Consider the following 128,516-nt stretch of genomic DNA (forward strand, 5'->3'; position numbering starts at 1 on the left):
CAAGAGTAAATTCTCAGTGCTTGTCAAGTACTCGAGAATGCTCATGATAATCATCTAGTGACACTCACTAGGAAATGATTGGTAATGACTTCTCATATTCTCAACATGATAAGTCCCGAGGAGAGAAGCTTTTAGCATATTTAATAGATCCTGCAGCGGAAGCACACGAGATCATATTAATTGTTCAACAACTTGAACGAGTCAAGAATCTTATCACATAAGTCTCTTGACTATAATGCTAATATCCATAGAGATCTATCTCATTAGATCCGGATATTTAATATGCGCCATGCTACTCTCAAGTATTCACCCGAGAATATTTCTAGTCACTAATATGTCAAACACATATTTTAGACTAAGAAATATCACCTTAGCTACATTTCTAGTCAATAATATGTCAAGCACATATTTTAGACTAAGAAACTCACTTTAGCTCCCACTAAACTCCATGTATCATCATGTTATCTCGACACTCGAGTAATACCGTTTTGATAGACTACATGATTGAACCCAAAGTTCCAACTCTTTGACGTATATAGATCACAAAAGGGATCTTTCAAGCATGCTATGCTTCTTAGCATTGACAACATCAACAAAACTTCTCCCTTCATAAGATACATTCAAGGAGAAAGTTTCGTTATCCTTTTGCCTAAACTCAACCTCATGAGAGGCTATATTGCTAAGACCATACGAATTGATAAAGGCATTTGGGTTGTCACAAACTATCTATAACAAGCCCAAATTTTAAACATCTTATATAACCTTTACAACAAGATCAAGGTAACCAACCAAAGTATTCACCTTAAATCAAGTCTCGAAAACATCTCGTGTTTCCTTCCTAATCGCATCGTGTGCAAGGAGATCAATTCGAATTGCATGGTGACACGCCATCACATAGAGTTCATACTATAGAAAAGCCTTTGATGAGGGTTTAAGATTCGTCACTTTTGAAAAGTAACGCAATATTATCGCAAAATTATCTCCTTATAACCACTGAGCCACAATAAAGAACGTCTTCTTGCATTATACTCAGTTTGTGGGTCTTGGACTTCCGTAAGTTCAAAATTTCTCCCACTCTGTCCTCCAGAAAATGAAAATCTTTTTGGAAAGACAGTATTATGAGCCACAAACTCTTTGTTCTCGTTTTGGAGGAGTAAAAACCAAGTGGTTCAATTTTGGATAACCCTCACAAATACACAAATTGGTTATGAACATAAACATTTATGATCCCAAATGTATAAAAAGACAAGTTAGGGACTCTCCCTATCCATATCTCATATGGAGTCATTTAGGCTATTATAGTCGGGTTTTAAACTTTTAGTGAGAAAATAGCTTACAAAAATTGCGAAAAACCTCAAACTATATCTCATAAAGTTCGGTTTATATACTAGGCTACACCATACTCTATGGTGTCCCAAGGAGAAGGTATTATGTGAACTGGTTCACAATCTTCTTAGTGATTAACAAGGTCATTACTTGATATTACTCATTTGATCTTCAAAGTCATTACTTTGAAACTTCCGATCAACATATTGATCTTGACGTGCTATTGGTTTACTACTTCATTTTAAAAAAAAAATTCCACGTTTCAAAAATTACTTTTATGTCTTATTAAATAGATATGAGGTTTTCATATCTACTTAACATTACGGTAAAAGTAACGAAGTATATATATATATATATATATATATATATATATATATATATATATATATATGTTCCGGGTGTAATTCCAAAGCAGTTATTTGTTACCACTCGTGGCTTGTAGAATGCGTCTTTGGTTGAATCCTCCCTTCGGCCTCTCTGAAACAATGAACAAGCGAGGGCTCGGCTTTGGCCGAGCGTACTCACTCCGACGCTCAAGTCAGTAAACTTAAAGGGATTAAGTTGTGTGTTACTTGGCGAAGTATATATTGTAGAGAGATAAGGAAGATATTACCAGATTATGAGGTGTTTAGGTTAAATTGTGGATCCTTTCCTCAATGAGGGTTGAGGAGTATTTATAGACTTTCACCTTTTGTCACGTAGTGGCCAAGTGGCCAAGTGGCTAGCAGGTGGAAAGACTGATCTACCCTCGGCCGAGGGACCCATGGCAGGCCGGCGGGCCCTGTTGACTCCATGCCGAGGGGTCTTGGATATGAGTACGCGGACATGTGCCCCGGTAGCTAGTTGTCCCAGAGAGGCACAAGAGACAGCCGACAGGCTGCGTCGGTTAGGTTTGTCTAAGTCGTTGACTTGCTGTGGATATCTTTGACCTTGCTCAATATGTTGACTCGGTCAGCGGGTGCAGAATATGCCCCATCAATTTGCCCCCAGCGTAGTCTATGCCGTGGTATGGACCTTCGATGAGTGTTGAGCGTATTCTGCGCAAGTTGAAATTTTACGCCCGGCTTCTTCTACCTCGGCTTGGTTACGCTTAGGCCGTACCATATCCCCCTCCACATGGATGTGTAATGGACATCGGATGTGGAAAAGAAAGTGGCGCTGGCCGAGACCGAGGTTGTGAGTGCCGTGTGCTTTTGATTGCCCCACCGGTGCTTGCCAAGCTTGGTTGAATCGGCGGGCCGTTTGGCAAGTAGATACCAAGGGGTGTGTTGAAGAAGATACGTCGATTGACATTACGTCAAGGAGCGTGTTGGAGAAGTTTTTAATGTTTGTCGATTGACATCCCATGGCTGCATGCTTGACATGTGTCTCGTTGTTGATTGGTTGACGCTTCATGGGCTTTGCCCTGATTGGTCGGATTGAGTGGGCTTTGCCCTATAAATAGGAGAGTTAGCCCCTGAATTTGGCCTTCCAAATTCATTTTCTCAAAAAATTTCTTCTTTCTAGCCCTCTTTGTGAAACTTCTCTCTAATCTTGAATCGTTACTTCGGCGTAGCACTTTTTCTTCCAGGTAAACAAACAAATTCACCAACTTTTAATTGTTAAATTTTTGTTGTGAACATGTCTTCTGCTGATGCCGGACCTAGTAACCTTGCGCCGGGGGGTTCCACGTCGCGTCTTGATGAAGAGGAGGCACTAGCCGCCGTTCCGATAAGGTATGGGGGCCCTAGGTCTCCTTCTCTTGAAGTTGATCCAAAAGCTCTGGAGGATTGGGAGGATGATGATGATGACGGTGATGATGAGGAAAGGGCTCATCCTAATGAGGAGAGGACGTACATCATGGATCACGGCGACGCCTGTAAGGTCTGCCCTGACCGTGCTTGGACCCACAAATTTGCCAGTTGTTCTGGTCCTGACTTCTTCGCAGATCATTTCTCCTTCGGCAGGGAGTATAGGATTGTCATTCCTAGAGAGGGTCAGGCCGTCTATTGCCCTCCTCCGGGCTGTATCGGCGTATACATCAGACACCTGGAGTATGGGCTCCGGTTTCCTCTGAACGAATACGTTATGGCCATAATCAAAGCCATGAACGTCGTCGTGGCCCAACTGCACCCGTTGGCCATTAGGACTATAGTCGGCTTTGTGTGGCTCTGTCTTTTCAAGGGGGAGGTCCCCACGGTTAACTTATTCCGCCGGATTCATCATCTTCCGTCGGCCCCCTGGTCGCGTTGGGTGGTACAGCGTGCAAACGGAGTCGGGTTACGTCTCCGTTGATAAGCTTTCTTCCTGCAAGGACTGGAAGGAGCGGTGGGTGTATGTTGAGGTTCGGAGGATTATCCTTGCCCGGTCCTTTCAGCACCAAGTCAATTTGCGGTGCGAGAGTAAGGGGGAGCGTGACAAATGGGTCTCCCGGAGCAAGCTGAAGATGGACGCCAGCAGGGTCCCTCTCAACGCGGATGAGGAGCGGGCGATGAGGCTGTTTGAGGCTGAGAAGAATGGGATGCCGAAGGGATGGATTCCCCCGCCGCAGATCATTCTTCAGGATGAGCTGCTCTGCCACGTCGGCCTCATACCGGCTCTCGAACGGGGTGAGTGTGGTCGGTGTGAGGCCCACCTCTGCTTTTAGTGTTTCTATTTTTGAACTTTGATTTATTTCTTCTACTTAACCCTTGCTTTGTTTCCTTTGCAGACCATTTTGCCCCGGATCTGTCTGAAGATATCCTTAGGAGAATGGGACTTGATAAGGACAAGCAAGTTGTTGATTTGCATCCTAAGGCCCAGGCTCGTGATCGCAGACCGGCGCCAAATGATCTCATGGATCAGCAGCGGAAGGGCTTAGATACGACGGCGGCCCAGGCGAAGGTTGCTGGTAACATACCGCGCCGAACGCGGAAAACAAAGTCTTCGGCGGCAACGGCGTCGACATCAGTTCCACCTCCCATCCCTTCAGTCCAGAAAGAGACGGTGGAGGTCGTTGACATTACCGCCGAGGAGGTGGTCACCTTGGCAGTGGAATCTCTTCTCTTCCGCAAGAGGAAAGAGCCTACTACCGCCGCTGATGCTTCCGCTTCTACTGCTGCCACTACTGCCGAGGCCGGCAAAGAAATGCGTCCTCCGACCAAGAAGGCCAAGCATGGTACAGATCTATCCTGTGGCTCAGACTTAGCCGGTTCATTAGGCGTTCCTGATGACAGGCTCTCTGGTATGTCCATGTATGTTGACACGGATGCTATGATTGAATTTTTTGTAGATCAACCGCCGTCGTCTACCGGGCACACTGTTGAACGGCGTGCTGAGAAGAAAACTGCGCAGGCAAGTGGTCAAGATGCCACCGTCGTCACCTCCTTCCCTCAGCCTACCCCCGTCCAGATTAGGTCGGAGGGGCTAAGTTTGGCCAGGATGCTGTCGAAGTGGGCTGATACGGCCGGTGCTCTTATCGTGGAGCAAGAGAAGGCCATTGCTGAAGCTGCCCCACGGCTCGAGCGGCTCAGGCTTGAACTCGACGCTGCGAACAAGGAAGCTGAGAGGGCCAAGGCGAGGTGAAGAGGCGATCTGTCGAGAGAAAACTTAGGGAGGACGCGAAAAGGCGATCCTGCCGAGAGAGCAAGGCCGAAGGCTGCGGCGGGCTGAAAGCTGCTAAGCTGCTGGAGGGGCGTGACTACCTTCAGAAAGTCGCCGACTTCAATGCCAAGAAGAGGGACGAATGGAAGGGCATGTTTCAGGCCCAGGGGAAGGTGGTTCGGAATAAGGATGCTATCATCGCCCAAAGGGAGGAGGACATTGAGACGCTCCAAACCGTTATCCTCCCTAACATGTGCGCCCAATACCGGGACCTGGCCGAAGAAGCTGCCAGGGAAGTGATTGGGGAGCTCTTTCCTCTTGATGGCTCCTTTCCGTGGCAAAAATTTGACGAGCTGCTTGATGACAAGCTCGAAGCTAAGGAGAAGGCCACGGAGGCGAAGGCCGCTGAGGAGGCGAGGGTGAAGAAGGAGGAAGAGGAGGCCGCGGAGAAGGCGGCCCTTGCTGAGAAGGCTAAGGCGGCCAAGGAGGAAGCTGAGAGGATGAAGGCAGCTGAGGCTGCTGAGGCTGAGGCTGCCAAGATAGCTTTTGGGTCGTCTACCAAAGATGATACTGCTAACGTCGCCGATGGCGGCAGCGATAGGCATAGGGAGACGGGCGGTCGTCACTGAGCTCACCCGACATCTCGGATAGCTTCGGCTGTTCGGGGCCAATTATTAAGCCTTTCCTCCCTGCCATCTTTTGGCGCTTCAAATGATATGTCTGTAACCTTTTGCTTTTCTTTTCCTTGTATTTTGTAAAACTTTGGTAGGTTGTGTTTTGGCTTATCCCTATGGGGATGGCCGTCGTCTGTATTCTCCTTACTTGTAATCATTTTTTAATAAAGCTTGTTTATTGGCCCTCGGCTTGGCCGGGGTTTTGATCACAATCCTTCACTTGTCTTCTTGCGTTATTAATTGAGCGCTTTTTCGTTTTTACCTTCGGCCTGGCCGAGGCAGTTAGAATGCGTATCTCAACTGTGTTTAACGTCTTTTTTCTTAAACATGTTAGCATGTTGGTCGCTTCCTCTTTCACTCTTGGTCTGGCCGAGGCGTCCGATTTGCGCTTCCAACCGCCGTTGTGAACATGTTAGCGTAATGACCGTTGTGTCCCCTGCCCGGCCATCGGTTGGCCGAGGCGGCTAGAGGTTACGGCTCGACAGCGTTCGTATCTGTAGACATATTGATCGCTTCCTCTGCCAGGCCTTCGGTTGGCCGAGGCGGCTAGAATTGCGTCTCAATCGATTGCCTTATACGTTCCTAAGGCACGTTGGTCGCTTTCGCGAGTATCAACTGCGCTGGTTGTGACTGCCGTGGCGTCTACTTCTTGGGGTGACTGCCCGGCTTGGGCCGTGGCGTCTACCTCGATATGACTACGGAGGGGATAAACACTTTGATGGAAAACTTGGATGATTCTTTATTAGATATAAACACGCGTCGGGGTGCCAACAATTATCTTGGACACCTCCGCCGCTATACAAAGTATTTCCTGAGATTGTCAGTGTTCCAATGGCTCATCAAAGGCACACCCTCCATGTCTGTCAGCCGGTATGTACCCGGCCTCATTTCTTCAACCATTTTGTAGGGACCTTCCGATTAGCGAGTCAATTTACCATGAATGTTCCCTTTGTTGGTGGCGGCTGACTTTCTTAGGACTAGATCTCCTACTTTTAAGTCCCTTTTGTGGACTCTTCGGTTGTAGGCTCTTCTCATTCGGTTTTGGTATACTGCCAAGTTGAGGCGTGCTGTATCTCGGCTTTCTTCGACCAGGTCTAGGGAGGCTTTCAGACCTTCCTCATTTTCAACCGGGTTAAAGGTGGCCGTTCTGAATTTCGGCACCGCTGCTTCAATTGGCAGGACTGCTTCGGATCCATAGACTAAGTGGAATGGAATGTACCCCGTTGCTTCTTTCTCCGTGGTCCGGAGGGACCACATCACGCCGGGTAGTTCATCGGCCCATCTTCCCTTTAGGTCTTCAACTGTCTTCTTCAAACCGTTGAGGATTGTTTTATTGGCTGCCTCCGCCTGTCCGTTGCTCTGTGGGTGGCAGACGGAGGAGTATGCAAATTTGATACCAACTTCCTCCAACCATTTCATTATTGTGTCACTCCAAAACTCTCGGCCGTGGTCAAATACCATGACTTGGGGTAACCCAAAACGAGTTATGACATTTTCCCAGATTACCTTTCTTACGGCCGCCGTTGTCTTGGCTGGCACTGCGATAGCTTCAACCCATTTGGTGAAGTAGTCAACGGCGACAATCAAGTACTTTCTTCCTCCGGATGCCGTTGGAAATGGCCCTAGTAGATCCATCCCCCACTGTGCAAAAGGAAGGGGACTAAGTACCGCTGCGGTCTCGGGAAGGTGCATGTATCACCCGAGCATGCATTTGTGAGTTGTTGCACTTTTTGGTTTTGGCTCGGAATCCTCAAGCATGGTGGGCGAAGTATCCGGCTCGGAGAGCTTTGTGGGCTAGTGTTCTTGCCCCCATGTGATGACCACAGATGCCTTCGTGAATTTCGTCAAGATATTAGCTCGCGTACCGGGCCGACACATTTCAAGAGTGGCCTTATTACGGACCTCCTGTATAATTCTCCTTCAAACACCAAGTACCTTGCAGCGATCCTCTTTATCTTCTGTGAGAGACTGCGGTCCTCCGGTAATTCATTCATCAGTTTGTACTTCATTATCGGAGTCATCCACGTCGTCTCGGCCTCTATGTCGCCCACCATGCCGACGGTCTCGGTAATGCTTTTGGCATTCGATGTCCACCAAGCACGGTTCGTGACATTCTTGATGGTTGAACTGGCAAGCTTTGAGAGAGCGTCGGCTCGGTTGTTCTCGGACCTGCGAATGCATTATTCGAAAAGATTTCAATTTTGAAGTGTCAGCTTTTACCCTTTCCAGGTATCTTACCATCCCGTCGTCTCGAGTCTCGTACTCTCCTCTAATTTGATTAGCCACTAAAAGTGAATCTGTTTTCAAAATGATGTGTTCCGCCTCGGAAGCTCTAGCTAGCTCGACCCCGGTTATCACCGCCTCGTATTCGGATTCGTTGTTTGAGGCCGAGAAGGTAAATTTCAAGGCGTACTCAAACTCGTCCTGTTTGGGTGATGATAAGTATGCGGCTCTGAGTGTTTGCCGTAGAGGACCCGTCGGTGTATACTTCCCATACTCCGGGGTTTTGCTCTTCTTGATATGTGCACTCGGCCAGGAAGTCTGCCAGTGCCTGTCCCTTTATCGAGGGCCTCGGCTTGTATTGAATGCCGAAGCCGGATAGCTCTACTGCCCATTTGATGAGCCTGCCGGATTGCTCAAATTTTTCCAATGCTTTCTCCAATGGTTGGTCGGTTAAGACCGTCACGGGATGTGCGTCGAAGTAAGGCTTCAGTTTCCTTGCGGCAACGACGACAGCAAAGGCTGCTTTTTCAATCAGTGGGTAATTTCTTTCGGCGGGCAACAATGTATGGCTGACAAAGTAGATTGGGTGTTCTTTGTTTGTCTTCTTCTCGATGATCACGCCGACCGTGGCGAGGTAAGCGATATGTATAGATATAGCGTCTCCCCCAGCATCGGCCTGGACAGGGTTGGGAGAGTTTGAAGATGAGCTTTCAGTTGCTTGAAAGCTGTGCTCTGTTCCTCCCCCCAGCTGAAGTCCTTATTTCCCTTCAACACTTTGAAGAATGGGGTGCTCTTGTCGGCTGACCGAGAGATAAAACGGGCTAGAGCCGCCATTCTCCCGGTCAACATCATAACCTCTTTTCGATTCCTCGGCTCCGGCAGGTCCAGGATTGCTTGGACTTTCTCTGGATTGGCATTAATTCCCCTGGCGCTGACAAGCACGCCGAGGAACTTACCTGGCCGGACACCGAAGTTGCATTTCATTGGGTTAAGTTTCATCTTGTATTTCCTCAGTGAACAAAATGTCTCGTGTAAATCGGCTAAGTGCTCATTTGTCGGACTTGCTTTTTACAATAGCATCGTCGACGTAAGCCTCAATGTTTCGCCCTTTTTGATTTTGGAACACTTTGTCCACCAGTCTTGTGTAAGTTGCGCCGGCGTTCTTCAAACCGAACGGCATCATTTTATACATGTATGTGCCGTTGCCGGTGATAAATGCGCATTTAGGCATGTCTTCTTCGGCCATGAATACTGATGATACCCGAGAAGGCGTCCCGTTGTGCTCAGCATAGTGTAACTGCCGTGGCGTCGATTAAACTATCTATTCGAGGCAAGGGGTAACAATATTTGGGGCACGCTTTATTAAGATTGGTAAAATCTACACACATCCTCCACGCCCCCGATGATTTCTTCACCATTACAACATTAGCTAACCACTCGGGATAAGTACAAGGCATGATAAAGCCCGCCGCTAGTAATTTATCTACCTCGGCTTTGATGGCCTCATCCTTCTCTACCGAGGAGTTCCTCATCTTACGCTTTGACGGGCGGCGGTGGAGAGTACGTTCGGCTTGTGAACAATTACCTCCAGGCTCACGCGGCATCTCGGCTGGCCGAGTAAGCGAAGACGTCTTTGTTCTTCCTCGGCAGGTCTAGGAGAGCGGCCCTGAATTTTGGCTCCGGTTGACACAAAGCGATTACGGTGCGCCCGGGTCAATTTCCACTTCTTCGGTCTCGGCTCCTTCGACTATGCCGACGGTTGCATCCATGAGGTCGCCCTCCTGTTGTAAGGATGGGCTCTTCCCCTTCTCTGACTTCTTCGCCACTTTGAGGGATTTCATGTTGCACCCTCTGGCAGATACCTGGACGTTGACTACTTCGTCTTTCTCGTCCTTTGAGACGAGCTTATGCGCTTCCCCCCGGTCCGAGACGTACATCAGTGTCAGGGCCCGGATGGACATTACTGCATCGGCCTCGCTCAGAGTGACTCGGCCTATGAGGACGTTGTAGGCGGACGAGCCGTCAATGACCATGAACTCAGATAGGACATTCTTAGCCGCATTCCCCTCGCCGAACATCACCGGCAGCCTGATTGACCCCAGGGGTACCAGGTCGGCCCCGGAAAAACTGTACAATGGATTGGTGCAGGGGCTCAAGTCCTCAATCTTCAGACCGAGGTTGAGAAAGCACTCCCTGAACATGATGTTCGTGTAGGCGCCTGTGTCAATCAGGCACCTCTTGACCAGGTGGTTGGCTATGTCCAAGTGGACTACAAGTGGGTCATTTGTGCGGGCGATGACTCCCTCGTAGTCCTTCTTTCCAATAGTCATATCGGGGATGTTGGAAGCGGGGATCGCTGTTTTGGGCACAAAATTGATGGCCTGATATAGCTCGTTCAGGTGCCGTTTGTGCCCATGAGCGGATCCACCGTTCTCGTTGCCCCCGATGACAACATGGATTACTCCTATCCGTTCAAAGACGGATTTTTTATTTGAGCCGCCGGTATTGGTCTTTTGACCTCCGGCAACATATTTCTTTGAGGCTCCCCTTCCGGATCGGCTCTTCAATGGCATTCTTCGATGCGGCGGTTGTCGATTAAGTGGCGGTGTGGCCGTGGTACTCACAAGATCTTGGCTCGTGTCACCGTCCCCCTCGCCTTGGGAGGCCTTTCCCACTTCTGACCCTCGTTCTTGCTCGGGGCAAAGACCTCGGCAGCGAGATACGACCAAGGGGGTGTGACCATTGAACCGCTTTTGGTAGTACGGTCTGAACTCCCCGGCGCCCGCCGAGTTACATTTCATGGCGGACTGTCGGGACCGTGACCTATTATTGTCACGGCGTCCTTCATCCGGTTTGTCCTCCCGGCGGCTCTTTCTCTCTGAGTGCCCGGCCTCACTGGGGCCTACCCAGGTTTTGTGGTAGTCCTCCACCTTTATGGCTTGGTCGACCATCTTCCTGGCGGAGTCTAGGTTCAGGCCTCCGCACTTGATGAGCTCGTTTTTTAAGTCTCCTCTCGGGAGGCCTTTCATTAGTGCGAAGGCCGCCAGTTCGCTGTTCAGCTCACGAATCTGCTGAACCTTGGCGTCGAACCTCTTCACATAACTCCGGGGAGACTCGCCTCCCTCCTGTCTGATAGTCAGGAGGTCCGATGTCTCGACGGCCCTCCTCTTATTGCAAGAATACTGGGCCAAAAATGTGTCCCTTAGGTCGGCATAACAGTATACCGACCCATCGGGTAGCCCCTTGTACCAACTTTGTGCCATTCCATGCAGAGTCGTTGGGAAGACTCGGCACCAAACCTCATCAGGTTGCTCCCATACCGACATGTAAGACTCGAAAGCCTCGGCGTGGTCGGTTGGGTCGCCTTCTCCTTTGTATGATATGGGTGGCAACTTTAGCTTAGTCGGCACCGGGACCTCTAGGACATAGGCATCGAGGGGTTGTCTGACCACGTGTCGAATGACACGCGGCGATCGGCTCCTCGCATCCTTAGTCCGGCTCCCCTCCCCGTGGCGGGAAGGGCTTCTTCTCCGACTCTGGTGAGTCGGACTCCTTCTCCGACTCTGGTGAGTCGGACTTCTTTCACTCCTCTGGGGCAGACCTCGTCGGTCTTTGCGGCGACTCTTGTCCTCCCGCGAGTGCGGGAAGGGCTCAGGTCTACCACTTGCACTCTGGGCTCCCCCGGCGTCTTGACATGGTCAGCTTCCTCCAAGGCTTCGTTTAAGTTTCTCGGAGTCACTTTTTGGGTCTTGGTCTCTTGTGGGGGTGCCGCCGCTCTTGTCGTTGTGACAGTGTGAGTCGGCGTGCTACCCATTAGTTCTAGGAGTAGCTTCAGTTTAGCTGCATCAACCACATGTCCCATGATAGTGACTTGGTCGGCGGGCAGCGACGTATTTTGTTCTATTGGCATCCCGTACGTCGTATCAGTGATACGGCCGGTGGGGGACTGCCCGATTTCAGAGTTGTGGAATGTGTCATCTTGACAGAATTCAGTTTCCACAAGCACCGTTTCTGGCTGTTTCGACATCTTCTTAGCTCGTTGGGTGGGTTTTGTGTTTTTTTTTAAGGGATTTGACTAGCTTCTAGTATCTGTTTTCCCCACAGACGGCGCCAATTGTTCCGGGTGTAATTCCGAAGCAGTTATTTGTTACCACTCGTGGCTTGTAGAATGACGTCTTTGGTTGAATCCTCCCTTCGGCCTCTCCTGAAACAATGAACAAACTGAGGGCTCGGCTTTGGCCGAGCGTACTCACTCCGACGCTCAAGTCAGTAAACTTAAAGGGATTAAGTTGTGTGTTACTTGGCGAAGTATATATTGTAGAGAGATAAGGAAAATATTACCAAATTATGAGGTGTTTAGGTTAAATTGTGGATCCTTTCCTCAATGAGGGTTGAGGAGTATTTATAGACTTTCACCTTTTGTCACGTAGTGGCCAAGTGGCTAGCAGGTGGAAAGACTGATCTACCCTCGGCCGAGGGACCCATGGCAGGCAAGCGGGCCCTGTTGACTCCATGCCGAGGGGTCTTGGATATGAGTACGCGGACATGTGCCCCGGCTGGCTAGTTGTCCCAGCCGAGGCACAAGAGACAGGCCGACAGGCTGCGTTGGTTAGGCTGTCTAAGTCGTTGACTTGCTGTGGATATCTTTGACCTTGCTCAATATGTTGACTCGGTCAGCGGGTGCAGAATATGCCCCATCAATATATATAACCAACTATCAGCCTTAAGCATCCGTATGTATATGGTCAATCACCTCACTATTGTGTTTCTTTTCTGCAAAAGAAAAACATAATACACGCACACATACCATAAGACTCACAATCAAATGGTTGTTCAATGTGCTTTTCGTTTACTCGTTTGAAACGAATTTACTTGAGGTTTGATCAATTGGGTTCACCAGATTAGAGACTTTAAAATCTACAAAATAGTATAACATTTAGTTTTCGTGAAGAATGTAAGATTCCTCTAACTTAAGTGGTCTAAACCAACCACCAAGTTATCATAGGAGTAGGTACAACATTTTATTTTAAATCACATGAGTGATGCCTTCTATGTATAAACATAGATAATTACATTCTTTTAAAACCAAATTTAGGTACATTTGTCCTTATCGAAATCATTGATACTCTAGCACCATTTCGATACAAAAATGTCCTATGTTAGACGTCTTACGTTTTGTCAATTCATGTAAACTTCTTTACAAAGAAATGACCCATACTTGGTATCACATACCAAGATAGTGGAACTAGCCTATCCTTTGAGTAGATGTCTCCTTCAACTTTTGTTCTATCACATACATCTAGGGTTGATTCTTCTTAACTCCCACTCACTTTCACATTCCTCTTTGCTTCAATCAAGCAAAAATGAATCTCATGAAGACCTCTCGTCATGTCATTCGTGATATTTTATACACTTAGTAAGAGTGAATTACTATAAAGTGAGTGAAACATGTGGCAAAATCTCAGCCTCTTGCGAAATTGGACTACCTAACCGTTCAATTGTTATCATATGCCTAAACTCTTTAGCGCATAAACAATCGATTTGGCCTTTCTCGAAGTGAGCCATTTGACGGTATCATATTGGAGTATTATAAGTGTTTTTGAAAACTCTTTTCGCAACCTTTTGAATTACACTTGAGTAATTAAAACTAATATGTCATCATCATGACGGAGGTGTCACTTCCGAAATTAAGACTCTCTTGATAAAATGTGACTTCCTTTTAAACTCGTAATATGATTTTGCAACATGAAACCCCTTTTTAATATGTATGGACGTTAATTAAGTTGTATAATAACTTAAAAAAAATCGTTGTAAGCTTATGTAGGTGAATTGGTAAATCATGTTACCAATCATTAATTCCTTCAAAGAAACCGCTTTCTATGAAAGAATGAAAAAAGTATAACAATAAACAGAGAAAGGAGGATGAAGTGCGCGATGTCATACATTTATAAGAATGAACGAAAAATAGGAAAAATTAACATTCAATGTTTTAATTTTACTTGTGAAACATCTTTAACAAGTTTTAACATTTATATAATGATCTCCCACTAAATTATATAAATGATTCAAAGACCCAAATATTAAACAAAAATGAGCATCGCTTGGGCGAAACATCCCATAATTGTGTAAATTCGGTAAGTCACGTTGACTAATTCTACCTCTAGAACTCTTGGTCGACGAATTTCCTTAAATCCATCTACTAGCCCCGGAACACAAGACCGTCTTATATCCCGTTGAGTCCAACCAATTTTGGCGTGTGATAACCGCTTACCACCCTACTTACTCAAGGTAAAAACAGAACACCCCGCTTGGGCGAGCGTGGCTCTAATGAACAAGAGATTCATAGGTGTTACTAATTGGTAAGGCTAATCTCAATTTTAGTTATGTGAGAGATCTTGTCAATTTAGTCATAAATTCCCTATAAGTGAACTAAGTCGGTGAATGTAAATGACGTGAATTGACAATCAGGAAGATAAAATGCATGTGAATGGCGATTTTGGCATTCGCAAAATAAAAACAAGCAAACAAGTAAGCATATGAATAAATCCTAGTATGGCCACCTAGTTAATAAAAACTAGTCTATTACATTTCGGAAACCAACTCCTTGGTCCCTTGCCTCTTCATTCCAAAAGTGGCTCTTCCTTGTGGGATTTGGAACACCTTCCAAAAATAGACTTCGTCTCGATGTAATCCGTCTTTTGGAAACGCCGGTAAAAATAACTATTACAATTGAATTACATAGTTATTCCTATTATACATTAATTAATAAAATAAATAAAACTATTAATTAATTACAAACCGACGATACGAGATCGTATTTAATTACAAACAAATCGATATTCCCATTCATTTCGGGTAATAACGATTAAAATTAAACTAGGCCATACTAGGTACAACAAGATAAATACTTTAAATAAATGATAATCATTCATTAAACTTAAATAAATATGTAATACTCCGTATTTATAAGTCTTGGGGTACTCTATCGAGTAGCCCTTACTCTGTCGAGTAAGGGTAAGTTGCGAAATAAAATAGTTTCTGACCTGTTGGGTACTCGATCGAGTAGCTGGGGCACTCGATCGAGTAAGGGGGTACTCGATCGAGTACCTTGGGTACTCGATCGAGTGTCCGGTTTTATGGGGAGTTTTCTCGGGTTTTGTTAATTATGCGATTAAGGGATTTAAGCTTCATCGTCATTATTCTAAATCACTTTTACAAAACCTAAATTCCTGTTTAAGAGAGAAAGCAAACAAGTTCATCTTCTTAATCGCATTCTTAGCAATTCCCGGAGTTCAGACGGTCAGTTCTTGTCGTTGTTCGTACCGTTGAGTTCCTTGCGTCGAGGGTAAGATCTATGCACCCTTTTTATTGTGTTTCCTTCGATTCGGTTAAACCCTAATTTAGAGATTGGGGGTTTTTATGTGTAGTATGTGATGTGGTAGTCTCTATGTGTTGTATGATAGGAGGAGGGTTCATAGAAGAGGCTTTTTGACTCGGCGGTAGAGACCGTCGATTGTGTGCATACCGGTAGGATTTCTACTCGGTATTAGTCCCATAATGGGATATTGGTTGATGTATTGTATTTGGTTGTTTGATATAATAGTTGTGTTGTGATTGTGGTTGTGATCGTTGTTGACGGTTCGCGAGGCGTGGTCTCGGCTGAGTGGGGTCACTTGCGGGAGTGGCTTCACGCCTAGTTTCTCCTTTCGTGGAACCCGCCACGAAGGGATGTGCACATTAATGGACAGGGTTATCGCTCACTATGTGAAGCGGGGATTTGGTGGGTACGGTGCGGTCCCCCAGCTGGGGGTGGTCCGGTGGACGGTCGGTATTGAGATGATTGGAATCGATGGGTTGTGTGTGTGTGTGTGAGTTAAGGTCATGCATTTATCTTATCATTGTTGTTTATCTTGATTGTGTGATTAGTACTGACCCCGGTGTTGTTTTGTAAACTGCGGTGATCCATTCGGGGATGGTGAGCAGATATTGAGCGGGTATTGAGATGAGTACCGGGATGGGATGCCACGACATGATGATATGAGTCTTCGCTGTAGCCTTTAGTTTATTTACATTTGATTAGAAGATCGTTTGAAATCATGTATCGTACTTTTGGTTTGGTTTTGAGGATTGTAACTATTCGCTAAACTATTTATATTAAACGTTGTTTCTTCATTGTTGTTTGATTATCATTGCCTCGGCAAGCAGAGATGGTAATGTCTTCATACGAGTGGTCCTGGTAAGGCACTTGGAGTATGGGGGTGTTACAAATGGTATCAGAGAGACGATCTTGAAACCTGTAACCAATGAACCTAATGAACATAGGGAGTCAATTAAAATGAACCCGGGGTAAAAGTTGTAGGAGCTAATGCAAAGGCTTGGGAGACGTCCCTGAAGTCGCAGGGTCGCCCTACAACTTTGAACCGGTCACATGGGGGAAGTGTTTGTCGAGTCGTATGTGCGTTTGGTTAACTTGTGTAAGAATGTGGTGAAATGTGTTAATTGTTGGGTGTTGGAGTAGAAAGTTGAGCATGTGAAAGAAAATGGTGATATGTGGGAATTTGTTGATGAGATGATAACATGTTGGATGATTTACAATGTGGCATTTAATAACATGATGAAATGATCTCGTAGATGGTAGAAAAGATGCGTATCATGTGTATTATGACATAATGTGGTTTATAAGTTTAGCATGTTAGCATATGACGTAACATGCGGGTAGCTTTTATGTATTAGCGTGACTCGATCGAGTGGGACTGACTCGATCGGGTGGGTTTTTGACGATTTTGAGTCCAGAATCGTGTTTTTGGGCACTCGATCGAGTAACTAGGGGTACTCGATCGAGTAGGGAAAATCACTCGATCGAGTAGCCTAGATACTCGATCGAGTAGGTAAGAGATCAGAAGGTCTGTTAAGGGTATGATGTTTGGGTACTCGATCGAGTATGTTGGACACTCGATCGAGTAGCCCGTTACTCGATCGAGTGGGTTTGGGAACTCGATCGAGTAGGTTTCGGGTGTCGTGTCTTCGTGTTTTGAAGTTTAGTACGTATGTTCATATCTACCCTTTCTTATATATGTATAGTTTCAAGATGCCGCCAAGAGAAGCGCTTTGTATGCGAGAGCTGAGCTTATGACCGTGGATGACATCGTTAAGATGTTAGAGCACCAGGATGCTCTTACTGAGACCCTAAAGAAAGTGAATGAGGATAAGAATAAGGATAAGGAGAAGGAGGTTGACCATTCAAAAATCAGCCTTTACATAGCGAGGTTTAACCCGAAAGAGTACAAGGGAGTTGGGGAACCTAACCTTCTCGATAGTTGGCTGAGAGAGATGGAGAACATATTAGATTTGGTTCTTTGTCCGATGAGATGAGGTGGAACAGTGCGTTCTATCCGAGGGGCGGCGAGGCAAGTGGTGGGATTCGGTGAAAGTGAGTGCTAAGGAAATATATACAAACCAAGGCTTACCTGCTATACCTTGGGAGGAGTTTCGTAGGGTTGTGAGAAAGGAGTTTGTACTTAGGAACATGTGAGGAGTAAGATGAGAGAAGAGTTTGATGGTTTTAAGATGACTTCTTTGAGATGTCGTATTTTGAGTACTACAGGCTGTTCAATGAGAAGTCTAGGTATCTTTGAGGATATGGGTTTGAGTGAGGAGAATGCGGCATTGAGGTTTGAGAGGGGTTGACCCCTAAGATTATGGATAAGTTACCCGTGGGAATCCTTACTGATGTTAAGGAAGTTTATGAGAGGGCTGGGAGAGCTGAGAGATTGGTGGAGATGGCTCAGGAGAGGTTAGGTGGTGAGAAGAGGAAGTCTGAGAGCGAGGGTGGTGGCCAATCGAATCACAAGAAAGGCAACCACAATCAGTCTAAGGGATTTTCTTCCGGGCGGGTTCGATCTTTGGGGCTTCCTTTGGGCGTGGCCGTGGAAGTGTGAGTAATAGTTGGGGAGTGACCTGCTATAGCTGTGGTGGTGTAGGCCACAAGAGACATGAGTGCACAAGTGCACCAGGATCTTTCCAGAGACCTACGCAGAGCTTCGCAAGCAACAGACCGGCTGGATCATGGCCAAACCGGGGAAGTCAGAGTTACCAGAGTGGAGGCAACCGCAACGGCGGTAATTCTTATCAGAAACCACCAGCGAACAATAACAACAATCAAGGGTCGGGTGCTAAGCCGACCACCTCCCAAGATCTTGTCAGAGAGGTGGGCGGAAGACCGATGTGGCAAGTTATTCATGATGGAGAAGAAAGCGGTGAGGAAGATGCGCACGTTATCACCGGTACATTCCTTGTTAATGGTATTCCTACCTTTGTTTTGTTTGATTCGGGGGCTTCTCAGTCGTTTGTGTCTTCGAGTCATGTCAAACAGTTGGGTTTGAGAGTATATGAGTCTGTTAGTGAGCAAGTTTTCATACCTTCGGGTGAGTCTGTATCGTGTGGGAGATTGTTCAGAGATGTATCTTTGATAGTCGGGCAAGTTGATTTCCCTGTAGACTTGCTAGAGTTTCCTTTTAATGGTTTTGAGATGATAGTCGGGATGGATTGGTTAGGAAAGTATAAAGCTAAGATCGACTGTCATCAAAAGAAAGTGTCTTTAAGAGGTCCTAAGGGCGTTAGTGTGTCTTATCGTGGGTTTCTAGTCAAACCCAAAGTTAAGTTGATTGCAGCTGTTACCTTGAAGTCTTATCTGAGGAAGGGATGTCCTTTGATCTTGTGCCATGTGAGAGATGACCGGATAGAGAGTCCGATAGTTGATGAGATACCAGTAGTGGGAGAGTTTGCAGATGTTTTTCCAGAGGAGATTCCGGGGTTGCCACCGAAGAGGGAGATAGATTTCACTGTTGAGTTGAAGCCAGGGACGGGGCCGATCTCTAAGGCACCGTACCGTATGGGTCCTAAGGATATGGAGGAACTTAGGAAGCAGTTGGATGATCTGATAGAGAAGGGATACATTAGACCAAGTGTATCGCCGTGGGGAGCACCAGTTCTTTTCGTGAAAAAGAAAGATGGGAGTTTGAGGTTATGCATAGATTACAGGGAGCTGAACCGTGTGACGATAAAGAACAAGTATCCTTTGCCAAGGATAGATGACCTGTTTGATTAGTTGAGCGGTGCAACAGTCTTTTCTAAGATTGATTTGAGGTCGGGGTACCATCAGGTGAAGATTAGAGAGGTGGACATACCAAAGACCGCTTTCACGTCGAGGTATGGCCATTATGAGTATGTGGTGATGCCGTTTGGGTTGTCTAATGCGCCGGCAGTGTTTATGGATTTGATGAACAGAATTTTTAGACAGTTCTTGGACCAGTTTGTAGTGGTGTTTATCGATGATATCTTAGTCTACTCTAAGACTAAGGAGGAGCATGAGGAGCATCTGAGGATCGTGTTGCAGACTTTGAAGGATCATGAGTTGTATGCTAAGTTGTCCAAGTGTGAGTTCTGGTTAGAGAAAGTTGCTTTTCTGGGCATGTGATCTCTAAAGATGGGGTAGTTGTGGATCCGGCGAAGATTGAGGCGGATACAAAGTGGGAAGCAGAAGAACGTTCTTTGAGGTTAGGAGTTTCTTGGGTTTAGCTGGATACTACGAGACGGTTCGTGAAGGATTTCTCCAAGATAGCTAGACCGATGACGGCGTTGATGAGGAAAGAGAATAGGTTTCGTTGGGATGAGAGTTGTGAGACGGCGTTCCAAACATTAAAGGAGCGTTTGACCACGGCTCATGTCTTAGCATTGCCTGAAGGAACCGAGAACTTTGAGGTTTATACAGATGCCTCGAAGAATGGGTTGGGATGTGTGTTGATGCGGAATGGTAAAGTGATTGCCTATGCTTCTAGGCAATTGAAGCCTTATGAGGAGAACTACCCTACTCATGATCCGGAGTTGGGTGCGGTGGTGTTTACTCTCAAGATTTGGAGACATTACCTTTATGGAGCAATCTTTAAGGTATTTTCTGATCACAAGAGTCTCAAGTACATCTTCACGCAGAAGGAGTTGAACATGAGACAGAGGAGGTGGATGGAGCTGATTGGCGATTATGACATGGAAATCATCTACCATGAAGGGAAAGCCAATGTTGTAGCTGATGCTTTGAGTAGGAAGAGTGTACATTCCCTATGTACAGCTCTGTCTTTGATGAGGCTGAGGGATGAGGTAGCGAGTTTTGGGATACATATGATGCGAAAGGAGATGCCATGGGTGATATGACAAAGTACATCCTGGAGTTTTATGATGATATTCGGGGTAAGCAGGCTTTGGATCCTAAGATAGTGGAGTGGAGAGCTGGAGTAGAGAAAGGGACAGTGTCCGATTTTCTATTCATACCAGATGGTAGTTTAAGGTTTGATGGTAGGTGGTGTGTTCCTAATGATGAGGAGTTGAAAAAGACTATCATGACAGAGGCACATTGCACACCATATTCAGTTCATCCAGGTGGAGACAAGCTATACAAGGATTTGAAGAAAACGTTTTGGTGGCCTGGGATGAAGAAAGAGACAGCTGAGTTTGTGTCCCGTTGTTTGACATGCCAGAGAGTTAAAGGGGAACAGAGACGACCACAAGGTAAGATTCAGTCTTTAGAGGTACCTGAGTAGAAGTGGGAATCCATTTCCATGGATTTCATTGTGGGTTTGCCAAAGAGTCAACAAGGTAACAACATGATTTGGGTGATAGTGGATCGTCTGACCAAGTCAGCTCACTTTGTTCCAATGAAAGATACATGGACTAAGGCACAATTGGCTATGGCCTATCGAAAGAACGTGCTTAAGTTACATGGAGTCCCTAAGGACATAGTGTCTGACAGAGATGCGAGGTTTATATCGAGGTTTTGGAAGGAGTTGCAGGAATCGTTGGGAACAACTTTGAAGATGAGTACAGCATTTCATCCTGCGACAGACGGGCAGACTGAGAGAACAATCAAGACTCTTGAGGATATGTTGCGAGCTTGTGTGATGGATTTTGGTGGTAGCTGGGAGCAGAGGTTGGACTTGATAGAGTTTTCTTACAATAACAGTTATCACACCAGTATAGGTATGGCACCGTTTGAGGCTTTGTATGGGAGGAGATGTAGGAGTCCAATCTGTTGGGACGATAGTGCTGAGGCAGTGGTGTTAGGACCAGAGATGGTGCATGAGATGGTGGAACAGATTAAGATGATCAGAGAACGGATGAGAGCAGCCCAGGATCGACAAAAGAGTTATGCAGATCTACATCGTCGGGACATAGAGTTTCAAGTTGGGGACAAGGTTCTTTTGAAAGTTTCTCCTATGCGCGGGGTTATGAGATTTGGGAAGAAAGGCAAGCTAAGTCAGAAGTTTATAGGGCCTTATGAGATCTTAGAGCGAGTTGGGGAAGTTGCCTATCGTCTGGCTTTACCAGCTGCGTTAGAGAGAGTGCATAATGTGTTTCATGTATCGCAGCTGCGGAAGTATGTGAGTGATCCGTCACATGTGTTAGAGGTAGAGAGCTTAGAGCTAGATGAGTCCTTATCATATCTGGAGGTGCCTAAGCAGATTCTAGACCGAAAGGTTAGAAAGACTAGGGGAGGTGAGACAGTTTTACTTAAGATCCTGTGGTCTAACCACGAGACCGAGGAAGCTACATGGGAGCCAGAGGAAGCTATGAAAGAGCGTTACCCTTTCCTTTTTGATCAGGTATGTATGGTTACGGGGACGTAACCTTGTTTCTTTTAGGGGGGTAGGAGATGATCGCGAGCAGTTTTTAAGAGTTTTATACCCCTTTTATATGTTGTGTCGGTGTGTTGGCCGGGATGAGTTGGGTTAGTGTCATGTTTTATGTTGAATTTTGTTTGACTTTTGAGTCGGGAATGTTGTGGGAGTACCTTTGTTTAGTAGTGGTTTGAACTTCGGGGACGAAGTTCCTTTTAAGGAGGGAAGACTGTAATACTCCGTATTTATAAGTCTTGGGGTACTCTATCGAGTAGCCCTTACTCTGTCGAGTAAGGGTAAGTTGCGAAATAAAATAGTTTCTGACCTGTTGGGTACTCGATCGAGTAGCTGGGGCACTCGATCGGGTAAGGGGGTACTCGATCGAGTAGCTTGGGTACTCGATCGAGTGCCTTGGGTACTCGATCGAGTGTCCGGTTTTACGGGGAGTTTTCTCGGGTTTTGTTAATTATGCGATTAAGGTATTTAAGCTTCATCGTCATTATTCTAAATCACTTTTACAAAACCTAAATTCCTGTTTAAGAGAGAAAGCAAACAAGTTCATCTTCTTAATCGCATTCTTAGCAATTCCCGGAGTTCAGACGGTCAGTTCTTGTCGTTGTTCGTACCGTTGAGTTCCTTGCGTCGAGGGTAAGATCTATGCACCCTTTTTATTGTGTTTCCTTCGATTCGGTTAAACCCTAATTTAGAGATTGAGGGTTTTTATGTGTAGTATGTGATGTGGTAGTCTCTATGTGTTGTATGATAGGAGGAGGGTTCATAGAAGAGGCTTTTTGACTCAGCAGTAGAGACCGTCGATTGTGTGCATACCGGGTAGGATTTCTACTCAGTATTAGTCCCATAATGGGATATTGGTTGATGTATTGTATTTGGTTGTTTGATATAATAGTTGTGTTGTGATTGTGGTTGTGATCGTTGTTGACGGTTCGCGAGGCGTGGTCTCGGCTGAGTGGGGTCACTTGCGGGAGTGGCTTCACGCCCTAGTTTCGCCTTCTGTGGAACCCGCCACAGAAGGGATGTGCACATTAATGGACAGGGTTATCGCTCACTATGTGGAGCGGGGATTTGGTGGGTACGGCTGCGGTCCCCCTTTGGGTGGTCAGTGGGACGGTCGATATTGAGATGATTGGAATCGATGGGTTGTGTGTGTGTGTGTGACAGTTAAGCTGTCTGTTTATCTTATCATTATTGTTTATACTAATTGTGTGATTAGTACTGACCCCGGTGTTGTTTTGTAAACCTGCGGTGATCCATTCGGGGATGGTGAGCAGATATTGAGCAGGTATTGAGATGAGTACTGGGATAGCTGGGATGCCACGACATGATGATAGGAGTCTTCCGCTGTAGCCTTTAGTTTATTTACATTTCAGTTAGAACAGTCAGTTTGAAATCATGTATCGTACTTTTGGTTTGGTTTTGAGGATTGTAACTATTCGCTAAACTATTTATATTAAACGTTGTTTCTTCATTGTTGTTTGATTATCATTGCCTCGGGTAACCGAGATGGTAATGTCTTCATACCTGAGTGGTCCTGGTAAGGCACTTGGAGTATGGGGGTGTTACAAAATATGCTTAAAATGCTGTAAAATCATGCCAAAATCGCCCTATCTATCAATCGTTGGTATCCACCTCGGTTTTTGTGGATTTAATCGATTTTTAACATGTAAAAATCAATAATCAACTCTTAAATCTCATTTAAGTCCAAACTAATTGACCAAACTGTTTTGAACCTCAAAATTAGTCCTCACTAATTTTATGATAAATAATTAGTTTAATTTGGTGATATTTTGATAATTTAATCGGTAAAATCATAATATTTAAGTAAAAATCCAAAATAATTGAAACATTACCCAAAAAAAAAGAAACAAAACTTTTGAGTATTCTGGAACACTCCTAAGAACACCAAAATGTCAGAAAAATTACCCCAAAAATCCGGATAAAATTTATGAAGGAAAAGATCGATATTTATTGGTTTTTAACCACTAAAACCAATAAACATCAAAACAAGGTGAAAACACATTTTAAAATTCACTTTTAACATTTAAAAAATATTTTTAAATGTACATAAATTTATCAAGGGTAGAATCAATTGTTTCGAAATTATGATTAAATTATTTCACTTTTATCGACTTTTATCTCATAAAATCAATAAACATGCAAAAAATTCGAACCAACCTTCAACCTTTTGCATACAATCAGTAGAAAACATGCATGAAATACCATAAAAATTCCATAGACCGAATCAACTTTTAACTGTTTTTAGTCAATTTTTAACTAAAATACGGCATTTTGACTCGGTTTTCTACCAAAAATCATTAAAAATAGCAAAATAACTTCAAAAATCACCAAACTTAACCATAAACCTTTTAAGATCAGTAGGTATGCATGCCCCCAAAAATTTCCTGCTAAAACCTCTTCTAACGCAATTTTTGAGTTTTTATAAATTATCTCATAATTCATTAAAATGCTTAAAATCAACATGCAAATTACAAGCCTAAGCTCTGATACCACTTGAAAGATCATAGATCCATATTAGACTCTCTAATAAAAATTAAATTATCTCATAATTTATCATTTAGGTGATCTATGTAACATGCATGCAAATATAAAAGCATAAAAATGAAAGTTTAAGGAAAAACAATTTCCTTATATTGATTATATGGTAAAATGGGCACAAACTAGATCACCTTACTAGTTTGTTATTGAGCTAAAAAGATATGGATGATCCTTCTTGAAAAATCTTCAAAAAGAAAGTCTCCTTCAAGTTGCACCCAAGAACTCAACCCAAAAATTCTAACAAGTATTTAACTAGAAACTTGTTAAAATTATACCCTTGATAATATTTTAATATTACTAACTCTCTTAGTAAATATTAATTTTGTATACTAACAAACTTAGTAAGAAGATGCTTTATTATTTTTAGAGAGAAGTAGATACACATGCAAAATGTTCAAAATGTTGTTGTGTGTAAAAATGAACAAACATTTTGGAGTGTATATAGAGGGAAAACCGGTGGGAGGGGCAGGTGAGGTAGAGTGTTCAATTTGTTTAACCTTACATCACATGCAAAATCTATAATAAGATAACTTATGGAAGTATATAAAGTAAGGTGAAATGATTATGTTCCTAATCATCCACTACTCTATTTTACACGGTCCACTTGCCCATTTACGGGTCCATATTGGTTCTTATATTTGTCGCACAAATACGTGTAATTTTATTTTAAACATCGTTTCATGTTTAAATACTTTCATAATTAATTCGTCCAAATCACTCCGTAAATATACGTGTACCACTACACATATTATTTACGTACTAATATTAATCACATTAATCAATTAGTATAATTTTAGTGAATTAACAATTAATTAACTAAAACCCGTCTCCCAAAATTTATTATTCAATTATCACATAATTAAATAATAACTGCCGTGCCTCGAGTTCGCAACTCGAAATCTCTTTAAAAATAATCGACTAAACTTTTAGTCTATAAATCAAGGGACTAAATAAATCGTATCTCATACAATTAATTAATTGTCAATTGGGGTTCGTTCCTTTAGGTGTGACCGAAAGGGGTCAGTTGACCACCGTCGTCTCACGACAATAACGTCAAACTCTAGTCACCCAACCGTTATCGATTTACGTAAATCAACTGACGAGGATCAAATAATTAAATATCTGATGATATTCCATTAATGAGATTTATTATGTAAACGCACTATTGTGGAGGACACTAACTCCAACAGTCTGTTCGTGAAAGACTTTTCAAAGATCGCCAGACCTATGACAACTTTGATGAGGAAAGAGAACAGGTTTCGTTGGGATGAAGGTTGTGAGACGGCGTTCCAAACACTAAAAGAGCGTTTGACCACAGCTATAATCTTAGCGTTATCTGAAGGGTGTGAGAACTTTGAGGTGTATACAGATGCTTCAAAGAATGGTTTGGGATGCATGTTGATGCAGAATGGGAAAGTCATTGCCTATGCTTCCAGGTAATTGAAGTCTTATGAGGAGAATTACCCGACACATGATCTAGAGTTGGGTAAAGTTGTGTTTGCTCTCAAGATTTGGAGACACTATCTTTATGGGGCAACCTTTAAGATGTTTTCAGTTTACAAGAGTCTCAAGTACATCTTTACTCAAAAAGAGCTAAACATGAGACAGAGGAGGTGGATGAAGCTGATAGGGGACTATGACATGGATATCATATACCATGAAGGGAAAGCAAACGTTGTGGCTGATGCGTTGAGCAGGAAGAGTGTGCATTCCTTATGCACAGCTATGCCTTTGATGAGGTTGAGAGACGAGGTGGGAAAGATGGGGATACATGTGATACAAAAAGAGGATGCTAGAGGAGACTTGACAGTGGAGCCAAATCTTTATGATGATATTCGCTAGAAGTAAACTCTTGATCCTAAGATTCAGGAGTGGAGAGCTGGAGTAGACAAAGGGACAGTGTCTCGGTTCTCTATTCATACAGATGGTAGTGTTCGGTTTGATGGGAGATGGTGTCTTCCTAGTAATGAGGAGTTGAAAAAGGTGCTTATGACATAGGCTCATTGCACACCGTATTCAGTACATCCGGGTGGTGACAAGCTGTATAGAGATTTGAAGAAGACTTTCTGGTGGCCTGAGATGAAAAGGGAAACAGCTGAGTTCGTTGCTCGATGTTTGACATGTCAGAGGGTTAAGGGAGAGCAACGACGACCACAAGATAAGATTTAGTCTCTTGAGGTACCTGAGTGGAAATGGGAATCTATCTCTACGGACTTTATAGTGGGTTTACTGAGGAGCCAGTAGGGTAATAAAATGATATGGGTGATAGTTGACCGTTTGACTAAGTCAGCTCACTTTATTCCTATGAAAGATACATGGAGTAAGGTTCAGTTGGCTAATGGGTACAGGAAACATGTGGTAAGGTTACATGAGTCCCTAAGGACATTGTGTCAGATAGAAATGCGAGGTTTATTTCTCGGTTTTGGCAAGAGTTGCAGGAGATGATGAGAACTACCTTAAAGATGAGTATTTCTTTCCATCCTGCAACAGATGGACAGATAAAGAGAACTATCAAGACTCTGAAAGATATGTGACGAGCTTGTGTGATGGAGTTTGGTGGCAGCTGGGAAGATAGGTTGGATTTGATCGAGTTTTCTTACAACAACAACTACCATACGAGTATTCGGATGGCACCATTTGAGGATTTGTATGGGAGGAGGTGTAGGAGTCCGATTTGCTGGGATGATAGAGCTGAGGCAGTGGTTTTAGGACCGCAGATGGTACGGGAGATGATAGATCAAGTGAAGGTGATTAGACAAAAGATGAAAGCGACCCAGGATCGATAAAAGAGCTATGCAGACTTACATCGCCGCGACATAGAGTTTCAGGTGGGGGATAAGGTTATTCCGAAAGTATCTCCTATGCGTGGGGTTATGAGGTTTGGTAAAAAAGGGAAGCTGAGCCAGAAGTTCATAGGACCGTATGAAATTTTGGATCGTATGGGAGATGTTGCTTACCGGTTAGCTTTACCACCAACGTTGGATCGGGTGCATAATATGTTCCATGTGACTCAGTTACGGAAGTATGTGAGTGATCCTTCCAATGTGCTAGAGGTGGAGAACATCGAGTTGGATGAATGCTTGTCTTATCTTGAGCTGCCAAAACAGATTCTTGATCGCAAGGTTCGGAAAATTAGGTCTGGGAAAATTGTGTTGCTTAAGGTTCTATGGTTTAATCATGAGGTAGAGGAACCTACTTGGGAGGCGGAAAAGGCTATGAGAGAGCGGTATCTGTCTCTTTTTGATCAGGTATGTGTGGTTACGGGGACGTAACCATGTTTCTTTTAGGGGGGTAGGAGATGGTCGCATAAGGTTTTCGTGTGGTTTTATGTTAGTTTTGTACATTTAGTAGTTGTTTGGAGTCGGTTTGAGTTGTGGTTGGGGTTTTGTTTTGAGTTTTGTTGCGTTGTTGTGTCATGGTTGAGTTATTATGTTTGTTTTTGAGTATGGGTTTGAACTTCGGGGACGAAGTTCATTTTTAAGGAGGGAAGACTGTAATACTACCGTTTTCTGTACTGTTGGGTACTCTATCGAGTAAGGCTTACTCTGTCAAGTAAGTGAGTATTGCGTGCAAAAAAGTGTACTGCTGATGGGTACTCGATCGAGTAAGTGAGTTACTCGATCGAGTAAGGGGCACTCGATCGAGTACGTGATGTACTCGATCGAGTACGTCGGTTTACGGGTTGTTTTTGCCGGGTTTTGATAGCAACGAGAGAATGATATATAAAGTTATTTTATCAATTCCTTTTTACCTTTTCAATGTTTCTAAACTCTTTACACAAAAGAAAAGTTACGTAGTTTCTTCTCCTCTCATTGTTATCAAATCCTAAGGGCTAGAGTCGTCGGATCGTTGTGTTCTTTACGCCGTTGAGACCATCGCATCGTGGGTAAGATTCTAGTATGATTTTTATATCGTTTTATTATTTTTGGTTGAAACCCTAATTGGGTATTTTGGGGTATTTTGGGAGTATGGTGATTGTTAGATAGTAATTATATGATTTTGTGATTATAAGAGGTGGTTTCGAAGAGGAGCAGTTTTGAATAGCTGATTTGTGACGATCTTGGTGATTTGCCTTTCCAGGTAGGTTTTCCCTACTCGGTTATTGATTAAATTGTATTTGATAGCTGATTGGTGATGGTTGTGATGTTGTTGGTCTTGATCATATTGGTATTGTAATTGATAATTGTTGTTGTATAGTTGATTGGATGTGTTTGTCCGTGGTTCGTGAGACGCGTCCTCGGCTGAGTGGAGTCACTTGCGGAAGTGGCTTCACGCCCTTGATTCGCCCCTTGTGGTTCCCGTCACAAGGGGGATGTGCACATTAAGGAACTTGAGTTTTTGTTCGGAGTTGATGAGCGAGGATTTGTTGGGAACGGCTGCGGTCCCCCACTGGCGGTGTGGAATATCTGTTGCGATGGATATTCTGGCAGGGTTACACACTTTAGTGTGTAGTCAGGTGTGTGGAGATTTGACGGAGTTGGATGATCATATGTATTGTTATTTTGCTTATCTTGTATTTTGTAATCGTAACTGACCCCGTTATTTGTTTTAAAAACTGTGGTGATCTATTCGGGGATGGTGAGCAGTTATTGAGCAGGTATGAGATGGATTGCGCAAGGGATAGCTGGGATGGAGTGAAGTAAAACTCTCAAGACTCGGATTTTGACTGAAACTGACTCGATTTGGACAGTGAAAGGGACTGTTTAATTGTGATAAAAACGACTAAAAACTAAACAGAGACTCCGAGGACTGCAATCGAACAGTCGACAGAACTGTTTATAACCACGATTTCCTGAACTCTACAATCGAATAGAGTAAAGGACGTGATTGGGATATGACTTAATCCAAGCACCAAGCCACTAGACTAAGCCTAAGGATAATTTCAAGCACTAAGCAAAGAAACTACCCGACTCTAAGCACTAAGCAATAGAGGATTTCCCAGCACTAAGTAAATGAGATTAGTAGAAATCAATGTTTCTAACTTGTGTTTTTCATTCATCAAATCTGATTTTTACACTAGGGAATGCCTTGCTTTTATAGGCCAAGCCAAGCAATCCTATCCATCCATCCAACCTAGCATCTAACGGTCCAAAAGACCCTAGAAAACCGGTTTCAAAAGGTGGCCCTAAGCCTTACACAAAGTTCTTACACAAGTTAAAAATCTTAAAAGAAAACAAGAAAGTAAACTAATAAGTACAATGATTAATTAAACATGGAGTAAACTCTTTTGGAAGCTTCAAGGGGGTCCGACCAAGCCTATGCAAGAGTAGTAGAGCAACAAAAGGAGCCTTGTGGATGTCTTGGTTAAATTAGGAAGGGTGAAAGGGACTTGAAAGCGACCCTTGTACTTGCCATTGCAAACCGTGTAGCCATAGGTCCACCGGTTTTGTTCTTTGCCTTTCTCTGTGATTATCACCTTCCCAAGACATAAGCTCTTGGACAAAAATACTCTAAACTCCTCATGGAAGATTTCTAGGCCGGAAAAGGACCCATGTGCTTAGACGGATTCCGATTTGGACCCCATTTCGGATAAGGGACCAAAACCGGGTACAAGCATGCCTAAGGTGACTCGTTTTGCTTCATGGACTCATCACGTGTCACTAGAGTCTTCCGCTGTGTCTTTGAACTCATATTTCATTTAGTTGGGGTTTTGGATTTTGGAACATTTGTATTTCATTAGACAGTTTTGGTTTTGGATTTGTATCACCTTAAACTTATTTAATAAAGTACGTTCTTTTATGGTCCTTTTGATATTCATTGCCCCGGGTAACCGAGATGATAGCACTTGCATGCACTAGGTGGTCTTGGTAAGACACCTTGGTGTATGAGGGGTGTTATAGAACTGAACTTATAGGATCTGAAGTGAACTTAAATTAAATAACTTTAAGTCCAAAAGAACAGGGCCTAAAGAAGATAGGGTAAAAAAGGCGTCTTTTACCAAAGCGAATAAGTAATCTATGGGCGCCAAAAAAAGGTTTTACTAAATCAATAATATAAAAAGATTAGGATATTGATTTTCGCAGTACATTCCAGAAAATTATATATAAGAGAGCACGAAAAAAATTATAATTAACAATAATTTAAGACAATACAAAACTGAAATCCCAAAATTTACTAAATTTAAATTATATTAATTTGCATTTTACAATAAAATAAGATAATAAAAAAAGAAAATTGAGATAACCCGTGATAATATAAATTTATGTCATTAATTAAATATATGACAAAATATTAATATAAACAAAATGTAAATGAATTGTAGCTTTGAATATAACGAATTGGAAAATTCCGAACCGATTCCGAGCTCAACCTCAAGTTTTCGAGCCGATTCCAAGCGCACCTGAGCTCGAGCTCAAATCGACTCGATTAGACCCCTCGTCACATCCCTATTAAAAAGGGACTATTATGTCAACTAAATGAACTGTCTCGGCCCATAAAAACTTGTAGACTGTAGCCCTACACAGCCCAAAACTATCCAACAATCCAGATCATATGGGTGCTGCTGGTCCGAACCATTCAAGTGTCGAACACTCTCGAAGTCAAACCTCGGAAAAAAGTTTCAATTCGAAACTCATCGTTTAAGTTCCCCACATCCCCAAAAAACGTTAATACGACACCGTGTAAATGTGTAATTTCCCGCTAAATCTAGACAATAGTAGAACCCTCCAGAACCTCGCAACAATCGCAGAACAACCCAGAAACTCAACCGTTATATAAAATCCCAACCGCTACGCTCTCACAAAACATCAAATAATCAATCGCAATCTCACCGCAAAATCAATTCATCTTCGCGAAATCAAATTCTCCAAATTCTCACTCAAATTTAATTCAAGTTCTTAGTGTTTTTCTTGATCATCATCAATGGCGGAAGTACAAATGGCGGAAACCGAGACATTCGCATTTCAAGCTGAGATTAACCAGTTGTTAAGTCTCATTATCAATACTTTTTACTCTAACAAGGAGATTTTCCTTCGTGAACTCATCTCTAACTCATCCGATGTACGTATTTGTTCCTTCTTTTCATTTTATTTGTTTTTCGCAAACTTTTGTCGCTCCATTTTGCATGAACGATTGAAAATAATTTATCGAGGAAGTTAATTTTTGTTCGTGAAATAAGCATAAATTTTGTGTTATAGTTGAATAATAGTGATGATCAATTATAATTATTCCTTAATGTTTTTGTTTGAAAATCAAATGAATCGAGAAATTTACGCTTGGTATGTGATTATATTTTAATTTTAGTTAGATTTTTCTTAATTAAAATTTGGTGTGTACTTCTGAATGATTGAAGTAATCGACATATGAATAAGAGAAATTAATTAATTAATTACGTTAGACGGATCACGATTTCTCTGGAATTGAGATGTTTAGGTTTGATACGGTTAATTGTTAGTGTTAGAGCGTGAGACTGAAATGAATTATGAGTCTTGAGTTTGATGCTTGATTTGAGAACTCGTTGCTCTGTTCTTCGTATACGATTGAATTAATCGACTTATGAACGGAGAAATTAATTAATTATTGTCTTAAATCCTCTGAAATTAATGGAGTAATGTACTCCATATTTAATTGTTAGGATTTGTCTAGATACAATGAATTGAGAAATGTAGGTTTAATTCGCATGCGATAATTAACGATTGAGGATGATAATACGCAGGCGTTGGACAAGATAAGGTTCGAAGGATTGACGGACAAGAGCAAACTCGAGGCGCAGCCTGAGCTGTTCATCAGACTGGTGCCGGACAAGGCTAATAAGACACTGTCTATCATTGATAGTGGTGTTGGTATGACCAAAGCAGGTGTGTATTCTATAACCTGTATGCATTTTCTGATTAATTCGCGGTACTAGTAGCTGAATTCTGTTTGTACTTTGGTATATACTTCTTCTTTTTCGATCATTTGTTAACCTTTGAAGAATATAAAAGATAAACAACCGATTGAGACGGAGGTTAGAGGGGGTGACGATCTAATGTAGCTTGTCGTAATTTTGACATGATTTTGAGTGGATGCAACATACTGGAGTAGTTTGCCGATCACACAATTGTGAATTACTACTTGCTGATTTAGTTCGGATAATGAATTCAACAAATGATTGAGATGGAGGGAGTTTTTTGTTTTTTTTTTGACATCAATGAGCCGATAATATAAAATAAGGAAATGTCAGGACTCAGGATACAAACGGAATATTAACCAGTAGCTAAGGAGAGTTTGTGTATGGTGTTGTATGACAGTATATAACCTGTTTGAGGCGAAAAAAAGACTGAAGGTCTAATTCGACCAAGTTTATGGTGAATTTGATCAATATATGATTGTTGAGATGTTTAACTTGATTTTCAATTTTCACCATTCTTTTGAGAGGCTGATAATATATGTGGGTGTGTGCAGATTTGGTGAACAATTTGGGAACCATTGCACGATCTGGAACCAAGGAATTCATGGAGGCATTGCAAGCTGGAGCGGATGTGAGTATGATTGGCCAATTTGGTGTCGGATTTTACTCTGCTTACTTGGTTGCTGAGAAGGTTATTGTCACCACCAAGCACAATGATGACGAGCAGTATGTCTGGGAGTCACAAGCTGGTGGTTCTTTCACCGTTACTCGGGACACCAGTGGTGAGCAGCTCGGCCGGGGTACCAAGATCACGCTCTATCTCAAGGAGGATCAGGTACATTAGTTTTTGCATTACTGCCTTCCGAAATGATTGATAGTGGATGTTAATTAGGCCATTGTTACTGACTGTGTTGCATATTAAATTTCACAGCTGGAGTATTTGGAGGAGAGGAGAATCAAGGACCTTGTGAAGAAGCATTCGGAGTTCATCAGCTACCCTATCTACCTCTGGACTGAGAAAACTATCGAGAAGGAAATCAGTGACGATGAAGATGATGAGGAGCCTAAGAAAGAAGAAGAGGGAGCTGTCGAAGATGTCGATGAGGATAAGGATAAAGAAAAGAAAAAGAAGAAAATCAAGGAGGTTTCTCATGAGTGGCAGCTCATTAACAAGCAGAAACCAATCTGGTTACGAAAACCTGAGGAAATTACCAAGGAAGAATATGCTTCTTTCTACAAGAGTCTCACTAATGACTGGGAAGACCATCTTGCTGTCAAGCATTTCTCTGTTGAGGGGCAGCTCGAGTTTAAGGCGATCCTGTTTGTCCCAAGGAGGGCTCCTTTCGACCTCTTTGACAGTCGAAAGAAGCCGAACAACATCAAGCTTTATGTCAGGAGGGTGTTTATTATGGACAACTGTGAGGAGCTCATTCCTGAGTACCTCAGCTTTGTTAAGGGTGTTGTCGATTCTGATGACTTGCCGTTGAATATCTCTCGTGAGATGCTTCAACAGAACAAGATTCTTAAGGTTATCAGGAAGAATCTGGTGAAGAAGTGTATCGAGATGTTCAACGAGATAGCCGAGAATAAGGATGATTACAACAAGTTTTATGATGCTTTTTCCAAGAACCTCAAGCTTGGTATCCATGAAGACAGTCAAAACAGGGCGAAATTGGCTGAGCTGCTTCGATACCACTCTACTAAAAGTGGTGACGAGTTGACTAGTTTGAAGGACTATGTCACTAGAATGAAGGAGGGACAGAAGGACATCTACTACATAACCGGTGAAAGTAAGAAGGCGGTTGAAAACTCTCCCTTCTTGGAAAGGCTCAAGAAGAAGGGCTACGAAGTACTTTTCATGGTGGACGCCATTGACGAGTATGCTGTTGGGCAATTGAAGGAGTACGATGGCAAGAAGCTCGTGTCAGCCACCAAGGAGGGATTAAAGCTTGAGGATGAAACTGAAGAGGAGAAGCAAAAGAAGGAAGAAAAGAAAAAGTCGTTCGAGAACTTGTGCAAGGTGATTAAGGAAATTTTGGGCGACAAGGTCGAGAAAGTCGTGGTGTCCGACAGGATTGTGGACTCACCTTGCTGTCTCGTGACTGGTGAATATGGTTGGAGTGCAAATATGGAGAGAATCATGAAAGCTCAAGCTCTGAGGGACAGTAGCATGAGTTCTTACATGTCAAGCAAGAAAACGATGGAGATCAACCCAGATAATGGGATTATGGAGGAGCTAAGGAAGAGAGCTGAGGCTGATAAGAACGACAAGTCGGTTAAGGACCTTGTGCTGCTATTGTTTGAGACTGCTCTCTTGACATCTGGGTTCAGTTTGGATGACCCCAACACTTTTGCAGCTAGGATCCATAGGATGTTGAAGCTCGGGTTGAGCATTGATGAGGACGAGGGTGCCGATGATGTAGACATGCCAGTGCTGGAGGAAGAGGCTGCTGAGGAAAGCAAGATGGAGGAGGTTGATTAAGGTGTATCAGCAGGTCTTCTCGTATTCTGGCTATCTGAATGCGCAAAATATTTTGGTCGGATAAACTATCAGAGTCGTATGGAAATATGAGGAGTCGTAGCTATAGTAGAAGATGTCATTAGTGTATTACTGGGTCGTCTTGAGTGTCTATTGTATCGAGTCGGGTCTGTCTAGTCTGGTGTCTGTCTACCTTTGTTCAAAAAGCTGAGTGAAATGAACTCATTTTTCTGCTGGTATCTTCTGCTGCTTATTGTTCTGTAGTTTACCTTGTGATATTATTTCTATATTAATAGAAGAGATTGAGAAGTAAAACAATCACAGCCTGTTAGTCTAAATGGAATATAAATCCGGAAGAGGAACAGTTGCCAAAATTCTGTTTTAAACAATTTCTTATGCAAGACATTTCGAACAAGAAATTTGAGATAAAACTAATAAGAAAGCATCTAAGCGTTCAGTAGAAGTTCAGAATTGTTTGTAGCTCTTTCATTCACCTACGCAAATTGTCCTGGAGCATCAGCGATGGCACCTGCCCCTCGTCCGAAACCACTCCTTCGACTCTGCGGTTCCAAATTAAACCAAATCATTCAATGTAAGTGTAATGTTGAGGATCACCAATAATGGTTGTGGTTGACCCTTCACTGTATATAATCAAATTAATGATGACGGCGCAATAAAGGATATGAATATTGTTGCAGGAAACAGAACGTACAGTGAATGAAGGCTTGTAATCAGCTGGAGCATCATCCTTTTGTCGCCACGAGAACCTCCACGGTATCCATCACGAATTCACGATCACCAAACCTTTGTACATCACCTTGAAGACGGGGTGGACCACTGTCGAAATCAAACAGGCAAATACAAATTACTAAGACTACTTACAGTTGTACCTTTTTCAAACACAACAATGAGTAAGAAAGGTTCACTGAACTATACCGTGGACGAGCACCAAGAGGACCCATATCGCGACCACTTGACTTGGTCTGCTTCTTAAGGGTAGCAGGGACAATCTCTGATGGGAGATTGAGGTAAGTTCGTAGGTTGTCGATACCAGTATTGGTGAGGCACCAATAGTAGTGCATCAATGCAAAGTTCTCGCGGACATATTCCTTAGACTTGAAGCTCTGCATAAGCTTCATCACTTGCAGGTTCGGGACATCGATTTCAGGGTGCTTTGCAAGATTGTAGTCCTCCTTGGCATAGCAGACACCCTTTGCAAGATTGTTATGTCCTTGGCATAGCAGACAAAGTGTACTATTTTATAGAACTTAAAAAAGAGATTACAAAGTATACTACACATAAAAAATTAGCTACCATACTGACAGGGGCGACAGGGATGGAAATTATTGCCCAAACCGTAGGAAAAAAAGTCTATTCAAACCCACCCTTAAAAAACCCATCTTCCATCCGCTATTTAAAAACTAGCTACCATACTGACGGGCGACAGGGATGGAAATTATTGCCCAAACAAAAGGAAAAAAAGTCAATCCAAACCCACCCTTAAAAATAATTGGTCTCCCTTGTGACGGGTTACCATTTGTGGCGGATATTTTGTGAGTTAAAATGGTAATAAAATGAGTTAGTGGAGAAAGGGGACCACATGAATAGTGTTTGCAGAGAGAGAAAAAGTGGGTACTTTGTGAGGTAAAATGGTATCCGTCACTCAAGAGTGACGGATATGTGCCGTCACAAACAAGAATTTGTGCCTTAAAAAACCCATTTTCCATCCGCTATTTAAAAACTTATATCCATATCCACTATTGGAAAACCCGAACCAAATTCAAACCCGATTCATTAATACCCGAACCCGATCCAATCGGATATTTTTGAAAATTTAGGCTTTCTTAAACTTGAAATTTCAATTTTCTTATATAAGATTAATTTTTTATGTAGTCAAATCAAGTTTCGGATTGAGTTTTGGATTATATGGTGGATCGGGTATGGATTTGGAGCAGGTATGAGTTTGAAAAAAGTATAATGGATTGGGTATGGATTTTAAAATTTTGGATATGGATTGGGTATGGATATGGATCTGAGATCCAATAAGTAAGTGGATCGAGTTTGGATTTTGCAAAGCTCAATCCAATCCGACCCATTGCCATCCCTAAGGGACATACTAGAGACCCCAAAAGTACTTGAAATCCAACTATATATCCCTGGTAATCTTAGAAATATGACGAAATTGAAGAATAAAGCCGACGTTTCTTGAAAGATGGATGATAATGGTTGTTGATAAGGATCAGATTGGCATTCTTTCTTTTCGTCTTCTTATCTGTAGATGTCGTCTTAGGTAGCTGGAAACACCAGTTAAATTCTCGACAAAAACCAAAGATTTGGTCTTCAACTTACCAGTAGTAGCCCTAAACATTTGATCTCGACCCTTGAAGTGATCCCTCTTGCGGTGACATTTTTTGCTCGAATGCTCCGTAAGTGCTGCAAAATGAAACTGTTCCAAGGAAATCTTGCTAACAATAGAAGAGTCCAACGATAGACTTTTCTTCTTATCAATTTGAAGAATAACCTCCTCCTCAACCAACTCAACATTCTCAGATGACTCAAAACTCGAGATCTCAATGTGCATCCCAAACAAAGGATTTGAAGGGGGAACTCCTGCTTCCTTGAAATTTCTTCATGGGGAGTTTCCGTCAGAGTTTTCTTTTGTGGAAGGTCGTGAACACGAATTTTCATTGTAGTTAAAAATTTATGCTGGTGTACATAAATTTCTTTACCTTGAAGGAGGACTTTATGAGTTGGCATCGATTCTTAGATGAGAATGGTCTCCGCCTTTATTGTTGAATTTGAGTAAATGAGCCCCTTGATTTTGATTGGAGCAAGGAGTAGAGCTAACATTCATTGAAACTTACTTCATTACTAACATCCAAACGATCTAAAGGTGATGTAAGGTAGAGGAGAGGTTGGCAAAACACTGAACTGAAGGAGGTGAGCAATCGTCATTAGTGTTAAGAAAATCCATAACCACATCAGAGTTATTAAGAGCTCTCATGTGTTCATTACTTGCATCATTGACTGGCAGCACAAAATTACAAGAGACTTCACCCGTTTCACAAAAAAGAACAGATTTATCAACCACGTCATTGTTCCTTTTCTTTACCTTTCCTATCCAAGCCCAATGGGTCAAATTGGTAACCAACATGTTTGAAACTTAGATTTTGCGCTATGGAATCAACCATAGAGTGGAACTCTCGTATAATATCTTTATTTTTTGGGTCAAGTTTTAAGGTAGTTTCGAAATCTTCAAGAGCCTCTTTGAGTTATAACTTATAACCTTAAACCCTTTTTTCGTACCTTGCTATACTAGGCTTTGACAAGTGAGCTAACTATAATCTTCTTAGAATTGGGCCATTAACATTTGGATCGGATAAATTCAATTCGGAGTTTAACAAAAAAAAAAAAAAATAGAGAGAGAGAAGCATTTAGTTTGATAGTAGGGGAAGTTGTGGTTTAGCAATTACGTAAATCTTATTGTGCGATTGTGGGAGGAAGTGTATTCACAATTTTAACAGTTTTTGTAGAAGTTCATATCATCGTACCATTAACATAATGTAAATTTGTAAAACGGCTCGCCTAAAAACTACACCCTTATAGCAAAACCTCAAAACAATCTTTTGGAAATAACTACATACTTATTTGCCCTAGATAAATGAAACAAGCCCGCAAATAAGTGAAGTTTCACTCTAAAATCAATTTGTAATAGGAGAAGCCGACTAGCTTATAAACTAATCTCCTTACTCTGGAGCTAGTGATGTTGAACAATGTCTCAATGCACACGAGAAAAGACCTCAACATTTTATCTTCTGAACCCAATTTCGTATAGTAAATCAAACAAAGTCTGACTTTTAATTAGGGATCTTATTACCAAATTCACATATGGGGTGTTTGGTAAACATGTTCAAAATTTTCATAGCATATTCGGGTTTTTAACATGTTTGATCAATTAATATGTTAATTTCGATGTTTGGTAATGATGGGGCATATTCTGCACCCGCTGACCGAGTCAACATATTGAGCAAGGTCAAAGATATCCACAGCAAGTCAACGGCTTAAACAGCCTAACCGACGCAGCCTGTCGGCCTGCCTCTTGTGCCTCGGCTAGGAGGCCTTGTCCGCCGGGGCACACATCCGCGAACTCATATCCAAGACCCCTCGGCGGCGAGTCAACAGGGCCCGCCGGCCTGCCATGGGTCCCTCGGCCGAGGGTAGCTCAGTCTTTCCACTTACTAGCCACTTGGCCACTTGGCCACTACGTGACAAAAGGTGAAAGTCTATAAATACTCCTCAACTATCATTGAGGAAGGGATCCACAACTTAACCTAAGAATCACTATTCATCTGGTAATATCTTCCTTATCTCTCTACAATACGTACTTTGCCAAGTAACAACCACTTACCTCTCTAAGTTACTGACTTGAGCGTCGGAGTGAGTTCGCTCGGCCCAAAGCCGAGCCCTCAGTTTGTTCATCGTTTCAGGAAACCGCAAGGAGGATTCAACTAAAGACGTCATTCTACAAGCACGGGTGGTGACAAATAACTGCTCTGGAATTACACCCGGAACAGGTAATATATTGAAATAACATGTTTTGGGTCCATATGTTGTTTTATAACATGCTGCTTACCCCAACATTTTGGGTTGCCATATTCAAATTTATGAAAATCTACTTCATTCTACTAATCTTAATATGCTGATTACCAAACACTGTAATCAATTCCGCAAATTAAAATTTGTTGGTCAAACTTTCTAATAAAATCTGTCATTTATGGTATGTTTTTGCAATTTGCTCACGCTGAAACTCTTAGTGTAATTTATTATTTATCAATAGTTTATAATTATAAACGATTATTAAGGAAATGAGAGATAAATGAGTTTATTATTATTAAACAAAAAATCAAAAGTAACGAGAAATGAGGAGGAAGTATAATGATTCTCTCTCTCTTCATCTCTTCTCTCTAAAAAACTCTAACCTCCACCAATCAAATTTAGGGCTTCCATCAACTATTGACATGGTAAGCCCTCCAAATATCTTTATTTATCAATTCTTAGTATGAAACTTTATGAATTAATCAATAAAAAGTCTCCCTTTTGGTGAGATCTGTTTGTCTGTCTTTTTTTTCATAATTTTTTCAGTCCTTGTCTTTCTAGGTTTAGTTCTATTGGAAAAATATAGATAAGAGCGCTTTGGTCGTTCCTCATATGGTGAAGATGCGGAAAATCAATTTCGTAATGGATCACTATATAGTATTACATATGTTTTCGATTTGTTGGTTGCACTCAATTTGGTCAGCTGAAATCGTCTCTCGTCAATGCTCAAGATTCTATGATCCTCTCGTGAAAAGCTGTTTCCGGCAATATGATGGAGGATGTGCTTTGGAGTAATTCAAGTTTACAGGTTTTTCTTTGAACGAGATTTTATTTTATTTGGTTCAAGTCGAGTTGTATTCGGTTAAATTTGACACATGTTGTAGATGTCGCATGACTATTTATTAATGAATTGATCCTCTCTTTAAAAAAGAAAAAAAGAAAAATGTAAACTATTAAATATCAAACATGAACATTGTTTAGAATAAAATATATAACCAGTATTGTGTAAGGTGCTATATGGGGTAAATCCGTATATATGAGATATCCCTCTAAGAAATCATTAAAACAAACTTGTACTGATGCAACCTACATTGTTAAATACTCATACAATTAATGTTTAATAATAAAAATATTATATTTAATAATTGAACTTTTATCAGTGAAGTCAGGCCCTATTTTTTTCGGCTGAAAAAGTTGAATTAAACTCAATTGAATTAAATTTAATGGAGCTAAACTGAACTTAATGGAACTGAATTAAACTGAACTGAACTAAAATAAATGAGATGAGCTAACGGAATTGAATTGAACTAAACTGAAATGTGCTAAAATTAAATAAAAAAATATTATTAGAACCGTCTCTAGCTATATAAGGTAATAAAGATGAGATATCCCTCTAAGGCCCTGTTCTTTTGGACTTAATTTCAGTTCTAATAAGTTGATTGATTCGATTGATTCACTCCATTCATTCGATCGATTGACTCAATTGATTGATTGATTCGATCAATCAATTGATTGATTCAGATTCATATTAGTTTATTTCAACATTACTATTATTATTCGTATTGATATCATTATTATTTTTATATTAATGTATTTACTATTGTTATTATTGTTATTATTATTATTATTATTATTATTATTATTTTTATATTTATTATATTACTATTAGATTTATTAATTATTAATTCGTATTGTTTATATTATTATATTTATATTTAATACATTTATTATTATTATTATTATTATTATTATCATTATATTATATTTATTATTTTATTAATATATTTATTATTATTAATATTATTCAAAACATATTTATTATTATTATTATTATTATTATTATTATTATATTAATAAGTTATTATTTATTATTTATTATTTTATTAGTATACTCATTATTATTAATATTATTAATCACATATTTATTATTATTATTATTATTATGATTATTATATTTAATATTATTATGTTAATAAGTTATTATATTAGACCTATTATTATTATTATTATTTATTTTTTAGTTATTATTATTAATATATTATATTATTATTAATAATGTTATCATTTATATGACTAATATATTATTATTATTATTACGATATTTATTATTATATTAATATTTTATTTTTATATATCTTATTAGATTATTATTATTATTATTAGATTATATTAATATATTATTATTATTAATGAATAATATTATAATAATATTTATTATTGTTGGTATTATTTTTATTATAATATTTATTATTATTATTATTATTATTATTATTATTATTATTATTATTATTATTATTATTATTATTATTATTATTATTATTACGATTCGATTCGATTTAAACTTCATTAAGTTGATTTGATTGATTGGCTCCATTAAGTTGATTGATTCGATTGAGATAATTTCAAATCCAAAAAGAACAAGGCGTAAGAGATCATTAAAACAAACTTGTACTTTAATATCAATTCTTATACCATGCACCCAAGAGTATGGTGCATGGTACTCCCATCAGTTTTTTTTAACAATAGGTCTTGGTATAGACGGGTGGGGCGTATATACGGGTAAAGACCTCTAATAAAACGGGTAGGGGGGACAAGGTGGGGCACGCCCATGTGCATCCCACTTTATGGCAAATGGGTATTTTGTGAGGAGAAATGGTATTCGTCTATACGTATAGACGGATAGTGTTCGTCTATAATGAGAATTTGTGTTTTTTTAATTATAATGTAATTACTGGGTAGTTATTAAACGGTGCATATATATTTAAAATGACTTTATTTTTAATCTAACTACCAATTTTAAAAAAAACAAAAAATCACTAATGTTCATAATATTTTTTACTCAATAAAAAAAGATCATATTTGCTATATTTTGAAACTCGTTTATAATATTTAAATATATATTCACAAAATTTAAGTGACATATACACATGTTAAATTGTGTGAATATGTATGTTTTGTTAAATGAATATCTGTGAATAACTCAATAAAATGTTTGTTGTTCATATGAACAAGTAATTTGTGAACATGTATGTTATATTGTTTGAATATCTATATTAGTTGTGTGAGTATGTGAGTTTTACTTTGTGAATATAATTTTTAATCTATGTGAATATGCTAATTATGTAATATGAATATCTGATGAGTATATTAATTACGTGATGTGAATATATCTCATTGTTATGAATATGTCAATTATGTGATGTGAATATGTGAGTATAATCAAAATAAACCTCAAATATATCAAAAGTGATCTCTATTTATAGAGGAACGAAAATTATAAATTGTGGTACTAATTGTTATATTTTTCAAATGTATCAAATTTAAATTTTAAAGGTTTTAAGTTTTAATTTTATAGTTTTCTAATAACTAAATGATGAGAGATATAATTTATCATATGAATATGAGTAAGTTGTTACTCTTTGTTTCATATAAAACGGCTTAGGTAAATCTGTGTCATAAGTGAAAAGTGACACATTCTGTTTGCATCCATTCATTTATTAATTGATAGCTCTCCATTTACGAAAGTTCTTGGAGACGAGTAAGCACTAAGCACTAAACAAGCAACTTCGGAAGAAAAGTAGAAACCGAACGAAAACAAGAACTACCCATTGACTTGAAAGTCGTCTTTAAATATTTGATATGGTCAAGGGTCTTGCAAAATTGAGATCTGTAATTCTGTTCAATAATTTAAAAAGATTCATAACCCGGTTATTTGTTGTCTTTTTTCATTTTTGGGTGTCTCAGTTATTTATTGTTCTTTCTATTTTAAGAATGAACTTGATAAACAATTTGATCATTCACACTTAATATGTTTCACTTGTTATTTAGTTATTGGTCCCTCCTCTTTCCTTGGTCTTTGTGCCAAAACCAAAGGATAACAATTGACCGAGACGGAGGGAGTAGTAAAGATAAGATGAGTATTTTCCTTTTTAAGACAAAAAAGGTTAATAACACCCATTTGTATAGATTGGATATGATAGAGAACACGAGTTAGGTCAAGTGATAAGAGATTTCTTATACTCGTACTAACTATAAAGTCGGGGGTTCGATTCTCACTTAATCACTTGCGTTATAAGTGCTCTCATTTTCACTAATTTCAAAATTTGTGTTATTAACATACATATAAACAATTTCGTAAAAGGTTATTTACCTAATGAACGACCTCCACAATTTAAAATACACCGTAACAATCAAATGATCACCTTAATCGGTTTGACTCGACCTAAATCCAACCTGAACTGATTGAGGGTTCTAATATCAACACACACGTCGCTCCGAAAAAAGACGACGTTTAATTTGGGTTAGTACTCTCAAGCTGTACTAAGCTGACTTGGTCCTCAGAAAGTGTTGGAAATAGAGGCTTTGAGAGCCTTTTTCTTAGTTTCCATTTGTCCCACATTGGTGAGGAAGTGGGTGTTTTATGGGTTTATATAACACCCCTTCCCTTACCTTATCACTAGTGGTCATGGGGAGTCTTTTGTAAAGACTTTGCGAGGTGCTTAATTCAGCTCGCACACGCGCGCGTGCGCCCGTGCCCGGATCGGGATTCGGGATTTGGGATTTGGCAATCGCCTGCGGCGGGCTGTGCCTATCTTTTTGGGCCGCATCTGAGTTTTGTTTTTGGGCTGTGTTGTTGAGTTGAATCAGTCAGTCCAACTGACTGTCAACATGAGGGTCATGCTCCACGTTTGTAGCCCTTGACTGCAACATTTTAGGAGTCGGTTTTTGCCACTTCTGTTGCTGCGTTTTGGCTATAAATAAGAGCCCGACTTCCCTATCAAAACACACAGAAAAACATAACTCTCTTCTCTCGTCTTCTCTGCTCTCTCTAAATTTCTGGGTATTGCTATTTGATATCGTTCCAGGTCTCGCAAACTCGAGTGGGCGAGTTTGTGAGGCAGCAGTAGTGTAATCCTTGGGGACTACCGGTCGTCGCTGATCGCCACCACGGTCGCACCGGAGAAATAGTTTTTAAGGCAGCGGTTCCGCACCGTGTCACTACCTTTCCTCTGTCGGTATATCTGATCTCTGCCATTTATTCGTTACTGCATTCTGTTTCCTTTCGTAATTCGTTACTGTTTAAGAATTTACGAACTACAGAAAGTTTCGTGCTTGACACAATAATTCAATAATTGTGTCCATAAATACTCTCTGACACACATTTCTTCACTTACATTTCTCTTCACTCATTAATCAAAGTAAAGAGTAGTACTTACATTTCAAACTAAATAAATCCCCTTATTTCCCCCTCTTTTAATAAACTTATTTAGCTTTTTTTTTTTGCACTTCTACTCCAGAAATAATCTCAACTTCTTAGATCATCCAATCCTCTCTTCAAAGAATGAAGGTAACACCCCCTTACTTCTATTCTTGTAAAAACGCGAAAGTGCTGATTGAGCCCCCTTACTGTACAACATTAATATTATGATTATTTGTTAACTCAAATCATTATATCTACTTTTGTGCTACATTTAGCTAATGTTTAATCTGTTGACTTCATCTGTTTCATTTAATTGTATACATTTATATCGAGTAGTACATGCGTACATTTATTTATACTTAACTGACCCCTTATAATTATTTTTCCTTTTTTTTTTTTTCAGAAAGTGATTCTACAATTGGATGTCCATGATGAGAAGTCCAAGCAAAAGGCTATGAAGATGGTTTCATCACTTTTTGGTATGCAATTATGCATTGATCTATCATTCTTTGTTTGTTTGATTTTCTAATGTGTCAATTATATAATCGTAAATCTTATAATATAAACCAGTTTTACACTAATTAAATTACGATTAGATCACTCACTATAGATACATTTACCAACGAATTGGTAACAATATTAAAGCAGAGCCTAAGGAGCGAATTAGTAATGCAATAAATCATGCAGGAACGTGCTTCCTAGGCTTTATAATTAATTATATGTACGCAATTTTACCCTAGTCGATATATATTTAAAATTCGACATCTAATTATATGAATTGAATAAATAAATCTGCAGGGATCGACTCAATATCAATGGACATGAAGGAAAGGAAATTGACGCTAACAGGGGACATAGACGCCGTGACAATCGTTAGCAAATTGAGGAAAGTTTACAATACGCAAATTATTTCAGTTGGGCCGGTGAAAGAACCGGAGAAGAAAAAAGACGAGCCGAAGAAAGATGAACCGAAGAAACTCGAATACATATATCCGGCCCATAAGATGATGACCGGATATGTCCAGGGTTATCCTACTATTCCCTACTATGCTAAAAGCATTGAAGAAGACCCAAATGCATGTGTTATTTGTTGATTAAAGCCACTATGATTGCATTAATTTATTTTAAAACCGTATTACTTTACGTAAATATATTTATAAAGTAGTTACTATGGTTTTTTTAACCTATTGTTTTAGTAAATGTAGGCCGTTTTACCAAAAGTATTGTAAAACGGCCTTAAACACGTTTTGATATGATTTAGTTGTAGCTAGAGGTGATGGTGATTATTAATTAGAGTTTTGTTGAATTATTACGTAAGATTATTTTTATAATTATTTATTTTCCCTTCCCTTAACTCTTGATTAAGGGTACGGCGTAAAATTGAAGACAGAAGTGTTAGGGTGTGATTTAAGTTGTAATGGAGATTATATTTCATCATTATAAAAAGAATTTCATTTTTATGATATCTGAATGGTTGTTTGATTATCATGTAAACTTTTTCGAGTAAATAATTCTTACCCTCTAGATGACTGGATATGATTTGTTATGTTACTTTTATGCTTTTCTTAAGACCATTGCTTTTGGTCTGAAATAAGACGGGTAACATGTCATCATTTTACAATAAAATGTTTTTATTTTCTGATAACATGTTACCATTATTATTCACATCATTTTCAGGGTAAAAAATGACACCTCTAGTCATAACATTTTGTGAATTAATTGGTTACATTTTCTAAAAAAATGGCAACATTTTATCCGTCTGACAAATAAGACCAAAAGTGTCCGTCTGAAACAAGAATTTGTGTTTGTTGAATACATACATAGATAGATTGGTGAAGGGAACAGAGATCAAAAGATGCAATTGAGTGTTTCGGACAAGCCACTTGTGAAATGTATCATATTTTTTTTCTACGTAGTAACGTAGGTCATGCACTAGGACCATTTCGAAATGACTCGTTTGAGTGAATCTTGTATGTTTCACCCAAGCGATTCAATGACCGTAGAACTCACTCCATAAATCATAATCATTGTAAGAATAGTAAACAAAAAAGTCATCTAGTGATATACCAAAAAAAAATTATTTCCTCCGTCTTAGTTACAGAGTATTTATTTACCCTTAATTTGATTAAAGTACTTCTCACAAAGATTGAAAAAAACGAAACATTTGATTGAGCGAAGGAGCACTACACAACGACAAGTGAATTGAGTCCTCACTATTTCATTTTGGAGAAGTGAGATATATTCCAACTATTTTGTATGAAAACTTGTTTATTTTTATTTATCTAACTTATTAATCTCGTAAATGCAGATGTCGAACAGCGAAGATTACATTATGACTTCATTAGGTTGTACGAAAGATCGAAGAGTAATGGGCTCTAAGCTGCGTATCCCTTTACCGTTAGCGTCACGTCGTGGTCGGGGAGGTAGGGGTAGGGGCATCGAAATACGCCATTCTCCCGACCCTACTCCCGACGCTACTCCCGAACCCGTTATGACCGAGATTGGTTTACCGACTGCATTTTGTAGGCACCTAGTAGCCGATTCTGATGCTGAGGAGGAGGAGCATTTTGACTATGTGGTTGAGCATAAGGATGATGATGATGATGATGATGATGATGATGATGATGATGATGAGTGATACGTGCATTTTATATAGTCTTTTTAGGCCTTTTTATGCACGTATTTCTATGCTATTATCGTAGTTTATGCTACGAAATGCCCCGAATATGCTACTTTGGTTTGTTTTGTCTTATTTGCAGGAATGAAACAGAAAGTAGTGAAATCAAGACTTTTACCGTCCGTTTAGCATGCATTTGGAGGAAGAGTGAATTTGGAGCGGGAATGTAGCTATTTTGAGATGCGCAAAGAAGAAAGATAGCTAGGCGAGCAAAGGAAGAACTTCAAATTGCTAGTGCCTACTTTGGAGAGCCATATCTCGAGTTCTACAACTGATATTCAGGTGATTCTAATTGGAGATGAAATCTTGTCCTCTTAGCTTTCCAACGCCACCGGAATCCTCCTGTTTGCCCAAGTAACGAAGAAATGACAGCCGTTTGAAGTTCAGTGCGCGAAGCAGGAAATTAAATTGTGCGCTGGAAAGTACTCGATCGAGTACAATTATGTTCGATCGAGTCCTTTTTCTACTCGATCGAGTAGTTGCATTTTAGTATTTACTCGATCGAGTATATTTTCTATTCGATCGAGTGGTTTAAGCTTTATTTTACTCGATCGAGTAGTTTAAAAGCACTCGATCGAGTGGTTTGCTATTGGGCTCAGGATTTTTAGTCCGTGATTGGGTTTATGTTTGTAAAATCTCGCTTCCCTATATAAAGGAAGTCGGGATTATGTCATAATTATCCTGGATACTACTAGGACGACGCTTCTATCACACTTCATGTTTTTCCTTCTCTCTTTTCTCTGTAAAACACTTTTCCACCATTCTTTTCCGGATCTCTTAATCAGTAATTCCTTTCCTTACTCTTTTTCTTCCTTTACTTTATTTTTAATTTATGATGTTGTTTATTCCTTTATTTTTCGCTCTTACTCTTCCCTTATCTATGTTTAGCTAATTTCCCTGCTAGGATTTAGGAGAGTCGATGAACCGATGTTAATTGCTAATTAGATTTACGGATTTGTCGTTTTTTTTTTTTTTTTTTTTTTTTTGAAGAAAACACCCCAAAGGGTATTAATGCATTAACGATAAATCATAATCCGCTGCCGAGTTTGCACACGGAGGTAACAAAGTTGGCCACACCGTTTTACCGACTATTCTAGGAACGACATGAGCTAAAGCATGAGCTACAGAGTTATTAATACGACTAGTATGAGACCAAACTACCGCCTGAAAGCTATTACAAAGCAATAAAATGTCATCAACTAGAAGCGAAAACGAACTCCTCCCGCTACGTTTATCCTTGAGAGCTTCTATGACTTGAATACAATCGCTCTCGACCACCACTTGTTGGATGCCCCTCGCCTTTGCTTCCTCCAACCCATCATGTACCGCCATCGCTTCTGCAAACTTGGGATCCCATTCCTCTTCTCGAACCACCATTATACCCCACATTACTGCTCCTCCTCCATCTCGACAAACCGCCCCCGAACTCACCCCTTCCCCTTCCTTGACTCCCGCATCCACATTGATTTTAACATAAGTACCCATGGCCGGTCTCCAACCCTCATTCTCTTGCTCCCTGCTGTCCACCCCCTTCCTGCCCACCCTACCTTTGCCCCTCACTTCCACCGGACTCAATCTCAGCTAAAATGTCACGTGTGCGTTGAACAATACGTGCCGGTTCCAAAACTTCCTTATCAAAGATCATTTTGTTCCTGTGCTCCCAAATAGCCCAGCACCCAACCATGCACTTCCCATATTTCCCCACCTCCAGACCTCGCCATAAACACTCCACCCATTCACGCACTCCCCCCGCACATTCCCCGCCATCCCCGCCATCATTCCAGTCCACCCCCAGCGCATCCCACACCCATTTAGCCACACTACAATCTCGAAAAAGATGTAAACAAGACTCGGGATTAGACTCACAAAAATAACAAGGGTTAAGAGACTCACCTCGCACTCGAGTTGCGATGTTTTCCAATGTAGCCAAAGCTCCACTACACAGTTGCCAGAAGAATAGTTTGATGCGAGGCCAGACCCGAACTTTTCACAGCCGATTCCAAAGCCACCTCTCCTTTTCCCAGTTCGACGGACCACCCGACTCATATAAATCCCCAACAATATTCGCATAAGCCGTCTTGACCGAGTATTCCCCTTATTTATCCAAACACCAGTACCACGTATCCTTCGGCGCATGTGGACTAAGGCGTATATTAAGGATCCTCTTAACTTCGAACGGGAGAAACAGCTGGTTTAACATCGTCACATTCCACCCTCTACCATCCGGCTCTAGCAAATCCACCACCATTATCAGCTCGTTACCCGGTCCACAAGGCGAAATGACCTTTCCACTACTCGAACCCGCCACCCAAGCATGCCCCCACACGCTCGTATCCTTCCCGTCACCAATCCGTCTACGCAGCCCCCTCTCCAAGACACTCCGGGCACCCATCACACTCCTCCATGTGTAGCTTGGCCTGTACCCTATCCCCGCACTCATAAAATCTCCGGTATGATAGTAGCGAGCCTTCATGACCCGAGCCCATAAACATTCCGGGTCCGAGACAAGCCGCCAAGCTTGCTTTCCCAGTAGCGCATCATTGAAAAGCTCAAAATCACGGAAGCCCATCCCCCCTTCACATTTCGGTCTACACAGCTGCTTCCAAGATACCCACGAAATACCTCGCTTCCCTTCGCCATGTCCCCACCAAAACCGAGAGACCAAAGACCGGAGCTCGTTACAAAAATTCGCCGAGATTTTGAATACACTCATCACATAGGTAGGAAGAGAATTGGCCACAGCCTTTATAAGAACCTCCCTACCAGCCCTAGACAATGTTTTCCCACGCCAACCTAGTAACCTTTTACTTAACTTGTCACGAATAATATCAGTGAGAACTTTTTTGGATCTCCCAACAACCGTAGGCAAGCCTAAGTAACGCTCCTGGACCTCCACCTCGCTCACACCCAACTTACCCACAACCCCATCTCGTCTCGCCCTTGGAACTCCTCTGCTAAACGACACCGTGGTCTTATCCAAGCTGACTAATTGCCCCGACGCAGCTTCGTATCTCCTTAAAATATCACTCACCACTTCCGCCTCATCCTCCGTTGCTCTCACAAAAAATATGCTATCGTCCGCAAAGAATAAATGAGAGATAGTAGGAGCTGTAGCTGCTATCCGCAGTCCATGCAAAGAGCCGTGTTCAATAGCCCGTCGCATAAGATTGGATAATGCCTCTGCACACAGGATAAACATGTATGGGGATAAAGGATCCCCTTGGCGTAACCCACGCTCAGGCCGAAACCCCTCTGTCTGAACTCCGTTTATGAGGACTGAAAATGAGACCGATGACACACATCTCATCACCTGGCTGATCCACCCTTGGTCAAAACCCATCACCTCCAGAACCCGTCTCAGAAACCGCCATTCGATCCTATCGTAGGCCTTAGCCATGTCCAGCTTAATTGCCATGTGCCCCTCAGCTTGTCTTGAACTCTTCATATGATGAAACATCTCAAAAGCAATGAGGACATTATCCGTGATAAGACGGCCCGGGGTAAAAGCACTTTGATTTTCTGACACAATTTCACCCAGAAAATTTTTGAGACGGTTTGCAAGAACTTTTGAGACTAACTTGTACACCACATTACACAAGCTAATCGGTCGGAAGTCTCGAATTTTATCCGGCGCTTTCTTTTTTGGAATTAAAACGATATTAGTCTCATTAAAGTCTCCCGGATCCAATTCACCTCTTAAAACTTCCAGAACCGTGGCAGTCACATCTGGTCCAATTATGTGCCAAAAAGATTGGAAAAATAAAGCATTCATACCATCCGGTCCCGGCGCTTTTAGAGGATGCATTTGATTCAAAGCTTCGACCACTTCTTCTTCTCGGTATTCTTGTCTCAACATCAGGTTCATACGCTCTAGCACCCGTCCCTCCAATCCTGCTAACACCCCATCGAAGCCACTTGGTTGGGAAGAAGAGAACAGTTGCCTAAAGTAGGCCGTAGCCACCCCCGCAACATCATCATGACCAGCCCGTTCCACCCCATTATCGTCAACAAGCATTCCGATATAATATTTCCTCTTCCTCTCTCCCGCCCTAGTGTGGAAAAACTAAGTATTTCGATCTCCATCCGCTAGCCATAGAGCCCGTGATCGTTGACGCCAATACTGCTCTTCTTGTCGCCTAAGAGTAGCAATCTCAGCAACAAGTTTTTTCCTCCGTCGAATCTCTTCTTCAGACCGGTTACCATCCGTTGAACGAGTCAACTGACGGTTTTTGCGTTCGATCAGGTACCCAATTTTCTTGATGCTTGACTTCTTCCATTGATTTAGCTCCCAGGTGCAAGCTCTAATTACTTCGCCCAATACGCCACTCCCTTTTTCCACCCCGCGTCTCACTGCCTCCTCACATCCCTCCTCCCCAATCCAAATCTGCTCAAACTTGAAACCCCGCTTAGCTGTCTGTGCCGCCACTCGGTTATCCAGTCGCAATTTAATTGGAGCATGGTCAGACCACTCTCTCGTTAAGTGGAACAGCTTCGCGTAAGGGAAGATATCAAGCCACGAGGTCGTGCACATAGCCCTGTCAATCATACTCTGTCTATTAGCTTCTCCCACTTGCCCATTATCCCAAGTAAATTGGTACCCCTCCCAACCAATATCCTTGAGCCCACAGTCGCTCACAGCTGCTTGGAAATTATTCATCTGCCACTGTGCTCTACTCCCTCCTTTCATCTCAGTCGAATATAAAACTTCATTAAAATCACCCATACATAACCACGGAAGATTAGACTGCCTGCCTAGCAGCCGAAGTAACTCCCACGATAAGTGTCTATCCGCTACTGATGGCCATCCATAAAAACCCGTGACTCGCCATTCTCTCTCCCCTTCACGAACCGTCATATCAATGTGATGAAGAGAAGCCGTCATGAGCGTACAATTCAACTCCTTTCTCCACATAAGAGCCAGTCCACCAGCCCTCCCCATGCTATCAACCTCAATCCCAAAATACCCATCCAATTTCTCTCTCACTCTCCTCATGTCACGACCACACAGCTTAGTTTCGCACAAAAAAAGTATGGCCGGGGCCTCCTTCCGTACAAGAGCACGGAGATTATTTACAGCATCGGGGTTGCCCAAGCCCCGACAGTTGAGACTTAGAAGATTCATTGGGCCCGGCGTGGTTGAGCTCCCTCAACCTCCGCCTCAGATATCAAGACGTCCCCGTCTGTAGTAATTTTAAGTTTCTTGCTGCTGTCCTCTCCCACCTCCTCACCCCGACCTCTTTTCCCTATTTCACATTTCCCACCTCCTTTACTCATCACAATGACCTCCCTCGCCATCCTCGTCCACTTCCCAGTCCCCTTCTCTCCCATTTTATTCCCAGCTCCACCCCCCTCTTCTCGCCTAAGCCCCACAACCAGCCTGCTTCCCTGCCTGCTTCCCTGTGCCCCCGTGGTATCCTCCAACTGTATCCCCTGCCCCTCAACCTCCCCAACTACATCATATCCCACCGTTTCCCCTCCACAGCCTGGGACAGAGTCAGCCTCTGTTTCCATACCCGCAGAAAGCATCACCCTTCTCTCCTCTCCCTGCTCAGTTTCAGACACCCTCTCCCCCTCCCCTTCTTTTCTACCATACACCTGATTCTCCTCAGAAGCCCCGTTCTTTTTCATTTTGAGATCAATCGCAATCGCTTGGAGCTTATCAATCATCTTTGCTATATCGAATTCACCAGCTTGCATCTTCTCTGATTCGAAGACAGTACTCAAATCCCTCCTTGCCCTACCCGGACCCTCACTGGTTGTTTTTGTAACCTTCCATGGGGATGCTCTCAACCACTCTCCAAAGCGCAGTTCCCCTTCCTCGTATGGCCCCTCATCGCAATCCTTCTCGCCATGCCCAATATGCCCACATCCATAGCAATATAATGGGAGTCGTTCATACTTTACATCAAACTCAACAACCCTACCCCCCTTCATCTTGATTGGCACGGTTGATTTTAATGGGGCACGAACATCCTGCAGTACTCGTATTCGTACCGCCCTGTCAAGTTCATTGTTCGGTCCTACTTCCATGGCAATGTAGGACCCTAAAGCAGCACCAATTTTCTTTATATTTGTTTCACTCGACCTTCCCGCAAATGGTAAATCATAAACCCTTGTCCAAATTGGGAAGAAAAATAGCGGAACATCAGTGATCTTACCTTCACAATTTGGTTCGTTAAAGCACCACAAGAATTTATCGAAATGCCATGGTTGCCCCTCGAGAACCTTCGCTTTGTCTCGCTCACACCCAAATCGAAAGACGAACACTTTCTCCTTAGCATCGATAATGTTGCCTGCCATAGGTTTTGTAGGGTTCCAAAGTCTAATCATCGATTCAATGGCAGCTTTCGCGTTAATCGACTTAGAAGCCCAAATTTTCCCGACAAGTAGCAGTTTCTCCTTTCCCTTTCCATCGTCAAAACCTTCTTCCCATTCAAATATACCATCCTCTCCCTCCGTTGTCTCTCCCATCGGCCGCTTCCCGTCCCGAATGAGGCCTTGCATCGAACTATCAATCTGTCCCTGCATAGAAAAACAAAAGCAACAAAGAAAACAAAGCAAAATCCTTCTCCCTACGATCGAAATCGAAGGAAAAGGCCTCGAGAAAGAGGAGGAAACTAAGGAAAATGATAGACGAAACCCTAGGATTCTCTAGGAGGTTCGATTGAATCTATTTTTAGTTAGTCTTTATGGTGGAAAGTTGATTTGTTGTTGTTGTTAAGTCTATGTTGTTAATCACTGCTTTAATTGTTTCTAGCTATTTGAATCGATGCATTTAGCCTACTTAATATTGGTAAGCCTTGACCTAGACCTAAAGTTTGGAAGGGGTGGGACCCGCAGTGAACAATAGGATGCTTTGGTGAGGGCGAAAGTTAAGCTAATAGCATTTTAGGGCGAATTGAGACCGAAAGGAGATATTCGTTGCCCCTTAGACCGACACATCGACTAATTTGTGACCTTAGCTGCAATTGACTGACATTCATTGATGACCCGACAATCCTAGTTCTCTCTCTCTCTCTTTATTGTTAATCCCTTTATTTTTATCGCTCAATTTCTCTTGTCTCCTCTCTTAGTTTAGAAATCGTACTCAAACCCCTGTTACTCTTAGACTAACTTAAAACAGATAAATCTCATTTTTGCCTCCCTGTGGAGATCGACCCTACTTATCGCTAGCTTCTGTTAGTTATATTTAAGTATTTATTTTTGGTACATAACGACCGTATCAAATTTTGGCGCCGTTGCCGGGGAGGCATCGCAGTTGTATCTGTTTTTATTTAGTCTATTTCTTGTCTCAAGGAACCTCGGTTCCTTGAGACCGTTCTTATGTCTTTCGTTCTTGACTTTCCGCAGAGAGAGAACGAAAGTTTTGGTTCTTATATAGACAGGTGGGAGGAGTGGCTCGAACCAAGACGAGGAATGCTTTCGGGACTCCAAATATGCCAGTCTATCATCCGGGGAATTAATGCCCCTACGCGAGCATACCTCGAGCTAATGGTAGGTGGGATCTCGAAGGAATCCCCGTAAAAGAGGTATTAGAATTTTTTGAATGGTTTGCTACTGAAACTCTTAAACCCAATTTCTCTCTTCATGTTGACTCAGATGAGGGGGTGGGTGAGACCTTGGAAACCGTTTTAGGAAATACTGACGGAGAAATAGAGGAGACCATTAGCGTGGTTGATAACCCTTTTTTTAAGGATAATTTAGAACCCCTCTATGATTCTTGCACAGATAGTGAGGACGACTGGGAAGGTCTCTTTGAGAACTTCCCTACTGACGAGTCCGGCCCTAAGGAAAGTGAGGAGAAAATTTTTGACAGTCTTGAGGTTAAATGGGATAGTTATGACGATATTATGGATGAACTTATTGTTGAGGACCCAATTGACCCAATTGACTTTACTGTCCCTTGCATTTGGGATGAATACCCACCTTCTCCTTTAGAAGACCAGATTCCTCTACTTCACAATATAAACCCGTCAGTGCATCTGGATTATACTCGCATTATTTTTGAGTCAAATGCTCATGAGCTCTCTTATTTTTCACTCGCGGTTAATTTAAGCTTCTATATTCCGCCCTTAGCTGAAGGGAGGAATAATTTTGTGGATGTTTTTAGGAGCTGTCATAGGAAATTTGTTAGACTTAAATGCTATTTCATTTTAATTTCCTATGCTATTGCTATTTTATGGTGCTACTTACATTTTTGTGTAGCACATGCGCAATTGTTTGATCGATTCTTCTTTGCGCTTTGAGCTGTTTTGACCAGGCTAATTAGAGCAATTTGGATGAAAAAGAAGGTCGAGTGGGACTGTCTGAAACTAGCGCTACCGGGAGGTAACAGGAGATTTATTTTTAGTTGTTTTTCAAACATTGCATCTTATTTCAGTTGTGTGTAATAATTGGTCTTCGTACCATAGACTATATCAGTATGATTGCTTTGTTAGTTTTGCGGGCTGTTTTTATTGCGTCTTTTGCAGGAATATACTAAGGATCACTCGATCGAGTACTTTTTGTACTCGATCGAGAGCTTTTGCTGCTGAAATCACTCGATCGAGTACCTGAAAAAAAAAAAAAAAAAAAAAATAACTCGATCGACCACTATTTCTCTCGATCGAGCTGTTTTGGACTCCCATTGTTTGGATTAGCTTCTTGTGACGATGTTTCGGAGCTATTAGTGACCTCCCACGTTGCTGGCTGGTTTGGGGAGGTCCCGTATTTGCGCAATCTTGTGAGCTTTCCGTATTTACTCTCTTTCTCTTTTAGTTTGCATTTCCTTTCCATGTTTTGGTACAATGAGGGCATTGTACGGTTTGGTTTGGGGAGGTTATGCATCTATATCTGTGTCTGCATCTTGTTTTTATTGCATTTCTGTTATCACGTTTAATTTCAGTATGCATTGTTGTTTATTTTCATAAAAATTGAAAATCTCATAAAAATTGAAAAATTTCAAAAATTCAAAAAATGTTTACGTTTATTTTTGCATATAGGTTGAGTCGGAACGGTAGATTTCCGTGATGAAATTGCATTATAACTTGTCTTTTTACTTGAGCCTTGCACTTTATTGACAGTTATTAGCTGAGTCTTGCGCATATCTACGAGTTTTTCTTCAAATATAGCTGACTGTTTAGACTTGACCTGATAAATTGGCAACCTACTCTACAATTTCTGAGTTTTAGAGCCTTATAACTGGTGACATTCATGACCAGTTCATTAGGAATTGAGAGTAGTACTCCTAGCATAGCATGTTCATCATTTTTGCACTTTTATGACATTCAATTTCTTGTCAAATGCACATATTCGGGTTTGTGGTCGGTGTCACATGCAGGGAGGTGCTTGCAAATTTCCCTTTTCCTTATATTTTTCACCCATTTAGCTCCACTTAAGCCAAAACTTGCCTTTTTGACCCATTAGCCACATCTAAAACTGAGCCTGCCTAGTCAAGCTAGTTTAGTATGTCTTTTGTGGTATGATTTTCCGTCTGCAGTTTGGCCCGTATCCCTTTATATGGAGTTGGTGGTAAATTAAGGAAGGAGAAAAGAAAAAAAAGAATTGAAAAAGAAAAGAAAGAAAAAACGTGGAAAGAAAGAAAAAAAAACAATGGAAAATGAAAAAAAAAAAAGGTGATTACGTGAGAAAGAAAAAAAAAAGTTGAAAAAAAAAAGTTTGATTTGTTTCAGTTGTTTCATTTAGACGATGTTAAAAAAGGGAAGTTTGTGACCGTCTGACTCATCCATTCTATATTTTTGAGCAGATTGTGTATGAGTTTAGTGAGCTGTGTGCCAAATGAAGGGCACTTGTACTTAGTTTTTCAGTCAGTTGAGATTCAGATGGTTTATTATGGTCCTGTTAGGAACTAGCTTGACGCTTTTACCTCCACATTTTCATAACTTGTTTTGCCTTTTCTCACCTGAACCTCACTATTCCCATATTATTTGTAAGCCCTCGGCTGTGACGGACATTATTGGTTGGAGTGTGTGCATTAGTACTTGAATTGTCTTTCATTTTTGTTGCATGCATGCTATGTAGGTCGCAGTTAGGTGAGTGACTGTCTTTTCTTCTCTCTTTTACATATAACATTCACCCTTTGCTTCATGAGAGAAGAGTGACCACGAGAGAGTCCGATTTTGTTGGTCTTGCAGGGTTGATAGGTCAGCTTAATTTATGGACATCTTATAATTCGTTTGCGTAATGATCATTGTAGCTGTAACTGTTGATTTTAGCTTGCATTAAATTGGTTTAAGTGGGCATTTGTAGCTAGCTCTGAGTTATCTTTTCCGTTCCATTAGTTTGCATTTAGTTTACTCGAGGACGAGTAAAGGTTTGGTTTGGGGAGATTTGATACGTGCATTTTATATAGTCTTTTTAGGCCTTTTTATGCACGTATTTCTATGCTATTATCGTAGTTTATGCTACGAAATGCCCCGAATATGCTACTTTGGTTTGTTTTGTCTTATTTGCAGGAATGAACCAGAAAGTAGTGAAATCAAGCCTTTTACAGTCCGTTTAGCATGCATTTGGAGGAAGAGTGAATTTGGAGCGGGAATGTAGCTATTTTGAGATGCGCAAAGAAGAAAGATAGCTAGGCGAGCAAAGGAAGAACTTTAAATTGCTAGTGCCTACTTTGGAGAGCCATATCTCGAGTTCTACAACTGATATTCAGGTGATTCCAATTGGAGATGAAAGCTTGTCCTCTTATATTTCCAACGCCACCAGAATCGTCCTGTTTTCCCAAGTAACGAAGAAATGGCAGCCGTTTGAAGTTCAGTGCGCGAAGCAGGAAATTGTGCGCTGGAAAGTACTCGATCGAGTACAATTATGTTCGATCGAGTCCTTTTTCTACTCGATCGAGTAGTTGCATTTTAGGATTTACTCGATCGAGTAGATTTTCTATTCGATCGAGTGGTTTAAGCTTTATTTTACTCGATCGAGTAGTTTAAAAGCACTCGATCGAGTGGTTTGCTATTGGGCTCGGGATTTTTAGTCCGTGATTGGGTTTATGTTTGTAAAATCTCGCTTCCCTATATAAAGGAAGTCGGGATTAGGTCATAATTATCCTGGATACTACTAGGACGACGCTTCTATCACACTTCATGTTTTTCCTTCTCTCTTTTCTCTGTAAAACACTTTTCCACCATTCTTTTCCGGATCTCTTAATCAGTAATTCCTTTCCTTACTCTTTTTCTTCCTTTACTTTATTTTTAATTTATGATGTTGTTTATTCCTTTATTTTTCGCTCTTACTCTTCCCTTATCTATGTTTAGCTAATTTCCCTGCTAGGATTTAGGGGAGTCGATGAACCGATGTTAATTGCTAATTAGGTTTACGGATTTGTCGTTGTTGTTAAGTCTATGTTGTTAATCACTGCTTTAATTGTTTCTAGCTATTTGAATCGATGAATTTATCCTACTTAATATTGGTAAGCCTTGATCTAGACGTAAAGGTTGGAAGGGGTGGGACCCGCAGTGAACAATATGATGCTTTAGTGAGGGCGAAAGTTAAGCTAATAGCATTTTAGGACGAATTAAGACCGAAAGGAGATATTCGTTGCCCCTTAGACCGACACATCGACTAATTTGTGACCTTAGCTGCAATTGACTGACATTCATTGATGACCCGACAATCCTAGTTCTCTCTCTCTTTATTGTTAATCCCTTTATTTTTATCGCTCAATTTCTCTTGTCTCCTCTCTTAGTTTAGAAATCGTACTCAAACCCCCGTTACTCTTAGACTAACTTAAAACAGATAAATCTCATTTTTGCCTCCCTGTGGAGATCGACCCTACTTATCGCTAGCTTCTGTTAGTTATATTTAGATATTTATTTTTGGTACATAACGACCGTATCAATGAGGAGGAGGGTGACTCTCGTTTTATTGACGAAGAGGCCGCCGTACTACCACCTAAGAAGGTGGTACGGGATGGTAGAGGTCGATATGTGCCGCTTGGTGATGGTTCATCTAGTAGCACGGGGAGGAAGAAGACAAAGACTCCGGATGCATCTTTGCGTCTTACGGGTCCGGTTGAGGGTGGTCCGAGTGTCCTTAGAGTCCTACGTAGCTTTGGTGGCCACGTAGCTTATGGTAGTTGGACCGGTTAGGGAATGAGATCGTGGATCACGTGTTACGAGAGGCCGGGAGCTCTAGAGAAGATAAGTAAGATGAAGGTCCATGATGGTGTTATTGAGAGAGTTAGTAAGAGTGGACTTGATCATTTGAGGCGTTCTTTGACGACCGGTTTGGATGAAAACCTCATTAGCGCTTTTGTAGAGAGGTGGCAGCCCGACACCAACACTTTTCATATGTCGTTTGGTGAGATTACTATCTTGTTGCATGATGTTGAGAAGATCCTTGGGATACGGGTGGATGGCATAAGGGTTATGGAGGAGGGATCTACGAGTGAGGAGATCGGTATGAAGGGGAAGGTGGCTGCTTTATTTGGTGTGCCTCTTAAAGAGGTGAAACCACCGTTTTACAAAAGTGGTGGAGTGACGGTTAAGAAATTGATAGAGCTTGCGGAGACGGGTAACCAACATGACTCGCTGAGGGCTTACATGATGTTGTTGGTAGGATAGACTTTGTTTACGGACAAGTCTAGTGATAGGGCTATTGCCCGTATGTTGCCGTTGTTTAATGAGTTGAGTGATATCGAAACGTATGCTTGGGGGGACGCGACATTGGCCTACTTGAATCGACAGTTGGGGATGGCTTCGCGTAGGGAAGCCAGGGTGTTAGCGGTTGTCTATCGTTGCTTCAGGCTTGGATATATGAGTACTTTCCCATGTTCCGACCACACTCCGTATATTATGTCGAGGGGAGACCACTTGTCGAGGCTTGGTCACGGGTTCCTAGGTTTAGGGGAGATGTTTGGTTGTTGAAGCAGCACAGGTAGAGGTTGGACGGGTTTAGGGCGGAGCACGTGACGTGGCTCCCTTATGGTGTTAGTCCTCATAGGGCTTGCAGTATTTCGCTCTACTCGGGCCTGATTAGATTTCTGGATATAGTAGAGTCGTACCAGCATGATAGTTGTCTCCGTCAGTACGGGTATGTTCAGGTTATCCCGACACCTATGCGGTTCCCGACTGTTGACTATCGTCCGGCTAAGTCGGCCTTGTGTTATAGGCTATCTTATGGAGATACTCCTGATTTGGAGTGGGGTTTGAGTGATGCCGAGATAGTTTTGAGAGAGCGGTTTGACCGAGCTTTGATGCCTTTTCAGAGTGATCTTCGATACATGGTTTGGTATAGGAAGATTTCTCATCCACACTTCTACCCCCTTACACGCCGTACTCAGTTTCGCTCACTCCCTTTCAGCGAGGAGCCCGGAGGTATCCCGAGCTCTTAGTCATCATTTCTCACAGAATTATAGACAGCCTACCGTGGACAGGAAGTGACAATATGCGCGAAAATTGGTGGAGATGGAGCCGTTCTTCAGAGCCGAGGACCATGCCGAGGATGATGCTGGGGATGATGATGATGATGATGATGATGATGATGATGATGATGATGATGATGAGAGTACAACGTAGTGTATATTTTTATTGTTATGTACGGATATTTTTATTTGTGTTGTGTATAGATATTTTTATTCTCTTTCGTTATGTATGAATATTTTGCTTGTGTGAAAATTTTTAGTGCTTTCAATGTTATGCATTGAAATGAACGAGTCGGCACTACATTTATTTAAATTAAAGATTAAGTAAAATAGACTTAAGGAAATTACATAAAACACACATGACGGAAGTACATAAAACTTAATTAAAATACAACTTTAATTAAAACGTAGTCCAACATTTAATTAAAACACAACTTTAATTAAAATGTAGTCTAAAACTTAATTAAAATACAACCTTAATTAAAGCGTAGTCCAACTCAATTATCTTTCGATGATGAAGATGACGATTCCAGATCTTGTACATAATCTCGAGCCTCAATTTCTCCAGGTTGGCTAGGAACATATTGATCCAACAAATCAGCGATGTAGAGTTTGACATTCTTAGGTTGAACACTCTACCGGCACATAATTCTGATAGTCTTGCGTAATCGATCACGGTCAGGATGCGCTCAAAATAGAGAAAGAGATCACTTCTTAACCCGCGAAACTCCCACATCTTCTCGGTTAATGTTTCATCAAAAACAACCTCATCAGTACCTGCTGGAGTTAGTATGTAATCCGGGTTTCCGGATAAGATGATACAATGGCTACCAAGTAGAGGATTTTCAAGCAAGTGTCATACAGTGGCACTAGGAACCACTAATTCAAGGCGAGAAACTAGCACTGGTAAATTCGCAACAATTTGATCGATTCTTAGTTGATGAGCTCCGATTTTCTGAGTATTTGTGAGAACCATTTTAGTATTGTAGTGAGTGAATAGGAATTGATGTTGTACTTGAAATTGACATAGAATGGGCTATTTATAAGAAGTCAGTTCAAAATGGTTATTTTTGAATTGTAACGGTTATTTTTGAATTATAACAGTTATTTTTGAATTATAACGGTCTTTTTGAATTATAACAGTTATTTTTGAATTATAAAGGTTATTTTTTAATTATAACGGTCTTTTTTTAATTATAACAGTTATTTTTGAATTATAACGGTTATTTTTGAATTATAACAGTGTTTTTTGAATTATAACTGTTATATTTTTGAATTGTAACGGTTATTTTTTTAATTATAACGGTCCCTTTTGTCCTAAATCTCAACTATATTAACATATTCATCTTCTTCTATTTGTCACTCATCTTCATCTTCTTCTATTTTTCACTTCTATTTTCTTCTTCATCTCTCTACTTATGTCGACATCATCCTCAATGTACGTGGAGAAACCACCCAATTGAAGGCCTTAATTTTAAGAATCAATTTTGCAATCGTTGTGGCAAAAACGCTATCATCAAAATTTCCGGGTCAATTAATAATCCAATGAAAGCGTATTTTAACTGTTTAGATTACAATAATTTTGTGGCGTGGTTGACTGAAGATCATTTGACAATAACAAAAATGTCTATGACCGTCTTTGTACTTTCCTACTTGGTGGTTGTGATATCCACCTTTCTCCGAGGTCAAAATGTTCCAAACAATCAACTCCTTCCTATTTATATCATTAGCCCGGTTCTCAACGGCTCGAACCCGAAACAAACACTCACACTTAGATGTCCCTTTCTTCTTAGGCTTCTCGGGAATATCGGGATCGATCTTCTTTCTGGTTCGGCCGCACCTTGAACAACGAAATTAAGAGCCTAACAACTCGGGTTGCTTACGATTTTTGGACCCATTTGATGCTTTTACTAAGGCAGACCGTTATCAAATAAATCCTGTTAACACGCAAAATTAATAATGATTAGATGCTAAAATATGTAAAAAGACCTAAATTTACGGAAAAAAAAACTAAATAAAATGAAGAAAAACCAATTTAATAGTCCGAACCATGAGCGGACAATGAATGTTCACATTCATCACCATGATAGACGTGAACAGTACACGTCCCTCACCATACTGGACGTGAATAGTGCACGTCCATACCCACATTGGATGTTGATATTCAAAGTCTGTCCATGGAGGACGTTGAAATTCAAAGTCCCCGTCCATGACGGACTTTGAACGTTCACGTTCCTGTCCATGAGGGACTTTGAAGATTTACGTCCCCATCCATGAGGGACTTTGATTCTAGACGTCCCTGTCCATGAGGGACTATGAATCTACACGTCCTAATTGACAACTAACAAATATTTTCGACGGGTTTGGGCGTGTTTGTTCCATTCATCCTAATTCTATTCACAAGGTAATGTAAATATACTATTTCTATGAAGACTTAACATATAATTCAATATATCAACTTAACATGTAATTCAATAATCATACTAATTCGATTGAAATAAAAATAGATTGTGTAATTACTTACCTCTCGTTGTTAGCATTTGATGCGGATTGCTCGTTGTTTGACATTGAATCGTTGTTTCGTTGATGTGGATTGCTCGTGTAGGTTAGAACATCGTTTTTTTTAAGTGTTGTTTGATTGGGAGAGAATTGGGTAGAGAGAGGGAGAGTAAGGGTAGGGGGCGTCTTTTTTATGAAAAGCGTCGACGATTTTTTTTAAAACGTCGACGACGTTTTACAGGGCTCTAGCTATATAGGGCAAATGAAGATGAGATATCCCTCTAAGAAATCATCAAAACAAACTTGTACTCCCTCCGTCCCGGTTAGGGGTGTTAATGAGACGAGACAGCTCGCGAGCAACTCGAGATCGGCTCGGTCAAAGCTCGGCTCGTGCGACCATACCGACGGGCGACATGGATGGAAATTATTGCCCAAACCCAAGGAAAAAAAGTCGATCCAAACCCACCCTTAAAAAACCCATTTTCCATCCGCTATTTAAAAACTTATATCCATATCCACTATTGGAAAACCCGAACCAAATTTAAATCGATCCATTCATACCCGAACCCGATCCAATCGGATATATTTGAAAATTTAGGCTTTCTTAAACTTGAAATTTCAATTTTCTTATATAAGATTAATTTTTTATGTAGTCAAATCAAGTTTCGGATTGGGTTTTGGATTATATGGTGGATCGGGTATGGATTTGGAGCAGGTATGAGTTTGAAAAAAGTATAATGGATTGGGTATGGATTTTAAAATTTTGGGTATGGATTGGGTATGGATATGGATCTGAGATCCAATAAGTAAGTGGATCGAGTTTGGATTTTGCAAAACCCGATCCAATCCGACCCATTGCCATCCCTAAGGGGCATATTAGAGACCCCAAAAGTACTTGAAATCCAACTATATATCCCTGGTAATCTTAGAAATATGACGAAATTGAAGAATAAAGCTGACGTTTCTTGAAAGATGGATGATAATGGTTGTTGAAAAGGATCAGATTGGCATTCTTTCTTTTCGTCTTCTTATCTGTAGATGTCGTCTTAGGTAGCTGGAAACACCAGTTAAATTCTCGACAAAAACAAAGATTTGGTCTTCAACTTACCAGCAGTAGCCCTAAACATTTGATCTCGACCCTTGAAGTGATCCCTCTTGCGGTGACATTTTTTGCTCGAATGCTCCGTAAGTGCTGCAAAATGAAATTGTTCCAAGGAAATCTTGCTAACAATAGAAGAGTCCAACGATATACTTTTCTTCTTATCAATTTGAAGAATAACCTCCTCCTCAACCAACTCAACATTCTCAGATGACTCAAAACTCGAGATCTCAATGAGCATCCCAAACAAAGGATTTGAAGGGGGAACTCCTGCTTCCCTTGAAATTTCTTCATGGGGAGTTTCCGTCAGAGTTTTCTTTTGTGGAAGGTTGTGAACACGAAATTTCATTGTAGTTAAAAATTTATGCTGGTGTACATGAATTTCTTTACCTTGAAGGAGGACTTTATAAGTTGGCATCGATTCTTAGATGAGAATGGTCTCCGCCTTTCTTGTTAAATTTGAGTAAATGAGCCCCTTGATTTTGATTGGAGCAAGGAGTAGAGCTAACATTCATTGAAACTTACTTCATTACTAACATCCAAACGATCTAAAGGTGGTGTAAGGTAGAGGAGGGGTTGGCAAAACACTGAACTGAAGGAGGTGAGCAATCGTCATCAGTGTTAAGAAAATCCATAACCACATCAGAGTTATTAAGAGCTCTCTTGTGTTCATTACTTGCATCATTGACCGGCAGCACAAAATTACAAGAGACTTCACCCGTTTCACAAAAAAGAACAGATTTATCAACCACGTCATTGTTAAGAAGAGGTTTCTTAACTTTCCTATCCAAGCCCAATGGGTCAAATTGGTAACCAACATGTTTGGAACTTAGATTTTGCGCTATGCAATCAACCATAGAGTGGAACTCTCGTATAATATCTTTATTTTTTGAGTCAAGTTTTAAGGTAGTTTCGAAATCTTCAAGAGCCTCTTTGAGTTATAACTTATAACCTTAAACCCTTTTTTCGTGCCTTGCCATACTAGGCTTTGACAAGTGAGCTAACTATAATCTTCTTAGAATTGGGCCATTAACATTTGGATCGGATAAATTCAACTCGGAGTAACAAAAAAAAAAGAGAAGTTATGTTGAACAATGTCTCAATGCACACGAGAAATAACTACATACTTATTTGCCCTAGATAAATGAAACAAGCCCGCAAGTAAGTGAAGTTTCACTCTAAAATCAATTTGTAATAGGAGAAGCCGACTAGCTTATAAACTAATCTCCTTACTCTGGAGCTAGTTATGTTGAACAATGTCTCAATGCACACGAGAAAAGACCTCAACATTTTATCTTCTGAACCCAATTTCGTATAGTAAATCAAACAAAGTCTGACTTTTAATTAGGGATCTTATTACCAAATTCGCATATGGGGTGTTTGGTAAACATGTTCAAAATTTTCATAGCATATTCGGGTTTTTAACATGTTTGATCAATTAATATGTTAATTTCGATGTTTGGTAATATATTGAAATAACATGTTTTGGGTCCATATGTTGTTTTATAACATGCTGCTTACCCCAACATTTTGGGTTGCCATATTCAAATTTATGAAAATCTACTTCATTCTACTAATCTTAATATGCTGATTACCAAACACTTTAATTAATTCCACAAATAAAAATTTGTTGGTCAAACTTTCTAATAAAATCTGTCATTTATGGTCTGTTTTTGCAATTTGCTCACGCTGAAACTCTTAGTGTAATTTATTAATTAGTCCCTTCGTCCTGATCAATAGTTTACAATTATAAACGATTATTAAGGAAAGGAAAGACAAATGAGTTTATAATTATTAAACAAAAAATCAAAAGTAAGGAGAAATGAGGAGGAAGTATAATGATTCTCTCTCTCTCTCTCTCTCTTCTCTCTAAAAAACTCTAGCCTCTACCAATTAAATTTGGGGCTTCCATCAACTATTGATCGATGGTAAGCCCCTAAATATCTTTATTTATCAATTCTTAGTATGAAACTTTATGAATTAATCAATAAAAGTCTCCCTTTTGGTGAGATCTGTTTGTCTGTCTTTTTTTACGGAATTTTTTCAGTCCTTGTCTTTCTAGGTTTAGTTCTATTGGAAAAATATAGATAAGAGCGCTTTGGTCGTTCCTCATATGGTGAAGATGCGGAAAATTAATTTCATAACGGATCGCTATATGGTATTACATATGTTTTCGATTTGTTGGTTGCACTTAATTTGGTGAGATGAAATCGTCTCTCGTCAAGGCTCAAGATTCTATGATCCTCTCGTGAAAAGCTGTTTCCGGCAATATGATGGAGGATGTGCTTTGGAGTAATTCAAGTTTACAGGTTTTTTTTTTAACGAGATTTTATTTTATTTGGTTCAAGTCGAGTTGTATTCGGTTAAATTTGACACATGTTGTAGATGTTGTATGACTATTTATTAACACAAAATCTCATTGAAGACGACACGTATCCGTCACTTTGGAGTGACGGATATCATTTCCTCTCACAAATAACCCAAATAGAGGAGAGAGGGAAGCACATGGGGGTGCCCCCACCTTATCCCCCATCCGTTTTGTGAGTGTCATTACCCCACTTGCTCCGACCCGTTTTCAGCAAGACTAACTGATTTATTAATGAATTGATCCTCTCTTTAAAAAAAAAGTAAAAAAAAAATGTAAACTATTAAATATCAAACATGAACATTGTTTAGAATAAAATATGTAGCCAGTATTGCGTAAGGTGCTAAATGGGGTAAATCCGTATATATGAGATATCCCTCTAAGAAATCATTAAAAAAAACTTGTACTGATGCAACCTACATTGTTAAGTACTGATACAATTACTGTTTAACAATAAAAATATTATATTTAATAATCGAACTTTTATCAGTGAAGCCAGGCCCTATTTTTTTCGGCTGAAAAAGTTGAATTAAACTCAACTGAATTGAATTTAATGGAGCTAAACTGAACTTAATGGAACTTAATTAAACAGAACTGAACTAAAATAAATGAGATGAGCTAACTGAATTGCATTGAACTAAACTAAAATGTGATAAAATTAAATAAAAAAATATTATTAGAACCGTCTCTAGCTATATAAGGTAATAAAGATGAGATATCCCTCAAAGAAATCATTAAAACAAACTTGTACTTTAATATGAACTTGCTAGGATATCACATTTGTGATGATCATCTCATTAATTGAATTCAAATCATTTATTAGCCATATATGAATATGAGTAAGTTGTTACTCTTTCTTTCATATAAAACGGCTTAGATAAATCTGTGTCATAAGTGAAAAGTGACACATTCTGTTTGCATCCATTCATTTATTAATTGATAGCTCTCCATTTACGAGAGTTCTTGGAGACAAGTAAGCACTAAACAAGCAACTTCGGAAGAAAAGTAGAAACCGAACGAAAACAAGAACTACCCATTGTCGTCTTTAAATATTTGATATGGTCTTGCAAAATTGAGATCTGTAATTCTGTTCAATAATTTAAAAAGATTCATAACCCGTCATTTGTTGTCTTTTTTTATTTTTGGGTGTCTCAGTCATTTATTGTCCTTTTTATTTTAAGAATGAATTTGATAAGCAATTTGATCATTCACACTTAATATGTTTCACTTGTCATTTAGTTATTGGCCCCTCCTCTTTCCTTGGTCTTTGTGCCAAAACCAAAGGATAACAATTGACCGAGACGGAGGGAGTAGTAAGATAAGATGAGTATTTTCCTTTTTAAGACAAAAAAGGTTAATAACACCCATTTGTATAGATTGGATATGATAGAGAACATGAGTTAGGTTAAGTGGTAAGCTATTTCTTATACTTGTACTAATTATGAAGTCGGGGATTCGATTCTCACTTAGTCACTTGCGTTATAAGTGCGTTCATTTTACTCATTTCAGAGTTTGTGTTATTAACGTACATATAAACAATTTCGTAAAGGTTATTTACCTAATGAACGACCTCCACAATTTAAGATACACCGTAACAATCAAATGATCACCTTAATCGGTTTGACTCGACCTAAATCCAACCTGAACTGATGGGTTCTAATATCATCACACACGTCGCTCTGAAAAAGACGACGTTTAATTTGGGTTAGTACTCTCAAGCTGTACTAAGCTGACTTGGTCCTCAGAAAGTTTCGTGCTTGACACAATAATTCAATAATTGTGTCCATAAATACTCTCCTTCAAACATTTCTTCACTTACATTTCTCTTCACTCATTCATTAATCAAAGTAAAGAGTACTACTTACATTTCAAACTAAATAAATCCCCTTATTTCCTCCTCTTTTAATAAACTTATTTAGCTTTTTTTTGCACTTTTAATCAAGAAATAATCTCAACTTTTTAGATCATCCAATCCCCTCTTCAAAGAATGAAGGTAACACCCCCTTACTTCTATTCTTGTAAAAACGCGAAAGTGCTGATTGAGCCCTTTACTGTACAACATTAATATTATGATCATTTGTTAACTCAAATCATTATATCTACTTTTGTGCTACATTTAGCTAATGTTTAATCTGTTGACTTCATCTGTTTCATTTAATTGTATACATTTATATCGAGTAGTACATACGTACATTTATTTATACTTAACTGACCCCTTATAATTTTTTCCCTTTTTTCAGAAAGTGATCCTACAATTGGATGTCCATGATGAGAAGTCCAAGCAAAAGGCTATGAAGATGGTTTCATCACGTTTTGGTATGCAATTATGCATGGATCTATCATTCTTTGTTTGTTTGATTTTCTAATGTGTCAATTATATAATCGTAAATCTTATAATATAAACCAGTTTTACACAAATTAAATTACGATTAGATCACTCACTATAGATACATTTACCAACGAATTGGTAACAATATTAAACCAGAGCCTAAGGAGCGAATTAGTAATGCAATAAATCCTGCAGGAAGGTGCTTACTAGGCTTTATAATTAATTATATGTACGCAATTTTACCCTAGTCGATATATATTTAAATTTCGACATCTAATTATATGTATTATCATACAACAATCAATGATACAATTATCATCTCTCTTATATTTTTTCGACATAGTAGCCAAGCCGGAGAGGACAATTATCTTTTGTTTAGTAAGTTCTGTTGTTGTCTATAATTTCCATCAATATGTCAGGGGATGGCAATGGAGATAAGAAAAAGATTCCGGTTGAGGAAGTCTTTGAGCAACTGAAATGTACGCGAGAGGGTCTAACCTCCGATGAGGCAGCCCACAGGCTCGAATTATTTGGACCCAACAAATTAGAAGCGGAAAAGGAAAACATATTTCTGAAAATTTTGTGTTTTATTATATGGTATAACCCATTGTCATGGATCATTCCGATAATTGCAATTGCTCTTGTAAATAATGGAGGCGGAAATCCCCGAGACTGGTATGACTTTGTTGTTTTGATCGCTTGCTTGGCTGATAGTATTAACTATACAGCCAATTATACTGAAAACAGGGCTATTGTCGGTCCCAAGTGTAAGTTACTGAGGGATAAGCAATGGAAAGAGTCGGAAGCTGGCGTATTGGTACCGGGAGACATTATCAACATTAAATCTGGAGATATAGTCCCTGCTGATGCACTTCTTTTTGAAGGCGATCCTATAGTGGTTGACGAATCTCTCCTGACCGGAGACTGTCTCGCTTTGACAATGGGTCCTGGAGACGGAGTTTACTCTGGTTCAACGTGCAAAAGAGGTGATATTGAAGCTATTGTTACAGCTACTGGTGTCAACACCTTCTTCGGAACTGGAGCTCATCACCTTGTTGATAGCACAAACAATGTTGGTCGGTTCCACGAGGTTGTTACAGACATTCGTAACTTCTGTATTTTCAGTATTGCAGGCGGTATGATGTTATGGGTGTGGAATTTCTGGTGATATACCCAATTCAGTACCGTCCATACAGGAATGGAATCAACAATCTAATGTTAAATTGATTTGCCATAAACTTTTTTTTTTTGAGCAAATAGGATTACGAGCTACGTATGTACTTAATTAGTACTGAGTAACATTTAGAGGTTATGGGACGCAGAACAAACACGTCATTCAAGATTGATTCGCATTGGGTTCATTTTATTTGTTTGGATATTTTTGAGTCTTTGTAACAGGTTCGATCATATTACATGAATAACGGGTTAACGGGTTAAGGTTGACGCTTGATGATCCATGTATGTAAGTGAGTCGACACGAACACGACATGAATTTTATTTGTGTCGGGTTTAGGTATAAGGGTTCATGACCAAATTATATGTGATACAAACCCGAACCCTGACACTACCTCATCTATTTGTCAGGCCTATACCTAACCACAAATCATTTGATATTACACTCATAAACGCATCTCTATATTAAGCATCAATCAACCGGCCCATGCATTCCCGGACCACCACATGGACAATGTAAGCCACCCCTAGCTGGTAGTCAAACCCGGGACCTCTCAACTCCTGCATTTCTGCAAGTTTCAAGGTTTAACCCGGCTACCACCGGACTAACACCACTTGGTTATCTGTATCTCTATATTTAGTACTCCGTATTAACCAACCAACCAACCAACTCATTTGATGATCGATCCATTGTCATGAATGTTATATATAAACCACGTTGAACATTTAAGCAAAACAATAGTACATTTCTCTTGTATATATTCCCTTACACATTCACCATACATTGCATACACCAACCAAACATTTAATCCATACAACAATTAATCAATGGAAACAATAGTAATCTACCCTGCTCCTGGTTTCGGCCATTTAATCTCAGCAGTTGAGTTTGCTAAACTACTCTTACACCATTCTCGCAACTCGAAAATCTCCATTACTTTCCTCCTTTCTTGGTTCCCTACCATTAACACTCCCCTTTTCACCTCCTTCATCGCCTCCGTTTCATCCTCTTTCCCCTCCATTTCCTTCCATACACTTCCTTACATACCCCTCTCAAAACCCACTTCTGAGTACCCCAACCGGGAAGCCATCCTCTTACTTCCTCTGTTTCCGCTTTCATCGTTGACTTCTTTTGTTACTCGTCTCTTGATGTATCTCGTTCGCTTAACATTCCGGCTTACTTTTTCTTTACTTCTGCTGCTTACGCGCTTTCGCTTTGCATCAATTTTCCGGAATTTGACAAAGTCGAAAAGGATTCCTTTAGGAATGTTGATACTGTGTTTGAGATTCCGGGTTTGATGGAGGTTCCTTCGAGTCATATGATCGAGCCTATGCTAGATCGTGGAGTGAGTTATGACGAGTTTATACGACTTGGCGAGGCTATGGTTAAAGCCGACGGTATTATTATCAATACTTTTGATGCACTTGAGGTTAAGGCTGTTCAAGGTTTAAGGCAGGGAACTTGCCTTCCTGGAGCTCCGATTCCTCCTATTTATTGTATCGGGCCCTTGATTGTTACCAAAATCGAGGATAATGCTGACTCGTGTTTGACTTGGCTCGACTCCCAACCAAGTCGAAGTGTGGTGTACTTGAATTTCGGGTCATACGGGCGATTTTCTAAGGATCAACTGATGGAGATCGCTCTCGGGTTAGAGCGGAGTATGGTGAGGTTTTTGTGGGTTGTTCGAGAACCAAACCCACCAAGTTTGGATGCTGTTAAACAATTTACACCCTCGCATGAACTAGATTTGGAGCCGTTACTTCCGGAAGGGTTTTTGGATCGGACAAAAGAGAGGGGTATAGTGGTCAAATCATGGGCGCCACAGATGGAAGTTTTAAAAAATAAGTCTATAGGTGGGTTTGTGACACATTGTGGATGGAACTCGATTCTTGAGGCAGTGTCATTTGGGGTGCCTATGGTGGCTTGGCCGCTTTATGCTGAACAAAGATTTAACAAGATTGTGCTTGCGGAAGAGTTAAAGATGGCGTTACCTATGGACGAGTCTAGTGATCGATTTGTTGGGTCGGATGAGGTGGAGAAGCGAATCAAACAACTGGTGGACTCGGAAGAAGGGAATGCTGTGAGGAAACGTGTGTTAAATTTGAAAGAGAAGGCTAAGGATGCACTTAGCGACGGTGGATCGTCTACAGTGTCATTGGCTAAGTTGGTCGAGTCATGGAAACGAGAGTGAGTTTGTGTCATGTGTGTGATTTGGGCTTAGAGCCCAGTTGCCATCATTGTTGCTTTTGAGTTTCGAGAATGTTGGTGGTCTGTTTTAAAAGAGAGACTCCGTATTAATTCTAAATTTCGTATCATCTATATGACATGATCATTTCATTACCTTTACGTTTCAAGTATAGAAAACTTGGCTTTTCTTCTCAAGTAAAAGTTGCCTATTAATGAATAAAGACCAAGAGTAGATATATACATGTATGACTTACTTTTCCGAGTCGTTGAGTGAACAACTTCCTGGATCGTCTATCTCCACTGAAAAGAACTCCCTTTCATAATGCATCCATTGACCTGGAAAGTTACAAAATCAAATACTCCGTACTTGTTAGTCATTACTAGAATACTACAGTGATTCGAAATTTGGGGATAGTACCATTTACTGGCCCCCATCATTATGGACAACTTGGTGCTAGTTGGGTCCGCCCTGGCACAAGTAGTCATAATCTCTGTATACATCACACTGAAAGACCAAGACTTCATCTACCACATTCATAGAATCACATACCAAGACTTCCCGGCAGTTCGTAAGATCGCTCAAAAATAAATAAATAAATAAAATCATACACCAAGATTAATACAAAGTTACGCTGTAAATCAAGGGCTCCGTAAATTGCCTACCGGAGGGAGGATGTTATATGAATCATAACCCCTGTAAATTATGTGCCAGCAGTGGTGACTGGCAAATACTCATATATATCAGTGTATCACAATTTATGCGTTCACCCAAATAAATGAACCGACGATAAATACCAAGCAACTCTCTTTGTTGGTCCAAGTTGTGGTGTACATTAGTAGGTACCCCCAACAGACCAAGCATTAATGATTAATCACATTCAGTAATGTTTACCTCTATATTTAATGTGCACAAGACTAGACCTCAGGAAACTTGATTCTCAACAATTAGCTACTTTGATCACTTTAAACCACCAAAAATGAGACAATATATTCACATGAATACCTGGTATCAGTTAATCACCGCTGTCCTAATACTGTCTTGCCACTTATCATGCCAGCCCGCCTTTGGGAACAGTGATCCCAGTAGTGTTAAGTGCTTTGACGAAGAAAGGATTGCCCTGCTGCAGTTCAAAGATGGTATCACGCAAGATTGTGGGCTACTTGCTTCTTGGACCTCGGCTTCAATGGTTTTACTCCGCCTATTCTTAGTTTCCTAGGTTCACTTACAAACCTAAAGTTGTCCTATTACTCCAGCAATAGGACAACTTGCTATGCTTGAGAAATTGGATATTTCTTCCAACTCTTTGGAAGATACTCTTACTCATGCTCACTTTTTAAACCTTGTAAGATTGCGCGTTTTACATTTATCAGATAACCCAAGATTGGTGATAGACATTGATGCGAGTTGGGTTCCTCCGTTTCAGCTAGATATTATCAGTTTGAGATCCTGCAAGTTATGCCATTCTTTTCCGAATTGGCTTTATTTGCAAACAAATTTCTCATACCTTGATGTATCCAATGCTGAAATGTCAGGCATCATTCATGTTTCTTTCTGGAACTCGTTGCCATTCAAACTGCAGTACTTGAATATGTCTCATAACCAGTTTTCTGGGTTGATCCCTTTTTTCCCAAATACGGATTACTCGCCTGAAGTAGACTTGAGTTCAAATCTTTTCGACGGTGCTATACCATCAGGGTTCACAAGTGCTTCCACATTATACCTTAATGACAACAGGTTCTCTGACTCTTATATCTTTTGTCCGGAAACCCCAAGGTTCTCTGACTCGCCTGAAATGTCAGGCATCAGAGGTTGACTTGTCGAACAACTTGTTGTTTGGAAAGCTTCCAGATTGTTGGATGAACTTTGATTTAATCCGTCTACACCTGGAAAACAACAGATTTTATGGAAGTATACCGAAATCCATTGGTACCTTGAAGAACCTTGAGTACTTACACCTATATAAACAATAGCTTTTCAGGACCGATCCCGTCTTCATTGGAGAATTGCGCATCCCTTACTACTCTGAATCTAGGGTACAATTCATTTACTGGAAACATACCTCCGTGGATAGGTAATCTTGAAATGCTAGGCATTCTCATCCTAAGAAAAAACAATTTCCTTGGAGAGATACCTGCAAGTTTGTGCCAACTCTCAAATCTCCAAATATTAGACATTGCCATGAATCACATCTCAGGAGTGATTCCAAGATCCATAAGTAATCTGACGGCAATGACGGGCAATACAAGTGTCGGGCTGTTTTTTGATCAAATTTCTTCTGATCAAATTTCTTCTGGTCTTGATCGTGTAGCCATTCCAATGGGAATTGAAACTGCAATTGTTACATGGAAAAGGGAAGAACAGAAGTTCAGAGATTCATTGACATTTGTTAAGTCCATAGATTTTTCCTATAACGAGTTGAGTGGAGAAATCCCAGATGAAATTTATAATCTCACAGGACTGGTATCCCTAGACACATGTTTACAGGTTTTTTTTGAACGAGATTTTATTTTATTTGGTTCAAGTCGAGTTGTATTCGGTTAAATTTGACACATGTTGTAGATGTCGTATGACTATTTATTAGCACAAAATCTCATTGAAGACGGCACGTATCCGTCACTTTGGAGTGACGGATACCATTTCCTCTCACAAATAACCCAAATAGAGGAGAGAGGGAAGCACATGAGGGTGCCCCCACCTTATCCCCCATCCGTTTTGTGAGTGACATTACCCACTTGCTCCGATCCCGTTTTCAGCAAGACTAACTGATTTATTAATGAATTGATCCTCTCTTTAAAAAAAGAGAAAAAAAATGTAAACTATTAAATATCAAACATGAACATTGTTTAGAATAAAATATGTAGCCAGTATTGCGTAAGGTGCTATATGAGGTAAATCCGTATATATGAGATATCCCTCTAAGAAATCATTAAAACAAACTTGTACTGATGCAACCTACATTGTTAAGTACTGATACAATTAATGTTTAACAATAAAAATATTATATTTAATAATCGAACTTTTATCAGTGAAGTCAGGCCCTATTTTTTTCGGCTGAAAAAGTTGAATTAAACTCAACTGAATTGAATTTAATGGAGCTAAACTGAACTTAATGGAACTTAATTAAACTGAACCGAACTAAAATAAATGAGATGAGCTAACTGAATTGCATTGAACTAAACTGAAATGTGCTAAATTAAATAAAAAAAATATTATTAGAACTGTTTCTAGCTATATAAGGTAATAATAAAGATGAGATATCCCTCACAGAAATCATTAAAACAAACTTGTACTTTAATATGAACGTGCTAGGATATCACATTTGTGATGATCATCTCATTAATTGATTCCAAATCATTTATTAGCCATATATGAATATGAGTAAGTTGTTACTCTTTGCTTCATATAAAACGGCTTAAATAAATCTGTGTCATAAGTGAAAAGTGACACATTCTGTTTGCATCCATTCATTTATTAATTGATAGCTCTCCATTTACGAAAGTTCTTTGAGACAAGTAAGCACCAAACAAGCAACTTCGGAAGAAAAGTAGAAACCAAACGAAAACAAGAACTACCCATTGACTTGAAAGTCGTCTTTAAATATTTGATATGGTCAAGGGTCTTGCAAAATTGAGATCTGTAATTCTGTTCAATAATTCAAAAAGATTTTTAATAGAAGTAAGTAGTAAAGATAAGATGGGTATTTTTGTTTTTAAGATAAAAAAAGGTTAATAACACCCATTTGTATAGATTGAATATGATAGAGAACATGAGTTAGGTTAAGTGGTAAGAGATTTCTTATACTCGTACTAATTATAAAGTCGGGGATTCGATTCTCACTTAGTCACTTGCGTTATAAGTACGCTCACTTTCACTCATTTCAGAGTTTGTGTTATTAACGTACATATAAACAATTTTGTAAAGGTTATTTACCTAATGAACGACCTCCACAATTTAAGATACACCGTAACAATCAAATGATCACCTTAATCGGTTTGACTCGACCTAAATCCAACCTGAACTGATTGAGGGTTCTAATATCAACACACACGTCGCTCCGAAAAAAGACGACGTTTAATTTGGGTTAGTACTCTCAAGCTGTACTAAGCTGACTTGGTCCTCAGAAAGTTTCGTGCTTGACACAATAATTCAATAATTGTCTCCATAAATACTCTCCTTCACACATTTCTTCACTTACATTTCTCTTCACTCATTAATCAAAGTAAAGAGTAGTACTTACATTTCAAACTAAATAAATCCCCTTATTTCCTCCTCTTCTAATAAACTTATTTCTTTTTTTGCACTTTTACTCAAGAAATAATCTCAACTTTTTAGATAATCCAATCCCCACTTCAAACAATGAAGGTAACACCCCTTTACTTCTATTCTTGTAAAAACGCGAAAGCGGTGATTGATCCCCTTTACTGTACAACATTAATATTATGATCATTTGTTAACTCAAATCATTAATTCATTATATCTACCTTTGGTGCTATATTTAGCTAATGTTTGATCTGCTTACTTCATCTGTTTCATTTAATTGTATACATTTATATTGAGTACATTTATTTACACTTAACTGACCCCTTATTATTATTTTTCTTTTTTTCAGAAAGTGATTCTACAATTGGATGTCCATGATGAGAAGTCCAAGCAAAAGGCTATGAAGATGGTTTCATCACTTTTTGGTATGCATTCATCTTTCATTCTTTATTTGTTTGATTTCTAATATGCCAATTATATTATCGTAAATAAATCTTATAATATAAACCAGTTTTACACGAAATTACGATTAGATCGCTCATTATAGAAACATTTACCAACGCATTGGTAACAGTATTAAAGCAGAGTCTAAGGAGCGAGCTAGTAATGCAATAAAATCATGCAGGGATGTGCTTACTAAGCTACTATAATTATATGTACGCAATTTTACCCTAGTCGATATATATTCAAATTCCGATACTATAATTATATGTACGCAATTTTACCCTAGTCGATCAATATTTAAATTCCGACATCTAATTATATGAATTGAATAAATGAATATGCAGGGATAGACTCGATATCAATGGACATGAAGGAAAGGAAATTGACCTTAACAGGGGACATAGACGCCGTGACAATCGTTAGCAAATTGAGGAAAGCTTACAATACGCAAATTATTTCAGTTGGGCCGGTGAAAGAACCGGAGAAGAAAAAAGATGAGCCGAAGAAAGATGAACCGAAGAAACTCGAATACATATATCCGGCCCATAAGATGATGACCGGATATGTCCAGGGTTATCCTACTATTCCCTACTATGCTAAAAGCATTGAAGAAGACCCAAATGCCTGTGTTATTTGTTGATTAATGCCACTATGATTACATTAATTTATTGTAAAACCGTATTACTTTAGGTAAATATATTTATAAAGTAGTTACTAAGGTTTTTTTTACCTATTGTTTTAGTAAATGTAGGCCGTTTTACCAAAAGTACTGTAAAACGGCCTTAAAAGCATTTTGATATGATATAGTTGTAGCTATAGGGGATGGTGATTACTGATTAGTGATTACTAACTAGAGTTTGTCGAATTATTGCATAACATTATTTTAATAATTATTTATTTTCCCTTCCCTTAACTCTTGATTAAGGGTACGGCGTAGAATTGAAGTTAGAAGTGTTAGTCGGATGTGATTTTAAGTTGTACTCTGTAATGGAGAATATTTTTCGTCATTATAAAAGGAATTTCATTTTTAAGATATATGAAATTCTGAATGGTCGTTTGATTGTCATGTAAACTTTTATAAGCGGTAATTCCTACCCTGTAGATATGAATTGTTACAAATAAGTGAAGTTTTATTCTAAAATTAATTGGTGATAAAAGGAGTAATCCACTAATTTATAAATTAGTCTCCTCACTCAAAATTATCGAAGTGGAACAATGCCCAAACATACACACAAGAAGAGACCTCAGCATTTTATATTTCTAAATTCGTATAGTAAATCAAACAAACTTCGATTCTTAGATTTTGTTTGAGAATGCATTTCCGAATTAATAAACCAAGTCCTGACTTTATGTCATCTAACCAAATACGGAGTATCAGCTAACTTTTCACCTAATTTCACAAACAGTTTTAATAAAAATCGGGTATTTTTTCAGGTCTTAATTTTCAACTTCCTTTTCAAGTTTCAGTTACATTTTCGGTTAGTTTTACCAAACAGAGTTTTAAATAGTGATTTTTCTTATTAACAAATTGAGATATTCTAGAATAAAAGATGAAGCGAGAATTTTGTAAGGAGCTAATAGCTATATAGGGCAAATAAGGATGGGATATCCCTCTAAGAAATCATTAATTGAGTCCAATTTATTTATTTATTTATTTTTTTAGACAAACGTGTACTATTTTATATAAACTATTAAAAAAGGAGATTACATACTATACGATTACAACCAAGCAGAATAAAACTAATTACCATACAAATATAGGGGAATAAGATACCCCTAAACTACTAGAAACAGAAGTAACAGAACTAAAATTACAAGCGGAAGTAACTGTAGTAGTAAGACAGCATTTCTTAAGTTCAAATCATTTATTAGCCATATATGAATATTAAGTTTAAGTTGGTTACACTTTGTTTCATATAAAACGGCTTATACAAATCTGTGTCATAGACAAGTGACACATTTCATTCGCACTCATCCATTTATTAACTGACAGCTCTCTATTTGCGAACACAAATTCTCATTATAGACGTACACTATCCGTCTATACGTATAAACGGATACCATTTCCCCTCACAAAATACCCATTTGCCATAAAGTGGGAAGCACATGGGGGGTGCCCCACCTTGTCCCCCCTACCCATTTTATTAGAGGTCTTTACCCGTCTGTTCGCCCCACCCGTTTATATCAAGACCTATTGATTTGCGAAAGCTCTTGGATAGGAGTAAACACTAAACAAGCAACTTCGGAAGAAAAGTAGAAAACAAACGAAAACAAGAACTACCCATTGACTTGATATGGTCAAGGGTCTTGCAAAATTGAGATGTGTAATTCTGTTCAATAATTGAAAAAGATTATTGTTAAGAAAGCAGCTATTTTTTGAGACGGGTGACAAATATATTCATTTTTAAGAATTTAAATAAGGTTAATTACGCTGATAATTAGATATAACAAGTTTTTTGCTAACTTGAAATCTGAATACATTTTATTTTTATCACATTTACTTATTTGATTCGTTTTAAGTGTAAGACAACAAAATAGGTATGTTCATTTTAAACAAGAGTTTGTGTTATTAACGTTAATCATATTTGTCCTTAAGCGCACTTTGGGATAATTATGTTCTATTTTTTTATTTGCGGTAAATTGACAGTCGAATACTCTATCAAAATGACGAGATGATCGGTCCTATTATAAAAAAACGACATAATTTTCCATCATTGTAAAAAAAAGTACATATAAACCATTTCGTAAAGGATATTCACGTAATGAACGACCTCAACAGTTTAAGATACGCCGTAACGTTTGACTCAACCTAAATCCGACCTGAAGTAGCGATTAAGGATTCTAATACCAACACACACATCGCTCCGGAAAATGACGACGTTTTATTTGGGTTTGTATGTACTCTCAAGCTGTAGTACTAAGCTGACTTGGTCCTTAGAAAATTTCGTGCTTGACACAATAATTGTGTCCATAAATACTCTCCTTCACACATTTCTTCACTTCACTCATCAATCAAAGAGTAATACTTACATTTCAAACTAAATAAATCCCCCTTATTTCCTCTTCTTTTAAAATAACTTTTTTGCACTTGTACTCAAGAAATAATCTCAACTTTTTAGACCATTCAATCCCCTTTTCAAACAATGAAGGTAACACCCCTTTACTTCTATTCTTGTAAAAACGCGAAAGCGGTGATTGAGCCCCTTTACTATACAACATTAATATTATGATCATTTGTTAACTCAAATCATTATATCTACTTTTGTGCTACATTTAGCTAATGTTTGATCTGCTGACTTCATCTGTTTCATTTAATTGTATACATTTATATCGAGTAGTACATACATACATTTATTTATACTTAATTGACCTCTTATAATTATTTTTTTTTTTTTTCAGAAAGTGATTTTACAATTGGATGTACATGACGAGAAGTCCAAGCAAAAGGCTATGAAGATGGTTTCTTCACTTTTTGGTATGCATTCATCTTTCATTCTTTATTTGTTGGATTTTCTAATGCGCCAATTATATTATCGTAAATAAATCTTATAATATAAACCAGTTTGCACTAATTATGATTAGATCGCCCACTATAGATACATTTACCAACGAATTGGTAACAATTTTAAAGCAGAGCCTAGGGAGCGAACTAGTAATGCAATAAAATCATCCACGGACATGCTTACTAGGCTACTATAATTATATTTACGCAATTTTACCCTAGTCGATCAATATTTAAATTCCGACATCTAATTATATGAATTGAATAAATGAATATGCAGGGATCGACTCAATATCAATGGACATGAAGGAAAGGAAATTGACCCTAACAGGGGACATAGACGCAGTGAAAATCGTTAGCAAATTGAGGAAAGCTTACAATACGCAAATTATTTCAGTTGGGCCGGTGAAAGAACCGGAGAAGAAAAAAGACGAGCCGAAGAAAGATGAACCGAAAAAACTCGAATACATATATCCGGCCCATAAGATGATGACCGGATATGTCCAGGGTTATCCTCCTATTCCCTACTATGCTAAAAGCATTGAAGAAGACCCAAATGCATGTGTTATTTGTTGATTAAAGCCACTATGATTACATTAATTTATTATAAAACCGTATTACTTTACGTAAATCCTCTATCTATAAAAGCTAGAGCATTTAAGATGATTTTATTGGCTCCTTAAATTTAGGGCATGAAAAAACAAATTCTATTTTTTTTTTGAAACCCACGTTCTAAGCATATTTAATTACCCTCTTTGTTACTTTTAATTCTCTCTCATGTTCTCCATATTAATTATTAATGAACTCTATATTATATTATATGATGATATTATTATATAGTTAAAATATACAATTCCATGTATATAAATCAATTTTACATCACCTTCAAATTAGCCAAGAAATACAAAATTATTCAACAACTTATTCAAATTGAATTATTCATTATTCTTCTAATGACAGAAGGCTTTCATAGAGTAAAATATGAAATAAATATAGATAATTCAATTCAATGCATAATAATGAAATAAAACTTTAGATTCACTGAACTAGACAAATAACTACTAAATGAGAACTTATTTTTATGTGATCATCTTGAGAATTTTAGTTGTTAAGAAACAATTTTAATTAACACAATTTCAGAAATATTTTAAATAAAAAATACATTTGATATATCCGAAAACATTTTAAACAACATTAGACAAATAATTCGCCACTTCATATATTTTGATGAAACCGCAACTTAACATAAAAAGTAAGAAAAAGGCAACGGGTTAGTCTACTTGCATAATTTTTTCAAATGATTAGTTCCAAATAACTTCATAAATGACGATCTAATTAGATAGAGAAGATTAGGTTAATGTTAAGTTAAGATTAGTGATAATTTGTATGAGCAATTAAAAACGAACTATGCACTGATTCGGAGTTATTTTGTTAGTGGTAAATGAGGCGGAGAAGATTAGTGATAATTGTGAATGCACATTGGCAGAGCAATTTAGGGGACAATTATGATACTTTGCCAAGAATGAAAGGGTGATGTGTAGGTGAAAGATTCCGAGGAGGATAAAATAGGGTTAAGTTTTTTTTTTTTTTTGAGGTGAATATTATGGGTAAGTATTAGGTAAGTATTTGGGCTTAAGGGGTGGGTTGGGCAAATCAACAAGTTGATCACAATCCAAATTTGAAGAAAAAAAATGGAAAATATATGGGTTGATGACAAATAAGATTAGAATGGACGTTCCAACTTCCAAGATTTATGAGGGTGAGTAGGGTTATATTACAACTAATTTAAATAAAGCAAAGTATGCGAGATGTTTTAAGTTAAGACGATTTCAACTTAAGATTAATTGTACTAGATTTGTTCTTATAAGAAAAGTTTTGTCGACGGTTTTGCATTTTTTTTGTATGGGTCTAATTAGTGCATTATTGAGCATATGATTTCGTGTTATTTGAATTCATTTACATATTTTACACGTATATGACTATTTTTGTTTCAAATGTTTATAATTTTATAAGATGTTTTTTTATTATTTGTAAATTTCTAATTTTGTTGGTTTATATTGTTTAGAATTTGAAATTAAACAATTTATACCAATATTTTTATTAAGAATTTTAATAAAGAAACTTTTACACGGCCGTAACATAAACTCAAAATAATAAAAGATTTATGAAAGTACTTTGCTTAAAACTAATGTAGATAAAGTTTTAAATACATCTAATTATCGTATTAACTAACATATTTCAAATGTTATACGAAGTAATAAAAAAATCTAACCCGTGCATTTTTTGCACGGGATTAAAACTAGTATATTTATAAAGTAGTTACCAAGTTTTATTTTTACCTATTTTAGTAATTAAAGGCCGTTTTACCAAAAGTATTGTAAAACGGCCTTAAACACGTTTTGATTAGATCTAGTTGTAGCTATAGGTGATGATGATTACTGATGAGAGTTTTGTTGAATTATTGCATAAGATAATTTTTATAATTATTAATTTTACTCTCCCTTAACTCTTGATTAAGGGTACGGTGTAGAATTGAGGACATAAGTGTTAGTTGGATATGATTTAAGTTGTAATGGTGATTATTGTTCCGAGTGTAATTCCGGAGCAGGATTTGTTACCACGTAAGCTTGTAGAATGATGACTTTGCTTGACTCTTCCTTTCGGCCTCTCCTGAAACAATGAACAAACTGAGGGCTCGGCTTGATACCGAGCGAACTCACTCCGACGCTCAAGTCAGTAAACTTAAATAGATTAAGTTGTGTGTTACTTGGCAAAGTATATTATAGAGAGATAAGGGAGTTTATACCAGATTTATAGTGAGTATTAGAGTGAATTGTGGATTATTGGATCGTTTTCTCAATGAGGGTTGAGGAGTATTTATAGACTTTTTGGCTTTTTGTCACGTAGTGACAGTGTGGCGAGGTGGAAAGATCGATCTACCCTCGGCCGAGGGACCCATGGCGGGCCGGGTGGCTGGTTGACCCCATGCCGAGGGGACTTGGATGTGAGTACGCGGTAATGTCTCACGGTGGTTAGTTGCCAGCCGAGACCCAAGTGAAGCCGACAGTGCGTCGGTTAGGGTACATCGATACGTTGACTCTTTGTGGATATCTTTGGACTCGCTTCAATATGTTGATTTCGGTCAACGTGGTGCGAGAATATCGCCCATCAATTATATTTCGTCATTACTCATCATAAAAGGAATTTCATTTTTAAGATACCTGGATGGTCGTTTGATTGTTAATTGTTATGTAAACTTTTCCGAGTAATAATTCTTACTCTCTAGATGACTGGATATGATTTGTTATGTGCTTTTATCCTTTTGTTGAATACATAGATAGATTTTTGAAAGGAACTGAGATCAAAAGATGCAATTGAGTGTTTCGGACAAGCTACTTGTGAAATGTAGCATTTTTTTCTTCTAAGTAGGACCATTTCGAACTGCCTCGTTGAGTGATCTTGTATGTTTCACCCAATCGATGCAATGACCGTGGAACTCACTCCATACACCATAATCATTGTAAGAATAGTAAACAAAAAATTCATCTAGTAATGTAAAAAAAAAAAAAAAAAAAAAAATAACTTCGTCTCAATTATTTGTTTACCTTTAATTAAAGAGATTTGCTATATCACGCCCCCTGTTTTACTTGTTACGCCCCCTATTTTTTCATTTATTCCTATTTTGCCCTTAAACTATGTATTTAGTTAACTAAAATATTTCTAGTTTTTTATTTTACGATTTTTGGAGACGGTTTTTTACAAAATTAAATAAAATTAAATCGTACTCATTCATCCAAGACGATATTAAATCGTTACAAAAAACGTCTTGAATGAATGAATGAATGAATGAAAAAATTATATCGTTTCAAGAATAATGATTACAAGATTTAAAAAATAAAATAAAATTTAGCGGCACACATAACACGATTTAAAAAAATACGAAAATTGGCCTCGTCATGTAGTTTACAAGACACAACCAATGACCCGTCATGTGGATTACAAGACACGGCCATGGCACTGTCATGTGGCTTACAAGACATGGCCATGGACCTGTCATGTAAACCACATGACACACCCATGGTTCTGTCGTGTAAACCACACGACATGGCCATGGCCGCGTCTTGTAATTCACATGACACCACCATGGCCGCGTCTTGTAATTCACAAGACAAGGCTACTTTTTTTTTTTTTTTTTTTTTTTAGTGAAAGTAATTGCAATAGTTGGTGGAAAATACGTCTTTTTAAGACCGGGAACATATTAAATTAATTACTCTAAAAATCGCCCCAAACTCAGTTACGACAAAGCGGTAATTAAATCAAAAATGAAAAGTTCAACAAAAATCATTTACTATTATACAATTATTAGTTATTGTAAAAGATATTACCAAAATCCAATAATTATAAAACAATAATTTAAAAAACGTCTCCGATTATAATTTTGTAAAACCCGTCTCCGAAAACCATAAACTAAAAAACGAGAAATATTTTTTACTTTAATTAATTAAATAGTCCAAGGGTAAAATAGGAATAAATGAAAAAGTAGAGGGCGTAACAAGTAAAACAGGGGGCGTGATATAGCAATTTTGTAATTAAAATACCTTTTACGTGTTTGTAAACGAGGTAGATATAATTTGTTTTGATTATATAAAATATGACTAACAGCAACTTAAAATGTCTAGGGTTTCCTAAGGTTCATTAAAAAAATCTTCGTTCTTCCTCTTTCTCGAGGCTCCCCTTACGATTTTTATCGTAAGATTGGTCTTTGCTTTCGTTTTTCTTGTTTGTTATCGTTTTTTTCTGTGCAGGTGCTGATGGAGGGTGGATCGAAGGGCCAACATCGGGACGAGAACGAGCCAGTAGAGTCAGATGAAGGTTTGCTCGAATGGGAGGAGGATGTGGGCGTTACAAAAGAAGGGACGAAGAGCCTCCTGGTTGGCAAATTATGGGCATCGAGGGCTATTAATGTTAAGGCGGCAATTGACACCATGATTAAATTGTGGAATCCATTGAAACCTATGATGGGTAACGTGATTGACGCAAAACAGAAGACATTTATTTTTAGTTTCGGGTCGGAACGAGACAAGGCTAGGGTTTTTGAGGAGTCTATTGATCGAATACGAAAGAGGAGGGGGGGGGGGGATGGTGAATTGAGTATTAAAAACGATGCCCACTTTTTCGAAATATATGATGTAAGATTAATTATTTGATTTTATTGATTAAATCAACTAATTAATTTACTAATAATAAACGCAAAATCGAAATAACAAAAATAAAGAGAGAGAGAAAGAGAGACACACAGGATTTTTGAAGTGGTTCAGTTTCACAAGTCGAAACTTACGTCCATTATTCTCGATTAATAATTTTTAGTATCTTTCTACGGATTACAAAATTATCAATCCACTCGTATAATCAACAATATGATTATAACTCAGATTGAGTATCGCTAAATACTCTAGATTGCTCTTACGTTAATAAGAAAAGTACAACGATAAATACTAATCTCACGTTATGCGACGGAGTATAATATCTTTGTGTACTTAGTATCCTATAACGATTTCCTTTGAGTGATTGACAAATATGATGCACAACTTTTGTATAAGCAATTTGTAAAATAAGAATTAAAGCTCAGATAATTTTTGCTTAAATATTTTTCTCTTGAAAATTGTAGATGTGTGTCACTTCTAATTGTTGAATGAAGAGAGGTATTTATAGTTGTTAGAAATTAGGGTTTAGAATATTCTGGAAGGTGTGAAACCCTAAATAACTTGACGAACAAGTAGGAGGCTAGGGTTTGGTGGTTCGGCCTCTAAGGTTTCGGCCGGCCCATCATTGGGCTCTCATGAGTCCAATTTGGCCTCCACTTGTTCACAACAAATCGAGATAGAATTTAGTTGAAACCCTAGGTTGCATGACGACATAAATATCGTGCTACAAACCGATAGTACATCCAACTTAAATTCTAATTAAATAATTCCAATTATATAAATACTCTCTTATTCTTATAAAACATTAAAAATATATTTTCCAAAAATTAACGCATCATTTTTGTCTAGCAGTAAAGTTATGGCTATGAGGTCATAACTTTACTAACCTTTAAATCAAACAAAGTAAAACCATTATGGAATGACAACCTATACTATCTAATCTTCAGTAGATCTTCAGTAAACGAATCGTCTCTTTACAAGTCTCTCATCTTGAGTCTTGTTGTTGATATTGATCCTGATCTTGAATATTACGATAAAATGTCTTTGAAGTTGTACCTCCTTGGTCCAAACTTCAAGCTTGCTTCTTTTTGAAGTTATACCTCCTTGGGCCAAACTTCAAGTTTGCGTCATTGTAATTGTTCCTTTCTATATTAAGACTTGAGCACACAATTACACACATATGTTTATAATATTAAGTCCACATACAAATCATTACTGTCATTATCAAAACAACTAATTAGGACTAAAGGTCCAACAAATTCCCTCTTTTTGATGATGACAAGTCTCCTATGATTTGTGTCTAAGTCTTGTTCCCCCTCAACATAATACTTCCCAAATTATAGAATAGTTGAGCGCAGAAACTAATAATCTTTTCAAAGTTATAACTATAGAACTCCTTGAGAGAATTAACTTGAGACGGTTGCAAATCATAAAAACAATTCCCCCTTTTGGCATCATTGAAAAGATGAGAACAAACATAAAACAACTAGAATAATATATTATGAGACAAGAATTAATCGTGAAAAACATATTATATTAAACGCAATCTAGTTCTTAATTAGCATAATAATATTATAAACCTGCAATCACACAAGGAATAAAATGCGGAATTGAAAAAGCTAATATCCATAAGAATGGACTTTTATTGTGAGCAAAGGAATTAAAAAGATAAGGCTAGGTTGGAAATTTGGATGGGTAGGGCAAGATGGTCACGGGCGGTAGGGGCTCAGTGGTCGTGACCTTGGACGGGTCCGAAACTCCAAATCCTCGAGTCGTGCGTGACAATGGTCTAGGAGCGCAGCTTGAGTAGCTAATCGAGCATCGAAATTAACAATCCTCAAAGTCATAGCTTTAACTGCTTCATATATCGTATGCATCTTAGACCTCATTTCCTTTCCCGATTGCAAAAGCTCATCACCAAACTTAACCAAACTATCCATACCTTCCCTCATATGAGTAGATTCGGAGTGTGTTCGCATTTTGCCTTTAGAGCGGTGTCGACTTGCGTGTCCAATCGTGACAACATGGTGTATAATCGCGTCGGGCTAACACTACTCGGTCCACTAGTATCAACTCTCCTTTCCTTTGTAATGAGATCAAACAACTCACATAATTTCTTGTCTTGCTCATTAATCCTTCCAAGAATAGAAGTAAAATTTGATTCCATCTTAGAATCCAACATCTCTAAATTCACATTGCTTTTTCCTCCTTTTTCTCCTTTTGTTTCAAAACACAATTCCGGGCCATTAATAGCAATCTTCATATAAGATAAATAAAGATCATTCATCTCATCACTGGCAATAACTCCATAGCTATGTTTCCCAATAACTCCTTTCTTTTCTAAAATACGAGAAATCCAATTTCCATAAGGCAAACTCAAAGTAGAAGCTAAATCGTCCATCTTAGCCGTTACACTAGCTTGTATAATTTTAAGAAACACAAGCTTAGGTAGACTAACCTTTTCTCCTTCAAGCCAAGCCTTCATAATAATCATCTCGTGAACCCCAAATTTATCTCGACCTTCTTTTCGTGGAACAATAGTAGTCTAAATACAGGTCAAAAAGAATTTCAAAGAAGGCGACAATTTATTTGTTAAGATTGTTTCAGACGAAGTCGCATCTTGTTTGAAATACCTTTTCACTACTAATCTCTCATCAGGCGACATACTTCCTCATTCTACGCTTGGATTAATTTCGATTCCCTCTCTAGGAACTCGAGCCAAGTCGCAAAAATCACCAATTGAGACACGTATAGACGTCTCATTAACCACAACAATTAAATTTCCTTCCTTGAATTGAACAGTAGCATAAATTGATATACCTCAATAGGAAAGACTGGACCACTTACAGCAACAATATTCTCCCAACCTTGATATTTGAGAAAATTCCTAAAGAACCCAAGTGCTTTATATTGCTTTAACCAATCAACCGAATATACTCGTCCTGCGTGAATGCAGTATTGAGCAACTTGATTGATATTCCTTCGTTCTACTTGAGTTAATCGAAGATTATTCAGTCCATTGTTAGTGTAATCATCCATACACTAATACAAATCCCTTACATTTTAGACGCTTCACTATTGACGCTTTAATAGAGCGTCGACCACATAATCCACTTCCCACTTAATTAATATTTATTTGAGCGCAATTCTTAAATATTAAAAATTCTTCCACCCACGCCTAGGATACTCCGTCTAAACCCATCCGCCATTCACCTTCTTCTCCCATTTTCAGTTCCAAAAATCTCTCAACAATATTCAAAAATCTTTCAACAAAAATCGATTACTAGCAAAAATCGATTAAAACAAAACCCTAATAATATTTGTTGCATTAATTGTTCAATTTTGATTCATTCAATAACCGGATACAAATTAAAAGAAAGGTTTGTTTCTAATATCTGTTGCGTTTATTTTTCAATTGAGTTATTGTTGCCATAAATTCCTTTGTTTTCTAAAGATAACCCTGGTTCTAGAGTTCTAGTGTTTTTGTTCATTATTCTATTCCATATCTAATAACTTGATTATAGGTGCACCGTCAATTAGTCAGTATGGAAGAATTCTGGCACTAAATCTGGGTTTTTGAGCATGTATTGGTTCGGTTACATCTCTTATATTGGTACGCTGATAGTCATTCTCGATTTCTCGCCCAATGTTTTCTTTTTGTTCCCTTTCAATTAATTTATGAAACTGAGTTAACATTGTCATATACCGATAGCAAATCTGTAGTAGTAACTGAACTATAATCATTGGTTAAAATTATGCGAGTTTCAGCTTACCAAGTGCTGCATATTTGTGCAAATACAATGGATATTGGTTTAATTCCACCGACATGCACTAAATGAAATACCGACATATTTTCAATCCAATTTCTGCGATTTCAGTCAATGTATCTTGTACCGATATCCAGTTTTTGATTGATGTCAGGTCGGCTTTGATCGCCGTGCTTCTGTTCCTACATCATGTTTAGAATGGTGTGTATATTGTCTCTGGGAGGTCAAGACACATTTTTCTAGGCTTGATTGAAGGACTGTTTTCAAGCATGTTTCTATCAACCATAGTGATCAAAGAATTAGTAAGCATTTCTCTTACTTCTAACATTGGATATTTGTATGGCCTCTTAAATGTCAAACATGTTGTTAGGTCGAGCTAGCTTTGTTTGTAATCATAATTGTGGCTTATAATTGTTATATTTTGTGACTCCAAGAGCTAGCTAATGTTAAATGTTGATTGCTTCGTCATTGTATTTTCTATATTCTTTTGCATAATTGTCATCACATCATTGATTAAGGAAGTATCAAGTTACCTCTTACATTTTTATTACTTCCTCTGTCGAATTCTTAGCTGAATTTACTTTTAATTTGGGGTAAACATAAACAATTGATTGAAATGGAGACATGAAATATAGTAATTTCTTTGTAATAGTTTACGAGTATAAAAATTGAATTTACACCATCGTTTTGGAGTTTGCTCCAGAAATGTGCTATCCATGTACTCATATCTCATATCGCAAAAGCTGTAATGACCCCGAGTTTTGAAGATTTTGAAAAAGAAATGTTACCACCTTTCGTCATCGAACAAGTAGGGCTCAAAATAAAATACCTAAATTTGTTTATTGAAACTGTCTTTGCTTGCATTGAAAAAGATTCATCCGTCTTATTATTGTGTATATCACTTTATCAGTGTATGTATCACCCTATGTTAAAGTAAAACTTCATGTATGAAGCTTTCCATGGACCTATTTTTAGTGAACCATCCTTCTATAAGAGTGGCGAGAAGTTTTTAGATATTCCACAATTATTGATTCATGTTGGTGCTAAAAATATTCTTGATGAATAAGTTGTAATGCATATCAGCCTGTCAGGTTCTCCCAGAACAAGCAACTATCTAACTTAATTCGTCATCAAGGCATTCAAATTTGTCATCTAATCCTCTAGAGGAATACCTGGAATGCATGGCCAAGAGAGCTATCCCGAAATAATATTTTTGTTAAAATGTAAGGCTTTTAAATGTTTGATTCATTGTTATGCATGACAGTCAACATTACTGTCTCAATTTTTTCTGTCTTTTTAGAAACTGTCATCAGAGGTTGACAAAATCTTTGCTTGGTTTTAAATGATATGGAACCAATATGCGTTTTAACACACGTGTTTTTTTTAAGTGAGGTGAGCATCTTGTTTCTACTTTTGTTACTGTTGTTCATGTTGGATATAAATACATCCTTTGAGAGACCAGGACTTTATTGCTATTGACATAAAGGCAAACAACTTAGTAATTGTTCTACAATAAGACTAGACATGAAATCATTGGTTTGGTATGAGCTTTTAAAACTCTCTTAAACTTGAGGATCCACTCTTCAATCTTAATATAATAAACATATCCGATCACGAGCCCTTTCCAGTATACTTCGTTCGAAGAATTTAGAAATTTGGACTCATTAAAATCTTAAATGTACGGAATATTGATGGAAATATGAATTCAGAAATGGAGAATGAGTGTCAATTTTGAGTTACATATGTATGGGTCATCTGGGTTGTGCAAACTGTGATTTTGGTTTTTCTAGTATACTATAGACTATAGAATACTAAATTAGAAGGTTCTATGACCATGTCTTATTTTTTTAGGTAAACGAAGGCTTTGAAGATGTTAACTTTGCATGACTGATTCTTGTTCAAGAGCAATGACAACAAAATGAAAAGTAATCTTTGGTTTTTATGTCTGTGTTACTCATTTTCGACCCGATGCGTCTATTGCGTTCCTTTTTTTTTATGCTATTAGCTCAAACATCATCTGAACTCCGATGAGTCTATTGCGCTCCTTTTTTTATGTCCGTGTTACTCATTTTCGACCCAAATAATTGCTGCCAGTAGGTCATGTTTCTTCTCCATTGAGTTTTTTTCTCTCTTGATTAGTCCAATCTCTTTTTGTAAAATTTGTTTCTGTGGTATTAAATGGAGATGATTCATTGACTGCAATGGCAAAAACCATGCGCTATCGGTTTGTTGAGCTATCGATTTTGTTTCTGTGGTGTTAAATGGAGATGATTCTGTGATTTTGTTAACTTTATTGATGAATTGGGTATCTCAATTTGATGGCTTTTCAAGCTAACATTCCCATTGCCGGTGTCTTTGTTTGTTGAGCTATCGGTTTTTGCCATATTTCAATTCCCTCTTTACCTCTTGGTTTTTTTGGTATCATTTTTGCTTTACGTTTGTACTTTTACGCTTTGTCTGATTTGCGTTTGCTCCTCTGTAATTGCTTGCTTTTGGCCATTTCTACGGTTTTATATATTTTCTTATATTGTGTTCCAAATTTTCGGCTAAATGCCTAAGAAAATTGTGTGTTGTTATTTATGAATGTAGAGATGAAATTTACTAAGTCGGATTCTGAGTCTGAGCTGGTTGGCTGCAGTTTGTGCCGCCGCTCTAACTTATTTCTATTATTGGCAGTTCTAACTGTATTTAGTAAATTGTCCTCTAATCAACTTTTTCTTGCGCTATAATTTTCCGAGATTGTGATTGTTTTTGTGATGTACTGATCTGAACCTGAATAATGTGAAGTAGTCTCATACTCTGGCTAATTTTCTCTCCTCTTACCCCTTGACGGGTAATTCCATTCAGCACAATTTTGAAACATTTTTGTGAAGTGTATATGTACTAATTAAATATATTTATATAAATTAATTTTTTTGCCCATTATAGGTTTCAGATTCATCAGATGGTGGCGATGCGCCTTCATATGTTGATTGAAGATGCGCCTTCATATGTTGATTGAAGTCCCTTTGACATTGTGCCTACATGATTGAATCCCCTACGACATTCAAACTACTAAGTGTCCTTGTCTAACTAGTTGCGTAGCATTTTTTACGATTTTTTTGGACAACTTTATGTTGGATTTTACTATCGTCCGGATCTCTTTTGATATTATTGATTCTGTAGTACTATAAAGTACGTACTAGTTTATATTTGTTAAATTGTCAATGCTAGTATTTGTGACGGAGACGGTATATGTATCAAACGTATGCTTATTTATAAAAGTACGTGGGTACTTATTTCATTTTATATATATTGCATTATGTTTTTTCATGATTTAGTAATAGCTAGTAGTACTATACTACTTATAGATAGTTCTATTTGATTATTCTCTATGATTTTATCAGGTAATCAAAAAGCCAAAATTATACCGTGATATAAGAAGTGTCAATATATAAATAGTTGACGCCTAGTTTTGTCTCTACGAGTGACACATAAAAACATCAATAGTCGCTGAAGACGCTTAAAAGCGTCAAATTTGTCGACAAATAAAAGAGTCAATAATCAATGAAGACGTTTACAAGCGTCAAAATTGTTGACAATTAAAAGCGTCAATAGTCCATGAAGACGTTTTAAAAGCGTGAAATTTATTGACCCAAAAAAAACGTCAATAGTCACTGAAGACGCTTAAAAGCGTCAACTTTGTTGACAATTAAAAGCATCAATAGTCCATAAAGACGCTTAAAAGCGTCATATTTGTTGACCAAAAAAAGCGTCAAAAAATAACGACGCCCCAAAAATTGTCGCTTTTAAAAAGCGTCAATAAAGAAAATATTGACGCTTTAAAGCGTCAAAAAATTCTCGAAAAAGCGTCATAAATGCAAGGATTGTGTAGTAGTGATATGCTGCGCGTAAAGAACACGTGAAGAACCATCTTGAAGTATATAGCTCTCAGTTTTCGAGCTTACCTCAGTTTCCGAAACCAATTTTCCTTTACCTTTAATCAAACTTCTCTTCTTGCTAACTATAGGTAAATTGGCGGTGTCGGTGCGGTCGGCGGCGGACCGAGGTGACCGTGAACCGGTCTCGGGTGGCGTGACAGAGCGGGTTGTAACACCCCGACCCAAGCTGGGTCGGGAGCGGTTACTTATGATAGTTCACCAGGATGTGTACATGGCCCACAGATCAACACGGGTCCTTTATAGCGCATTTTGTCCTCACTCATGCGCATCCCGGAAACCTTCCCAGGAGGTCACCCGTCCTAAGACTACTCCCAGTCAAGCACGCTTAACTTTGGAGTTCTTTCGCATGGATGACCATAAAAGAAAGTGTACTTTGTTGATATGAGTAGTACTTCCAATCCCTTTAAGCACTAGTCATTTAAGCCTATCACTGAACCTCTTCAATTAACGTGGGGTGTTACACGGGTGGTTCTCAGGGGTGATCGGGTTACCTTATTTCCAACAACAACGGGTTTCTTGGATTGAAAACGGGTTGTAGGATGATTTGCCATTATTAATTTTGAAGGTTTTGAAGAAGTATTAGGGAAGTAGATGATTAAATTGATGAGAATTATGGAGGGGTTAAGAGGGTTTAAATAGTATTAAGGAGTTCGTGTTTTGGTAACAATAGAATTTTAAGAAAAGAAAATAATACCAATTTCTATAATTTTTTTAGGTGCCTCTTTTTTTTTCGGCAACTTTTCCCTTTTTTTTGTTTTTTTTTTCGTGCTTTCTTTTTTTTCGCACTTTTTTTTATTTTCTCGCACTTTCCTTTTTTTTTCGGCACAATTTTTTTTATTTTTTTTATTTTTGGTATTATCTCCTTTTTCTTATATGATAAGAATAAGAAAAGAATCCTATTTGTTTTGAGATAAGGAAAGAATCTTTTGTGTTGGTGTTTAGGTAGGATTGTGAGGAGGTGGTTACAAGAATATGGTAAAGATAGAGATTTGTGTAGGAATATAATAAGATAGAAATATCTTTATTATATTTAGGTATTTTATTGTAGATTTTGTCAAATTTTTGTAAGAATATGTGATTATACAGAATATTAAATATTACCATACACATAAGCAAGATATAACACGTAAAATAAACATTATTTAACATAATTAAACTTGCAACAAAATATACGGACACAATCGTACAATCTCATCTTCCTAGCCAGTCATTCAGGTTCCCAGACATAATTATGACGGATTTAATTATTGCTAATTAAACCAATCTCTAGTCTCAATAACTCAAAGCGTTTTCTAGCTAACGGCTTAGTCAAGATATCATCCCATTGCCTTTCGGTACTACAAAATTCTAGTGAAATGTTGCCCTTTTCTATATGATCTCGTAGAAAATGGTGTCGAATATCTATATGTTTGGTCCTCGAGTGCTGAGCAGGGTTCTTAGAAATTACTATAGCATTCGTATTGTCACACATAATAGGCATACGACCTACATTTATACCATAATCACATAGTTGTTGCTTTAACCAAAGTAATTGAGAACATACGAGTCCAACAGATACATACTCAGCTTCAGCAGTAGACATTGCAACTGAATTTTGTTTCTTTGATCCCCATGTGATGATACACGGTCCAACAAACGTTGCATACCCAGAAGTACTTTTCCTATCTAAAGAGCATCCTGCATAATCTGCATCTGAATACCCTACTAGATCGAAATTACACTCAAGTGGATACCATAAGTACAAATTTGATGTACCAATTAAATATCTCAAGATACGTTTAACTGCAATCATATGTGACTCTTTAGGACACGATTGATATCGCGCACAGACACATACACTATACATTATATCAGGACGACTTGCAGTTAAATATAAAAGTGAACCAATCATACCTCGATATGTAGTCTCATCGACACACTTATCATGTTCATCTATAGTCATCTTCTTATCAGGTACCATAGGTGTATCGTAAGATTTTGCATTTTCCATACCGAATTTTCGAATTAGTTCCTTGATATATTTCTGTTGGTGAATCTTTATACCATCCTTTGTTTGTTGAATTTGTAAACCTAGAAAGTAATTCAATTCTCCCATCATGCTCATTTCAAACTCAGAAGTCATTAGATCTGAAAAATACTTGCACAATTTTTCATTAGTAGAACCGAATATTATATCGTCTACATAAATTTGCACAACAAGTAAATTAGAACCCTCGGATTTTAGGAACAAGGTTTTATCGACAGATCCTCTCTTAAAATTATTTTGTAATAAAAACTTGGATAATCTGTCATACCATGCCCTTGGAGCTTGTTTCAAACCATATAAAGCTTTGTCTAATTTATAAACGTGGTTTTGAAACTTGCTATCTAAAAATCCGGGAGGTTGTTCTACATAAACTTCTTCTTCCAAATAGCCATTAAGAAATGCAGTCTTAACGTCCATTTGGAATAATTTCATTCCTTTATGAGCAGCAAAGGCAATAATGAGACGGATAGCCTCAAGTCTTTCTACGGGTGCAAAGGGATCGTCATAATCGATCCCTTCTTGTTGATTGTAGCCTTGGACAACTAGTCGTGCCTTGTTTCTTGTAATAAGTCCTGCATCGTCCAGTTTATTTCTGAACACCCATCTTGTACCAATAACAGTTCGATCACTAGGTCGTGGCACTAAGTGCCATACCTTATTGCGTTCGAATTGTTGAAGCTCGTCTTGCATAAAAGTTATCCAATCAGGTTCAGCAAGAGCATCTTTGATATTGGTAGGTTCAATGGTTGACAGAAAAGAGAAGAACGAGCAGAAATTATTCAAGGACCTTCTAGTTTTAATGCCTTGTTCTAGATCCCTTAGGATTTTGTCCAAAGGGTGGGAGCTTTGATGTTTCCACTTTTTGAGAACTCTAGGCTCATTATATTTGATGAACTCTCACCATCTGCAGACGAGGAATCATGACTTGTTCCCCCTGAGTTAGACTCGGGATTTTCTTCAAAAGTATCACTAACTTCATTAGAATAATCATGATTTGGATCGGAAGTTACAACATCAATAGGTATAACTTCAAGATCTTTTTCCTTATTTAAGGAAGAGTCAATAGTATTATTAACTACGGACTCATCACTTCTCTTAGGATCGTTTGTAGAGTTATCTAGTTCATCATTGATACCTTGAATATCTTCATCTTCATTTAAAGGATCATTTCTTGCTAAAAAGAAATCGGGCTCATCTAGATCCTCTTCTTCCTGTTCAACTTTATCAAACACATTATCTTCGTCAAAGCGAATATGAACACTTTCTTCTATGCGCAAGGTTCTTTTATTGAACACTTTGTAAGCTTTACTATGATCCGAATATCCCAGAAAAACAGCTTCGTCACTTCGGGGGTCAAATTTTCCTAAATTGTCTTTTCCATTATTGTGAACAAAACATTTGCTCCCGAAGCAACGGAGATGTGATATATTGGGTTTTATCCCTCTTAAAAGTTCATAGGGAGTCTTTTTCAAAATAGGTCGGATCATAACTCTATTATGCACATAGCATGCAGTACTAACAGCTTCCGCCGAAAAACTTCTAGGGAGGCCACTACACAAAAGCATAGTACGAGCCATGTACTCTAGGGTTCGATTCATACATTCCACGACACCATTTTGTTGGGGGTACGTGGTGCGGAGAAGTTATGCCCCACGCCGTTTTCCCTACAGAATTCTATAAACAATTGATTATCAAATTCCGTGCCGTGTTCCGTCCGAATCGAAATTAGCTTTTTATCATATTTATTTTGGGGAAGCTTCATTAATGCCACAAATTCATCGAAAGTTTCATCTTTAGAGGAAAGAAAGATTGGCCAGACATACCTTGAGTAATCGTCGACTAGAACAAATATGTACTTTGATCCACCACGGCTTCTAACTTTCATAGGTCCACATAAATCCATGTGTACCAACTCAAGTGGTCGTTTAGTGCTAAATACTCTTTTAGGTTTAAATGAGGATCTAACATGTTTGCAGCGGGCACATGAGTCACATTTTCTCTTGCTCGAATTTAATTGAGGGCAAGCCTTCAACTAAATCCATAGACTTAAGTTTCTTTTAAATAGTTGAACTAATGTGTGCAAACCTCTTGTGCCACAAGCAAGACTCATCTAGGGTTACTTTCATACACGAGAAGGAATTTGTATTGACAACATTTAAGTCAATCATATACACATTCTTCCTACGGTGACCCTAAAGTAAAACATTACTAGTACCTTCAATTATGATACGACAAAAATCGGCATGAAAAACAACTTTGTTACCTTTGTCACATTATTGAGAAATACTAAGTAAGTTATGTTTAAGACCACTTACCAGATATACGTTATCGATTGAATGAGAGGTTGAAATTCCAATTTTTCCTACTCCAATAATCCTACCTTTCTTGTTATCTCCAAAAGTAACCTTGCCACCAAAGAAGAGCTCTAGTGAAAGAAAAAGATTTCTGTCTCCTGTCATGTGTCTCGAACACCCACTGTCGAGATACCATAGATTATTTTCTTTCACCATTTTCTGCATATGAATCAGATAAGGCTTTTAGGTACCCAAGCTAAGTTGGGTCCTTTATTATTAGTAACTCTGTAAATTTGATCCTTTTTAACCCATACTTGTCTTATTATTCTTTTGGCTTTAACATAGGGTTGCCTCGGTCTTTGTCTAACAATCGGAACATAAGGTACTCTAGGTTTTATTCTAACAAAAGTAGCTCTAGGTCTAATACCTTCATGAGACACTCTAGGTTTAGTGTTATGAACCTTAGACTTAAATGTATGCTTTTGATTCTCATTTATTTTGTCTGATTTTGGAGGTACAGATGAGTAATCGAAAGCCATATCATAAGTCCATCTAAACTCATTATTACGTTCTTCATTGTTGTTAGATTCATCTATAGTTGAGATATCATCTTCCACTATGAAATCACAAGTCTGAATAGATTCGACATTATTTTGCTTATCCAAAGCAAGTTTGACACAATTGACTTGAATATGTCCAGTAGAGCCACAGTAATTGCAAATCAAGTATTCTGGAAGATTAACATATTTTCTTTTTCTAAAATCGTGATCAGAAGGATTAGATTTGCATTTATCATGGTCTCTACGGTTATAGCATTCATGACCAAGTCTCATCTTCATGTTATTATCAGATTGTTCAGTAAGGAAAATTAAAACCTTTGTGCTTGCTTCCCACTTATCATGAACTTTTCGTGCATGTAAGAGTAATTCTTTCAAGGACTCAATTTCTTTTTCACATTTCGAATGATCTACACTTGAATCCTTGGAAGAGTTACCTTTCTCAAAATTTTCACGAAATTTATCAAAACATTCATTCAAGACACGTTTCTCATTTTCATGTTGTTTCTTAAGTTCAGACATACTATCACTAGCTTCTTTCAATTGCTTAGAGAGAAATGTAATTTCTCTCTTATGTTCGGAAACCACACTATCTTTGCCATTAAGTTCATCTTTTAAAATCTCATTGACTTTCTTTAGCTCAGAAGTTATAGCATCACTAGCTGTAACTTTAGCTTGAAGATGCTTAATGTTGAGTTTGAGCTCTGAAGTTATGGCATCACTAGCCTTAACTTTAGATTCAAGAGCTTTTTTCTCAGCATTTATCATGTCTGAAGTTATAGTTGGGGTAGCCATAACTTTAGACTTGAGCTTTTTGGCTTTAGCTTTTAGAAGTTGGTTTTCCTCAGCAATGTCTAGAATTTGTTCCTTAAGGTCTCTTAACTCTAATTTTTGTTCATGACAATAATCAAGGGTTTCTTCAAAGGTCTTAATTAAAGCACTCTTAGAAAATTTCTTAACTTGCTTTTTAAGTTCAAGAAAGCTTACCTCTTCATCCTCTGAATCTGAATATGAATTTTCAACAAGACACATCTCGGCATTAGAAGCATTACTTTCATTGTCGCTGTCGGAGAATAGGTCAAGACTGACGTTGCATAGGCAAAGATTTGCCATTTCTTCTTCATCTTCGGATTCACCATCTTCAGAATCCAAGTCTCCCCAACAGTATGCCATCATAACTTGCTTGAATTCCTTATTTGTCCTGTTACGTTGATCTTTGTCTTTTATTTTCTTCCATGTGGGGCAATCTTTGATCATATGATCATTATCACCACACTTGAAGTATCCACGGTTAGAGAAGGACTCTTTTGACTCAGAAGTTTTCTTGGAAGTTTGCTTTGATTTGTTATTTAATTTGTTTTATTTTGATTTTGATTGAAGGACTTTTTCTTAAGTCGTTTAACAAACAACATGGTTTCATCTTCAATATCTGAAGAATCATTAATCTTGCTAGACTCAACTTGTAAGGCCATCTTTTTGCTTGTACCAGCTTCCTCCTCATCCTTATTCAGAGTAATCTCGTGAGCCATTAAGGTTCCGAGTAGCTCCTGATAGGATAATGAAGTTAGGTCCTTACATTCCTCTATAACAGACACTTTATGTCTCCATCTGCGAGACATACTTCTAAGAATTTTCCTAGCAATTTCTTCAGAGTCAAATGTTCTTCCTAAATTTTTTAGCTCATTAATGATACTAGAAAAGCGAGAGGACATGCTGTCAACTGACTCGTTTTGCTCCATGGCAAACAGCTCGTACTTTCGCATCAGTAATGCCATACGTTGCTTTTTGACAACAACGATTCCCTCATAGGCTAATTCTAGACCATCCCATATTTCCTTGGCAGATGAACTGGTTGAGAAACGATCGAATTCAGTTGAAATCATACCGTTTTGCAATAAGCTTATTGCTTTTGAATTCTTCTCAGCCTTTTTATAATCCGCCTTAATATAATGCTCTTCCTTCTTTTCGACGGTAGTGCCATCAGTGTTTGCAAGTAAGATCTTATTCGGACCATTCTTGATAATCAACCAGCACTCCCAATCGTTACCCTTAATAAAATGGGTCATCATATTCTTCCATAAACCATAGTTCTTCCCATTGAATATAGGACACTTAAGGTGTTTGGAATCCATTTGATAAAAAATAAATGCAGCGGAAAAACGATAAATAGACTCAAAAAAAAAAGATCAGACTCTAGCTGTTAGGCTATCAAGAGCACGAGGCTCTGATACCAATTGAGGAGTCTATTGATCGAATACGAAAGGGGGGGGGGGTGAATTGAGTATTAAAAACGATGCCCACTTTTTCGAAATATATGATGTAAGATTAATTATTTGATTTTATTGATTAAATCAACTAATTAATTTACAAATAATAAACGCAAAATCGAAATAACAAAAATACAGAGAGAGAGAGAGAGAGAGAGAAAGAGAGACACACAGGATTTTTGAAGTGGTTCAGTTTCACAAGTCGAAACATATGTCCACTATTCTCGATTAATAATTTTTAGTACCTTTCTACGGATTACAAAAATTATCAATCCACTCGTATAATCAACAATATGATTATAACTCAGATTGAGTATCGCTAAATACTCTAGATTGCTCTTACGTTAATAAGAAAAGTACAACGATAAATGTTGAATCATATAGTTTATATGTTTATGTTTTGATGATGTCAAGGTGTTTTATATTCTATATACTTGTTGCGTGTAATCGTTTGTTAAGTATTTTAGAACTAACCTATTACGAGCAACAAAGAAGATTGTGACAATTGCGTAAGAAGTCCAAGCCTTCGTTCAAGATCAAACAATTCAAGATTCATTCAAGAACTATGTGAAGACGAAGTTCGTCTAAAGATTAATCAAGCTTGGATGATGACGTAGCCTATACTCAAAGATCTCCTTGAAGATTAGAATAGTATAGGTGATTATCTCGTAATGGTAATCAAGAATGAGTTTCTTGGATTAGTAAAGTTATAGCTTTGCAGCTATAACATTACTAGTAAAAGAGCTCAATGTTATAGCTCTTCTACTATAACATTGAAATGCTGAGTTTTTATACAAGACTTATATTTATTTCGAAAATTGTTTTATAATTGTTTAAAGTTTGTTTTAAATGTTTTAATGAAAGTATTTATATATTAAAGCCCGGTTTAGTGAGGAGTCCGGTTTTATAGTAAACGTTAATTGGTAGTCATGATGGATCAACTTATGAGTTGGACTTTGCTACTAATTAGGGTTTCTATATAGCCTATCTTAAAACCTAAATTCTAATTATATGTTAAGACTAGGGTTTGCACGAGTCACGAGGCACATGAGCCGTGACATCTCGTGTTACCTAGGGTATATTAGGTAAAGATTTTATTCTATAATAATATCTTTACATATCTTATATATCTTATTTAATATATTTGTTTATGGTTAAAGATTTTCTTGTTTTAGGAAATCTTATCATAATCTTAGAATTTATAGTAAAGATAATATTTGGAAAGATTATATTCTATCTCTTTGAATATTCTTTATTATCTTTTGAGGGTTTTTAGGGAAGAGATAATAAGAAGATATGATTTGTTTCTATATCTTATTATTTCGGCTATTAGGGTTTGACAAAACCGTGTAGCCTACTCTTTCTCCTCCTATAAATACTTTGCTATTTACAACATCTAAAGGAGTGACATTAAGCATAAAAATTGATTTTAATTTTACAAAGCAAACCGTGTGTTTTAAGCAGAAAAACCGATTTGCTATTTTGAAAGGTCGTGTGTCATAAAACTCGCATACTCGTTCTTCATTTATGGTTATAAGATAATAGTGCTTAGTTGATTTCTTAACTTGTTCATTAACGTGAACCTTTGTTAGAATCATTAGTGCTTTCTTATTAGCGTAAGTTAGTCACTCGAGTATTTAACGGTACTCATTGAGTTACAGCTAGAGTTAGTTGTACGAGTTGGGTTAGTAAATTTGTAATTCGTAGAAATGTACTAAATTTATTAATCGAGAATAGTAGACGTATGTTTTGACTTAAACTGAACCACTTCAAAACCCTGTGTCTTTTCGTTCTTTCGTTTGTATCGTTTATTACGTTTATCTTCATTAGTTGATTAGTTAAAGTTTAATCAATAAATTTTAAATAATCAATTACATTAGCATAATCGAAAAAGCTTTCAAAAAGTTTTAAATCCTCAATTCACCCCCCCCCCTCTTGAGTATTTTGGATCAATAGACTCTTCAATAAATACTAATCTCACGTTATGCGAGTGAGTATAATATCTTTGTGTACTTAGTATCCTATAACGATTTCCTTTGAGTGATTGACAAATATGATGCGCAACTTTTGTATAAGCAATTTGTAAAATAAGAATTAAAGCTCAGATAATTTTTGCTTAAATATTTTTCTCTTGAAAATTGTAGATGTGTGTCACTTCTAATTGTTGAATGGAGAGAGGTATTTATAGTCGTTAGAAATTAGGGTTTAGAATATTTTGGAAGGTGTGAAACCCTAAATAACTTGACGAACAAGTAGGAGGCTAAGGTTTGGTGGTTCGGCCTCTAGGGTTTCGGCCGGCCCATCATTGGGCTCTCATGAGTCCAATTTGGCCTCCACTTGTTCACAAGAAATCGAGATAGAATTTAGTTGAAACCCTAGGTTGCATGACGACATAAATATCGTGCTACAAACCGATAGTACATCCAATTTAAATTCTAATTAAATAATTCCAATTATATAAATACTCTCTTATTCTTATAAAACATTAAAAATATATTTTCCAAAAATTAACGCATCATTTTTGTCTAGCAGTAAAGTTATGGCTATGAGGTCATAACTTTACTAACCTTTAAATCAAACAAAGTAAAACCATTACCGCATGACGACCTATACTATCTAATCTTCAGTAGATTTTCAGTAAACGAATCGTCTCTTCACAAGTCTCTCATCTCGAGTCTTGTGGTTGATATTTGATCTTGATCTTGAATATTACGATCAAATGTCTTTGAAGTTGTACCTCCTTGGTCCAAACTTCAAGCTTGCTTCTTTTTGAAGTTATACCTCCTTGGGCCAAACTTCAAGCTTGCGTCATTGTAATTGTTCCATTCTATATTAAGACTTGAGCACACAATTACACGCATATGTTTATAATATTAAGTCCACATACAAATCATTACTGTCATTATCAAAACAACTAATTAGGACTAAAGGTCCAACAGTTTTGGAGGGTCAGCCATGACATTCTGATAAGTTCTTATGGTGTTTTGACGAGCCAAATCAAGGAGGTAAGATCGCTGATTCCCGCTTTTCCTATTTTCAATTTAGGCACGTATATATGATCTCCGTATTTCGGGAAGAACGAGTCTGGAGAATGCACGAAGGATGGGGAATTGCTTGGGCACGTTTATGCACTTTGAACTTTGGTCTGAATGCTGAGTTGGATAGGGATATTCGTGTTCGTGTTTTATATGACATTAGAGTACCTCTTAAAGCGGCTATTCCAATACGGATGAAGGGAGGAAGCACGAGTAGTTTTATAGTCAAATATGAGCGACTTCTTACTTATTGTTATGGGCGTGGTTTTATTGGGCATGGGGAGAAGGATTGCGAGGAGGGGCCGTATGAAGAGGAGAACCCGAGGTTTGGTGAATAGTTACGAGCTTCACCGTGGAAGGTGGTGAAAACTTCTAAAGAGGGTACGGGTAAGGCAGCTAGGGATTTAAGGGCAAAATTCGATGAAGCTGATAGGGAAGATGTTAAGGAGATTATCTCCAATATGATTGAAAAATTGCAAAACATCGCTATTGATCTCCGTTCTAAAAGGGCTATGCAAAATGCTCAACGTGATTTGGAGGTGGTAAATGTGGATGGAGATACGAAGGGGTGTAAGGAGGGAAGGGAGAATTCCGTAAAAATGTACTTTATTTCCTAAAACGGATTATTCATGTTTTCTTAAACTTCAACCCAGACACGGCCCACGGTCGTCTATAGCAGGCCGTGCCGTGCTGGATAGGCCCATCCTGTGTCGTTCAAAAAGGATCATAGTGTCATCATCATTATGTGAGAAAAAATTGTGATGGTAATCTAACTACTACCTCCAATTCTCTATATTCTACTCTATTTCCTAAAACGGATTATTCAGGTTTTCTTCCCTTTTCTATTTTTGGTAACTTTTACTCTTATTTTATTCATCTCTCTCTTCTATCACCAAACCCCACCAAACTCCTTTTACTCCTATTTTATTCCTTACTTTAATGTTCGTGGCACACAATTCATTATAGTTTGAATGTATAAAGATGTAAACTGCGTAACATGTATAAATAAGTTAGGTTCTAGAAACTATAAAGAGGTACATAAATCAAGAATCTCAAAAGATACAATATTTTATAATTCTGTAAAAATGTACTTTAGTTATTAAAATATACAGTAATAATGAAGGAATTTAATTGAAATTCTAATATAATATTTAATATTTATTTAAATTTATTAATCAAATACAATTAGATAAACAACTGATATAAAAATTAAATTTTTGATAAAGTTAAATAACACAATGTTTAATGTAAATATTTAAATATATTTATTTTAATAAAATATTCTTGTAAAATTGTGAAAGTACAAAAGTAACGCTATTAGTAGTAGATAGTGAAAATATGTAGCAACATTGGATGTAGTGAATATGATTGTAATGAGTAGTAATAAAGTAACAATAATAGTAGCCAGAAGGCCTTTGTACCATTCTTAGAGAGGATTTGTTATGGGTTACTTTTTCCCGTTTAGTTACTAGTCAATTTCGTTCTTATCGGTGCTTTGCCCCTCTTGTGTACCAAAAAAAAAAAAAAAAAAATTAGTAGCCAGAGTGATGCATGAAAGTAATAGTAACAACAATGAGAGTAGTGAAAGTAACACTATTAATGTAGGAGTAGTGAAAATAACAATAATATCTGGGGGAGTAGTGAAAGTAACAGTAGTAACAATGAATGTAGTGAAAGTAACTGTTGTAACAACGGGAAAACGTATGAATAATTAGCTAACCAATCGATTTAAAGAAATAATTTTATTTATTTAAATATATAAGTTTGATATAACTAACGGGAATGTTAAAGAAATAATAGTAACGACATAAATAGTAAACGTAATAGTATTAACAAGGGATGTCGTGAAAATAATAATATTAACAGCGCGAGTAGCGAATATATCTGTTGATAATTTTTCATTTCATCAGAATTTCAAGACATGTCATAGGAAAATATATTATAAATGGTAAATGTATGCGTTAAGCAAGTTTAACATAGTTTTATTTCATAGATAATAAATTTAAATGGTAAATAGAGGTAGTTTGGACAAGGAAGCTGAGCACCAAAATTAGTAAATCTTATTGTGCAATAGAGGGAGGATGTGCATTCACAATTTAAACAGTTTTATATTAGATCATAATGGTACAGTTAACACAATGTAAATTGTCCGCAAGGGTGGAGTCTAGTGGTTAAAACTTGGGTGAAATTCCCAGGAGATTCAGGTTCAAGCCTCTCCAAAAGCAAAATCGGGTTTGCAGGCTATCACGTATACCCGAGGGTTTACCAAGTGCGCACGAAGGTAGCGGCCGTGGGTTCCCTCGTCATCCAAAAAAAATGTAAATTTTTTAAAAAAGTTCTAAAAACTACGGAGTACACCTCTTAAACAATGTTTTAGAAGTAACTACTTAATTACGAATTAAATTTATCGAAGTGGAACAATGCCCAAACATACACATAAGAAGAGACCTCAACATTTATATTTCTAAATTCGTATAGTAAATCAAACAAAATTCGATTCTTAGGTTTTGTTTAACAATGCATTTCCGAATTAATAAACCAAGTCCTTTTATGTCATCTAACCAAATACGGAGTATTAGCTAACTTTTCAGCTAATTTTCCAAACAGTTTTAATAAAAATCGGGTATTTTTTCAGGTCTTAATTTTCAGCTACCTTTTCAAGTTTTAGTTACATTTTTGGTTAGTTTTACCAAACAAAGCTTTAAATAGAGATTTTTCTTATTAACAAATTGAGATATTCTAGAATAAAAATGAAGCGACGATTGTGTAAGGAGCTAATAGCTATATATAGGGCAAATAAAGATGAGATATCCCTCAAAGAAATCATTAAAACAAACTTGTACTTTAATATGAAAGTGCTAGGATATCACATTTGTGATGATCATCTCATTAATTAATTGAGTCCAAATCATTTATTAGCCATATATGAATATTAAGTTGTTAACGGCTTATACAAATCTGTGTCATAGAAGTAATGACAAGTGACACATTTCATTCGCACTCATCCATTTATTAACTGACAGCTCTCTATTTGCGAAAGTTCTTGGAGAAGAGTAAGCACTAAACAAGCAACTTCGGAAGAAAAGTAGAAAGAAAACAAACGGAAACAAGAACTACCCATTGACTTGAAAGTCGTCTTTAAATATTTGATTGGTCAAGGGTCTTGCAAAATAGTAATGGTGGCAGGGAGTGAATGTAAATATATCAGGTATTCAGGTTCATATATTTTCTTAATTATAATTTAAAATATGCAATGTAAATGGTCAATGTATTATTTAATCACTTCAACGTAAATTAAAAGGTAAACATAAGATGCATGTATGCTTAGCGGGTTTAGGCACCAATGCAAATCCGAATATATAAAGACATACTCCGTATTTTCAAAATTTAATAAATAGATTTAATTTCTAAAAATTAAAAACAATCCCGTGAATTTTCACGGTTGTTATACTAGTTGACTTGAAAGTCGTCTTTAAATATTTGATTAGTCAAGGGTCTTGCAAAATTGAGATCTGTAATTCTGTTCAATAATTGAAAAATATTCTTGTTAAGGAAGCACGTATTTTTTTTGACGGGTATATCCGTTTTTAAGATTAAAAACAAAAGTTAACATTGACTTACATAAATTAGATATAACAAGAATTTTGCTAGTGTAAACACATTCTGGCTTTTTTATGACATTTACTTATTTGATCAATTTTAAGTGTAAGACAACAAGATAGGTAGGAGTATGTTCTTTTTAAACAAGAGTTTGTGTTATTAACGTTAATATTTGTCCTTAACCGCACTTTGGGATAATTATGTTCTACGATTATTTTTTTTATTTGCGGTAAATTGACAGACGGCTACTCATCCAAAATGATGAGATGCATGATTGGTCCTATTATAAAAAAACAACCTAATTTTTCATCCTTGTAAAAAAAAAAGTACTCCGTACATATAAATCATTTCGTAAAGGATATTCACGTAATGAACGAACCCAACAATTTAAGATACGCCGTAACGTTTGACTCAACCTAAATCCGACCTGAAGTAGCGATTGAGGGTTCTAATACCAACACACACATCGCTCCGTAAAATGACGACGTTTTATTTGGGTTTGTATGTACTCTCAAGCTGTACTAAGCTGACTTGGTCCTCAGAAAGTTTCGTGCTTGACGACACAATAATTGTGTCCATAAATACTCTCCTTCACACATTTCTTCACTTCACTCATCAATCAAAGAGTAGTACTTACATTTCAAGCTCAATATTTCCCCCTTGAGTTGGTCTTGCTTAAGACGGGTCGAATATTGAAACGGGTAGTTACACTCACAAAACAAATAGAGGGGACAAGGTGGGGACACCCCCATGTGCCTCCCACTATCACCCAAATGGGCATTTTGTCTCACAAAATGGTATTACCCCTTATTTCCTCTTCTTTTAATATAACTTTTTTGCACTTCTACTCGAGAAATAATCTCAACTTTTAGATCATCCAATCCCCTCTTCAAACAATGAAGGTAACACCCCTTTACGACTTTACTTCTATTCTTGTAAAAACGCAAAAGCGGTGATTGATCCCCCTTTACTGTACAACATTAATATTATGATGATCATTTGTTAACTCAAATCATTATATCTACTTTTGTGCTACATTTAGCTAATGTTTGATCTGCTTACTTCATCTGTTTCATTTAATTGTATACATTTATATCGAGTAGTACATACATACATTTATTTATACTTAACTGACCCAATATAATTATTTTCCCTTTTTTTCAGAAAGTGATCCTACAATTGGATGTCCATGATGAGAAGTCCAAGCAAAAGGCTATGAAGATGGTTTCATCACTTTTTGGTATGCATTCATCTTTCATTTTTATATAAACCAGTTTTACACTAAATTACGATTAGATCGCTCACTATAAATACATTTACCAACGAATTGATAACAATATTAAAGCAGAGCCTAGGGAGCGAACTAGTAATGCAATAAATCATGTAGGAACGTGCTTACTAGGCCCTATAATTAATTATATGTACGCAATTTTACCCTAGTCGATATATATTAAAATTCCGACATCTAAAATTATATGAATTGAATAAATAAATCTGCAGGGATAGACTCAATATCAATGGACATGAAGGAAAGGAAATTGACCTTAACAGGGGACATAGACGCCGTGACAATCGTTAGCAAATTGAGGAAAGTTTACAATACGCAAATTGTTTCAGTCGGGCCGGTGAAAGAACCCGAGAAGAAAAAAGAAGAGCCAAAGAAAGATGAACCGAAAAAAGATGAGCCGAAGAAAGATGAACCGAAGAAACTCGAATACATATATCCGGCCCATAAGATGATGACCGGATATGTCCAGGGTTATCCTACTATTCCCTACTATGCTAAAAGCATTGAAGAAGACCCAAATGCATGTGTTATTTGTTGATTAAAGCCACTATGATTACATTAATTTATTATAAAACCGTATTACTTTACGTAAATATATTTATAAAGTAGTTACTAAGGTTTTTCTTACCTATTGTTTTAGTAAATGTAGGCCATTTTACCAAAAGTACTGTAAAACGGCCTTAAACGCGTTTTGATATGATATAGTTGTAGCTATAGGGGATGGTGATTACTGATTAGTGATTACTAATTAGAATTTTGTCGAATTATTGCATAAGATTATTTTTATAATTATTTATTTTCCCTTCCTTAACTCTTGATTAAGGGTACGGCGTAGAATTGAAGTTAGAAGTGTTAGTCGGATGTGATTTTAAGTTGTACTCTGTAATGGAGAATATTTTTCGTCATTATAAAAGGAATCTCATTTTTAAGATATCTGAAATTCTGAATGGTCGTTTGATTGTCATGTAAACTTTTATAAGCGGTAATTCTTACCCTGTAGATATGAATTGTTACAAATAAGTGAAGTTTTATTCTAAAATTAATTGGTGATAAAAGGAGTAATCTACTAATTTATAAATTAGTCTCCTCACTCTAAATTTATCGAAGTGGAACAATGCCCAAACATACACACAAGAAGAGACCTCAGCATTTTATATTTCTAAATTCGTATAGTAAATCAAACAAACTTCGATTCTTAGATTTTGTTTGAGAATGCATTTCCGAATTAATAAACCAAGTCCTTTTATGTCATCTAACCAAATATCAGCTAACTTTTCACCTAATTTCACAAACACTTTTAATAAAAATCGGGTATTTTTTCAAGTCTTAATTTTCAACTTCCTTTTCAAGTTTCAGTTACATTTTCGGTTAGTTTTACCAAATAGAGCTTTAAATAGTGATTTTTCTTATTAACAAATTGAGATATTCTAGAATAAAAGATGAAGCGAGGATTGTGTAAGGAGCTAATAGCTATATAGGGCAAATAAGGATGAGATATCCCTCTAAGAAATCATTAATTGAGTCCAATTTTTTTTTTTTAGACAAACGTGTACTATTTTATATAAACTATTAAAAAAGGAGATTACATACTATACGATTACAACCAAGCAGAACAAAACTAATTACCATACAAACATAGGGGAATAAGATACCCCTAAACTACTAGAAACGGAAGTAACGGAGCTAAAATTACAAGCGGAAGTAACTGTAGTAGAAAGACGGCATTTCTTAAGTCCAAATCATTTATTAGCCATATATGAATATTAAGTTTAAGTTGGCTACCCTTTGTTTCATATAAAACGGCTTATATAACTCCAAAATGGATCATCTCTATTTCTTTCTTTCCATTTCCTCTCTTAAACTTATTTAATAATATTTTTTCCACAAAACCTCATTATCCCTTTATTTTTACCCATTAATTTTGAGCCGTTCGATGATATCAGAATACGATCTGGATTATCGAAAAGAAATGACCTCTCCATTTCTTAAAATAGAAAATGGAGAGAAACCCTCCTCAAATCTGTGTCATACAAGTAATGACAAGTGACACATTTCATTCGCACTCATCCATTTATGAACTGACAGCTCTCTATTTGCGAAAGTTCTTGGATAGGAGTAAACACTAAACAAGCAACTTCGGAAGAAAAGTAGAAAACAAACGAAAACAAGAACTACCCATTGACTTGATATGGTCAAGGGTCTTGCAAAATTGAGATGTGTAATTCTGTTCAATAATTGAAAAAGATTATTGTTAAGAAAGCAACTATTTTTTGAGACGGGTGACAGGTATATTCATTTTTAAGATTTTAAATAAAGTTAATAACGCTCATGATTAGATATAACAAGTTTTTTGCTAACTTGAAATCTGAATACATTTTGTTTATATCACATTTACTTATTTGATTCGTTTTAAGTTAAGATAACAAAATAGGTATGTTCATTTTAAACAAGAGTTTGTGTTATTAATGTTAATCATATTGTCCTTAAGCGCACTTTGGGATAATTATGTTCTATTTTTTTATTTGCGGTAAATTGACAGTCGAATACTCTATCAAAATGATGAGATGATCGGTCCTATTATAAAAAAAACGACCTAATTTTCCATCCTTGTAAAAAAAAAAGTACATATAAACCATTTCGTAAAGGATATTCACGTAATGAACGACCTCAACAGTTTAAGATACGCCGTAACGTTTGACTCAACCTAAATCCGACCTGAAGCGATGGAGGGTTCTAATACCAACACACACATCGCTCCGAAAAATGACGACGTTTAATTAGGGTTTGTATGTACTCTCAAGCTGTACTAAGCTGACTTGGTCCTCAGAAAGTTTCGTGCTTGACACAATAATTCTGTCCATAAATACTCTCCTTCACACATTTCTTCACTTCACTCATCAATCAAAGAGTAGTACTTACATTTCAAGCTAAATAAATCCCCCTTATTTCCTCTTCTTTTAATATAATAACTTTTTTGCACTTCTACTCAAGAAATAATCTCAACTTTTTAGATCATCCAATCCCCTTTTCAAACAATGAAGGTAACACCCCTTTACTTCTATTCTTGTAAAAACGCGAAAGCGGTGATTGAGCCCCTTTGCTATACAACATTAATATTATGATCATTTGTTAACTCGAATCATTGTACCTACTTTTGTGTTACGTTTAGCTAATGTTTGATCTGTTTACTTCATCTGTTTCATTTCCTTAATTGTATACATTTATATCGAGTAATACATACGTACATTTATTTATACTCCATACTTAACTGACCCCTTATATTTATTTTTCCTTTTTTCAGAAAGTGATCCTACAATTGGATGTCCATGATGAGAAGTCCAAGCAAAAGGCTATGAAGATGGTTTCATCACTTTTTGGTATGCATTCATCTTTCATTCTTTATTTGGTTGATTTTCTAATGTGCCAATTATATTATCGTAAATAAATCTTATAATATAAACCAGTTTTACACTAAATTACGATTAGATCGCTCACTATAGATACATTTACCAACGAATTGGTAACAATATTAAAGCAAAGCCTAGGGATCAAACTAGTAATGCAATAAATCATGCAGGAATGTGCTTATTACTTACTAGGCTACTATAATTATATGTACGCAATTTTACCCTATTCGATATATATATACTTCCTCCATTCAACTCCACTCTACCACTTTACTTTTTCACGTTTGCCAACGCGTGTTTTACGCAGTAAATATCATTAGCAATGTATTTGCAAAAATTATAAAAGTTAGATATTTATAATGTACTCATAAATACGAATCAAACAAGATCCCACATGAATATATTTTCACTTATGTATTGAGAGAAAATTGAAATTGAATGTGAACTTGTGAATAGTGTTGAAAAAAGAAATTGGTAGAGTGGAGTTGAATGGAGGAAGTATATATATATTCAAATTCCGACATCTAATTATTTGAATTGAATAAATGAATATGCAGGGATCGACTCAATATCAATGGACATGAAGGAGAGGAAATTGACCTTAACAGGGGACATAGACGCCGTGACAATCGTTAGCAAATTGAGGAAAGTTTACAATACGCAAATTGTTTCAGTCGGGCCGGTGAAAGAACCCGAGAAGAAAAAAGAAGAGCCCAAGAAAGATGAACCGAAGAAACTGGAATACGTATATCCGGCCCATAAGGTGACCGGATATGTCCAGGGTTATCCTCCTATTCCCTACTATGCTAAAAGCATTGAAGAAGACCCAAATGCCTGTGTTATTTGTTGATTAAAGCCACTATGATTACATTAATTTATTATAAAACCGTATTACTTTACGTAAATATATTTATAAAGTAGTTACCAAGTTTTTTTTGCCTATTTTAGTAAATGAAGGCCGTTTTACCAAAAGTACCGTAAAACGGCCGCCTTAAACACGTTTTGATATGATATAGTTGTAGTTATAGGTGATGGTGATTACTGATTAGAGTTTTGTAGAATTATTGCATAAGATTATTTTTATAATTATTTATTTTCCCTTCCCTTAACTCTTTGATTAAGGGTACGGTGTAGAATTGTAGTTAGAAGTGTTAGTCGGATGTGATTTTAAGTTGTACTGTGTAATGGAGAATATTTCTAGTCATTATAGAAGGAATCTCATTTTTAAGATATTTGAATGGTCGTTTGATTGTCATGTAAAATTTTATGAGCAATAATTCTTACCCTGTAGATATGAATTGTTACGTACGGTTATGCTTTTGTTAAGTATTGATTTTGTTTTTTTTTTATCAATAAGTCTCCCTTAAGACCAACACTATCCGTCTTAAGGATAAGACGGGTCGGGTCAATATCATACTGTGTGAATACGGAAAAACTTATATGGTAAAACCAAATTAGGCAGCAAAAGAGAATAGGGACACTGAAATGACTAGATGTGGACATTGCAAATTTAAAAAATAAATTATATGTGAGTCCCAAAAAACATATTCATTCCACACCAGTACCATAAATTTAAAAACGTTTTATTTATTTTCTCATATTCCAAACAACCATTAAATCCAAAGATTCACTCATGCAATTTATTCTTCCTTGCTCAAAACCATTTTTATCTGTTAGTTACTTATGCTATTTAAGTGATAACATATTAATCAATTAACTGAACATGTAACAAACTAAAAGATGTTACCATTTCATAAATATTTGTGACCATATTTTCCGAGTTTACTTTATTAACCCCAAAACATATTAGTAAATCGAAATGGTTATTTATGCTCTTCAAATGGTCACATATTAAAAATAGGGTAAATAAGTACCAAAAAATAATATGCGACCATTTTCAAGTTAATTGTTTTGTTTTGTGTATGATTTATTTCTATGTAACAAATGTAAACATATTGCACAATATACAAAACAACTTGTGAAATTTAGTATGTTACCATTTAGAAACTTTAAATTAAGATGTATTACTAACTATAACTTATCTGAAATGGTAACATATTAACAAAAATGGCGATCATATTGTAATGTCTAATAAAGTAATATGTTCTCATCCCCTATTTACTAAATGAATAGGCGAATTCTATCATTTTCCCGCCAAAAAGCATATTCTCAAAAAAGGAAACGAATTATACTTATGTCAATTCACTAAATAAGGAAACTAACAATTGCTACAATTTAATTCATCTATTATATTTTCATTAAATTTAATCTTTTCATCAAATTATATTATTTTCATTAAACTCTAAACTATATTATTTTAATTAAAATAAAAAATTAGATATAAAACTATAATAAATTGCTAAATCTTTATTAATCTTATTATTAGATGATGAGTTGACCCATATTCTGTATAAAACGATCGTTGTTATTACTTTCGTGACAAAGAAAATTGAAAAAAAAAATATAAATTGAAACTCATTAGTTTTATGCTATAAAAATATTTTCATCAGAATATATTTTAACTAATGACTCAATTCTCTTAGCTAATTTTAAATTCTAACTTTTATTTATTGAAACAAAATATAATGATGACAAATGTAAACAATTATAAGGTATTAATATTATATAAATAATTTTATAAAAATATTAAACTTTAAATACCGTGCATTATATGCACGGGGTCTAAACTAGTTATGCAATTGTTTGTTTACATTAATAAATGAAGTTATCTAAAATGGTAACATTAAAAATGACATAAATGAAGAATGATGTCGTTTGTAAATTTGTAATTGTATGGAGAGCAAAACAAATGAGCATAAAATAATCATTATCATTATATATATAAAAGAATTTTGATAAAAAGCTGAGGTGGCACAATCTCCTTTGAGAATTAAGGTAATGCAACCCTCACATTCAACCTCACAAAATCAGTTTTGTTTGAGCCAATCACGGTTTTGCAATATGGCCACATCAGCAAAAAAAAAAAAAATAGTCCATCAACTCACAAGATTAAACTGGCAGTAAAAAATTAGGGGCATAATCGTCCATTACTCTTTCATCTCTATTTCTCATGTCCATTACTTTTCCTTCTCCTCTTCCCTATCTTCTCTATTTCCCATGTCCATTACTTTTCCTTCCCCTCTTCCCTATCTTATTCATTTACTCTGTAATTTAATTATTATCTCCCCCAACCTTAGATTGCATAGTACAACTCTAAGAATAACCTACACCACCGTCAAACCACCCCAATCTTTGCCACTTAGAACAATCACTTGAGTAATCAAATGTCGCACACAAACAACTTTCATAGCCTCAATCTCCACTTCGTTCACCCTACAACTCCAAAGAAGACAATAAACACCTCTATTTGCAAATTGGCTTCCGCAGAGACCAATCGACGCCGCTGATTCAAACTGTTATCGTTTTCTTAATTTTGATGGTGAAATTGACACGTTCTGGTCTCATGTTTAAAATTTAAACATCTCTTGACCAGAACAACCTCGAAAGAGAGCTCTATGGCAGATTGTCAGCCATGACAGATGATAATCTTTACCCTTTCCTTCAATTTCCGCCATTTTTAATCATCTAGAGCTTTAGTTCGCTTACTAACTCCATCACTTTCAAATTTCTCTGAATGACTTCTATGTTGACATTTTTTAACATTTTGTGACATTCGTTGATTTCATCTTCATCTTTTTCAAGGTTTTGATTATCTGTATTATTAACTTTATATTATTGAGGAATGATTTGAGTTATTTTTGGTTCACTTAATAGCCGTTACTGATAATTTGCCCCCATTCTGTGTTGTGGTTAATTGACTATTGTTTCCAATTACGAATAATTTTAGGGATGAAGATCGAGATGGTGGGTCAAGAGACGTCCTTATACACTGGGTTTATTTCCAATCAGACTATTTTGCCCTTCAATTTGATGGTCGGATATTATGTGTATCATCGTGTCATCGTGTAAGGCCACCCATTCATTTCCTTTCACTGTTGTTTCTCTACGAAGTATTTTTTATTTCATTTTCTCATTTCCTTATTCTCAAGATCTCATCTTTCAGTCTTCTCTGTCAGAATGATCAGTTATTATTTCATATTTTGTGATGAACTAGCACAATAGTTGAATGAGTATTTCAATTAATGTCATTTCATATGGGTTTTGGAATTTTGGTAATGCTCTTTTCATTTAATTGTGTAGGTACCGAGTCGAGTCAGACCGAGATAAGCGAGAAAATTTTACCGATTTACTATTAAAGTTTATTACACGTCTAAGGGTCTTGAATCCGACAGTCGTATCCATACGACAAAGCAGAAGTTTTCGCGATGAATAAATGTAACTGAAGTCGGTTGTTATTCTGTTGGATTTCAGTGGTATGAAGTGTTAGGTGGTCTACTAGGGCCGAAATGGAAATTATTAGGATTGGTTGTCAATTGCACGTTCTTGCTGTTTGGATCCGTCATACAACTTATAGGTTGTGCTAGGTTCGTTAATCTTTGCTTAACATAAATTTCTGTAATTGAACCATTCCGATTTGCAGATTAATGACAGTGTTTATCTGGTTTGTTTGCAGCAAGATATACTACGTAAACGATCATTTAGACAATAGGACATGGACATACATTTTTGGGGCGTGTTGCGCTACCACTGTATTTATTCCGTCTTTCCACAACTACCGACTTTGGTCGCCCTCTACACGGGAATGACTACTTACTTCGCTTGGTACTTGACCATTGTTGCTCTTATTCATGGCCAGGTAATTATATATTTTACGAGTATTTCCTAACTGTGAGAAGACCATCTCTATCAAAACCTAATGGTGACGGTTGAGGCCCAATCAACTATCAACGGTCTTATGACTTAAAATAATGGCCGGGGTAATGTTGTTGTTGGTTATGTTTAATTTGCATATGCAGTCCTGATTTACATGACCCAGGTGTGATCCACTCTGGTCCAAACAATCTGGAACTCTACTTCACTGGAGCTACCAATATTCTCTACACTTTCGGGATTGTGCAGTCATCTTGATTCTCATCCATCAGGTTTGCAGTTCATCCAAGTTTATGCATTCTAAATTTTAAATACTTTTATTTGCCTCCGACTGATCACTACATGAACATTTACCCTTGGAGGCTTGAACAGTGTCAAAACTCGGGATTATTATGTGAAATTTCCGAAATGTAAACATAAGTCACATTATTAACAGCTGTTATTTTGAATTGACAGTTCGTAACATTTGGATTTGCATGCAATCCTCTGTTCCATGTGTGGGAAAAAGCATTGGGAGTGCATAATACAAAGAGCTTAAGCTTAAGAGTTTTGGTTCGGATACCGGTGGTTATACCGATATTGTTCTTGGCAATTATCTTCCCTTTCTTCGGGCCGATTAACTCTACTGTTGGGGCGTTTTTAGTCAGTTTCACTGTCTACATCTTGCCTACTTCAGCTCACATGCTCACTTTTAAATCTGCCCAAGCCCGTAAGGTACCGTTCTTTACTTGGTTCTTGATTTTCTCTCGGCCCATTAACTCCGTCTAAGTCATTTGTTCGCCTTTTATTATTACTACAGATGTTGTTTGGAAGGTATCCTCTAATATTGTTGCGTACAAAATGCAGAATACGATACAGAAACCTTATAATTCTGTATATGTGTATGTTATTGGCTTGGGTTGTAGATTCTCGAGTATGAAATTTTTTGACGACCTTATAATGCGACTTGATTTTATTTCGCTTTTATAAGTTGAGACAATCGGATACTAGCTGTAATATAAATCTACATTACGATTAATATTTTCTGCTAATTTTATCCTCCCTTTATTCGTTTTTTTAGTTAATCATGTAACTTTGAACATACAAAAGGCACAATATTTTCTGATTTCATGGGTTTTACGGGACAACGTTACAATATCTAAAGTTTAAAACTACCGTATTCTAAGACAATATAAGCATGACAACATTTATAGTGTATTAATCCACCTTTCATCTTCTTTCCCTTGGCATTTGCTACACCATTAAATTACTATCCATCAACTAATTTAGGTGTCTTCATATGTGTAAGATATAAATTGCCCTACTTGAGTTTTTGTGTCATCAACTAATTTATATTAGTATGGTTTCCTGACATGATAATTTGTTTTTCTGAAGTATAGTAAGGTTTCCTATCTTTGCAGGCAAGGGAAGCTCGAAAGAAAGCATTAGAGGAGATGAGTGCAGAAACAAAACCGACATTTGAGAACATTAAATTTTTCAAAATCTATCATGTGACTACACCTAATGTCCCTGATGTATCACAAGTGTAGGTACAGTTGATTGCCCATTTTCTTTCAATATTAGAACAATGTATAGCTTATGATGTGTGTTCTTTGATGCTTAATAGTTACTCCCTTTGTCTCAGTCATATGTTTTACTTTTTTTTTGTAAGGTATATACGAGTAAATTTTACCGATTTACTATTATAGTTTATTACAGTTACTGGGATGATAAACTTATTCTGTATAAATAACACGTCTAAGGTTCGAAGATTAAATAGTGATTCATTACGAATACGTTAATTGGTGGAATTTAGGGACCTTCTGCTTTGTCGTATGTTTTTGGGGTAGCTATAAGTTGGTACAACAGTTTTGATTGAGTCCATGATACATAAGTTGTACTAATTTATATATTTATATTTTATAATAATTAGATAAACCGTGAGTCCATGATACATTTGATTTACAAATTTAGCAAATAAATCTAATTTTCAAAAATTTAAAACAACCCCGTGAATTTTCACGGGTGTTACACTAGTATATATAAAAGAATCTTGTAAAACCGCTGACGTGGCGCAACCATATTTCAGAAAAGTACTCTACAAGGCCTCTCCTTTACTCTCACCATTTCAGTTTTTCTCAGCCAATCAAAACTAACACCATTACCATGTCAACTTAATTATTTAGTAGAAAATGAAAAGGTAAAATGGTCTAGAACATTTTCATCCCAATACCCAAGTTACTGCTACCGAGTAACGGAGTACAATTTTCCAGAAAAATTTTCACAGTTCACAAAAAAAAACTCTTAAAACTTCTACCTACCCTCCTACCATCACTATCTCGACTGATCAATTCTCTCAAAACAAAATTTCAATTCACAACCATCTCTAATACTCTCTAACTTTCAGATCTCCAACAATCCCAATTTTCAGATGAAAAACTCCAATACGAGAATCTGTCAAATTCACGGACATTCAAAAATCCTCAAAAAAAATCTCATATTGTAAAGGAAGAAACTTGAAAAATTCAGAAAATATGTGTTGTGAAGATAGAATCCCAGAGAAAATGGAGATTGAACAAGAGACAACGATTGAAAACCATTAGAGAAACTTGGAGCTTGCTTTTTTTATTCAAATAAAAGAAATCAAACCCAAAAGTTAGAACTCCGTATGGAACAATCAATGATTATTTTTTTTTTTTTTTTTTTTTTTTTTTTTTTTTTTTTTTTTTTTTTTATGTTTTACAACTGAATTTATGAATTGGGGGTTTTATAACTGACTGGTCCAAGATTTACGGAAAAAGTCCAAAAAGGAAGGATGACAGTCATCAACCTAATCATGCTGTAGACGAAAGTGACGATAATGACGTCGATGATGATGCTGTAGATGACCCTAGATTGCCTCCACATGAATGGCTGGCAAAGAAGTATGCAAGGAGCAAAACTTCGTCGTTTTCGATATGTGAGGGAGCTGGAAGAACTCAGAAAGGAAGAGATCTTTGTAAGGTAAGGGATGCTCAATGCTGTTTTGTCTAAAACTGGTTTCATCTTATCTTTTGGTTTGTTGAAGCAATGCAAACTGTAATGGCTTAGGCAGTAGACAGTAGTATGTAGAAATTTGTTTATTGCTTTACTATTGTATTGTATTTTACATTTAATTCCGACCCCAAAATCGTTGTACCTCGGTTATGATTTGTAATTGTAATATATTAAAAAAATTGCGTTATTTAATCAAATCTCTATAAAGATAAAATTTAGTATAATTTGCAGAAATCTAGCGGAATTCTAACTTTTGGGTTTGATTTCTTATTGTACCCCAAAATCGTTGTACCTCGGTTATGTTTATGTATTTATTTGTTATTGTAATCACTACATTTGTGGCGCAGATGAATGATGATATTGAATTCGGATGAGAAGAAATATGGTGGTTAAGGAGCCATCAACAGTGACCAATATCTTCAAAGAAGTATTCGAAATAGGTTTGTATTTTCTCAGCTTCGAAAGTATTCTGATCTGAGCTCTTTATTTTCCAACATCTTTATGTCAAGCTCTCCAATTTTTCGTTCGTACTCATCCCTGTTTATGTAAGTGCAGAATCTACGGTCTGCAGAACTGTGTACAGCTACGGCGTAGCTGAGCTGCTTAGGATAAGGGAAAATCGCTCCGCTACAACCATATTAGTAACATTTGGTTGCATCGAAAGGTCACCTGCTTCACTTTGGTAAGTACAGTTTTGTGCAGCAAGCCAGCAATAGCAATAGGGTAACAACTTAAGGTAAATGTATCATAAGTTTATAACTATCGCACTACCATAGTACTATTTAGTCACAAATACAAAATACATTAATTTATTCAAAAGCATGTGAGTTAATATAGTTTACAAGGTCGTTGATATGAATAAGTACTTACTCCTTTGAACTTATATTGATAGTTGCTAACTATTACAGAGTATAGGAAAATCCCGTGCAAAATAAGTACAATGCTTAGTTGTCATTTTTTTTTTGTGCTTAATTGCTCCATATACCTAATATTCATTTTAATATACTTTGAGAGGTAACGGCAACTAAATGAAAATTGCATTTGTAGACAAATTGTATTTCCCAGTATTTCATTTGATTTGTGTTTGACATGATAGCTTCCTTTTATTCCGTTCTTGCATTTAGTAATATTAATTTGGCCAAAACTTCTGTACTGCAATCTTATTCTGTTGATCGCATTATTAGACCCACTAATTGATCTTATACAGTGAAGATATCTTGAAGAACCTAATCGAGCCCTATAGGTAAGGTTATTTGAGATGATGTCTGCTTCGTGTACAAAATATTATGAAGGTAATGAGAATGGTACATAGATATAAAGAAACAGATCCGTCGAATTCTCTTTACATGGTTCACTTAAAAGTAATTCCCATCATAGTGTTTTTATAAGGTTGGATTAATCTAATCCCTAGATTAGGCCATTAATTGAAAAGAGAGAAAAAAAGATATGGTATGCTTTTAAAACTAAAGAACTTCTTATTGATTTATAAACCTTATGAAAATAATTCTCTTTAACTTAGTTTGGTTGTTTGGCATAATTCGTTCGCACAAAAGATGGATTTTCACCCTGTTTTTTTATAAGGTATGCCTTTCTCCGAAAGCCTTCGTCTCAATTGAGAATTTGTATAATTCTCATACTGAACATGATAGATACGCATTATTAATTTGTCAATGCGTTGAATGATTTCACTCGGAATCATATGAATAGTATGTGCATTAGATAATAAATACATCGTACATCCGTAAGACCGTAACTATCATTTGTAGACTACATGTAAGTTGCAATACTTTTGAATGCTTCTAAGACATATGGAGTATTTAGAAGAAGATATCTAAATCATTTTCACCATAGCAAATACTTCTATAATTCGCTTCAAGACTAACTATTTCATGCTTCTGAATCAAACCGGTAGCTTTGAAAATCAAAGAGTCAAGAATTGGCTGGATTAATGTCAAGGAACAGATGAATTGGCAGATGAATCGATTGATTTTGTATGTTATTCCTTTACCTTTTTTTTCCATTGAAGGGCCTAGAGCTAAGCTTGGATATTTCAAACCTACCAAAAACACTATAATGGAATTTTTTTTAGGTGAACCATATATGGAATTATTTTTTTCTAATAACATTATTTAAGAAATGTACACAAGTTGGATTATTAGTGTTAATACTACTAGAAGGCTGAGTTACTTTTTTTTTTTGTGTTATAATAACGAATGTAAAGTTAATTTATTGTTTTTAAATTCAATTGATAATAATAATTATATATACCGTCTAACGTTTACTTTGCAAAATTATTAAATAAACTCTATTGTAAAAATTGAAAACAATTCCGTTGAGTGCCATTCCCTTGACATAAAACAAAATTCTGTTGAGTAAACTTAAAATTGCAAAATGATCTCATTTGAAGTGGTGGAGAGTAGTGCTAAAAAAACAGCATTGTCTAGCATTGTAAACTTTCTATGAGGTTTTCGGTTTTGAGACTAAGAAAAATAGTAATGTGACATTAACATCTTAAATTCATCACATTTGTAGGCCTACAAATTAGTGCGGATATTTAGAATATGATGGTTCCAAACGGGTCAACTTTGATTTTGTACCGTAGTTGAGAGACTCTGGCAACTCTGCTCGAAGCAAGCCATTGTGTATCTAATTGTCTTACGGCATCGTGTACATAAATGGTTGCCTGATCATTTATACCTTGGAATTTTTCCTTATGCAATCTCATAGTATTATTTCTTACACTATCGTACTATCCACTAATGTTGTATCTAAATTTTTGGTTCTGCTGACAGGCCGCAATGTTGCAGTTTTTTCTAAAGCTTATAGGAATATTGATGACGATTGACAAGAGAGAGTGTTAAATTATCCAATTAGAAGTCATATACGAGTACTAATGTTTTCATTTTTCTTATCAATCTATAACACTCATTCTAATAATCTCATTGTAAATGTTAAGGAGTAACACGAAGCAGGGTTTGGAGCTATCATGTTTGTACCTCGGCGGTGGGGATAGCACGATCGATGGTACAACATGATAAAATTTGACGAGTCGTACTAATGTATTTGAAAGATAGAAAAGAAATACGGTGTACTCTATAAAGTAATAGTAACGCCAACTAATGTCCGAAATAACAATAATAACATTTATGTTACATATTTAGTAGGTAAATTTATTTTCCAAAAATTAAAAACAATCCCTTTATTTCTTTTTTATTTTTAAAAAGTACACATGTTCAATAAATAAAATTGGTTATATAATTATTTGAACTATGCCTCCGGTTAAAATTGTTTTTTACTACTCCTTTTTTTAAGATTAAATTCATTATCTCTTTAATTTTATCAAAATCGAAACTGATCCCCAACCCGACCCGTTATGGACTCGATTAAATTTATAACCCGATTATTATTAAGCTCAATATCGATCAATTTGAAAGCGAATTATGGTTACTCCTATTAACATTATCATATGTTATCTTATTAATTAATTTACATATCTTAAAGTTCTGAAATTTGAATGTTATAATTTCCATTTATTTATTTTAATATATATAATGATATTATATATATTTTTTTAAAAGTACACATGTTCAATAAATAGAATTGGTTATATAATAACTAAAATTTATAGTCATCTTTCGAAAAAAAAAAATGTACACAACCCCGTGATTTTTCACGGGTGTTACACTAGTAAGAAAGTGAAAGTCACAATAAACCTTATCAATATGTGGTTTGTAAAGAATAAAATAATAAGGGGGGAGGGGACAGTGATGTGAAAGGTTTGCACTGCATTAAATGAACTACAATAACCACACAAATTCTTAATTCGGACGCAAGTATCCGTCTGAAGCAATAAGACGGATCGAATCAACCCATATTCATAGCATATGACCCGATTCCCTTACAAATGATAAGATGCTTTCTTATTTTTTATTACTAGTTGTCAAGTCAGGTTGTCAAATATTTATTACTTGTACAAACATTATTATTTTTTATTCTACCTATCACTCTTTCTATACTCTACATCAAAACCAACGACTGACCCATCATCACTTGCACAATCATTATTGTATTTTCATTCATCATTCCTTCATCTCCTTTATTTTTCATCCATTTCATCATATACTCATAATACTCCATTTATCTCGCTCATCATCACTATCATCTTCATTCATTATCATTATTTATCCCTACTCACATATTCTATTTCTATCAACCTTAACTTTTCTTAATTTCTTTATTCTTTACAACTTTTCCATCATTTTTTTAATGAGCTTTTGAGAAAGACGAAGGTTTCAAATTATTCCAAATTTATTACAAATTATCCACAACAAGAACATTAGAATATTATGCAATATGTTGACATATTATCCACAACAAGAACATTAAAATTTATGGTACTGGTGTGGAATGAGTATGTTTATTGGGACTCACATATAATTTATTTTTTAAATTTGCAATGTCTACATCTAGTCATTTCACTGTCTCTACTCTCTTTTGCTGCCTAATTTGGTTTTACCATATAAGTTTTTCCATATTCACACAATATGATATTGACCCAACCCGTCTTACTCTTCAGACGGATAGTGTTGGTCTTAAGGAAGACTTATTGATGATGAAATGGATAAAAAATAAAGTAGATGAAGGAATGATGAATGAAAATACAATAATGCTTGTGCAAGTGATGATGGGTCAGTCGTTGGTTTTGATGTAGAGTATAGGAAGAGTGATAGGTAGAATAAAAAATAATAATATTTGTATAAGTAATAAATGTTTGACAACCTGACTTGACAACTAGTAATAAAAAATGAAAAAGCATCTTATCATTTGTAAGGGAATCAGGTCATATGCTATGAATATTGGTTGATTTGATCCGTCTTATTGCTTCAGACGGATACTTGCGTCTGAAATAAGAATTTGTGTTTCATCATATACTCATAATACTCCATTTATCTCGTTCATCATCACTATCATGTTCATTCATTATCATCATTTATCCTTACTCACATATTCTATTTCTATCAACCTTAACTTTTCTTAATTTATTTATTCTTTACAACTTTTTCATCATTTTTTTAATGAGCTTTTGAGAAAGACGAAAGTTTCAAATTATTCCAAATTTATTCCAAATTATCCACAACAAGAACATTAGAATATTATGCAATATGTTGACATATTATCCACAACAAGAACATTAAAATATATGTGCAGTATGTTGACATATTTGTGCAACATGTTATTCCTTGTACAATTTCAATTTGTGCAACATGTTACTACTTTTACAATTTCAACATGATAACATATTATACAAGGATATCAACATAACTATTTTCATATTTCTACATTTGTTTAATTAATTAACAACAATCAATTTTTTTTATTATTAGTTGACTATTAAACGGTTACAAAATTCTCAAACATGGAAACAAACACTTTCCTATCAATAATATGTAATAGGTTTACTTAATTGTGCAAATGTTACTATTCCTGTATGATTTCAACATGTTAACATATTATACAAGGGTATCAGCAGAATGAGAATATATTAAACATTACAAAATGTTCACCATTTTTTATATTATCCTATTAATAAGTTTTGATTTAAAGTTTCTAAGTGGTAACATAATAAGTTTCACAACATATTCTGTTTATTGTGTAGTATGTTTACAATTTTTACATAGAAACAAACCATACATAAACCAAAACACTTATCTTGAAAATGGTTACATATTATATTTTGGGACTTATTTACCCAATTTTTAATATGTGACCAATTGAAGTGTATAAGTAACCATTTCAGTTTAAATTACACCCAGTAAAATATAGTCACAAATATTTACGAAATGGTAACATCTTTCAGTTTGTTGCACGTTTAATTTGTTTCAAATAATATGATGAGAAGATGAAGATGAATTGAATGTAAAGATGAATGTTCTTGGTTTTTTTTTTTTTTTTTTTTTTTTTTTTTTGGTTTTGTAGAATGAGAAGATGAAGGTGAATAGTTTATGTATTTGTGAAATGGTAAATGAAACAAGTACTTTGTTTTGATATTTTAAAAGGAATGAAGAAAATGACAGTGAATATGATTTAATAAATGAAGGCAAAAGATGAATGTTTTGGATTTTTGAAGGAAGAAAGAAAATGAAGGTGAATATGATTTAATTTTCAGAATGAGAAATGAAAAGTGAGGATGAAATGAACAATATGAATTGCACCGTCATATGTGTTTGTGGATTAGGAGTACTTGGTTGCATTGGTAGTGTAAATAATCAACTATTTGTTTAATGTAAACTAGTGTAGCTCCCGTGCAACACCACGGTAATTTTTAGATTTGGTTTCTAAAGAGACTCTCAATAAAATTATTTCTATAAATATTTTATAAATTATTATTCTAATAAACAATATGGATTTATTATATTATTAAGAGTGTAAGGAATTTATGAGATAATTTCGGTAGGGATGATGAATATTGTGTAAATCATTTGAGTATAATGTATATACGGTATATACTTGCCAATTAGTGTTAGTAAATTAATGGAACCAATTAACAGTGGATCCACTTTAATTAATTAGTAAGAATATTACCTAGAATAAAAAATATATATTTTAGCCAATTAACTCCCTTGGGAGTAGAGATCACCGAGATCACCTGTCCCACTTTTATGTCTCATCTTGTGTTTCATGATTTCATCCCCTTAAGATGTAATACCCCGTATTTTGATAATAATTTATGAGAATAATTTATATAATTTAAATAATTAATTAATGACATTTTAATAATAGTTTCAAATAAGACATTAATTAAATAATAAAATAAGTATGCAAGTCGGAAATTGGACTTAGCTGGCAATAAGGCCTTGGGACGTGTGCTATGGTTGTATGGACATATTTTATTGGCCTAGTATGACTAGTGGTCGGAAATTGAATCGGGATTTTATAATAATAATAATAATAATAATAATAATAATAATAATAATAATAATAATAATAATAATAATAATAATAATAATAATAATTACAATAATCAATACTATATATTAAATCCAGGAACCAAGGGACTTCAATGTAATTAAATAAAGTTATACAAATTAATTATAATATATAGTTTTAAATCAATAGCACCGTGTGATGGACCCGATTAAGGGATCTTAATGCAAATATTATATAGTTTGGGTTAAAATTAAATTATATAAAAGCTTGGTAATTTTCTTAAACATGGTCAATTTCCTTAAAATAAAATAATTAATTAAGATGGTCAATTTCCTTAAAATAAAATAATTAATTAGGATGGTCAATTTCAAGGAGATTAAAAGAAAGAAGATGTCTGCTAATTTTCCTAAATATTAAAGAAGATTAGAAGATGGTCAATTTTCTTAAAATAAAATAATTAATTAGTATAAACATGCACACTTATGGTATTAATTATTATCATCATAAAATTATATATTAAATTTAAAATCTACGCAATTTTATTAAACTTTATAGTTTATTAGATGTATAGAGATTTTAATTATTTAACATACAAAAATATAATAAGTAGGTTATAAATAATTCAAGTTAGATTCCATAGTATATAATATTGCATAATTCTTTTGATATGATTTAATGCATATATGTAATATATTTATATAAATATATAATCCTCTTAAAATTGCATGTTAAGTAGTAAAAGTAATTTCGTCAGTAAAAAAAAATTGTAGTAACATTGGATATAGTTATATGATAGTAATCACTCATTTGAATAGTAAAAGTAACAATATTATCAACGAAATTAGTGAGAGTGGTAGAAACAACAACGGGAGTAGTGAAATAATCAATATTAATGCGGCAATAGTGAAAGTAACAATAATTACGGCGCGAGTAGTGAAATTATCAATATTAATGCGCCAATAGTGACAGTAACAATAATTACGGTGGGAGTAGTAAATTTTTCTCAACATTTATTTCATCCTAATTTTAGAATATGTTATAAAAAATATATTAATGATAAATTTATGAGTTATGCAACTTTAAGTAATTTTATTTAATGAAAAAAAAAATAATGGTAAGTAGAGATAGCCCGGGCGAAGCCGGGCACCAATACTAGTACTAATAATAATCGTATTTGTATAATAGAAATAATATGGTAATTATATAGTTTCCTAATTGCTTCAGATCGTTACAAGGTAATTTTCTAATCGTCTCATAACATACTCACCTTTGCTTTGTTATAACTCTTAAACTAGACTACCGTTTGACGAACTAAGACCGTCACCATGACCATGGATCACCAGTGTCTGACCAGGACCCGTCGTTGGTCGTCGTTGACCACCCGTTGACCGTCAAATCGAATAACAAAAGGGGGGTGTCGGGTCATTATAAAGGTTAGGGTTAGAGTTTGTTTTGCATTATTTGACCCACTTAGCGTGACCTATCTGACCTAGGGTTGTGGTTGGTGGTTTATGGGTGTTAGTCTGTCCTAATGATGATGTTAGGGTGGCGTGTGGTGGTCAAAAGTGGCGAGTTTGACCGTTTTTAATTGTGTATGCGAAACATGGGTACTTTAGGGGATTTCGACCCGAATTGGGATCCGTTAGGGTCGTGTCGTGGTCTGGGGTTGGTAGCGTTGGAACCTATGGGTCGAGTCGACCATCGTGGGGCTTATTTAGTGTCCGTAAGTGGTGGTTTGTGGCGGTGGCAGGTGGAAAACGCGAAACAGGGGAGGACAGGGGTGTTGCTGTGACCATGTTTAGACGGCTGCCTTGGCCGTTATGGTGGCGGTGAAGGTAATAGAGACCCACCACTGGAACCACCGTGGGTCAGAGGTGATAATGGTGGTGGCCAGAGGTGGTATCGTGCGCTATGGTGGCTGAGGTTATGGGTAGTTGTGGACTGGCCGTGTTATGTGTGTTTGGGTTTGTTGTTGTTGTTGTAGGTCGTGGGTGTTAGGGCGTGGTGGTGAGGCTAGTATGGTGGTTATGTCTAGTGTATGAGAGGGTGATTGTGTTGTTGGAAGAGGGGTCTCACGGTGGGGCAGGTGGTGGATGTGGTTGTGTCGGGTTTGGGTGTGTTACACGGGTTGTATGGGGTGTATATGTGGGTGTTTGTGACGGGTTTTATACGGGTTAAAGGGGGGAGTTGTGCGTGGGTTTTTGTTAGACGGATATTGTGATCGATATGATCACAATATTTTCCTCACTGATATTGCCTATTCTTATGGTAACAATATTATCTTATGATAATTTAGTTCCTTATTTCTAGTAATTTGTTACCTCCTTTGTAATATTTATAGGCTAAGAAGTGGAATGAATATACAACACAATTTCTACCCTATTCCTTTC

At 37.3% G+C, this 128,516-nt stretch overlaps 9 protein-coding genes and 2 pseudogenes across 12 annotated transcripts; 8 read left to right on the top strand and 3 right to left on the bottom strand.

Moving 5' to 3' along the window:
* The first annotated feature begins 30,632 nt into the window (after positions 1-30,632).
* Positions 30,633-34,571, top strand: LOC141618344 (heat shock protein 83). Its single transcript, XM_074435445.1, has 4 exons — positions 30,633-31,024; positions 31,680-31,821; positions 32,408-32,688; positions 32,785-34,571. Exons 1-4 carry the CDS (start codon positions 30,887-30,889, stop codon positions 34,333-34,335), a joined length of 2,112 nt encoding a protein of 703 aa, XP_074291546.1. The 5' UTR covers positions 30,633-30,886; the 3' UTR covers positions 34,336-34,571.
* A 255-nt stretch (positions 34,572-34,826) lies between these two features.
* On the bottom strand, positions 34,827-36,913 carry LOC141620781 (small ribosomal subunit protein eS10z-like; annotated as a pseudogene).
* A 7,187-nt stretch (positions 36,914-44,100) lies between these two features.
* On the top strand, positions 44,101-45,445 carry LOC141622069 (heavy metal-associated isoprenylated plant protein 12-like). Its single transcript, XM_074438129.1, has 3 exons — positions 44,101-44,275; positions 44,532-44,607; positions 44,927-45,445. The coding sequence occupies exons 1-3, from the start codon at positions 44,270-44,272 to the stop codon at positions 45,220-45,222; spliced, it is 378 nt and encodes a 125-aa protein (XP_074294230.1). The 5' UTR covers positions 44,101-44,269; the 3' UTR covers positions 45,223-45,445.
* Positions 45,446-47,813: 2,368 nt separating this feature from the next.
* Positions 47,814-48,290, bottom strand: LOC141620782 (uncharacterized). The gene has a single exon (XM_074437564.1). The coding sequence runs from the start codon at positions 48,288-48,290 to the stop codon at positions 47,814-47,816; it is 477 nt and encodes a 158-aa protein (XP_074293665.1).
* Positions 48,291-50,868: 2,578 nt separating this feature from the next.
* On the bottom strand, positions 50,869-51,927 carry LOC141620784 (uncharacterized). The gene has a single exon (XM_074437565.1). The coding sequence runs from the start codon at positions 51,925-51,927 to the stop codon at positions 50,869-50,871; it is 1,059 nt and encodes a 352-aa protein (XP_074293666.1).
* Positions 51,928-67,889: 15,962 nt separating this feature from the next.
* On the top strand, positions 67,890-69,698 carry LOC141618355 (plasma membrane ATPase 4-like). Its single transcript, XM_074435454.1, has 3 exons — positions 67,890-68,124; positions 68,372-68,447; positions 68,880-69,698. Exons 1-3 carry the CDS (start codon positions 68,119-68,121, stop codon positions 69,626-69,628), a joined length of 831 nt encoding a protein of 276 aa, XP_074291555.1. The 5' UTR covers positions 67,890-68,118; the 3' UTR covers positions 69,629-69,698.
* A 131-nt stretch (positions 69,699-69,829) lies between these two features.
* LOC141618354 (UDP-glycosyltransferase 88B1-like) lies at positions 69,830-71,968 on the top strand. The gene is given in 2 exon segments (XM_074435453.1): positions 69,830-70,723; positions 70,726-71,968. Coding segments are annotated over 2 exon segments (1,362 nt in total). The 5' UTR covers positions 69,830-70,461; the 3' UTR covers positions 71,826-71,968.
* Positions 71,969-76,019: 4,051 nt separating this feature from the next.
* On the top strand, positions 76,020-77,533 carry LOC141618358 (heavy metal-associated isoprenylated plant protein 12-like). Its single transcript, XM_074435458.1, has 3 exons — positions 76,020-76,184; positions 76,432-76,507; positions 76,871-77,533. The coding sequence occupies exons 1-3, from the start codon at positions 76,179-76,181 to the stop codon at positions 77,164-77,166; spliced, it is 378 nt and encodes a 125-aa protein (XP_074291559.1). The 5' UTR covers positions 76,020-76,178; the 3' UTR covers positions 77,167-77,533.
* Positions 77,534-79,530: 1,997 nt separating this feature from the next.
* Positions 79,531-108,938, top strand: LOC141618356 (heavy metal-associated isoprenylated plant protein 39-like). 3 transcript variants are annotated; one of them, XM_074435457.1, is made up of 3 exons: positions 79,531-79,675; positions 79,926-80,001; positions 80,309-80,659. In XM_074435457.1, the coding sequence occupies exons 1-3, from the start codon at positions 79,670-79,672 to the stop codon at positions 80,602-80,604; spliced, it is 378 nt and encodes a 125-aa protein (XP_074291558.1). In that variant the 5' UTR covers positions 79,531-79,669; the 3' UTR covers positions 80,605-80,659. The 3 variants fall into 3 exon arrangements, with proteins under 3 accessions (XP_074291558.1, XP_074291557.1, XP_074291556.1); XM_074435456.1 differs by lacking the exons at positions 79,926-80,001; positions 80,309-80,659 and adding exons at positions 107,884-107,959; positions 108,220-108,938 and having other exon boundaries at positions 79,537-79,675; XM_074435455.1 differs by lacking the exons at positions 79,531-79,675; positions 79,926-80,001; positions 80,309-80,659 and adding exons at positions 107,335-107,621; positions 107,884-107,959; positions 108,220-108,938.
* A 1,915-nt stretch (positions 108,939-110,853) lies between these two features.
* LOC141618359 (heavy metal-associated isoprenylated plant protein 12-like) lies at positions 110,854-112,706 on the top strand. Of its 2 annotated transcripts, XM_074435460.1 has the most exons (4): positions 110,854-110,974; positions 111,009-111,048; positions 111,309-111,384; positions 111,972-112,706. In XM_074435460.1, exons 2-4 carry the CDS (start codon positions 111,043-111,045, stop codon positions 112,262-112,264), a joined length of 375 nt encoding a protein of 124 aa, XP_074291561.1. In that variant the 5' UTR covers positions 110,854-110,974; positions 111,009-111,042; the 3' UTR covers positions 112,265-112,706. The 2 variants fall into 2 exon arrangements, with proteins under 2 accessions (XP_074291561.1, XP_074291560.1); XM_074435459.1 differs by having other exon boundaries at positions 110,860-111,048.
* Positions 112,707-115,556: 2,850 nt separating this feature from the next.
* Positions 115,557-117,713, top strand: LOC141620785 (auxin transporter protein 1-like; annotated as a pseudogene).
* The last annotated feature ends 10,803 nt before the right edge of the window (positions 117,714-128,516 follow it).

This window comes from Silene latifolia, chromosome X (genome assembly GCF_048544455.1).
Source record: "Silene latifolia isolate original U9 population chromosome X, ASM4854445v1, whole genome shotgun sequence".
Lineage (NCBI taxonomy): Eukaryota > Viridiplantae > Streptophyta > Magnoliopsida > Caryophyllales > Caryophyllaceae > Silene > Silene latifolia.

What these genes read in the sequence shown, in the direction of transcription:
- LOC141618344 (XM_074435445.1), top strand. Translation starts at nt 30,887, where the DNA reads ATGGCGGAAGTACAAATGGCGGAAACCGAGACATTCGCATTTCAAGCT. An exon ending in TCATCTCTAACTCATCCGAT is followed by an intron (nt 31,025 to 31,679) that starts GTACGTATTTGT and finishes GATAATACGCAG; the next exon opens with GCGTTGGACAAGATAAGGTT. An exon ending in TGTTGGTATGACCAAAGCAG is followed by an intron (nt 31,822 to 32,407) that starts GTGTGTATTCTA and finishes GGGTGTGTGCAG; the next exon opens with ATTTGGTGAACAATTTGGGA.
- LOC141622069 (XM_074438129.1), top strand. An exon ending in GATGGTTTCATCACTTTTTG is followed by an intron (nt 44,608 to 44,926) that starts GTATGCAATTAT and finishes ATAAATCTGCAG; the next exon opens with GGATCGACTCAATATCAATG.
- LOC141620782 (XM_074437564.1), bottom strand. Translation starts at nt 48,290, where the DNA reads ATGGGTACTTATGTTAAAATCAATGTGGATGCGGGAGTCAAGGAAGGG.
- LOC141620784 (XM_074437565.1), bottom strand. Translation starts at nt 51,927, where the DNA reads ATGAATCTTCTAAGTCTCAACTGTCGGGGCTTGGGCAACCCCGATGCT.
- LOC141618355 (XM_074435454.1), top strand. An exon ending in GATGGTTTCATCACGTTTTG is followed by an intron (nt 68,448 to 68,879) that starts GTATGCAATTAT and finishes TCAATATGTCAG; the next exon opens with GGGATGGCAATGGAGATAAG.
- LOC141618358 (XM_074435458.1), top strand. An exon ending in GATGGTTTCATCACTTTTTG is followed by an intron (nt 76,508 to 76,870) that starts GTATGCATTCAT and finishes ATGAATATGCAG; the next exon opens with GGATAGACTCGATATCAATG.
- LOC141618356 (XM_074435456.1), top strand. An exon ending in GATGGTTTCATCACTTTTTG is followed by an intron (nt 107,960 to 108,219) that starts GTATGCATTCAT and finishes ATAAATCTGCAG; the next exon opens with GGATAGACTCAATATCAATG.
- LOC141618359 (XM_074435460.1), top strand. An exon ending in GATGGTTTCATCACTTTTTG is followed by an intron (nt 111,385 to 111,971) that starts GTATGCATTCAT and finishes ATGAATATGCAG; the next exon opens with GGATCGACTCAATATCAATG.